General features: G+C 46.1%; 1 protein-coding gene across 2 annotated transcripts; it reads right to left on the bottom strand.

Annotated features, from left to right (window-relative positions):
* Positions 1–818: 818 nt before the first annotated feature.
* slc35f3b (solute carrier family 35 member F3b) lies at positions 819–88520 on the bottom strand. 2 transcript variants are annotated; one of them, XM_048531875.2, is made up of 8 exons: positions 87901–88520; positions 86327–86559; positions 42865–43243; positions 37940–38159; positions 25847–25972; positions 6499–6691; positions 5893–5982; positions 819–1434 (listed from the first exon to the last, which is right to left on the bottom strand). In XM_048531875.2, the coding sequence occupies exons 1-8, from the start codon at positions 87945–87947 to the stop codon at positions 1184–1186; spliced, it is 1539 nt and encodes a 512-aa protein (XP_048387832.1). In that variant the 5' UTR covers positions 87948–88520; the 3' UTR covers positions 819–1183. The 2 variants fall into 2 exon arrangements, with proteins under 2 accessions (XP_048387832.1, XP_048387833.1); XM_048531876.2 differs by lacking the exons at positions 86327–86559; positions 87901–88520 and adding an exon at positions 56031–56410.
* Positions 88521–118820: the final 30300 nt, after the last annotated feature.

Consider the following 118820-nt stretch of genomic DNA (forward strand, 5'->3'; position numbering starts at 1 on the left):
TCCTGCACCGCCCACACCCCCAACCCTCCCAAGCTTCAGTAAATAACAGTTGAAAGAAATAGTAGCCGTTTAATCTGTAGGAGCCGTTTGCTGCATGGTGTAAGAGGGCAGAGCATGAGTAGACCCGAGATTTTAATATCGAAATATCATGTTTGGCTGGTGGAGGGGTCCAATGATTTGAAAGCAGTGCCACACAGGAAGTGGGTACACTGTACAGTGGGTGAGAACATCTCCCCCAAGAGCTCAAAATCACTCCTGCCAACCTCACTGTCTGAGATCGAAGGTCCTGATGCCTTTACACAGTGTTAACCAACCCCACCGCATGCGCATTACTGATCCTGCCTAGACACCCTTTACTTATAGCAACCTTAAGCTTCAAGTCCACCAGCAGTCACCACAGAGAAAGGAAAGACTAGACAGCTCTCTGATGGAATGCTGACCCTAGCCCTTATCATGGAGTTGGCAGTCCTGGGGCATGAGAATGAAGAGTTTAAACTGGTGGACTACATGGGCCAGTGTCCAGATGTTGGGAGTACTAATCGAAACATCCCGAATCCCAGAGAGGAGAACTCAGGCAGACAGCAGTAGTTATCATCGGCTCTTTGCAAAATCTCCCTGAACCTTTACCATAGAAACAAGAGACTGCAGCACCCGGTGACAAACAGAAAATTAACCTATCTTACCCACTAACCACCCCCCACACCCACAAATGCACCCCCCCCCCCCCCCCCCGCCAACCCACACTGGAGCCAGGCATTCTCCAGTGTGTAAAGAATTAGCAGTTAAGGGCTGGCACTGTATCCCCTGGGAGCGGCCAGTTGGGCTGGGTGTAAGAGAGAAAAGCCAGTCCACCATACTCACCCCATCCTGAGATCAGTTCACCCTCCCTTGACCACCCCTGCCGCCAAACACTCTCCGTCTGGATACCTGGGCAGTAACAAAACAAAGTCAGAAGTTGGGCTGCTTTGCCTCATTCTTCTCCTTCAGTGGTGTCCATTAACCCTCCCCTCTCCAGTGACCAATGAGCCTGTGACTGGATCCCGAGAAATGCAAGTGACCAGACATGTCCAACATGTTACAATGGTCCTACCAGACAGACCCGCATAAGGAACATGAGTTCATTGTGTCTGTCACCAACTGCCTTTCATCATTCAGAGTTTTGTTGTAATCTCCAAGCCGCTGGCTAGAATGAATGTGCAAACGTAGCAGTGGAGGTCCGTGAGCCCTTGTTTCGGCTCTGTCCCACAAAGCCAGCCTCTCCCTGCTCGTCGACAGCCTCTTCCTTCTTCCTGACCTTGAAGTGGGACAGGAAGTCCATTGCTATTTGGTCCCATTCCTCGGGCAGCAGCAGCAGAAGAAAGCCCAGGCAGATGATCAGGACAGCGATTACCCGCACACCGTTGAACACAATGTCACTGCAGTAGGCATCAGCCACTGTTGGGCAAGGGGTAAGGGTTAGAGAACCAACAGGCAGCATTAACAAGCTGACAGACACTACATTTACCCCCTCCCCCAACTCCCTTCCACCGTTCCCCAGGCTACCCACCTTTGGGGGCACTGTGGGACATTCGCCTTGATCTGTTTGGATACAACTGAGTGGCTGCTCCCAAATTCAGGGGCAAGAGATGAGTGACAGACTGGAGTCACCTATAAGCCCAGGTTGGGCAATGGTGCCAGTTTTCCTTCTGTCTGAGGCAGAATAAAGACCTGGCAGCACCTTCTCAGAGCCATGAGCCAGGGGGGTTTACCAAAACCAAGGATGTAGCTGGCACTGCCTTCTACACAGCACCACCTAGAGCCACCCAAAGGCTAGCCGCGATGCCCTTATTTAGAGGGGTAGGGTGGCAGTGAGGGCAATCTGCTCACAGGCTGTGCAGTCTCCAAGTCAGGTCAGAGGTTGGGAATACTTCACCCAGCACCAGGGTGGATCAGGTACTAATCCACAGAACCTGAGCCCAGAATATCCTCATAGCAGCTGGGTCTGAGAATCTCTCACCCTTAGCCAGGCAAAGAGAAATCTCCTGTAGTCCATACACGTGAGAATGTGGATGTAGATGGGCTGAGCCTGTCCCAGACCCTGACCAAGACACTGATGGAGTTGTGAGTCTGTCAGTGATGTTAGTCCCAGATGTAAGGCTCTGTAAGGCTGACCATAACATTGAGCTGCACGCCACCTATTGATATCATTTTCAGCTTCTGTTGTAAATAACAATTGGAAAACAAATAGACAAAAACAAATCGTTAGATTCAAAACTCTTTCCCCCATTAACTTTGCTGCCCCAAATGACTGCCAGATTTCCTCCATCCTTTGTTCAGAACAGTTTGCAAGTTAGAGATAATAAGTTCCATTTCTACAGCATCTTTTACAACTCTGGATTGTCCCAAAGCACCTTACAGCCAAAGAAGTACTTCTTGAAAGTGTTGTCACGGTTCCCATGTAGGAAATGGAGTGACTAGGTTGCTCATAGCCAGCTCCCGCATACAGCAATGTGATAATGTCCATATTCTTTTCTTTGCTCTTGAGATTTTGATTGTGGGATAACTGTTAGCCAGGACTCCAGGGCAAACTTCCTGTTCATTTCTGAATTAGTGCCATAGGAGCTTTACATCCACCTGAAACAGCAGGTGAGGGCTTGGCTTAATGTCTCACCCAATAAATCTTCCTGACTGCATTGACCTGCCCTCACGTTTGCTCCTTACAAGAATATAAATTCCCACCCATGGGACATGTATCACACTGTTGAGAATATTGCTGAATCCCAGCAGTGAGCAGTCAGGGCCAAAGAGGTAGATTTGAAGGCTGGTTGCCGGGAGGAGAAGGGTGCAGAGTAGTGAAGAGACACAGGAGTCTGGGGGATACAGGCTGAATTTCTCTGGGGGCGAGAATGGAAGAAGTTCTTGTGGCAGAAGTTGGAGGGAATTTGGTTGGGGAAGGGGGGAAAGCAGATGGTAGGTGGTGATGATAAGGGAGATTGATGGAGAAAATGCAAGCCAGGGTTTGGGTTCAGCAACAGGGTGGTGGGAGGGGGTAAAGGTTGTGAGTGAGGACTCAGAGGGTCTCTCACCAATGGCTGACATAGAGACAGGTTCCTCCAACTCCTCTAATGGGACAAGAAAGAATGGAAGACAAATATCTGCTGTTTGGAGAAAAGGATAAAAACACCATTTCCAACAAAAATGTCACACCATTTGGAAGATTCTTTTTGTACCTTCTCATTGTCTAAGTGAAGAGAGACTGAGCTGGTACTGTCCTCCACTCTTAAATGAACAGGCAATTATCTGTTTCTAGATGTTTTGGTATTCTGATCAAGGAGCCTAAACTGCTCTTGCATCTTGGAATGAGCTGGGAGCAAATACTGCTGTGTATGTCGCCAATTGTCACTGACCTTAATGGGAATATGACAACAGGAGGTCCCTCAGTTCCTCCACCTTGTTCTGCAGCCTGTTAGAAGCTAACAATCATGACATTATGGCAGGGTAATTAGAGAAACCCAAGATAATCGGGCAAAGTCAGCATGGTTTTGTGAAAATCAAATTACATTGAACCAAATTTTTTTGTTCTTTTAAAAAGTAGATAAAGGGGAACCATTGCATGTATTGTACTTAGATTTCAGATAACAACTGATTAAGTGTTATACCAGAGATAATTGTGGGAAAACTAGCCCATGATGTAGGGGTTAACAAATTGGTAAAGACAGAAGATTGGCTGGCTTAAGCAAATAGAGAGTAGGAATAAACGAGTCACTTCCTGCTGGCAATTAGCAACGAGTTGTGTGCTACAGAGATCAATGCTGGGACTTCAACTTTTTACAATTTATATACATGGCATAATGAACGTATGGTTTTCTAAATTTGTTGATGGTTTAAGGATAGGTGATAAACTAAATCTTGAACAGGACACAAAGCACTCAAAAGGGATACAGGTTTCTCCTTTACTTATCCAAAGGTCTGGCAAATAGAGTATAATGCAGAAATATGTGAAACTGTCCATTGTAGCAGGTAAAATAGAAAAGAATATTACTACCTAAATGATGAGATTGTGAGATGCAGAGGGATCTGGGTGTTCTAGTGCATTACGCTAACATGAAGGTACAGCAAATAATTATGAAAGCTAATAGAATATTATAATTTATTGTGAGGTGGAAATGAATAAAATAGTAGGAAGGATATGTGTAGTTAAACAGCATTGTTGAGACCATATCTGGAGTACAGTGCACAGTACAGGTTACCTTCTTTAAGAAGGATGTAAATGCATTTGAGGTAGTTCAGAGATTTATCAGATTAATATTGGAATGGAGAGGTCGTCTTATAAGAGAGGATTGGACAGGCTCAACTTGCGTCCTTTGAAGTACAGAATTACAGTAAGAGACGATTGCTATGTATTAGATCGTGAGGGGTCTTGAGCAGGGGTCTGGAGCTATGTGTCACTATTTAAAAATAAGGGTTGGGCATTTAAAACAGTGACAATTTCTTTATTCCCCGAAGGGGCATGAGTCATTAGAACTCTCTTCCTGAAAAGGCATTGGAAACAGAGTCTTTGACTTTTTTTTAAACAGCAGAGGTGGATAGATTATTGTTAAGCAAGGAGGTGAAAGGGTATTGGGCTATGTGAGAATGTAGAGCAAGCAGATCAGCTATAATCTTATTGCATGACAAAGCAGCCTTGAAGATCTGAATGACCTACCCTTGCTCCTAACTTGAATGTCTTTTTGTGTCCCACTACATCACAGCTCATCTGTGTTTAACTCCACTTAGCCACCTTGCCTTCATAACCTTTAATAAGCATATAAAGCAAAAAAATCTCAGTGACAGGTTTGAAATTTTCAACTGACTCTCTCCTTCCCTCCTCTGCACTCAGCCTCCACAGTGCTTTTTAGTGAGTAAGTGATCCCGATATCACTCTGCCTATTGTATTGCTTGTTACACTGGATGCTGACAGCAGGGGCACAATGAAGCATCTGAATTCCTCAATGTTCTCCACTAGAGAACACAAGTAGAGTCTAAACGACCAGTCGCTGTTTTTGCTCCAGTCCTGTTCTGGTCAATTTATGCTGCACACCTTTCAAATCCATTATACCCACACTCCCCACCACCCCTGAGGTACATGATAATAAAATGTGAGGCTGGATGAACACAGCACACCCAGCAGCATCTCAGGAACACAAAAGCTGACGTTTCGGGCCTAGACCCTTCATCAGAGAGTCTAGGCCCGAAACGTCAGCTTTTGTGCTCCTGAGATGCTGCTGGGCCTGCTGTGTTCATCCAGCCTCACATTTTATTATCTTGGATTCTCCAGCATCTGCAGTTCCCATTATCACCCCTGAGGTACATGTCCACAGCTGAGCACAGTCCTCCAACTGAGATCTGACCACAACTTTACACAGAGAAATATAGCCCTTTGCAAACCAGCCCTCGGAGACCAAAGGCCAACGTTTCATTCACCTTCATTGGTTCTTTTATGCCTGACCGCTAGCTTTTAGTGATTTATTTTAGTATTTGTGCTGTTTAATCTCCCCATTCTTGCACCATTCCCAGTTTCCTGCCACCCCATCCTGGGTTTCTCAATCCATTCAGAGTTTCCCACCGATTAGGAACCAGATCTGATCAACTTTCTCAGACCCAAAGTGGAGGTCCTCACATGTGCCCACGTTGAACTCCATCCAGAGCTTTACCCTCACAGTGGGGTTAGTCTTCCCTCAGAAACTCTGCCCAAAGCTTTCACAATTTCAATCACTTGGACAGAGTCACCCCTTAACCTTCTCTGCAGGGTTCTGGACAAGTTCTAGTTTATGCAGAAAGGAAACTGGGAGGGCATTTGTGAGGAGTTCTTACTTTGGCACTTTTTGGTTCCCCTTGCCCCAGGTATCGAAGGTAAAGGAGAAATGTTCTTACCAGCATTTACAGGGACACTCAGGACTACGCCCACCGAGATCAGAGTTGGTGATGTGACAGCAATCCCAAAATTCATCAGGATGTTAAAGGCTGAAACGATGGACACAAGAGATCACAGATTTGCAACCTGAAGGACCTGCGTTTATACAGCACCTTGGCTGATGTCCATGTTGAAGTGTTGTAAGGTAGGTATTATGGCAGCCAATGTTACACAGCAACATCCCACAAGCAGGAATAAAGGATAATGACTACCCAATCTGTTTTGAATAATACGGTTTGTGAAGTAACTATCAAATAGGACGGGGAACAGTTCCCTGCTCCTCTCCAAAATATTTCTCAGCAATATTTATTTCCAGATGGAGCTACAGTTTAATATCTCATCCAAGACATGGCACCTCAGACAGCACAGTACTCCCTTAGTACCACCACAGATGAAGAGGTGCTATACCCACGAACCCTTAAAGACTGATCTGTGGTCCTCTTGTCTCCTCCCCAACCCATGATGCTCCCCGAGGTCCCAGTGCCCATTGCTCAGTTTATTCACAGACTTGGCAGAGAGGTTTTGTAGAGTGGGGAGGGGAGGTGCAGACACTTCTCAGGACTTACACAGCAAGAGAGTCGCCATCCCGCACAGTTTCTCCCAGGGAATGAAGCTGAACGGGGTCCAGTGCTCAACGCCAGTAAAGTAAAGGGCCACCGGAACAAAAGTGACGAAGGTGACATTGAAAAGTCCCAGCACCGAAAGGAACAAAGCTGCTTCACCGTACTTGGCACTGCCCAGGAGCATCTTAAACAAGACCTGAAAGAAAGATTTTTGCATTTCTATAGTGCCTTTCTTGATTCCCAGGATGTCCCATAATACTTTAAAGCCAATGAAGTACTTTCGTGGTGCAGCCACCACTGTAAGGTGGAAAAGATGGCAGCCAATGTTTGCACAGCAAGATCCCAAAAACAGTAATGTGACAGTGATCAGCTGGCTCGGGGACTGTATTGGTCAGGACAGCAGGGAGAACTCAGAAACAGCAGCAGGACTCAGCCCCTCCAGCATATCTGGTCATTCGGTAAGATCAAGGCTGATCGACAACCTATTTCTGCAGACACCGCCCCCGTTACACAATTTAAGTACAACAAATTGACCAGTTTCAAAATTTAAATTTACAATTGACTAACTGCCATTTGCAGAGGTAGTTTCAAATTCTTACCACCATTTAAGTGTGGAGTTGCTTTTTAAATTTCACTCCTGAAGGACTGACTATAATTTTTATAATCTACTCCCCAGAGCTGCACTCTCTCAACAGTGGAGATACTTTCTCCCTCGCTCTCCTACCATAACGTCTCCACCATTTGGATTACATCACCCCTTAAACTGCCGGAAACACAACACAAGCTTGTTAATCTCGCACCATAATTCAACCTTTGCAGTCAAGGTGTCATTCTGGTGATTTGTACACCATTCTCTCTCTAAAGCTAACATATTCTTTCTTACAGTGTGCTGCTCAGAATAGCTCATAAGTCATCAGATATGATCTAACCAGGGCTGTATATTGAAGCGTCAACTTCTACTTCCCATGTATTCTAGTCTTCTGAATATAAGGAGCAATATTCAGATTGTTGACTTGCTCGCTGAGCTGGCTTGTTCTTGTTCAGATGTTTTGTCACCACGCTGGGTGACATCATCATTGAGGCCTCTAAGGAAACGCTGTTGTTCTACTCAGCTTGGAATTTATACTGTCTGGTCCATCATAATGAGTACTGTCATTTCCAGTTCCACAACCAGAAATGACACTATTCACCATAATGGACCCGACAGTATAAATTCCAAGCTGAATTCCAACGGAGGCCTCACTGATGATGTTACCTAGTATGGTGACGAAACGTTTGACTGATAACAAGCCAGCTCAGCGAGCAAATCAACAACCACATCCACAACTCGAGCTACAAATCTTTGCAAAAACCTTAAAGACCGATATTCAATTTGCATTTGATTATTTTATTACCTGCTTTTGAGACTTAAGGACCTGTGAACCTGGGCACGCAAGTCTCTTCGAAGCTCCACAGCTCCTGGTTTGTCACCATTTCAGAAGTTCCCTGTTCAATTCTCTTTAGGTCCAAAGCAGATGACCGCTTTGTCATGTTATGCTCATAATGTCCTTAATCTTTGTATCATCCACAAACTCAAATCTTAGCTTTTAGCCCTATTCTGACAATGAGAGTTACGGGCCTATTATATTTACTCTCTGCCTCCTGCCTTTTGGCCAATTTCCTGATCAAGTTCATAATTTACCTTCAAATCTATGATCTTCTAGTTTAGCCAACAGACTCATGAGGCACTTTATCACACACCTTCTGAAAGACACTGTAACTAACTCGATAAAAACTTCAATCAGGCTTTTCAGGGAGAACTGTGTTTTACTAAACCATGCTGGTTCTCACTGATTGGTCGAACATTCCCATCACCCAATCTATACTTAGAGGCTCCAGCAATTGCCTCAACAACAAGGGCTTGATGTTTAGGTGGCCCTGGGCCCCAGGATTGGGAGCTAACAACAGCCCTATGATCCCATATGCCAGTGACCCAGGTCTATCTGCTCCTGGGTTATTTTGTTGGTGGTGAGGTGGCAGAAGGTCATGAAAAGATTCAACAGTCCACCTCCAGATAACTACAGCTGTCGAGGGCCAGTTTAGGTGACTCAGGGGTGCCTCCTAGGGGTAAACCAGGGTCCAGGAAGCTTCACAACAGTGTGGCCTGGTTGTAAGACCCATCTTTAACTTGGAGATGAGAGCTTCCATTTTGAAGTGCCCTGTCATAAGATTTTAAGAATTAAAAGCTAGAAGAGGCCATTTGACCATCAAGCCTGTTCCACCACTCATTAAGATCACGGCTGATCTGTTGGCGACTTTAACTCCACTCTCTGGCCTGTCCCCTCACAAGAGTTGACTCTGTTGTAGCTCAATAATCTGCCTAACTCACCTCGAATATATTCAGTGACCCAGCTGTCACTGCTCTCCTGGGAAGAGAATTCCAAAGCCTCTTCTTTACTTCCTTGCTGTCACGGCTTCCCGTTGTTTTCAAAGTGGGAAGAGTCTGATTGGCTGTCCATTCTTAATTGGACAGCAAGCCCAAACTCAGGCCAATATTGGACTGCCCCAAGGAAAATTCCCAATAAGCAAGTGCTTCCCACTCTGTTTGCATCCTGGACTCACATTCCAGCCTGCCGGTAGGGTTCAGGAACCTGCAGGAAAGTCTAGCCCAGACAGTAGGCTGTCTGGTCTGTAATTGCCTGGGTTCCATCTTTCAACTCTCTTAAATAATAGTGACATATTTCATGACCCAAAGGCACTCACATCTTGAAATGCTCCTTTAAATCCAAAGTGAAACTAGTCAGCTTATGGGAGAAGATGATAAAGTGGTTCCTGGCAACTTTATCTTTAGAATTATGAGAATTGCCCATGTAGCTCGGATTGCTGTGGAGTGGAAGCTGATTAACAAAAGAATTTTGGGCAGAGATCTTTCCCGCAGAAACGCTTGGGCCAGAAGTTGCAAAGCTCACAAAATATGTTCTGTAGAAAATCAGACAAGGAGAAGAAAAGATACCACAGTGTGGAGCTGGAGGAACTTAGCAGGCCAGGCAGCATTAGAGAAGCAGGAAAGCTGGCGTTTTGGGTCGCCATCCTTCTTCAGAAAATAAGTTCCAGTGGAAAGGAAACTTTGGCGGTTGGGGGATCTCCCTAATGCTGCAGCCTTCATCTGCCATCACAGTCATTGATATCATACAAATATTTTCCAGCTGGATCACCATTGAGGACTTGTTTCGGGCTGCACTTTCTCTGGTTCCTCCCCTTCTAGTGCAAGAAATTAATAGAGAAGTTTACACTTTTTAAAAATGTTCACTGTAACAATCAAACCAAAATCAACATAATTCAAACATTAGTTAATAAACAAATAACAATTCAAACAGAAGGTAAATAAGCCAATACCTTCTGTTTGAATTGTTATTTGTTTATTAATGTTTGAATTATGTTGTTTTTTGGTTTGATTGTTACAGTGAACATTTTTAAAAAGTGTAAACTTCTCTATTAATTTCTTGCACTAGGTCGTTTGGGAAATAAATCTCTTTTTTTTGTTAAAGCTATTGATTTCTTTGAGGACTGTAGCACATGCACAGTTTTCTAAAGAAACGGTTCCTGTTTCAAGATGACTTTTGGATGGTGATAGTCAGTGAATCTTCAATGATCTCACTGGAGTCCTTTAAAATCCTTGGATGGAAATCATCTGGTCCTTGAGTGTAAACAGTTTTTAGTGTTTTATTAACTGTGTCATTATTATTTTACTTAATCTTTCTACAGATGGCCACCTTGTTGCAGTGGAGAGGCTCAAGAGTTCTATTGATCTTGAGAGTGATGGCAGGAGTTGTCACCTGCTGGCAGGGCTACATATGACGGTAAAATTGAAGGGGAGGAACCAGACAAAGTGCAATCAAAAACAAGTACTCAATGGTGATTCAGGTGGAAAATATTTGTGTGATATCAATGACTGTGATGACAGGTGAAGGCAGCAGCAGTAGGGAGATTCCCAATTGCCAAAGTTTCCTTTCCAATGGAACTGGATCTACATTCCGTCAAGGTCTATATATGCTGATATGCATTCCAACTTTAAAAATGTGTCTAGCTAGAGGTATTCAACCCCATCACACACAACACAAGCGCTGTAGTGATCAAGGAGAGGCGATGAGGCTAAGACTAGGTAATCTGGAAGTCCCTAGCTTTAGATCAGCATGTAGGAGGTGAAGTTTGACTAAGTCATTTTGCTCTTGCAATATGAACAAGCATTTCAGCAGTTTTCTTCATGACTGAGCAGCCCTCTTCAGGATCCACTCTGGTCATCCCTCATCACAGGGAAGGTGCTAGAAGATGTGCCCTAAATATGTTCTGTTTCAACCTGGCTGGAATTCCACATCCAGTAGGCTCATTTATCTGTGATCTAAAAACCAAAGTCAAACTCAAACTTGGAACCTGGAATATATAAAAGTTCATCAGCAACACGTAAAATAATCCTTCAGAACGAAGAACTGACCTTGTTGCCTGTGAACTCAGATGCTTCAACATCGAGTCTCCTGCAGGGCAGTGATACCAATGAGCAGGCGAAGGGCAGCTGAAGGAAGGTGGTGGCGGTGGTTACACCTTATTCAGGAAGGGAAAACCCGAGGCACACGGCACACGGAACTGGATTCACAAATCAAGAACAAACTCATTAATTGACTCTCAAAGCTTCCTGTTGGCATCAATGTTGCTTCATGACTCTCCAACTACAACTTGCCAAGGGTCCTAAGTGCCTCTGCTTCGGTCTGATGCCAGAGATTAATCTAAGGAAGGTTTCTACTTCATCCTGGTCACCATACTGACCAACATCCCTAAGGAAGATGAATGCCAGGGTTGGAAAGGAACTATCAGAAAGGAAGGAATTCGGAATTGCAACTCCAATGGATTCTCCTACTCATCAAGTGAGCAGAATACCAGCTGGTCACCAACAGAATGTTCCACCAAAAAGACAAGTTAAGACTTCCTGGAAACATTATGATCAAAACACTGGCACATGATCGACAATGTCATAATTCAATCCCAAAACCAAAGGATGTCCTCATTACCAAAAGTGATGACTAGTGTAGACATCTCCAGGATAGCCAATCAGCTGATCCACTAAGCAATGTCCATCAAATGCCACCAGAAGCAGTTGAAGATGAAGCAGCTCAGAAAAATGCTCCGTGTTGAGTGATTTCAGCAGCCAAGCCAAGCAGACTAGTGAACTTCCAACTATGCCTTCACCAAAACCTCTAGAGAGTCCATTTCAATGGAATGGAGAAAATCTGAAAAGAACTGAAGACAGCCAACATCTCGTGCTGCAAAGAAACCATCCGCTACAAGACCAGGAAGCCTCAAGACTGGGTCAACATGAATGATCACGTTGTCGAAGACATTATCAACAGGAGGAGGAAAGATCTCCGTGCCTCCCAAAACAACAACATCAGCACGGCAAACACAACTTATCAGACACGAAAGGCAAAGTTACAAAGAACAGTGAGGGAAATCAAGAATGAATGGTGGGCTGACAAAGATAAGGAGCTGCAACTCTTTGCTGATAAGCACAATACCAGGGTTTCTTCGGCAATATACAGACCAAATATCCTTGGCCTCACATTGATGCAGAGCAAGTATGGAACGCTTTTGAGAGACAGCCAATAAACCAGCCTCCAATGGAGATCATACTCCAAAAGAACTCCAAAACTGTGATACAATCAACAATGAGAACATGTTTGAGAAATCCCCTAACTCCTCAAAGATGATCTTAGACTCTCACTGAGTATCACAGAATTTGAAGCTGCCATGACACATATGAAGCATGGTAAAAGGAGTGGATGGGATTCCCCAGGGGAAATTTTCAAACTTGGAGGAGCAGAGCTTACTTGTCAATTCCCTCAACTGTTCCTGAAAATCTGGGACAAACATGAAATCCCTGCCGATCTCAGGAATGCTGTCAGTGCCACTGTCTTCAAGAAAGGAGATAAAATGGACAAATGGAACCATTAAGGAATTCTACTGTCAATCACCAGGAAGATCATTGTCCAAATCCTCATTAGCACCTTCTCCCAGCATCTGAGGAAATCCTTCCTGAAAGCCAGTGTGGCTTTCAACCAAACCATGGAACTGTAGACCTAATTTTCAGTGTTCTGCAACTCGAAGAAAAACACCATGAATAACACGAACCACTCTATAAAACCTTCCTTAAACTGACCAAGACTTTTGACATAATCAATCAGGAGGGGCTACTGAAGACCCTGTCAAAGGCTGTGTGCCCAGTGCAATTCATCAAGCTCCTCCATAACAAGATGTAGGTGATAGTACCCACCAATGGTAGCATGGGAGAATTCTTTGAGGTCAAGATGGGAGTCAAACAGGGATGTGGGATAACAAGGTGTGGAGCTGGATGAACACAGCAGGCCAGCAGCATCAGAGGAGCAGGAAAGCTGACATTTTGAGCCCAGACCCTTCTTTAGAAATGGGAAAGGGAACGGCATTCTGAAATAAATAGGGAGAGAGTGGGAGGTGGATAGAAGAAGGATAAAGGAGAAGATAGGTGGAGAGGAGACAGACAGGTCAAAGAGGCGGGGATTGAACCAGTAAAGGTAAGTGTAGGTGGGGAGTTAGGGAGGGGATAGGTCAGTCCAGGGAGGACAGACAGGTCAAGGGGGCGGGATGAGGTTAGTAGGTAGGAGATGGGGGTGGGCTTGTGGTGGGAGGAGAGGATAGGTGAGAGTAAGTACAGGTTAGGGAGGCGGGGATGAGCTGGGCTGGTTTTGCGATGCGGATGGGGTAGGGGAGATTTTGAAGCTTGTGAAGTCCACATTGAAAACAGGGATGTGTTATCTTTATCGCCACTGTTCTTCATCCTGTAAAGAACAAGCTTCCCAGTGGTGTGAATATTGTTGACAGGAAGAAAAGAAAACTTTTCAACTGTAACTGGTCGAAATCCAAGAAGAAAATGATACTGAACTTGCTTATGACACTTCAGAATGCGGATGACAATGTCATCTCCACTGAATCAAGCCTCGTTTAATGCCTTCATAGAAGCACAGGGGAAGCAATGGCCTAGTGGTATTATTGCTGGACTGTTAATCCAGAGACCCAGATAATGTTCTGGGGATCCGGGTTTGAGTCCCACCACGGCAGATAGTGGAATTTGAATTCGTTAAAATATCTGGAATTAAGAATCTAATAATGACTGTGAATCCATTGTTGATTGTCGGACCCACCTGGTTCATAAATGTCCTTTAGGGAAGGAAACCGCCATCCTAACCTGGTCTGGCCTACATGTGACTCCAGACCGACAGTAATGTGGTTGACTCTTAACTGCCCTCTGGGGGCAATAAATGCTGCCTGGCCAGTGACACCCTCATCCCGTGAATGAGCAAAAAAGATCTAGTCACAGCCTCAACCTCGAGAAGACTCCAATCCTTTATGAATGTGTCCCAGGTTAAGTTCCAGCCCATCTCTCTATTCAGATGAAACATGGAACATTTCCCATTTCCCATATCTGGGAAGCCACTTCTCATCTAAGGCTGACATCAATGCAGAAATGCAATGTTGCAAGCTCTGCCTTTAGATGCTCAAGAATGAGAGTCTTCAATGACCATGATATCCATGCTGACTCCAAGATTCTTGTGTATACGGCAGTCACACTTCTATATGGTTCCGAAACTTGGACAATGCCAGATGCCAACTCAAGACCTTTGAGAAGTACCATCAACATTGTGCAAGACAGATTCTCTAAAACTAGACGGCACAGGTCTAAGGTGAGAGGGGAAAGATATAAAAGGAACATCAGGAGCAACATTTTCATGCAGAGGGTGGTGCGTGTATGGAATGAACTGCCAGAGGGACTGGTGGAGGCTGGTACAGTTACAGCATTTAAAACTCATCTGGATGAGTACATGAATAGAAGGCATTACATGGGACTAGGTTTATTTAGGATATCTGGTTGGCATGGACGAGGTAGGCTTGAAGGGTGTGTTTCTGTGTTGTACAACTCTATGATGCTATGATTCTAGGACAGATGCAACTAGAGCTGGAAGATTGGTAAGGATGAGGTCAAGTATATTTTTCCCTCTTGTTGGTTCCCTGTCTATTTTCCATAGACACAGTCTAGCAGCTATGTCCTTTAGGACCCGACCAGCTCGATCAGTAGTACTGCTGCTGAGCCACTCCTGGTGGTTGAATGTCCTGGACATTGAAATCCCCCACCCAGAATACATTTTGTGCCCTTGCCATCCTCAGTGCTTCCTCCAAGTGTTGTTCAACATGGAGGAGTACTGATTCATCAGCTGAGGGAGGATGGTATCAGCAGGAGGATTCCTTGCCCATGTTTAACCTGAAGCCATGTGACTTCATGGGGTCCAGAGTCAACACTGAGGACTTCCACAGCAACTCCCTCCTGACTGTATACCACTGTGCCACCACCTCTGCTGGGTCCGTCCTGCCAGCGGGTGATTGTGATTGGCTGGGACATTTTCCTTTACTTTTGTATTCTTTTATCTCTTTAGTTTTTTTTGCCAAGTAGATCTATTACCCTCAGCGTAATAAATTGATTGCCTGTTATTTTACTCATTAGCTTTTGTTAGTTGTCACTTTATTTACAGTGTTGAAGCTAGTATATTGGCATGGGCTGAGGACTGACTAACCAATAGAAGACAGATAGTTGAGATAAGGAGTTCATTTGCAAAATGGCAACCTGTAATGAGTGGTGTGTCACAAGGATTGATGCTGGAGTCACAATTATTTACAACATATATTAATGACTTGGATAAGGAGTATGGATATTTTATGGCCAAGTTTATGGATAACACAAAAGTAGGTGAAAAGGCAAGTGGTGAAATATGATTTAGAGTCTGCAGAAGGATTTAGACAGGCAAAAACTTGGCAGCTAGCATAATGTGGGAAAATGTGAGGTCATGCAATTTGGCAGAAAGAATACAGAAGCTGAATATTATTTAAATGGAGAAAAACTTTAGAAGGCTACAGAACAAAAGGGTTTTAGGAGTTCTTATGCAAAAATGACAAAGTAATTAGCATAGTATGTTCCTGTTAGGGTGAAGGGCATGGCTGGTACGTGTAGCGAATGACTAAAGAAATTGAGGTTTTGGTCAAGGATAAGAAGGAAGCATATGTCAGGTATAGACAGCAGTGATTGAGTGAATCCGTAGAAGAGTATAAAGGCCGTAGGAGTATACTTAAGAGGGAAGTCAGGAGGGCAAAAAGGGGACATGAGACAGCTTTGACAATAGGGTTAAGGAAAATCCAAAGGGATTCTACAAACACATTAACAACAGAACAGCATCTAGGGAGAGAATAGGGCCTCTTAATGATCAATAAGGCCGCGTAGGTGTAGAACTGCAGGAGATGAGGTGAGATACTAAACAAGTATTTTGCATCAGTGTTTACTGTCCAGAAAGATACGGAAGCTAGAGAACGTGGGGAAATAAATAGCAACACCTCGAAAAATATCCATATTTAAGAGGTGGAGGTGCTCGACATCTTAAAACGGTGGATATACCCCTGGAACCTGATCAGGTGTACCCTAGAATCTGTGGGAAGCTAGGGAAGTGATTGGTGGGCCCCTGGCTGAGATATTTATATCATTGATAGCCACAGGTGAGGTACCAAAAGACTGGAGGTTGGCTGCAATGGTGCCACTGTTTAAGAAAGATGGTAAGGAAAAGGCAGGGAACTATAGACATTGGTGATGGGCAAGTTGTTGGAGGGAATCCTGAGGGACAGTATTTACATGTATTTGGAAAGGCAAGGACTGATTAGGGATAGTCAACATGGCTTTGTGTGTGGGAAATCATGTCTCAGTAACTTGAATTATTTGAAGGATTAACGAAGAGGGCAGTCGGTGGACATGATCTATATGGACCTCAGTAAGGCATTCGACAAGGTTCCCCATGGTAGACTGGGTAGCAAGGTTAAATCATATGGAATACAGGAAGAACTAGCTATTTGGATACAGAACTGACTTGATGGTAGAAGACCATAGAACATAGTAGAAGGTGGTGGAGGAGGATTGCTTTTCAGACTGGAGGCCTGTAACCAGCGAGTGCCACAAGGATCAGTGCTGGGCCCACTGCTTTTCATCATTTATATAAAAATAATTTGGACGTGAACATGGGGAGGTATGATGAGTAAGCTTGCAAATGACACCAAAATTGAAGGTGTAGTGAACAGCGAAGAAGGTTATCTCAAAATACAACATGATCTGGATCAGGTGGCCCAATGGGCCGAGGAGTGGCAGATGGAGTTTAATTTAGATAAATGTGAGGTGCTGCATTTTGGAAAGGTAAATCAGAGCAGGACTTATACACCTAATGGTAAGGTCCTGGGGAGTGTTGCTGATCAAGGAGACTTTGGGGTGCAGGTTCATAGTTCCTTGAAGGTAGACTCCCCGGGAGACAGGCTAGTCCCCAGTTCTCAGGAAGGGTCACGGGACCCGAAACATTAACTCTGGTTTTTTTTCACAAATGCTGCCAGATCTGCTGAGCTTTTCCAGCAACTTTTGTTTTTGTTAGTGAAGAAGGCATTTGGTATGCTAGGCATTATTGGTCAGTGCATGGAGTATAGGGGTTGGGAGGTCATGTTGCATCTACACAGGACATTCGTTTGGCCACTTTTGGAATATTGTTCCCAATTCTGGACTCCCTGCTTTTGGAAGGATGTTGTGCCACTTGAAAGGGTTCAGAAAAGAATTACAAGGATGTTACCAGGGTTGGAGCTATAGAGAGACGCTGAATAGGCTGGGGCTATTTTCTCCAGAGCGTCGGAGGCTGAGGGGTGACCTTATGGAGGTTTACAGACACATGAGGGGCATGGATAGGGTAAATAGACAAGATCTTTTCCCCAGGGTAGGGGAGTACAAAACTAGAGGGCATAGGTTTAAGGTGAGAGGGGATAGATTTAAAAGGGACCTAAAGGGCAACGTTTTCACACAGAGAGTGGTGCGATAATGGAATGAGCTGCCAGAGGAAGGGGTGGAGACTGGTACAATTACAACATTAAAAATACATCTGGAAGGGTACATGAATAGGAAGGGTTTAGAGGGATTTGGGTCAAATTCTGGTGAATGGGAATCGATTAATTTGGGATATCTGGCTGGCACGGATGTGTTAGACCAAAGGATCTATGTCCATGCAGTATAGCCCGAAGACTTATGATTCTACAAGTTTAACAGGTAATAGGGAAGCCAAATGGATGGCAGCCCTTTATTTCATAGGGAATACAGTACAAGAATAGGGAGGTCTTGCTAAAAACTATACAAGGCACAAATTAGGCCCCAGCTGGAATATGGTGAACAGTTATGGTCCCCTTATCCAAAGAAAGGTATACTGGCATTGGAAGCAGTCCACAGAAGGTTCTCTTGGTTGATCCCAGTTATGAAGGGCGTACCTTATGAGGAGAGGTTGAGTTGCTTGGACTTGTACTCATTAGAGTTTAGAAAAGTGATTGGAGACTTTTTTTCAAAAAGAAAAAAGTTTCTTAGGGGGTTTGGCAGGTTAAGTGTGGAAAGATGTTTCTCCTTACAGGAGAGTCTAGGTGCGAAGGGCATAATCTCAAAGCAATAGGCCACCCATTTAAGACAGAGATGAGGAGGAAGTTCTCTCAGCACAGAGGACTGTTATTAGATATATTCATTGTGAAGTTGGGTCGACTATTTGCTGCTTGTAAATTGATAAGGGTGGGGAAGTGTGCATGGTCCCTTTAAAATATGTTTTTATAGGTTTGGAGATTAAATAAAGATGTCTGCAGGCAGCAGCAGATGCACAGAGAGTTCTTCAAATTGAAACATTATTTCAAAAGGCTATACTGTTAGCAGGCAAAGCAGCATTTTTACCAACTCAAAAGGCTTTTGAATTTAGCCAATTCATTTAAACCAGGTCCTAGATACCAAAACCCATTTAAATTCAAATCTGATGGTTTTGACAACCTCTGACCAATCTTATTTTAAGAAATTAATAGGTCATCAAGGGTATAAAAGAAGAGGGCATTTGAAAATTGGGGTGAAAATCAACTGTCATCTGCCAAGAGCGCAGCTGTCAGCTATAAAAGACAGAATCACTGGCTCTCACTGAATTCTCTAAGCTCTCAGAGTAAGCACTATCTGAACTAACAATATAGTGGCCCACCTCGCTAATATTCCTGACACAAAAATTCAACACAGAAAGGCATTCCTGACTGAGGATCAGTGGAGAGGGCACGGAGCATTCCAGAAGACATATCCTGGCTGAAATTTTGAGAGGTCAAGTTTTAATTAATTTTTCTTGTTACTTTAGATTATACAAGTGGGGGTTATATTTATTGGAACAGCATACCATTAGTGCTCTGTTTTATTCCAGAATAGTTAATAGTTATGGTGAGATTGTATGGTTAGTTAGTGTGCTGTTGGTTTATTTACTGTTTGAGTTAGATCACTAAATTGTTACTTGTTCATTACAAAGTGAGTATCAGGGATTTCTTTCATTTAACCACCCCTCTATAATAGATTGGGAGGCAAGAGGCAGGTTACACCACTTTTCCACAGATTTACTTCATTTAATTTTTCACTTTTGCGCATTTTCACTTAATTTAACAGATTACGAGTCAAAGCCAGTTTCTCTGGGTTTCAGTTTTAGATATCAGGGTTTGGGTGGGGCGGGGGGTGTGGAGATGACCTCTCCCTCATAACAGATTAGGGGCTCGAGTCCAGAATCTGGCCAGTTCGTGAATGGGACCTGAACGGGTTTGGGCAGATTTGAACAGATTTGTGTTCCAAGAGGTCCCAGCAGATTTTAAAAATCTTGTGGATGATGGTCCTAGATCTTTAGAATAAAACTTGGGTGAGAAGTGGAAAATCTGTTTAATTTCAGTGACTTGCTGTTGATTAAATCAAAAGTGAGAGAAATGGCTCTCAACATTGCTAAAGAAGTTCTGGGGTTTGAGGATGCTTCCCAAATTTGTCAAGAAAGCTGAGAAAGAGAGAGGAAGGATATACTTTTTGACTTAGCAACAGGCGAGATTTTGGTTTAACAAGGGATAACAGGAAAGCCAAAAATTGTAAAGGAGTTTGTGAAGCATTTAGGTATATCAGAGAAACAGGCAGGTGCAGGGGAGTTGGAAAAAAATTAAATTGAAAATGAGACAATTTGAGTTACAAAGGGAAAAAGAGAGAGAACGAAAGGGAACTAAGATGGTTTGAACTACAGTTACAAGCAGAGAAAAGATGAAAAGAAAGAGAGAGAAGAAAGGGAAAAAGAGAGAGAAGGGAGAAAGAGAGAAGACAGGGAGAAAGAGAGAGTTTGAAATTCAGAAGCTACAAATTAAACAGGAAAGTCAACTTAAAAGAATGGAAATGAAGGTAGAAGATAGGCTTAGTGAGGAGGAGAGTGATGATGAACAGATCCATCGTAACCAAAGATGTGGTAGGGACATATACAAATATGTCAAAACATTACCAAAATTGAATGAAAAAAATGTAGAAGCCTTTTTCATTTCCTTTGAGAAACTGGCCAGGCAGATGAATAGACCAGAGACTGTGTGGGTAATGTTAATGTTAATTCAGATCAAGTGGGTAGGCAGGAATGGTGAGCTCTTTGCCGCGCTGTCCAATGAGGGGTCAGGAGACTATGAAGGAGTGAGACAGGCTATTTTTGAGTGTCTATGAGTTGGTACCAGAAGGACATAGACAATGGTTCAGAAATATAAGGAAGGAACCAGGTCAGACTTATGTCGAGTTTGAAAGAATTAAACATAGCAACTTCGATAGATGTGTGAGAGCATTAAAGATAGAAAAGGCATGTGAGGATCTTAGAGAGATTATTCTGCTGGAGGAGATCAAAAACTCACTTCGAGAAATGATAAGAACTTGTGTTGAGGAAAGTTCAAACAGAGAAAAGAGCTGCTGAGATGGTGGTCGGACACACACGAGTGTGTAAATCAAAATCCAGCTTCCGACAGTAATTTCATTCTGTGAGGGATAGAAATTGGGGAAATAGGGAGATCATTCAATGAAAAACAACAAACAGATCACAGTGGGAACAGTTTACCACAGGTGAGAAAAGAAACCCAAGAGGGTGAAAAGGAGGTGAAAGGTGTTTTCACTGAAATGGAGTGGGACGCAGAGTCACAGTCCCGTGGTTTAAGGAAGGTGTTGGGATAAAAGGATGTAGTAAAAGAGGCTAAACCAACGGGATTAGCTGAGGAAGTGAAGGAAATCCCAAAAGGAGTTGAGGAGCTGCAGGACAGTGCACAGCGTAATCATGGGCTGGATAGTGAGATAGTGTCTGATCTCTACAAAGTCTTCACCTCTGTGGGTAAGGTTTACTCAGGAAGAACAGGGGGAGAAGGTAGAGAAGGTAAAATATTGACAGATACGAGAGCTGGTCAGTCTCTAGTTGTAAGAGCTGACAGTATTTGCACTCCTTCTGAAATGTTACCCGCGAGAGTGATAATCTGTGGAACAATCGGAGAGAGATTTAGTGTTCCCCTGTGTAAGATCAGGTTGGAAAGTCTAATCAAGAGTGGGAAAGTGACAGTGGGAGTGACTGGGAGAGTGTCTATTTCAGGAATACAGTTTGTTCTTGTAAATGACCAAGCAGGATCAAAAGTGGAAATGACACCCCTTTTAGTGGAGAAGCCGAAGTAAAGTCAGGGAACTGAGGAGTTAAGAGAAAAATACCCTGGAATTTTTTTCAGACTGTGTGGTGTCAATATACCGCAGTCATAAATTACAGCAAGGGAAAACCAAAGAGAGAGACGAAGGAGCTGAGGGCCAGCTAGCTGTCAGCCAGTTACAGCAACAAGATGAGACAATAACAGGTTTGTATCATAAAGCCTACTTGGAAAAGGAATCAGAATGTATTCCCGAATGTTATTACCTTAAGGATAGAAACCGAAGATGAAAATGGAAACTGCAGCAGGTTAGTGCAGAGGAGAAATGGGCCGAAGTTCACCAGATTGTATTGCCGTAGTGTTCAGAGAGGAAGTGTTGTGGATAGCACACACATTACCGATAGGAGGTCAGCTAGGAGTGAGGAAGACTCAGACTCAGGAAGACTCAGCATTTGTACTGGCCTGGGATACATTAGGATGTAGTTGAATTTTGCCGTACCTGTCATACATGTTAGATGGTAGGAAAGCTACAGGCAGTAATAAAACCAGTGACCCTGATGCCAATTCCCACATTTGAAGAACCTTTCACACAGGTTATGATTGATTGTATAGGACCTCTCCCTAGAACCAGAAGTAGGAACTGGTATTTGCTAACCATAACAGATGTGTCTATCAGATTTCCGGAGGCAATTCCATTATGGAATGTCAAGGCAAAAACACTGTGGAGGTGTTGGCTGCTTTCTTTATTCATTATGGATTACCCGGGGAGATTCAGTCAGACCAAGGATCCAATTTTATTGCTAAACTATTTAAGGAGGTCACGGATAGTTTAGGCATCCAACACTTTAAATCAGGTACGTACCATCCTGAATCCCAGGGAGCATTGGAAAGGTGGCATCAGAAACTAAAGACCATGCTGAGGGCTTATTGCCAGGGTTACCCATAACCATGGGATAAAGATACCCCGTTTAGATTGTTTGCTGTTAGAGATGCTCCAAGTGAATTGACTTAGTTTACTCCAATTGAATTGATATTTGGACATGAAGTAAGAGGGCCTTTAGAATTCATTAAGGAAAAGTTGATAGGTCCAAAGACGGAGACCTCACAGTTAAATTATATCTCTGAGGTGAGAGAAAGATTAAACAGGGTTGGTGAGTTAGCTGAACAACATGTGAAATTGGCACAGCATCTAATGAAGCAAGAAGCAGATAAAAATCCAAAATCTGTACATTTGCACATGGGGATAAAGTATTGGTGCTGTTACCAGTGGTAGGCAATCCCTTCAAAGCAAGGCTTAGTGGTCCCTATCAAATTGAGAAGAGATTGAGTCAAGTAGGAGAAAACTTTATCGTGTATGCCATGTGAACATGCTGAAACCAACTGAGAGGGACAGGGAGCCAGGTATTAGTTACTACACTCAAAGGTGAGGAATCAAATCCAGACGATTCAGATTTTGATTGGTCTCAAAATAAATAGAAGAATGAAGAAGTCCTTAAGGAATAAGATAGGATAGTGAGTTAATTATCTCAGGAACAGAGAACTGAATTTAAAGACTTGTTGCAGCATTGTCTTCATATGTAGAAATAGAATGGGAAGGTCTAATTCTATTTTACATGAGGTGGATGAAGGGAATGCTGTTCCAATAAAAGAACACCCCTACAGGCTTAATCCTCTCACAGCTGCACAGGAAGAGAAGAAAGTGGAAGTGATGCTTCAAAACAAAAACATCAAGCTAAGTGAAAGCAAATGGAGCTCACCAAGTGTGTGGGTAACCAAACTTAATGGTACTCAACGATTCTGTGCAGATTTATTGGAAGGTCAATGTCATAACTAAATCAAACTCTAACCTAATTCCAAGGCTGGAGGACTGAGTGTAAAAAGTTGGAAAAGCCACTTACATCACAGAGTTAGACTTACTTCATGGTTACTGACACTTCTCTTTGTCCGAGAGAGCAAAAGAAATTTCTGCATTTGTAACTCCAAATGGACTGAATCAGTTTAAAGTAGCGCCCTTCAGAATGAAGAATGCACCAGCCACATTTCAAAGACTTTTGGACAAAGTTGTGGCAGCATTGACTAACTGTGCTGTCTACGTAGATGACTTAGTGATCTTTAGCCATTCGTAGATGGATGACAATGCATTTGGCAAAGCTCTTTGAGAGACTACAGAAGGCAAAAGCTGGTCGGAAATTTGGCAGAGACAGAATTTGTGAAGGCAGAAGTGATGTTCTTAGATACATCGGACACAGATGGATGACCCAGAAGAATGTGAGGATAAAGGCCATTGAGGAATTTCCAAGACCATCCTTGAAAAAGGAATTGTTACAATTTTTGGGACTGAGCGGGTTGTACTTGAAGTTTGTAGCAAACCTTAGTAACGTGGTGGCACTGCTGACGGGATTTGCTAAAGAAGAACACAAAATTTCGGAGGACGGAACAATGACAGGAGGCTTTTGAGAATTTAAAAGCCGTGTTAACCACTGCATCAGTTTTAGCCACACCCAATTCATTGAAGCCCTTTAAATTCACTATCGACGCCAGCAACAGAGAGGTTGGAGCTGTGTTGATGCAGGGGGGTGATGGTGGAATTGAAAGGCCCAATTGGTAATTTTTCAGATCAACTCAATATCCGCCCGAGAAAATATTCCACTGGAGAAAAAGGGCTATTGAGTTTGATACTGACCTTACAATATTTTATTGTTTATGTTGCAAGCAATGTATGGTTGTGCACATTGATCACAACCCTCAGACATTTTTGGGAAGATTAAGAGACAAGAACACCAGACTATTTTGTTGGATCCTTATGTTACATGCATTTAATTTACAGATTGTACATGGTGCAGGTCATGAAAATGCTATCACAGATGCATTATGGTGGGTTTAAAAGGAAAATGTGTATATAAAGGTAGAAATGGCAGTGTTTGATGTTATATATGCTTGTAGGATTAGTATGAAATGTGTAACTCTAGATTAATGACCTATGGATCTGGTAATAATAGTGTTAAGATTTAGAAATAAAAATGAAGCCATCTTTTCATCACTATGGTTTGTTTTATTTAAGGGGGAGATGTTGCAAAGTAGAGTATTTGATGTTTGTAAAATGATAGAGGGAGAAACAGTGCATGGTCCCTTGAAAAGATTTTTTTTATAGGTTTGGAGATTAAAAAATTGTCTGCAGGCAGCAGATGTACAGTGAGTTCTTCGACTTGAAACATTACATCAAAAGGCTATACTGTTAGCAGGCAAAGCAGCATTTTTACCACAGCAATACATTTCTGAATTTAGCTAATTGATTTAAACCAGGCCCTAGATACCAAAACCCAATTAAATTTAAATCTGATCGTTTTGATAACCTGCGACCTGTCCTGTTGTAAGGAACTAATAGATCAAGGGTAAAGAAGAAGGAGGCATTTGAAAATTGGGGAGAGATTCAACTGCCATCTGCCAGGAGAGCAACTCTAAGCTATAACAGAGAAGCTTACTGGCTCTCACAGAATCCTCTAAATTCTTGGAGTAAGCACCGTCTAAACTAAAGGTGCAGCCACACCCTTAGAGAATACTCCTGACACAAGAGTTTGACAGAGAAAGGCATTCCTGATTGAGGATCAGTGGAGAGAACGTGGAACTTTCTGGAAGATTCTGGAAGAAGTCTCTCAAAATTACAGCCAGGATAAGTTTTAATTTATTTTTTCTTATTACTTTTGTTTATATAAGTGTGACTTACATTTATTGGAATAGCATACCATTACAGTTTTATTTGGTAATAGTTAGTAGTTACGGTAGAATTGTTTGGTTTGTTAGTGCTGTTAATTTGTTTACTGTTAGAGTTACGCAAATAAATTGTTACTTCTTGATTATAGAGTGAGTATCAGACATTTCTTTCACTTAACCATTCCTTTATAAAACATTAGGAGGTGAAAGGCAGGATATATCACTTTTCATATTTCCTTTAACAGATTATAAGCTGAGGTGAGCTTCTGTGGGTGTTTCAGTTTTAGTTATCAGAGTGGGGTCAACCATTCCTTTGTAACAATATTCAAGGCTAAAATAGACATATTTCTAATCCTTATGGGAACTGAGGGTTATAGAGAAAAGTCAGTAAAATGGAAGCAGATATTATGAGACCTGCCGTGATCTCAGTGAATGGTGAAGTAGAGTGCTGAGCGGCCTACTTCTGCACTTAAATCTTACTTGTCTGGTGTCTATGTCACAATTTCTGACCATTAGTTTACTTTCTTCTATGTTATTTGTCATCAGGCTATCATCTCAATCATCTTTTTCACTCTAACCTTCCTCCCACTCTCTGGAGATTTCCAAAATAGAGTCTGTGGGATCTTTTCCATTTCCCTCAGAGAACAGGCAGGGCCTTGGGCCTTGTTCTAATATTCCAACACCTTTAAACAGTGTGGTACTCCCTCAGTACTGACCTGGAAGAGTCAGCTTGGATATAGAGGTCCAGTTTCTCAATTGGAGCTTGAACCCTTGACCTTTTCACTTCCAGGACAGAGTGCTAAGTAAGGACCCAAATTCCAGAATTATAAATGTTGGGATTAGCCTGTGCTTTGATGTAATTTCAATACCAGTCAGTTCAAAGCTGGAAATATTGATGGGGATCACACAACTACCTGTGAAATGGTTCAAACACATTGAGATGCCACAAAAGGTGTACACTACCATGCCAACCAGATCGTTCAGCCCCTCCTGCACCCCACTAACACTGTTGGTTAAACCTCTGGCTGAAGCTGTGTGGTGGCCATCACCTTACCTTGTAAAGAGCTGACATGGATGCTGAGGCTACAACCAGAGTGATTCCAATGACAGAGTGACTGTGAAAACCGTCAGCGTAGGTTATCATCACTATGCCCGCAATGGCAAAGATGGCAGCCACTATCTGGTTTGAAAACAGAAACAGGCTGGTTAAGTCATATTTCATACAAGTGCAGGGGATGGACACAAGTGCAGAAAGCTTCAGCCCAGGCACCATCACCATCACCAACACACACACATCCACACAACCCACACAACCCACACACCCTCGCACACCCATACACGCACGACGCACACCCATCCCCACATACTACCCACATACCCCCACACCCATACGCTACCCACACACCTATACACTACCCACACACCCCCCATTAACCCCACACACCCCCACACTACTCACACCCCCCCCCACACACACTACCCAGACACATCCATACACTATCCACACACACCCATACACTACCCACACACCCCCATACACTACCCACACACCCCTGCACCACCTCACACACCCCCGCACCCCCTCACACACCCATACACTACTCACACACGACCCACACACGCCCACCCTATCCACACACCCACACACCCCCTCACACACCCATACACTACTCACATACCCTCACACACCCTTACACGCACAGACACACCTTCACACACCCATACACTACCTACCTACCCACACACCCCCACACCCACCCATACACACCCACACAACCACGCACACCCACACACACCCAGATACCCACAGACCCACACACTACCCACACACACACCCAAACACCCACACAACCTATCTACCCACGCACACACACCCACCCACACCACATTCCCACACACACACACACTCCCACACCCACCCACACACACATACCTACCACCCACACCCAGACATACATCCTCATCATCATCTCACCCTGTCAGGCTTATAATTGAACCCCTTTCCCTCCCCCGTAGGTGTCTTGCTTTACCCTTAGTGCCACATTCTTGCTGCTCTCTCACCATTGGAAGAATCTGTGGCCACCTTACATCCGTGTTTAAGATAACAAAGCGTGGAGCTGGATGAACACAGCAGACCAAGCAGCATCTCAGGAGCACAAAAGGTGATGTTTCCAGCCTAGACCCTTCATCAGAGAGGGGGATGGGGAGAGCGAACTGGAATAAATAGGGAGAGAGGGGGAGGCAGACTGAAGATGGAGAGAAAAGAAGATAGGTGGAGAGGAGAGTATAGGTGGGGAGGTAGGGAGGGGATAGGTCAGTCCAGGGAAGACGGACAGGTCAAGGAGGTGGGATGAGGTCAGTAGGTAGGAAATGGAGGTGTGGCTTGGGGTGGGAGGAAGGGATGGGTAAGAGGAAGAACAGGTTAGGGAAGCGGAGACAGGCTGGGCTTGTTTTGGGATGCAGTGGGAGGAGGGGACGAACTGGGCTGGTTTTGGGATGCGGTGGGGGAAGGGGAGATTTTGAAGCTTGTGAAGTCCACATTGATACCATTGGGCTGCAGGGTTCCCAAGCGGAATATGAGTTGCTGTTCCTGCAACCTTCGGGTGGCATCATTGTGGCACTGCAGGAGGCCCATGATGGACATGTCGTCTAAAGAATGGGAGGGGGAGTGGAAATGGTTTGTGACTGGGAGGTGCAGTTGTTTATTGCGAACCGAGCGGAGGTGTTCTGCAAAGCGGTTGAGAACCGAGCAGAGGTGTTACAACAAACTTACATCCATGTTTAATGTTTGAACCAAAAGACATTTCGGATTCCCTGACAAGTGGAAATATTTTCTCCACATCTACCATGCCAAAACCCTTCATCAGATGGGAGATGTGAACCAGTGAAGCGTGCACCCTCTCCAAGGTGACAGAGCCTTCTATGCACCAGTCTTCCCAGGTGGTTATAGAAAGAGGGTTCTTGCACCGTGCAGTGCTGCTTTTTACCTGACCATCAAGGGGAACGAATTGCACACTGTCACGTCTCAGTGGTTGGAGAAGTCCTCCTCCTGAGCATTTAGTTGCTTCACACTGGACTAGGGTTCCTCTTGTTTATTAACCAAAACCAGCAGGAAGCAGAGAAACTCTCGCTATTTATTCCCTTTCTCAGTGAAATTCCATCTAATAGCTTCCCAGTGTCTCTCCTTACCTCTGTCCTTCTCACCTGCTATATTCAGAGGGCTGGGCACTACCAGTGGGCTACTGCAGACACAGAGGGGTATGACAGCCCACTGATAGCCCAATCTTTAACTGGAGGCACTAAACAAAGGAGCTGCCAGCCCTCAGCCCCTTCGTCCTGGGGGCTGCTCACAGTATTTGCTGGCTTCCGGCCCACTGGGACAGTCACACGTGGGACAATCTGATCGCTGTTGGACATGTCCGTGGTGGGTCACAAGAAAAATTTCACTCAAAGTTCTCACAAATGAGTAAATAGCTCAAGATGCTGAAATTAACAGAGTTTTATGCTGAAAGAACGAGAGAGAGGGAGAGAGAGAGATGGAGCCCAGAGCGAGAGAGAGAGATGGAGCCCAGAGAGAGATACAGCCAGGAAGATACCGAGAGAGAGATGGAGCCCAGAGAGAGAGAGAGAGAGAGAGAGAGAGAGAGAGAGTGATCGAGCCCAGAGAGAGAGAGAAACAGAAAGAGATGGAGCCCAGAGCAAGGAGAGATCAAACCCACTGTGGGAGAGAGAGAGGGAATGAGCGCACCATGGATGAGAGGGATTGTGCCCTGCGTGGGAGACAGAGAGAGGTTGAAACCATTGCTGGGGGAAGAGGTCAAGCCCAGCATGGGGGCGAGAGTGGCAGATTGAGCCCAGGGCGGGAGAGAGAGAGGCAGAGACAGAGACAGATTGAGCCCAGCACCAGAGGGTGATAGGGATTGAGCCCAGTGTGGGAGAGAGTGAGAGAGAGAGAGACAGAGTGGGAGTGATATTAAGGCCAGCGCATGGGAAGAGAGATTGAGCCCAGTGTAGGGGAGAGATACAGCCCAGTGTCAGAGACAGAGAGACAGCGAGATAGAGACAGAGACCGAGCACAGCAGGGACATTGAGCTGAGAGCTGGGAGAAGGAGAAAGAATGAGTCCAGTTTGGGGAGAGATTGAGTCCTCATGTGGAAAGCCTACTTGTTTAGATTAGATTAGATTTGCTACAGTGTGGAAAAGGCCCTTCGGCCCAACAAGTCTGCACCGCCACTTGAAGCATCCTACCTAGAACCATCCCCCTAGAAGCCACACACCCCTGAACACTACAGTTAATTTAGCATGGCCGATCCATCTAGCCTGCACATCTTTGGACTGTGGGAGGAAACCGAAGCACCTGGGAAAAAACCCACGCAGACACGGGGAGAATGTGCAAACTCCACACAGATAGTCGCCTGAGGCTGGAATTGAACCCGGGGTCCCTGGCGCTGTGAGGCTGCAGTGCTAACCACTGAGCCACCGTGCCGCCCCCTATTTGGAGTGACCCTGGGTCCACGGCTAAAGAAGGAATGTAAAGTGGAACTTTTAACTTTATTTCTTATTTACTACTTTATACTGACAAGAACTATAACGTTGAACATTGAACTTATTGCTCTGTTTTTGTACTGTTTACCTGGGATTTTGTACCTGGGTACCTTGTCCCTAAGATGACACTGTGAACGGCGACATTGTACACTTTTCACTGTACACCTGTATCCCTGTACTTAAGTACATGTGGTAAGAAAACTTAATTGTAATTCTAAGAGTTTGCAGGATCATATGGCACAGAAACAGACCGTTCAGTCCATTAAATGTTTGAAAGAACCAATGTCCCGCAAAATATTCCAGTCCACTTCTCACCAAGTATTCAACCCTTCTCAAAGTTGTTACTGAATCTTCTTCCTCTGCCCTGTGAGGCAGTGTGTTCCAGACCACATCTCAGTGCGCAAACCCCTGTTTGCCTGATCTCCCTGCTCATTCATTTGTCACTTAACTTTATATCTGTCTCCTCTTACAACTTGGAACAGATCTACATGCTAAAAATAAACACAGCCCTTTTTAACATACAGACTGTGAAACAGCAACTGACAAAGCAGCAAACACATGAGAAATCCATGTGGAGCATTGTTTAATCTTTGAAGGGGGCAGGCTGGCAGGCAACAGGCATCCACATGCTCATCTCTCCAAGCCGAATATCACAGACACACTTAGTCAAAACTGCAAAATCATCAACAATACGCTCCAGCATAATCCCTGACTCAGTTGCTAGCATTCAGGTTAATTCCAAGAGAGATCAGAGATAATGGGAACAGCAGATGCTGGAGAATCCGAGATAACAAAGTGTGTAGCTGGATGAACACAGCAGGCCAAGCAGCATCTTAGGAGCACAAAAGCTGACGTTTCGGGCCTAGACCCTTCATCAGAAAAGGGGGAGGGGGAGAGGATTCTGAAATAAATTGGAAGAGAGGGGGAGGCGGACTGAAGATGGACAGAGGAGAAGATAGGTGGGGAGGAGAGTATGGGTGGGGAGGTAGGGAGGGGATAGGTTGGTCCGGGGAGGACGGACAGGTCAAGGGGGTGGGATGAGGTTAGTAGGAAGGGAATGGAGGTGCAGCTTGAGGTGGGAGGAGGGGATAGGTGAGAGGAAGAGCAGGTTAGGCAGGCGGAGACAAGCTGGGCTGGTTTTGGGAGGGAGAGATTTTGAAGCTGGTGAAATCCACTTTGATACCATTGGGCTGCAGGGTTCCCAAGTGGAATATGAGTTGATGTTCCTGCAACCTTCGGGTGGCATCATTATGGCACTGCAGGAGGCCCAGGATGGACATGTCATCTCAGGAACGGGAGGGGGAGTTGAAACGGTTCGCAACTGGGAGGTGCAGTTGTTTGTTGCGAACCGAGCGTAGGGTTCTGCAAAATGGTCCCCAAGCCTCTGCTTTCTTTCCCCAGTATAGAGGAAGCCACACCGTGTACAGCGGATGCAGTATACCACGTTGACAGATGTGCAGGTGAACATCTGCTTGATGTGGAAAGTCATCTTGGGGCCTTGGATGGGGGTGAGGGGGGAGGTGTGGGGGCAAGTGTAGCACTACCTGCGGTTGCAGGGGAAGGTGCCGGGTGTGGTGGGGTTGGAGGGCAGAGTGGAGCGGTCAAGGGAGTCACGGAGAGAGTGGTCTCTCTGGAAGGCAGACAAGTGTGGGGAGGGAAAAATGTCTTTAGTGGTGGGTCGGATTGTAGATGGTGCAAGTGTCGGAGGATGATGCGTTGTATCCGGAGGTTGGTGGGGTGGTATGTGAGGACGAGGGGGATTCTCTTTTGGGTGTTATTGCGGGGGCGGGGCGTGAGGGATGAGGTGCGGGAAATGCGGGAGACGCGGTCAAGGGTGTTCTCGATGACTGCAGCGGCGGGGGAAGTTGTGGTCCTTAAAGAACGAGGACATCCGGGATGTGTGGGAGTGGAATGCCTCATCCTGGGAGCAGATGTGGCAGAGGCGAAGGAGTTGGGAATAGGGGATGTAATTTTTGCAGGAAGGTGGATGGGAGATGGTGTATTCCAAGTAGCTGTGGGAGTCATTGGGCTTGAAATGCACATCAGTTTGTAGGTGGTTGCCTGAGATGGAGACTGAGAGGTCCAGGAAGGTGAGGGATGTGCTGGAGATGGCCCAGGTGAACTGAAGGTTGGGGTGGAAGGTGTTGGTGAAGTGGATGTACTGTTCGAGCTCCTTGGGGAGCAAGAGGCGGCGCCAATACAGTCATCAATGTAACGGAGGAAGAGGTGGGGTTTAGAGCCAGTGTAGGTGCGAAAGAGGGACTGTTCCACATAATCTACAAAGAGGCAGGCATAGCCTGGGCCCATGCAGCTACCCATGGCCAACCCCTTTGTCTGTAGGAAGTGGGAGGAATCGAAAGAGAAGTTGTTGAGGGTGAGGATGAGTTTGGCTAGGCGGATGAGGGTGTCGGTAGAGGGGGACTGGTTGGGCCTGCAGGACAGGAAGAAGCGGAGGGCCTTTAGGCCATCAGCATGGGGAATGCAGGTGTATAGAGACTGTGCATCCATAGTAAAAATGAGGTGTTGGGGACTGGGGAATCGGAAGTTCTGGAGGAGGTGGAGGGTGTGGGTGGTGTCACAGACGTAGGTAGGGAGTTCCCGGACCAAGGGGGAGAAAATGGAGTCCAGATAGGTGGAGATGAGTTTGATGGGGCAGGAACTGGCGGAGACAATGGGTCAACCAGGGCAGGCAGGTTTGTGGATTTTGGGAAGGAGATAGAAGCGGGCCGTGCGGGGTTGGGGAACAATAAGGTTAGAGGCTGTGGGTGGGAGATCACCTGAGGTGATGAGGCCATGGATAGTATTGGAGATGATGGTTTGGTGCTCGGGGGTGGGGTCATGATCAAGGGGGCGGTAGGAGGTGGTGTCGGAGAGTTGGTGTTTGGCCTCGGCGATGTAGAGGTCAGTGCGCCATACTACCACTGCGCCACCCTTGTCTGCGGGTTTGATGGTGAGGTTGGGATTGGAGCGGAGGCCTGCATGTTCTGCAGGGGAGAGGTTGGAGTGGGTTAGAGGGGTCTAATGTTTGAGACGGTTGATGTCTAGACAGAAGTTGGAGGTGAAGAGGTCGAGAGAGGGGAGGAGGACTGGGGTGGTGTCAGACTCTTGCACCACTACTAGGATAGAATGGCTTCAGTCTGGGTGCAACAGGTTTCAGAGAGATACCGGGGTTAAAATTGTGAGGGTAGGTTCGATTAGTAAAATTCTTCTGTAGGGGATTAAAGGGCGATCCTTTTTACATGCTTTAGTTGATAAAAGGATTTGATAGGACAGACCGAATGGATGTATTTCCTCTGTGGTTGGGGAGATTGGATTAAAGAGTAGGAACTAGAAGTCACAGCCGCTTACCGACCCTTGATTCAAGGGTGAGTCCTACTCAGAGTCAGGAGTTTCTTCTGTGGGTCTTCCTGTGACCAAACAAGCAGATTCCCAACACATGGACCTACAGGCACAAGCTGCAGGATGAAGTCATGAGATCCAGAATGCAAGGTCTTTCACAGCAGATGACATGCCCCGACAGGTGAGTTGTCACCATTTTGGTCAACTGGTGGCAACTCTGCCTTGACATGAATATCAATCTTGTCTTGCATCAAGGAAGGCTTCCAAGTGTCTCTGCCATGTGTTCTTTATCCTCCCCCCTGGAACTTTGGTCATATGAGGGTTGAGATGTCCAGACCTGGTGGGGAGTCATTTTTCAGCCATCTGGCACAGTCCAGCAGAGTCAGTTTCTCAGGAGTTTTACCTGAATGCTCATACAGCTGGCTTCAGGAAGAACACTGATAGTGGGAACTGCAAATGCTGGAGAATCCAAGATAACAAAGTGTGAAGCTGGATGAACACAGCAGGCCAAGCGGCATCTTAGGAGCACAAAAGCTGACGTTTCGGGCCTAGACCCTTCATCAGAGAGGGGGACGGGGAGAGGATTCTGAAATAAATAGGGGGAGAGGGGGAGGTGGACTGAAGATAGATAGAGGAGAAGATAAGTGCAGAGGAGAGTATGAAGTATGAACATATCCAGAATGTCTCCTCTAATATATGGGAGGTGAAATATTGGCCAGGTCTTGGGTGATCTGAGTTTCAATTTGGCCACTTTTAAGGACACGTCCAGACTATGGATGCAAAATCAAAGAGATGGAGGGTGACTTGCAAATATGAATCAGAGCAGGCAAAAATACAACAAAAGATGAAGTCACATGGTATCGGAGTGAGTTGACAGGATGGATACATAACTGCTTAGTCATAGGTGACAGAGGGTAGTGGTGGAAGGATGCTTTTCAGGATGGAGGGTTGTGACTAATGGCATTCCATAGCGGTCAGCGTTGGGACCTGTACTGTTTGTGATTTACATAATGATTTGGAGGAAAACATTGCTGGTCTAATTTGTAAGCTTATGAACAATACAAAGGTGGTCACAGTCAGAATCATCTGTCCACAAAGTGTGGAAACAAGACATTTGACCCATCAAGTCCACACCGACTCACCTCCTCAAACCCTGTAACCCTGCAATTCCCATGGCTAAACCATCTAACCTACACATCCCTGAACACCATGGGTAATTTAGCATAGCCAATCCACCCAACCTGCTCATCTTTGGACTGTGGGAGGAAACCGGAGCACCTGGAGGACACCCACGCAGACATGGGGAGAATGTGCAAACTCTACACAGACAGTCACCGAAGGGTGCAATCAAACCCAGATCCCTAGTGCTGTAAGGCAGCAGTGCTAACCACTGAGCCACCCGTGCTGAGGAGGATTGTCAGTGGATGTAGATTCGTTGGAGGCATGGGTAGAAAAATGGCGGATAGAGTTTAATATGTGTGGATAAATGTGAAGCAATGCATTTAGGAAGGTCAAGTACAGGTGTAGATTATACAGTGAATGGCAGAGCCCTTAGGAATATTGATAGGCAGAGGGATCTGGGTGTGAAAGTCTACAGATCAGTGAAGGCGGCAGCACAGATAGATAAGGGAGTAAAGAAGATCTATGGTGTGCTTGCCTTCATTGGAAGGGTTACTGAGTATAAGGAAAGGCAAGTTATGCTGCAGCTTTATAGAACTTTAATTAGGCCACACTTGGAATATTGTGTACAGCTTTGGTCACCACATTACCAGAAGGATATGGATGCTTTGGAGAGGGTACAGAAAAGGTTTACCAGCATGTTGCCTGGTCTGGGGGATTTTCCCAATGAATAAAGGTTGGATAGACTGGGTTGGTTTTCACTGGAAGGCAGGAGGTTGAGGGGTGACCTAATAGAAGTTTATAAGATTGTGAATGGCATGGATAGAGTGGAAAGTATGAGGCTTTTTCCCAGGGTGGAGGGGTCAATTACTTGGGGACAAAAGTTCAAGGTGTGGGCGGGGGAGTGGAATGTTTAAAAGAGATGGGAGAGGCAAGTTTTTCAAAAAAAGGGTGGTGAGTGCCTGGAACGCGCTGCCAGAGGGAGTGGTGGAAGCAGAGACAAAAGCAGCATTCAGGAAGCCCCTGGAAAAATACGTAAATAGGAAGGGAATAGAGGGATACAGATCCTGTAAGTGAAGACACTTTCATTATGAATGGGTAAAACATGTTGGCACAGGCTTGTAGGGCCGAAGGGCCTGTTCCTGTGTTGTACTGTTCTTTGATTTTTGTTTATCTGTGTTCTTTCCATTGGCCAGGTAAGTCTATTGTGGTCAATGGGCCACAGAGACAACTGTAGGAATAGTTTTCCACCTGGATGGAGTTTAATACTTAAAAGGGCAGTTGACCTATGAGGTGAATAGCCTCTGTCTGGTAGATGTAAAAAGCATGGAGGCCACTACACTGACACTGGTCAGATCCTTAAAGGCATTTATTTAAGCTCTCCCACTTGAGATAGTTGCAGTCATATCATTGTGGAGCAGATGCAGGATTGAGGTGAGGTTTCTTGGGTGTCCAAACCCTGGAGAACTTACCATGGAACCTCGGCGAGGGGGTGAAAATTGGAAACACTTGCTGCTGAGGTGGAGGTGAAGTGAAATTTCTAAAAGTCAGGTTTAAGAGGTATTGGGCATTAAGGACTGTGGAATTTAGGCAGGTAGATGAAGACAGAATATCCACCAATTTGAAGGGCTGAATTGTCTTTTCTTGTTCCTACATTCAGCTGTTAAACAAGGCTTTGTCTGCTCTCTCTAGTGAGGCAAGAGTCCCATGGCACTAAATGAAGAACAAGTTATGTGCTCAAATGTAGAGCTTGAACCCATAAAGTGTCTGACTCTGAGTGAAGAGCAACATCTGATCAAACAGACAAACACTTCAGTGCTCACTCCCACAAGTTTCAATCTTTGTCTGACAGTGAACGCTGTGATTCATTGCTGGTTAATTCTCACTCCATCTCGCTACGTGTTCTCCCTCACACAACAGCAATAAGAAACCCTTTCATTTCATTTGGTGGATCTCTCATCTCAGCTGGCTGCAGCTTAAAGCTTGTGGCCTGCTGCCAAATGCTGACATTCATCCTGCGTATTCACTGAAAATAAAAACTTACAAAGATTCCGCGTGATACCACACAAGCCTCTTCAGCCTCCTGGATTTTCATCACTCCACCATCGCCAGACCTGCCTTCACCTGCCTGGGCCCTGTGTTCTGCAGTTCCTTCCTTGAAACTCTCCATCTCCCTACTGCATCTGCTGCTCCCGACGTGGGGTCCTCTACATTGGGGATACCAAGCGGAGGCTCAGAGATCGCTTTGTAGAGCATCTGCGCTCTGATCGCCACCAACGACAACACCTTTCAGTTGCGAACCATTTCAACTCCCCTCCCACTACCTGGGCGACATGTCTGGGCCTCTTCCAGTGTCACAATGACAACACCCACAAACTAGAAGAGCAACACCTTGTATTCTGCCTTGGGAGCCTACAGACCGATTTCCTAAACAGGGAATTCACCAGTTTTAAAATCTCCCCACCCCTGGCCTCATCCCATGACCAGCCCTCCCTCTTACCCCACCTCCTTGATCTGACACACCCTGTCCATCTTCTCTCCCACCTATCTGCCTCAGCCTTCCCACTGACCAATCCCTACCACTGCCAACCTGCATCCAACCTATCACCACCCCACCCACATTCCCCAGTCCCACCCATCCTCCCTCCCGCCTCCTGACCTGAAACAACCAGTCCATCTTCTCTCCACCTATCCACTCCTCCCACCTCACTGATCAATCCCCACCACTCCCGACCTGCACTCACCTATCACCATCCCGCCTACCTTCCCCAGCCGCATCCCTTCTCTCTATTTATTTCCCAGTTCCCCTTCCCCTTCCCATTTCTGAGAAGAGTTTTGACCTGAACGGCAACTTTCCTGCTCCGCTGATGCTGCCTGGCCTGCCATGTTCATCCAGCTTCACACTGTGTTGTTTCCTTAAGATCCTCCTTGCAACCTGCAAGTTTTTGGTGGTACAGACTTTGAAGGGCCAAAGGGCCATACTATACTATATGATTCGGTGATAAATCTTGGAGTAAGGATGTGATAGCTTGCCTTGTTATCTTATGTGCCCCAGTGTCAGGTTCTGTGAAATAGCACTCCTGTAAGGCACCCAGGGAAGCACCTGAAATGTATCATTTTGTTGTTGGTGTTGGGTACAAGGATGATCAATGATGCCTGTCAGAACTGAGCAGCATTAATAGTAATATAGACTGGGCCTAGAGCATAGGGTAAGAGGCCATCGATAAGGCCATCCTGAAAGCACTTCCCGAACCTCTAGTGGCAGCCAATATGGTCCAATGCTCACTGACAGAGCTGAGAACTACACTGTCATGGTAGTGGGGGCTGCTGTTTTTCTGAGGAGATTTCCTCCTGGTGCTCCCATTTCCTCCCACAGTTAGGTGGATTGGCCATGCTAAATGGCACTATGTGCAGCGTGGGAGGGTTAACCTGGTTAAAAACCCAATGTGGGGTTAGAACAAAGAACAAAGAAAATTACTGAACAGGAACAGGCCCTTCGGCCCTCCAAGCCTGCGCCGATCCAGATACTCTATTTAAACCTGTTGCCTCCTTTCCAAGGATCTGTATCCCTCTGCTCCCTGCCCATTCATGTATCTGTCACAATTGTGCCTGCCTCTACCATCTCTGCTGGCAACATGTTCCAGGGATGGGGGTGGATCTGTGAGGGATGCTCGAAGGGGTGACCTGAAGAGCTGAACTGCCTCTTTCTGCCCATAGGGATTCCATCAGATGTTAAGAAAAGGTCCCACCTTGCTCGTCAGGTGAATGTAAAACATGCTGTGGCCATAAAGTTTATTAAAAATGAGCAGGGCAGCTTTCCCTCCTGTCTGGGGAGAGGTATATAGAAACACAGAAGATAGGAGAGAGCTATTCGGCCCCTTGAGGCTGCTCCACCATTTATTATGATCATGGCTGACCATCACGCCCAACACCAGAATACCACACTCCGCCCTTCATTATTCCCGGATTGCTTTAGCCACAATCTACCTAGTTCATGGGATCTTGCTGTGCACAAATTGGCTGCCGTATTTCCTATGTTACAACACAGAAATATTGGATTTGCTTTGGTAATGCATCCTCCCATCCTTTTGCAGACACTGGGGAAGTAAACAAGAAATATTGACAACCAGATGAGGTCACTCACCCTAACACCCATGAACTTGTCCCGCAGAACTATCCAGGAAAGCAGGAAAACAAAAGCCTTGTTGCAGCAGAACAGAGCAGACGCATCCGTCGCACTGATTTTCTTTAGGGCCAGGAAGTATAGGTAATTTGTTAAAGTCCACAGGACGCAGAATGGGGCCATCCTGCTGAAGAACAGTTTGATGGTCAAACCATCATCCCCAAAAAACCTCCAGCATTCCCTAAAGGGAAGGGAAAACAACAGGAGAATGAAAGGTCATCACTCATGTGAAATCTTAGAACAAAATAAACTCAATGCTCAATATACAGTAACACAGTCTTCATTGTACCTCTGCTCAGGCTGTCTGCTTATTCTCCAAAGGCCCTGGTTTTCCCAAACTGGGGTGGTGAAGGATGGGACCTGGGAAGGTCAGAAGGGAGCTCCCCTGCTCTTCCTAAATATCGTGGTGATGAAGCTTCTTGGTTGATTCGAGAGGGTGGACAGGGCCCTCAGGTTAACGTCAGTAACAACTGCACCAGGGAGTCCACCTAGATCAACTGTCCAGACTCTGACTCAAAACCGTGACCCTCTGACAAGGAGGGAGAGGCAGCGGGGCACCTTAAAGTGCTGCTCATCCTGATGCATGCAATAACGGGATATTCACCAATCCCATTGGAAACCATTTGATTAGTTTTCAGATAGGTATGAATAAAATAATAAAGGAAAAGGAAAATGCAGCCAGACATTAAATGTTATTTAAAGTAATTGTTCATTGATGAGGTGCTGCACTGCCAGGGGGTCAGTGCTGAGGGAGGGCCGCACTGTCAGAATTATTGTCTTTTGACTGTAAGTTTAAAATGAGACTATCTCTGCCTTTTAAGATAGCTAAAGAAAATCGCCTGCATGCCTACTTCTTCAACCGGGAACCCAACCCTCCTTCCACTGACCCCTTCACCCGCTTCCAACACAAGTCCTCCTCCTGGACACCACCCCCAGGCCTCCTACCCTCCCTCGACCTCTTCATCTCCAACTGCCGTCGAGACATCAACCGCCTCAACCTCTCCACCCCTCTCACCCACTCCAACCTCTCCCCCGCAGAACGGGCAGCCCTCCGCTCCCTCCGCTCCAACCCCAACCTCACCATCAAACCCGCAGACAAGGGTGGCGCAGTGGTAGTATGGCGTACTGACCTCTACATCGCCGAGGCCAGACGCCAACTCTCCGACACCACCTCCTACCGCCTCCTCGATCATGACCCCACACCCGAGCACCAAACCATCATCTCCAACACCATTCATGACCTCATCACCTCAGGGGACCTCCCACCCACAGCCTCCAACCTCATTGTTCCCCAACCCCGCACGGCCCGTTTCTATCTCCTTCCCAAAATTCACAAACCTGCCTGCCCCGGTCGACCCATCGTCTCAGCCTGCTCCTGCCCCACCGAACTCATCTCCACCTATCTGGACTCCATTTTCTCCCCTTTGGTCCAGGAACTCCCCACCTATGTCCGTGACACCACCCACGCCCTCCACCTCCTCCAGGACTTCCAATTCCCTGGCCCCCAACACCTCATATTCACCATGGACGTCCAGTCCCTGTACACCTGCATTCCGCATGAAGATGGCCTCAAGGCCCTCCGCTTCTTCCTGTCCCGCAGGCCCGACCAGGCCCCCTCCACCGACACTCTCATCCGCCTAGCGGAACTCGTCCTCACACTCAACAACTTCTCTTCTGACTCCTCCCACTTCCTACAGACTAAGGGGGTGGCCATGGGCACCCGCATGGGCCCCAGCTATGCCTGCCTCTTTGTAGGTTACGTGGAACAGTCCATCTTCCGCACCTACACAGGCCCCAAACCCCACCTCTTCCTCCGGTACATTGATGACTGTATCGGTGCCGCCTCTTGCTCCCCAGAGGAGCTCGAACAGTTCATCCACTTCACCAACACCTTCCACCCCAACCTTCAGTTCACCTGGGCCATCTCCAGCACATCCCTCACCTTCCTGGACCTCTCAGTCTCCATCTCAGGTAACCAGCTTGTAACTGATGTCCATTTCAAGCCCACCGACTCCCACAGCTACCTAGAATACACCTCCTCCCACCCACCCTCCTGCAAAAATTCCATCCCCTATTCCCAATTCCTCCGCCTCCGCCGCATCTGCTCCCACGATAAGACATTCCACTCCCGCACATCCCAGATGTCCAAGTTCTTTAAGGACCGCAACTTTCCCCCCACGGTGATTGAGAACGCCCTTGACCGCGTCTCCCGCATCTCCCGCGACACATCCCTCACACCCCGCCCCCGCCACAACCGCCCCAAGAGGATCCCCCTCGTTCTCACACACCACCCTACCAACCTCCGGATACAACGCATTATCCTCCGACACTTCCGCCATTTACAATCCGACCCCACCACCCAAGACATTTTTCCATCCCCTCTCCTGTCTGCTTTCCGGAGAGACCACTCTCTCCGTGACTCCCTTGTTCGCTCCACACTGCCCTCCAACCCCACCACACCCGGCACCTTCCCCTGCAACCGCAGGAAATGCTACACTTGTCCCCACACCTCCTCCCTCACCCCCATCCCAGGCCCCAAGATGACATTCCACATTAAGCAGAGGTTCACCTGCACATCTGCCAATGTGGTATACTGCATCCACTGTACCCGGTGCGGCTTCCTCTACATTGGGGAAACCAAGCGGAGGCTTGGGGACCGCTTTGCAGAACATCTCCGCTCAGTTCGCAACAAACAACTGCACCTCCCAGTCGCAAACCATTTCCACTCCCCCTCCCATTCTCTTGATGACATGTCCATCATGGGCCTCCTGCACTGCCACAATGATGCCACCCGAAGGTTGCAGGAACAGCAACTCATATTCCGCCTGGGAACCCTGCAGCCATATGGTATCAATGTGGACTTCACCAGTTTCAAAATCTCCCCTTCCCCCACTGCATCCCCAAACCAGCCCAGTTCATCCCCTCCCCCCACTGCACCACACAACCAGCCCAGCTCTTCCACCCCACCCACTGCATCCCAAAACCAGTCCAACCTGTCTCTGCCTCCCTAACCGGTTCTTCCTCTCACCCATCCCTTCCTCCCACCCCAAGCCGCACCCCCAGCTACCTACTAACCTCATCCCACCTCCTTGACCTGTCTGTCTTCCCTGGACTGACCTATCCCCTCCCTACCTCCCCACCTACACCCTCTCCACCTATCTTCTTTACTCTCCATCTTCGGTCCGCCTCCCCCTCTCTCCCTATTTATTCCAGTTCCCTCCCCCCATCCCCCTCTCTGATGAAGGGTCTAGGCCCGAAACGTCAGCTTTTGTGCTCCTAAGATGCTGCTTGGCCTGCTGTGTTCATCCAGCCTCACATTTTATTATAAAGAAAATCCCACGTCTACTTTGAACAACAGCACAAGCGTCATAGGATCATAGAATCCCTACAGCATGGAAACAGGCCCTTTGGCCCAACAAGTCCACACCGACCCACGTAGCATCCCGCCCAGACCCATCCCCGAACACTACAGGCAACTTAGCTCGGCCAATCCACCTAGCCTGCATATCTTTGGACCGTGGGAGGAAACCGGAGCACCCGGAGGAAACCCACACAGACACGGGGAGAATGTCTGTGTGGAGTTTGCACAGTCACCCGAGGGTGGAATTGAACCCAGGTCCCTGGAGCTGGTGTTCTGGCCAATACTTATTCCTCATTCAATATCAAGAGTCAGATTATCTGTTAGTCAGACCATTACTGGTCCTTCTGCTTTACAACTGCGACTACGTTGACAAAGTACTTCATTATTTATCAAGTTGCAATGTTCTGGCTTCTAAAAGGCATCATAAAAATGCACACTTTGTTTCTCTCTTCCTGAAGAATGCATCACTGGGTCAATATTGCTGGACTCCCTCCCTATTAAGCATTGTGGGTGTCTCTCTGGCACATGGACTACAGTGGTTCAAGAAGGCAGTTCAGTACCACCTTCTCAAGGGCAACTGATGAAGTATTTTTGGAAGGTGTTGGTGACCAAACCTGTGAGTAAGGCTAATTTCCAGTGCAATTCGGGAAGAAACTTCTCACGGGAAATCACTGCAGCACTGGGACAATGGAAACCAGAATTACAGGAAGGCAGGAATCTGTGGGTGGTTGGAATCTGAATACTCCTGATAAACTGTGAGTAAGACAAGGACAGGATCCTCAGGTGAATGTTGTCTGCAGGGAAGAAAAATTAATTTGTAAGAATTCATTCCCACTTCCACACAAGCGTAAAATGTCACTTGTGTAATCAGCTCAGAAAGTGTTAAGCACAAGTTGTTCCAGTATATTATGACAGAGGCAGCATTCACTAAAAGTGCACAAAAATAACAATAAAAAAAATGGCCAGGAAACAATTCAGAGTTTTAAATGGGGAAACTGGGTTTGGGTGTGAAGAGCGTTCTTGACGTGCATTTCTACAGGTCTTACACATCCCTCGGGGCATTCCAAAATGCTTTACAGCCAATGAAATGTATCTTGTACATTGCAATGCAGGGCAATGTGAAAGTAGATTTGTGCACAGCAAGATCCCGGAAATAGAAATGTGATTGTGACCAAATAATCTTGTTTTCTCTGAGGAATAAATATTGGCCAGAATATTGGAGGGATCTTCCTTGCTCACCTTCATACGGCGACATGGAACATCTACCTGAGGGGGCAAACAGTCGAAAGGCTCTTTGGAAAACTGGTACCTCCGACAGCACAGCCCTCCCACGGCAGTGCCCTACCAGCATCTGGGTAAGTCATGTGCAGGAGCTTCCGGAATGGGCTTGGCCTCGTGACCTTCTGAGCTCCCATTGAGCAGTGGCCCACACCCACTGGGCCTATAGGTGACTAAGTCAATATGCATCCCTCCCCCTGCCCCATCCACCATTCAACATGAGTGTGCTAGGCCAGTAAGCTCTTACCGGAATCTTTGCCGTGGTGATTGTTTCTCCTCTGAACTCCAGAAGTGGCCGGCATAGTATAATGGGAAGAAGAGGATGTTCCAGATGGTGGCAAACCAGGTGACAGCAAAGGGGGCGTCAAAAATCCTGAAGGTGATTTGAGCAAGCTGGTTGTTGCCTGCCCAGGATGAGCAGATACTGAGGACCACCGCTGAGGCCCACAGGGCCTTCTTCAGCTGCCTGACAGAGCAGTGCCGCTGCTGGCAACAAGCTGGTCCTGTTCTACGCCTCAGACGCCGCCCTCCTCCTCCTCCTCTGGGCTCTGCCTGCGTATCCGCTTCTGTCCGGGATGCCCTCGCACCAACTCTGCTCCCACTTGCTTCTGCCGGGCACTCATCTCCTGTGGGATGGAGAGGTGAAGGGTCAGCACAATCCCTCGCGTCTGGCCGTGCTCATCTTGAGCTGGCACCTCATTCCCTCGGAACTCACTGCCTGGCCTTGTTACGACTGGAGCAAGCTATTCCCCAAGATTCAGGATCAGTGCCTGGTTGGTGGTGGGCAACACTCTTTCCCCAACCCCCCAACCTTGGAGTTGTGGGTTTGAGCCCCTTGCAGGAGGAACTTGGGCACATAATCCAGGTCAACTCTCCCAGTGCAATGCTGAGGGAGTGCTGCACTCTCACAGTAGCCATCACCTCGATATGATCTTATTCTGAGGCTGTATCTGCCCGCTCGGGGTGGATTGTGCCACTGGGAGAAATGCTGGGATGTTCCCCTCAGTGTCCCAGCCAAAATCAAGCTTTCAAACAACATTGGAAAACAAACCAACTGGCCATGAACAAACACGCTGTGTGTGGGAGCTTGTTGTGTGCAAGTTGGCTGCCTCATTTCCTCCAATAAAACAGGGTCTGTACATCAAACATTCTTCTGGAAAATGCCTTTGGGACACTGCGAAAGTGAGAAGTGCTGCAATATAAATGCACGAAACTCCCTTAACCCAGGGTGAGGGTTTTATAAAGCACGTCATCCACAAGAACTATTCATTCACACTCTAATTTCACATTCATTATTTAATAGTGGGGCAGGCTTGAGGGGCTGAATGGCCTACTCATGCTAGTCATTCTTATGATCTTATAAATCCAGAATGTCAACGACCACAGGGATAATGCCACAGGGATAACAGAGCAGAAGGACAAAAGGAAGATTTTATAAAGAAAACATGTGGGGATAGAAGAGGAGCTGATATTGTCCTGGAGCCAGGGTCTGGGACAGAGTGAGATGTCAGCGTGATTGAGTCTGGGTGAATGTGACCTGACCCCTACACATGCTCCTCTCATTGTTTCAAGTCTAATGTGACATGCAGGTATTGGCCATGAGGGGCAAGACAACAGGAGAGTGTTCACAATCCATCCATGACTACTCCATCGAGGTGAGGAACAGCCCTTCGAATAACCTCTCACAAACCACAGGCAGCTTTCAGGATGTGGTCGACGTGGTACCCCACAGCCATGGTGCTGAGGGGCTGGAGACACAGGCGTCGCTCAGGGCAGCTGGGTCTTGGACAGCCCGTACCTTGGCAGCGGTCAGACAACACCTCTAAACCACAATCAACATTACAGTGTCCGAAACGCAGCAGCCATGTCACACACAGCAAGATCCCACAGGCAGCCTGAAGCTAAAGAGGACCAAGGTTATTTTCAGAATGATGATGGCTGATGGATAAAGATTGGCCAGGTCCCCGGGGATGGTGCCCAATGATCTGATGCCAGTGGTGTCCTGGAGTCAGGCGGTGGGTCTCAGTTTAACAGCTCACCTGGAACACAGGAGGGCAGCACTCCATCAGGGATACAACCAGGAGTTTCAGTCAGAGCTATCTGGACAATCTCGATTGGAGGAGAGAGACAGCCCTCGCACATCTGACTAAGGTCTTGGTGCGACTCACATTCCCCACCACCCCACACAACCCCCTCCCCCAACACCATATTCACTGAACACAGGCAACTCTAACTGTTTCTATATTGTCAGGCATCCCTTCCAGAGCAATGCTCACGGAGTTAGCAACCTTGGAGAGCTCGTGTAAGTGTGTGTTCCCCAGGCAACACCCCCCCCACTCTCGGTGCTCAGTGCCTGTGTGTGTTCCCCAGGCAGCCCCCACCCTCAAGGGGCTCAGTGCCTGTGTGTGTTCCCCAGGCACCCCTCAGGGGGCTCAGTGCCTGTGTGTGTTCCCCAGGCCCCTCAGAAGATCCCACTTCCTGGCAGTGATAGGTAGCCGCTAACCGCAGCTGCTAGTACTGCATTCGTCCTCCTGGATATCGATGGCTCTGCTTTTACATAACAGCCATGAATCATTACAGCAGCAGAGAAACACACACTGAGCACTGAGCAGGAAGGACTGAGTCAGCAAGATTCCAGACTGCAAGTGCATACAGACAAGTCACAGTCCAACTGGAGAGAAACTGCTAACAGCACAGAATGTGGAGCGGGGGGTGGGGAGGGGGTAAAGGTGGTTGCGGGGGGGGGGGGGTATGGAGAACGCAGGGCGGAGGAGGAATACCGGAAGAGGTCTGGGTAAAAAGGAGAGGGAGGGGGAGCAGATGGAGGTGAAGTGAAGCAATTATGAAGAGAGAAATATAATAAACATAGATTCCAAACTGATTCTTCTTATGAAGAAGATCACATTGCTAACAGTGTCTCGCCCTTTGTGTTGGTATTTTAGATTTCCGGCAACCACAATATTTTGACTTTGCTTTTGAGAATATTTCGCTTACTTTCACAATTCATTCTCTACAAGCCATGCCTAACCCAAGAACATGCCTTCAAATGAAATATAAAATTAGTTTGTGTTGACAAGTTCAACAAAACACACTATCTATTCCTATCTCCACTTCCCTATCTGTTGATTCCTTTTCACCACCTGTACACAGTCTCTGGCTGTACAAGTTTGCATCCTTCAGATCAGCTACAAATCTAACATCTGCTCCATTACAAAGACTGCCTGTATCACATTGCTGGGTTTGACTCACCCACAACCCAGACCTGATTGTGACAGTGCTGTCATGACCAGTCAAGTTCGAGCCATTTCTAAACTGAGCTCTTCTGGAACCCAGCTGTCTGTATTGCTAACACTCGTCAAGTTCATTTCAATTGAAGCAGCCCTCTGCTCACCAGCTATACTAGCTCCCGATCTAGCATTGTTTACGAATCTCTCCATGGCCCACCCATCTGTCCTCCTCAAGCACCTACAGTCCTCTGAGATCTCGGCACTCCTGCTGTGTACTTCCCTCAATTTTTTCCACTGCATTATTTGCTAACGTCAGTGCTTTATGCTGAGGTCAGCTTGCCACTTGAAGGTGTTGCTGTTTAGGCAGCATTTATTGCCCATCCCTAACTGCCCAGAGGCCAGTTAAGAGTGAACCACATTGTTGTGGATCTGGAGACACATGCACTCCTGATGAAGGGTCCTGGCCTGAAATATTGACTTTCCTGCTCCCCTGATGCTGCCTGACCTGCTGTGTTCCTCCAGCTCCACACTGTATCAACTCTGACTCCAAGAATCGGCAGTTTTTACTATCTCCAAAGGACTGCCGTTTCCTTCCCTAAAGGACATTAGTGAAGCAGACAGCTTTTTCATGACAATCGACAATGGATTCACGGTCATCATTAGACTGTTCATTCCAAATTTTCATTGAATTCAAATTCCAACATCAACCATGTTCAGAGTTGAACTTGGATACCCAGAACATTACCTGGGTCTCTGGATTACCAGTCCAATAATAATACCACCAGGCCATTGCCTCCCTGTCTGACTTATTTTGGAATGGTAACACACCTGTGAAGCAAGTTAGGCTGTTTTAATATCTAAAGGCATGATGTAAATTAATGTTGGTGTTGAAGGTCATGCATGCAGAACATAGCCAGACCTTGGCAAAACTAGTTATATTTATGGAAACGCATCTCCTATATATTTGTTACAAATGTTTGATCCATTAATACTAATATTGACACACGATTGTCAGTGTGCCACACTAATGTCATTATGCCACAGTAATGTTAGTATCCCACAGTAACATCGGTGTTCCACACTAACGTTAGTATCCCACACTAATGTCAGTGTCCCACAGTAACGTTAGTATCCCACACTAATTTCAGCTTTCCACAGTAATATTATTATCCCACACTAATTTCAGCGTTCCACAGTAATATTATTATCCCACACTAATGTCAGTGTTCCACACTAATGTTAGTATCCCACACTAATATCAGCGTTCCACGGTAATATTATTATCCCACACTGATATCAGCTTTCCACAGTAATATTATTATCCCACACAAATGTCAGTGTCCCACAGTAACGTTAGTATCCCACACTAATATCAGCGTTCCACAGTAATATTATTATCCCACACTAATTTCAGCGTTCCACAGTAATATTATTATCCCACACTAATGTCAGCGACCCACAGTAACGTTAGTATCCCACACTAATATCAGCGTTCCACAGTAATATTATTATCCCACACTAATATCAGCGTTCCACAGTAATATTATTATCCCACACTAATTTCAGTGTTCCACAGGAACATTAGTATCCCACACTAATATCAGCGTCTACAGTAACATTAGTATCTCACACTCAATGTCGGTCTCCCATACTAATACACACTACAATCACATTAGTATCCCACACTAATATCGGTGTTTCACACTAACGTCAGTATTCCACTCTGCTCAGTGTTTCAGCTATTAATATCAGCATTTGACCTGTTAATATTGGTGTTTTACCCTTTACTACCAGTGTTTAATCTGTTAGTGGAAAGATATTACATATTAATAAAAGGATGTTACACTTCACGATCAGTCACAGGTTGTTTTCATTCTTGTTATACATTAACGTCACTATTTCATATGATATTAGTGAGTTACATATGTTGATATCAGCGTTAATGAAATGTGAAAGCGTTGAAATTATGAAACTTGCCAGATAAACAGGATAGGCAGCATGTTACAAACAAAGCTAAGTAATCACACAACCAACAGATCAGATCTAAGCACTGCATTCCTGCCACATCTGGTCATAAATGTTGGTGGATAATTAAACAACCCACTGGTGGAGACTCAACAAACATTCCCATTGTCAACGATGGGGAAGTTTAGCCAATCTTCAATTAAAAGGACTGAGTGGATGATCCATCTTGGCCTCCTCCAGTGGTCAGAACATTGAGTTGGATGTCATGTACAAGACATTGGTGAGGCCACTTTTAGAACATTGTGTGTAATTCTGGTCACCCTTCTGTAGGCAAGATGTTGTTAAACTTGAGAGGGTGCATAAAATATTTACAAGAATGTTATCGGGCTAGAGTGTTTGAGTTATGGGGAGAGGCTGATTAGGGTTGGGCATTTTTCCATGGAGCATCAGAGACTGAGGGGTGACCTTATAGATGTTTATAAAATCATGAGGGGTATGAATAAGGTGGATAGCCAAGGTCTTTTAGCCAAGGATGGGAGATTCAAAAACCAGAGGGCATAGGTTTAAGGTGAGAGGGGAAGTATTGAAAAGGTCCCTTAAGGTTAAACGTTTTCATGCGGACGGCAGTGTGTCGATAGAACAAGCTGCCACAGGAAGTGGTGGAGGTGGGTACAATTACAACATTTAAAACATATCTGGATGGGTGTATGAATAGGAAGGGCTTAGGAGGGATATGGGCCAAATGCTAACAAATGGGACTAAATCAGATTGGGACATCTGGTCGACATGGTTCACTTGAATCAAAGAGTCTGTAATGTATGACTATGAAACTATTGCAGATGCCAGTCTTTAATAAAAGCCATTCATTCCACATAATATCAAAAGATGCCTGGAGACATTGGATACTGCAAAGGCTTTGGGCCCTGACCACATTCCGGCAATAGTACTGAAGACTTGTGCTCCAGAACTTGCCACTCCCCTAGACAAGCTGTTCCAGTACAGTTGCAGCATCTACCCAACAATGTGGAAAATTGCCCAAGTATGTCCTGTACACAAAAAGCAGGACAAATCCAGCCCAGCCAACTACCAACACCCACCCCCACCCACCATCAGTCTACTCTTGATCATCAGTAAAGTAATGGAAGGTTACATCAAGCAGCACCTGCTCAGTGATGCCCAATTTGGGTTCCGCCAGGGCCACTCAGCTCCTGACCTCATTACAGCCTTGGTTCAAACATGGACAAAAGAGCTGAATTCCAGAGGTGAGGGGAGAGTGACAGCCCATGATATCAAGGCTGCATTTGACCACATGTGAAACCAAGGAGCCTTAGCAAAACTGGAATCAAGTCTCCACTGGATGGAGTGATACCTGGCACATTGGAAGACAAGCGTGGTTGTTGGATGTCAGTCAGCACCAGGACATCTCTGCAGGAGTTCATTAGGGTAGTGTCCCAGGCCCAACCATCTTCAGCTGCTTCATCAATGACCTTTCTTCCATTATAAGGAGATGTTCAATGATCATTGCACAATGTTCAGCACCTCAGATACTGAAGCAGTCCATGCTCAAATGCAACAAGAGCTGGACAATATCCAGGCTTGGGCTGACAATTGGCAAATAACATTCACTCCACAAAAAATGCCAGGCTATAACCACCTCCAAAAAGAAAGAAACAAACTAACCCACTGCCCTTTGACATTCACTAGTGTTACTATCTCTGAGGTTCCCCACTATCAACATCCTTGGGGTTTCCATTGACCAGAAACTCAACTGGACTCACCATACAAGCACAGTGGCTACAAGAGAAGGCCAGAAGCTGGGAATACTGCAGCTAGTAACTCACCTCTTGATTCCTCAAAGCTTGTCCATCATGTACAAGGCACAAGTCAGGAGTGTGATGGAATGCTCCCCACTTGCCTGGATGAGTGCAGCCTCAAAAACACTCAAGAAGCTTGACACCATCCAGCACAAAGCAGCCCGCTTGAACGATATTGCATCCATAAGCATTTACTGCCTCCATGACTCACGCTCAGTAGCAGCAGTGTGTACTATCCACAAGATACACTGCAGAAACTCAGCAAAGATCCTCAAACAGCACCTTCCAAACCCACGACCACTTCCATCCAGCAGGATAAGGGCAGCAGCTACATGGGAGCACCACCACTTGTCAGTTACCCTTCAAGCCAATCACCATTGTGACTTGGAAATATATCACCTTTCCTTCAGTGTCACTGAGTCAAAATCCTGGAATTCCCTCTCTAACAGCATTGTAGGTCAGCCCACAGCAGGAGGACTGCAGCAGTTCGAGAAGGCAGCTGACCACCACATTCTCAAGGGCAACTAGGGGCAGGCAATAAATGCTGGCCAGCCACACCCACATCCCAGTAATTAATAAATCAAACAGCATAGGAAAATGTTTTAAAACAACAGGACAGATCCTGGGGAACACGATGCACAGCAGCACCCTCAAAAGCCAGCATCTCTACAATCTGGAAGGACCAGGCCAGCACATGCATTAGGACCATCATCATATTCAAAGTTTCCCTGCAAGCTATGTACCATCCTGATGCAGATCTTCACTGTTGCAGTGACATTGTGTCTGCCTACACTCGACGCACTGCGATAGTTTAAGAAGCTGTCTCCATCACAAGGCTGTACCCTAACACCAAGACCTGGTCCCCTCGAATCCAGGACTCCTCACCCTGAATATAGGAACCACCCTCCAAATTCAGGATTGGTGAGACCTGGAGCAGGTAAGTATGAGGGTCTCACAGTAGGGATAGGAATAAAAGTGAGGCACTCAGGGGAGACAGAGATAGAGATGGGGGAGAAGGTAGCACACACAAGGAGCCATTCCTGGAATGGTATGGGAGTAGGGTTTTAAGGGGGAGGATGGGAAGGGGGAGAAGAGATGATCTAGATATAGAGGGGGATCATGGAGGGAGACACTCTACCTTCCCACCAGAGGCCCAAGTGAATGAGCCAAGCTTCACCCTCCCTTAAACCCACTCCCCCAACACTCAATGAGCCAATGAAGCCCTCCCCCCCTCCAATCTCAAAGTTACAGCTGTAGAGAAAGCTGCCTTCGCGTGTCCAATAGCTGGGGCAAGGTGGGGGTGGGGGTTTGGGTTTGTCCTGGGTGGTCTCACATGTCTATGGATAAGTTGCAAATGGACGTGAGGTGAACAGGAGGATGAATTTCACAAGGCGCTCTGGCAAACCTGCTGGTGGGAACCCATCCTGTTCTACCCTATGTTTCACTTGCTAATAAGTGTTAGATATTAATATTACAATGTCACACATACGTACATCATTGTTACAAACAGACAAATTAGGAGCAGGACAAGGCCATTCAGTCCCTCCATTCAGCCTACTCCTGCCATTCAATAATATCATAGCTGATCTGATTGTAATCTGACATTGCTGCCTATCCCCAATAACATTTCAAACCCCCTCCCTTCCCTTTTAACCAGAGGCTATCTACCTCTACCTTAAACTTATTCAAGCAGTCTGCTTCCACCGCCTTATCAGGGACAGAGTTGCAAAGACTCATGATCCTCAGAGAAAAATATTTCACCTCATCACTTTTTAAATTAGTGACTCCTGATTTTCAATCACAGATCTCTAGTTTGAGGTTCTCCCACATCCTCTCCACATCTACACTGCCAAGACTGCTCAGGATAGGACATGCTTCAATCCAGCTGCTACTTACACATCTAAACTCCAGCAGAATCAAGCCTGGCTTGTTCAATCTTTACTGAGAAGGCAACTCAGCTTCTCTGGGTATTATTCTGGTCAACAATCCCTGAACTGCCTCCGCAATGTTTACATTCTTCCCTGAACAAAGTGATTGTGATACCGTGCACAGTACTCCAGATATGGTCTCACCAGCACCCTGTTTATCAATGACTTTCAGGTTCAATTTGTCTCGCAATAAATGAAAACATTCTACTTACTGTCCTAATTACTTGCTGTAGCTGCATGCAAGTCTTTTGTGATTCATGCGCAAGATCACTCAGATTCCCAGATCAGAACTCTGCAATCTCTCATCATTTAGATGAGATGTTTTGTTTTTAGTTCTTCCTGCCAAAAATGGACAACTTCACAGTTTCCCATGTTATACTCCAGTTGCCACATCTTCACTTATTTGCACGAGTTATCTGGATCTTTTTGTAAACTTCTTGCGTGCTATTTACAACTTACTTTTCTACCTAAGTTTGTGTTGTCAGCAAATTTGGCAACCAGCTCTTCCATTCCTTAATGCAAGTCATTTATATCAATTATAAACAGTTGAAGTCCCAGAACCAATCCCTGAGGCACACTGCTTGTTATATCTTGCCAACTTGAAAATGGTCCATTTACACATACTCTTTGCTTCCTGTTGGTCAGCAATCATCTATCCATGTCAATAGACCGTCCCCTTCACCATGAGCTTTTATTTTCTGCTATAACACCTGATGTGGCATTTCATCAAATAGTTTCTGGAAATCTAAGGACTGCACATCTATCAGTTGCCCTTTAAGAGGTTAACATGTGTTATAGTGGGGTAAGAACTCCAATAGATTTGTCAATATGATTTTCTTCGACAAAACCATGTCGACTGCCTGATTATCTTGAACTTATCCAAATGACCAAAAGCTACTTATTAATTGCTAACATTTTCCCTCTGATAAATGTTAAGCTAACTGGCCTGCAGTTTCTTGCTTTCTGTCTTCCTTTTTGATTAAATGAGTTATACTTGCTATCCTACAATCTACTGTGACCAAATCAAGGGAGTTTTGGAAAATTAAAACTAAAGCAATAACTGTCTCACTAGCAAATTCTTTTAATAGGATGAAGTCCATCAGGACGCAGGCACTTGTCAGCCCACAACTCTAACAATTTACTCAGTAGCTTTGTTCTGGTGATTGTGTTTTCCTTCGGTCTCTCCATCCCTTCCATTCTCCGATTTATTGCTGCTTCTGGGATGTTCCTTATATCTGCTCTAGTGAAAACTGATGCAAATACTTGCTCTGTTCAACCTGCCATTTCTGTATTTTCCATGATCAATTCTCCAGTCTGACTTTCTTTACGACCATATTCATTAAGTAATTATGGAAACTTTCACTACCTGCTTTTATACTGTGTGATAGCTTTGCCTGTACTCTAATATTTCCTTGTATATTTTTTGGATCATTAATTGCTTTGTTTCAGCATTCTGTCCAATTTTCTGACCTGCCACCCATCTTTGTGCAATTAGATGCTTTTTCTTGAACTTTACTATTACCTTTAACTTGCCTAGCTAACCATGGATGGGAGTCCGTCCCTTGGAACTTTCTTACTCATTGGCATTTTTCTGTTTTGGAATTGTCGGAGGTATCACCTTAAATGTTTGCCACTGCATCTCCATTGATCTGTCCTTTAACCTAATTTTCAAATTCACTTCATCAGCTCTAGTTTCATGAATTGCCTGTTAATACTGTTACACATGAATACCAGTGTTACATTTTATTACCACAGAATTAGAAAGTCATATAGCTTGGAAACAGACCTTTTGGTCCAACTTGTATACACCTACAACATTTCAAAACTAAACTAAATCCCACTTGCTTGCGTTTGGCCCATATCCCTCCAAACCCTTCTTAGTCATGTCCTTATCCATGAAGAAGAGTCCCGAACTGAAACGTCAGCTTTCCTGCTCCTCTGATGCTGCTTGGCCTGCTGTGTTCATCCAGCTCTACACTGTGTTATCTCATGTCCTTATCCAAATGTCTTTGAAGTATTATAACAGTACCTTCATCCACCAACTCCTCTGCCAGTATACGCCACACATGAACCACTCTCTGTGTAAAAAGGTTGGCCCTCACATGGTTTTAAAAACCTTTCTCCTCTCACCTTACAAAGATGACCCCTAATTTGAACTCCCCTCACCCTAGGGAAAAGCACAGAAACATAGTAGGTGCAGGAGGAGGCCATTCGAACATAGACAAGGCAAATATTCACCTCATTTGTTCCCCTCATGATTTTATAAACCTCTATAAGGTGGTGGAATCTATAACCAATTCAGAACTCAAGGGAATCTCTTCAAACTAAGGTGGCTGAAATCCTCACCTTGAGGTAACAAAGATGATGATTCAGGAATTGTTGTTTGCTGATGACTGTGTCCTTGTGTCACACTTTAAGCATGATTAGTTTACACACTATGGGTTATCTTTCAGAATAAAAATAAACACAGAAACCCAACAGCACCAAATTCTGACAATACTCCACCAGCTGCAGCTATCAGTGACACAATCCTGAAGGCTCTGTATGACTTCTCCCAATGTGGAAGCACAAACTCAAGAAATATCTGCATTATTAGTGAGCTGATGTGGAACTGCCTAAGCATGCTAAACATTTTCCTGTTTATGCAAAAGGCTGGAGGAGAAACAGATTGCTGCATGTTGTGTGGAAAGCTGTGGAAATGCCTACCTCTTATGTGTCTGTGAAACATGGGCCATCTCTAGTTAATGGGATCCAAATGAGGTGCATTTGGATCATCGTGGGAGTGAAAATGGGAGGACAAAGTACTGAGGGATTTCAAACAGCAGAAACATCTCCACCTGAGCTGGGCTCAGATGACAGTTGGACATACAGTATGAATGACTGATAATAAAATCCCTGAGTTTCAGATTGTCTTGAAGCTGAATCTTGGGAAATGTGGGAAGTGCACTACAGACTGGGGTGAAAGGCACACAAGAAAGGACTGCTTGGACAGCAGTCTCAAGTGGGGATTATAACTCACTCAGAGTTAGTAAGAATTGCCGATGCTGGAGTCTGAGATATCATGGTGTGGAGCTGGAGGAACACAGCAAGCCAGGCAGCATCAGAGGAGCAGGAAAGTTAATGTTTTGGGCATTGTTTCCTTCAAACAGCTAGAAAGATTGGACTGGCCCAACAAATTCAGGTATTTGTTCCTGGTTTGTAATGGTGGAAAATAAGTCTCCTGTCAGGTCTCACAGCCATGTTAGGAGGCTTAATAAATGACTTGATGCATACAAGAATTAGCAATCCTTGAGAAGATGGAAATCAATCACAGAGGTACATTTGTTTATAATAGTGTTACTCATGTTTATCTGTGTCACATGCTTTTATCACTGTATTTCATATTAATGTCAGTGTTACATATGTTCATGTCAGTGTTATGCATTAATATTACCATTATAGACATGTACAGCAGTGCTACACATTTGTATCACAGTCTTCCATCAATATTATAGTGTTATGCACATTTATTGTGGTATTACACAATATTCAGCATGGACTGGTTGGATTGAAGGGTCTGTTTCTATGCTGTATGACACTGTGACAATTAGTGTTATGAATGTTCATCGCAACATAGCAAGTTACTGTATAGTGTTACACATTAATATTAGTGTTACAATCATCACAGCAGTTAATACTATGTGTTACACATGATTATAATAGTATTAGTCTTCAATAATTGTTATGTTTATTGCAGTGTGACACATACCTACGGCAGTTACACCTTACTATTAGCATCATGCACTTTTATCATGGTGTTACATCTTAAACTTAGTGTTACGTACATGTATAGCCAAGTTACACCCGAATATTAGTGTTACGCATGTCTATAACGGTGTTACACATTAATATTACACTTCTACATGTTTGTACCTATGCTTGCATTTAAAGCAATGTTAGACATTATATTAAGTATCAGGCCAGTTAATAGCAGTGTTAATATTAGTTATCTGCATGCTTATCCCATTGCAAAACCAATGTAACACCACAGTGCCACACATTAGCGTTACAGAGGTTCAGAGCAGTGTCCCACATTAATACGTCTTCCACACCAAGATCAGTGCTACACAGATATAAGCAGTGATATACATTAATATTAGTGTTACAAGTTAATATCAGCGTTTCTGATGTTAGAATGTGAATACTGATGTTAAAAATTGCCACATTACTCACTTGCTAGTTTTAAACATTATCGCCGCAATGTTCCCGTTAATTGGAAACCACGTTAACCCGGGTTTTAACACGTGATTTTTATTAAGCTGGTGACAAGAGTTGAAATTTTAAACAGGACTAAGACAGCAGCAGCTCTTGGCTCGGACGAGCTTTAATTTCTATATCTTACGCTAAATTTGTACCGCATTTGTGACCTTTCAGTAGCAGTTCTAGATGTCTCTGGCCGCCCCCATCCCTAATGCCCAGGGATAAACAATGGTTACAAACCTTCCACCTTGGTGAGAGTTAGTACTGGGCTATTGCAAGCGGTGAGAGGAGCCACTCTGGCCGAATGCTTTTTCATTGTCATCCCGTCTCAAGGGCAGTGTGAAAGCTGCTCGACCCTGCATCCCACCAGCCACAGAAGAACAGATGCAGTCTTTCTCTGTCACATCCCTCTCGGCAGCCTGGCTGTTTATGTGTGTCTGATAATGTAGCAGGTAACACACAAATACACTGTGTTTGCTGTAATCATGAGGCGTCACATGTTGATGTCTTTCTTCCCCATTGCAAAAATAAACAACATGCATCGTCTAAAAGCAGCAGGGACGACGGCTGCTCTTTCTGCTGGTGGTGCAATGCTGTTATCCCTCCCTTCCCCCAGACCCTGCCCTCTTCATACCTGACTGTGCAGATCAGCCCCCCAGCTCCTGCAGCTACGGTTCCACTTCCACCTCCTAAAGTGAGCCACCTCCCGCTCGCGCGCGCGCTCTCTCTCTCTCTCTCTCTCTCTGTGTATCTCCCCGGCCAATTCAATCAGAAGTAACTCCACTCTGCAATATTTCATCCTCTCATATCTTCCCACACTGAGGAGAATAGTGTCCACTTGTGAGGGAGTCCACAGCAAGGCGCTATAATGACAAATAAATCCAAGAAAACGGAGGATAAGCTTCCTCACACAAACGGGGGTGGGAATTTGGAGCTGGCTATTTCCTGGGAGGTGAGGAAAAATTGCAGAAATGTATGCAAGTGGAAACTGAATAAACAGGACAGAGAGAGCGCGGCGGGGGGCGGTGGTGGTGCGGAATGATAAGGTTTGCCGTGGTCACTGGTTTCCACTTCTGGGGCTGAGTGAGGTGTGTTCGCGCCATACTGTGTAACCCAATCTATTCATGGGCTCACTGAGGGTGTTTGGATGTAATAATGTTATATTCATAAATGATGGAGAGGAGAAGGTCGGGGGGTGGGGGCAGAGGGGGTTGGTTCATGGTAAGTAAGTGTCTGGATGCTATGAGATTGGCTGGGTGGTTGACAGTGTTGAAGAAAGTGTTAGATTAGAGCAAGATGTAAACAGATTGGTCAAATGCTCAGATCAGTGACAGAATTTAAGCCTGATAAACGTGACACGCTACACCTCGGAAGGAGGAACAAGACAAAGCAGCAGTCTATGAATGGCAGGACACTGGGAAGCTCAGAGGGACAGTGTGATCTTGAGCTGCTTGTCCATAGACTCCTGAAGGCAGAGGGACAGGCTAATAGGGGAGTTAAGGCGGCGATGGGAGGCTTACCTTTATCAGTCATGACAAAGGTTATAAGGACCAGGAGGTCATGTTGAAGAGCTTAGGTTAGACCACAGCTGGAGTACTGTGTGCAGTTCTGGCCGTCACACCACAGTAAGGGTAAGATTATGGTGGAGGGGGGTGCAGAGATTTACCAGCGTGTAACCTGGGCTGGAGCATTTCAGCTGCAGCTGGAGAAACTTGGGTTGTTTTCTTTTGAGCAAAGAAGGTTGATGGGGGATGGGGAGATCCTGATAGATGTGTATAAGAAGGGTATGTCCAGGGTGAATAGAAAACAACTGTTTCCCCATTAGTTGAAGGGCCAGTAAGAAGGGGGTGTAATATTGAAGTGAAAGGCAGGAGGTTCAGAGGGAATTTAAGGAAAAACATTTTCATGCAGAGAATGATGGGGTTTGGAATGCACTACCTTGGAGGGTGCTTGAGGTGGGAAATCTCACAAACTTTAAAAAGTACTTGAATGAGCCCTGGAAGTGCTGTAACATTCAAGACCATGGGCCTAGTGTGGCGAAGTGGGGCTAGTGTAGGTAGGAGATAATGGGAACTGCAGATGCTGGAGAATCCGAGATGACAAAGTGTGAAGCTGGATGAACACAGCAGGCCAAGCAGCATCTCAGGAGCACAAAAGCTGATGTTTTGGGCCTAGACCCTTCGTCAGAATTTCTGATGAAGGGTCTTGGCCTGAAACGTCAGCTTTTGTGCTCCTCTGATACTGCTTGGCTGCTGTGTTCATCCAGCCTCACACTTTGTTATCTAGCGTAGGTAGGAGTTTAGTTTTGGTGGTATAAACTCGATGGGCCAAAGGGCCTGTTCTGTACTGTAGAATTCTATGATTCTATGGCTGGATTGATTTTACTCTATGTCCAATTATTCAGGAAATATCACCACTGTCTGTTGAAGGGCTCTTGTGACACAGTGGTAATGCCCCTACCTTTTGCTCAGGAGATCTTGGTTCAGGTTTTACCTGACCTGGATGCGTGTTATCGCAATTTCAAACAAATTGATTGCAGTGACTATTGTAACTGATGGTGCCAATGGTACGGATTGGGATGTGGGTGGAATGGGCAAACTAATGGAAGATGAAGTTTAATTTGAGGAAATGCCGGATTTGGATTGGAAGGGCATGGAGATAGAACCAAGACAAAAGGGTTAGGAACACAGAGACCTGGGGTGCACAATTCATTGTAGGAGACGTTGAGAGTACCGATTGTTAATGAGGCAAACATTACCCAAGGTTTTATTAATGGGGCATAGACTAGAAGAAGGTTACAATTAACTGGTATCAGTCACTAGTTCAGTCTCAGATGGATTATTGTATCTAGTAATAGAGAGCACACTTTAGGAGCGTTATGAGGACGTTGGATGAGGTGCTTCAGGTATGCAGGCAGATTAGAGAAGTTTGGATTGTGTTACTTGGAGAAGAGAAAGTTGAGGGGAGATTTGATAAGATTCTCAAAATCAAGAGGGATCTGGATGGAGAGATAGTGTAGGGATTGAGACTAAAAGGGTACGGAAACAAATTACTTCTCAAAAGAAAATCAAAAACTATATGAGAAAAAAAACTTTTCACTTCTCAAGTTGTTAATGTCTGGGACAAAGTGTCTGCGATGGAGATAAGGCTATTTTAATTGCGGCATTCAGAAGGGAATTAACGGAAAAAAGATGCATCTGCAAGGTTATGGGCAGAAAGGCACTAAATGAAATGCTCATTTGAAGAGACAGTATATGCATGATGGGCCAAATAACCATCTTGTGGACCATAACAATCCCATCAGATAAGTCAGATGATCGTTATCCCCTTCTCAGTTCAGCACCGACTTTTTACTGTGGGCTGGGCTCAAGCTGCTCTTAGCTTTGGGATGGGTGTACTCCACACCTTGTGTACGTATAGGACCCAGTCTTCAGTGGTTTTCACCAGTGGGGATGCAATTGGACAACACCATCACTTCATGGAATGTGTGAAGCCACTAAAATCAAGTCTCCGAGCTGAGATTGGCTGCCAAAGCCCACTGCAAAAATTGTATATTTTGTGGAAAGTACATGAGACATCCTGAAGATGTGATGAACGTCATCCTGCATTTATGTGGCATGTTAGAATACCACATCCCTCTTTACAACCTGTCCCATTTACCAGTGATGAGCCTCACAATGCTTGGTCACTTCAGGAGGTGCAGTAGAACTCCCACCTTGTGGATAATGCTCAATTGAAAAAAAATGTCAATTGTGATGACCTTCCTTTTTGTTCACAATCTCAGTCTCCCCACAAAGCACTCCACAATCAATGAGGCAAATATCTCTTGACACAGATTGGCAGTAAACATCAGAGATAATGGGAACTGCAGATGCTGGAGATTCCAAGATAATAAAATGTGAGGCTGGATGAACACAGCAGGCCAAGCAGCATCTCAGGAGCACAAAAGCTGACGTTTCGGGCCTAGACCCTTCATCAGAGAGCTTGGCAGTAAACATTGTGTGATAACTGATGGTGGGATGCTTTGCATCATTAACGGTACTATACAGTGCAAGTTGTTGTTGAACTGTATCTGCTGTGGTAAGGTATAGATATCTATTACCGAACACTGGATAGCACTGAGTGAAATGATCACTAAAGGCTACATCTATTCCTCTCAACCTGTTGTTGCTCGTGAGGGAAGGGAGGTTTGGACACATTCTTCTGCTGGTATCACCATTCACCGCTGGTCAGTATGCCCAGGCCCAGAATTTCTCTGCTGTTCTCTGAGCTCAGAGCTCCAGGCCTGTCAGCTTCTGGCCAGATTTATTGGCAGCTCCTCGATTACACAGCCACTGTTATTTACACATGCAGGCTAAACTCAGTGGAAAGAAGCGCTAGCCAGCTGAGCCCCTCACTGTGTGGCTTAGAAAAGGAAAACACATGTGCATTATTCATATAGAACCTTTCACAATCCCAGAACTTCCTAAAATACTTCATAACCGGTAAAGTATTTTCGAGGCGTTGTCACCAATGGAAGGCCAGAAATGTTGGCAGCTAAGTCTGACACAGCAAGATCCCAGAAGCAGCAAAAATCATTTGCTTTTGCTGACAGTCCCTAAAGTATTGGGAAATACCCCTGCTCTTCTCTGAGATAGGCCCAAGGATTTTTTTTTACATCCACTAGAGAGGGCAGACTGGCCCTCAGTTTATTGTCACATCTGAACATTGGCACCTCCCAGCAGTGTGGTGCTCCCTCAGTACTGCACCAGGAGTATGTGTCTGGATGATGGGCTCAGGTTTCTGGAGTGGGGCGGAACCCAGTGTTCTTTGGTCTCAGGGTTGAAAGCAGCACTTGGTGGTTAATGGCTGGCACTGCTGGCAAGGCTAGACGCTCTTGAAATGTATTAAAGTGGGCCTTGGGTGAAGGGACTGCCGCAGTGAAATGAGAGAAGATGCTCCAGATTTTGACCCAGTGACATTGAAAGAACAGTGTTTTACTGATGCATTGCAAAGATGTGTGTGACGTGGAGGCTATTGCCCATTGCCCCTGCTTCCCTCCTTCTAGATGGTGGAGGCTGTAGGCTGGGGGCTTGCTGCCAATCGAGCAGATCAATAACACTGCGAAGGAGTGAGCAGCATATGGCAGAGGGTGAGCTGGAACTTGAATGCAGCTGCTTTACTCCTCCAGTCCCCCAGGATTGAAAGGAGAGGAATCCAATGTGTGGAACAGATGGTGTGCAGCAGATGGTCGACTGATCTTTGCAAATTCTCTTGCTGTTGGGAACAAGAGATACTTTGCACAGGAGATGTTCCCTCCCCAAACCTCTGCCCCATGGCCTCATTGGAGAAGCCAGTGCCCAAGCCCCCGCTGACTTTTTCCCAAACAGGAAGCAGGGCAGAACACCAACGCATCACCGGAGGTGCACTGACAATGTTACCTATCAGGGTGATGAAACGTTTGCAACTAAACACACAGGCTCAGCGAGCAAGTCCAAAACCTCATCCACAACCCGAGCTACAAATCTTCACAAAAACTTTAGGAAGGGGTTCCTCTTGGACCATCAGATGCACTTCCTACGTGTGGCAGTTGTTCCTAGGACAATGCCCTTAGGTAATGGAAAGACGGCATGATTCTGAGCAAATATTTTCTCTGAAACGTCTGAGGATGAGGGGTGACCCTGTTGAGGTTTATAAAATCATGAGGGGCATGGGTAGGGTGAATAGACAAGGTTCTTTTCCCCAGGGTGGGGGAGTCCAAAACTAGAGTTTAAGATGAAAGGGGGAAGATTTAAAAGGGTCCTAAGGGACAACTTTTTCACGCAGAGGGTAGTGCGTGTATGGAATGAGCTGCCAGAGGAGGTGGTGAAAGCTGGTACAATTACAACATTTAAGAAGCATCTGGATGGGTACATGAATAGGAAGGGTTTAGAGGGATATGGACCAAATGCTGGCAAATGGGACTAGATTGATTTGGGATATATAGTCAACATGGACATGTTGCAATGAAGGTTCTGTCTCCATGCTGTTTATCTCTATGACTCAATCACTCTTAATAGGAAAGTTCCTGACTCTCAAATGCCAACAAAAAGATGTCATGTCACGCTAAACTAAATGGAAAGGAGTGCAGTGTTGGCATGGATGTGTGATAGCCCCAAGCACAGACTTTAAATGGACAAACAGAGGCCTGAAATATCCTGGGCAGGAGACCCCTCAAGGACAATCAAGAAATTTGGCAGCAGGAAGTTCAAACTGCATTTCTGAAAGTGAAGAAGGCAGGTTGGAAAATGCAGGAAATACAAGGAAAACTAGGCAGGGCGGTGGTCAGAAGCTTGGGAAAACTAGACGATAATGAGGCAAGAATCATCCTCTTTAACAATTTAATGTAAACCTTTGTTTTGGTCAAACTCATTAAATAAAAATTGAATTAAATTAAATAAAAATAATCCGTTCAGAAATAAAATTCACCTTTGCAAGACTTGTGGAAATATCCCTCAGGTTTGGGATGGACGAAGAAATAACAGATTCATAAATTTTCACCAAGTAGGTGGTTTACCCACTTCAACAACAGGAACTTTAGTGGAGAGATGACAGAAAGTATCTCTCCAGGATGCGTGTAATTGTGGGATGGATGCTGTAGGCTGATGAGATTTGGCTGCTGGTTTGAAGGGTTGGAACTGCAACTGAAATAATTCAGAAAAGCACTCAGTGAGGATACAAAAGAAAGCATTGGAGGTTGATCCTATCCCCCTTGGCTCCGTTCACCCTCACCAAGGTCAAACTGTCCCCTTTAATGGAAAACTTGATTGTTGGTGGGCTATTCTGCTGGTGTGTCAGTGAAAACATGAGCTTGGAAAATCTGTTTACGATTAACACTCACCTGAGCATCCAGCTGCTAACTGAATTTAAGCAATTAAAAGTGGTTTTGTTTAATACACACAAATGTTGGAAAATTGTTTCCAACAGCACCCTCACTTCAGGAGAAGTGAGATGCTTCAGGATGTCTAGTGGCTGTGAAAGGTGAAATTCAAGATTAGAAATTAAATTCAATTAGAAATTCAAGACTTTATTTCTTTAAAGTCTACAAGAGGCTAAATGCAGAAAATTTTAACTAATGACAAATTAATGGCACAGAAAGAGGCCATTCAACCCATTGGTATCCTAACCCCACAGGCACTTCCACATACTATTCTTTGTCCAGCTATCAACATTTGTAAGTTTCTTTCTCACGTACCCATCTGACTTCCCTTGCTGCATTCACCTCAGCTATTCTCTGCGGGAATGACCCCCACAGTCCTGCCACTCAGAGTATAGAAGCATCCCTGATATGCGCTCATCCCTAAAGAAGTACCTACACTGATCAGCGTCTCATATTTACCCCATGTTCTAGTTCTGTTACCACCCACTTTAGCCTACCTCACCAAATCCTGTCATTAGATTAAAACCCTATGCGGTCATCCCTGAACTTCCCATTTCTCTGCAAGGTAACAGAGGACTAACTAAATTAAGAGGAGTCCTTTCAAAAGACCTGCAGCGTAACATTTACACTCAGAGGGTGATTCAAGTATGGACTGAGCTTCCAGAGGAAGTGGTAGAGATGGGTACAATTATATTATTTAAGAGGCATCTGGATGGATATGTGAATAGGAAGGGCTTAGAGGAATATGGGACAAATGCTGACAAATGGTACCAGGTCAGATTGGGATATTTGGTCAGCACGGACGAGCTGGGCCGAAGGCTCTGTTTCTATGCTGCATGACAACATTATTGAAGGTGACTCCCTGCAAATTGTGTCAGTGCTCTGAGACCCTGGTTGTTGTGAAAATCACCATATCAATGCAGGGCTCTCCTTTTAACAGTCTGTGATAGTGATGCCATTGAAAGGGCAAATGGTTCAATACGCTCTTTCTGGAGATGGTCTTTATTTAGTGCAAACACTACTTGCTACTTTCCAGCCCCAGCCTGAATATTGTCTGGAATTTGCTGCACGTGGACATGGACCGCTTCAGTATCTGAGAAGTCACAAATGGTGCTGAACATTGTGCAACCAATGCTTCTGATCTTACAACAGAGGGAAGGTCATTGATGAAGCAGCTGAAGATGGTTGAGCCTCGGATACTACCCTGAGGAACTCCTGCAGAGATGTCCTGGAGCTGGGGTGATTGACCACCAACAACCTCAACCATCTTCCTATGTGTCAGGTATGACTCTAACCAGCAGAGAATTTGCCCCCGATATCCATTGATTCCTTAATATCAATGACTATCACTTTCACCTAACCTCTGGAATTCTGCTCTTTTGTCCATGTTTGAACCAAGGCTGTAATGTGAACAGGAGCTGAGTGGCCCTAGCAGAACCCAAACTGGGCATCACTGAGCAGGTTATTTCTGAGCAGATGCTGCTTGATAGCACTGTTAATGACACCTTCCATCACTTCACTGATGATTGAGAGTGGGCTAATCAGTCGGTAATTGGCCGGGTTGGATTTGTCCTGCTTTTTATGCACACATGTACTTTGTCAATTTTCCACATTGTTGGGTAGATACCTGTGCTGTAACTGTACTGGAACACCTTGGCTAGGGGACCAGCATGTTCTGGAGCACATGTCTTCAGTACTATTGCTGGAATGTTGTCAGGGCCCGTAGCCTTTCCAGTATCCAATGTCTCCAACCACTTCTTGATATCATGCGTAATGAATCAAATTGGCCGATGACTGGTATTTGTCTTCTCTTTTGCAATAATCTGCTCGGCTGTTCAATCATTGAGGATGTGAGTTTTTGTGAAGATTCAATTTTCAGGAAATTAATGACGATGACATTAGAAATTCTGCTGCTGCTGATGTCCCACAGTGCACCAAGGTCTGTTCTGCTAGATCTCTGAATCTATCCCACTTAACCCAATGGGAGTGGCAAACGTAATGGATGGCATCCACAGGGTGAAGACGGGGCTCTGTCCCCATGAGAACTGTGTGGTGGTCGCTCTCACTTACATTACCACAGACTGCAATAGCCAGCTAGGTGACAGTAAAGTCAAATTGGTTTTCCCTCTTTTACACAGTCTGGCAGATAGATCCATCAGGGCGTGAGGAGCTTGATCCGTACTGGGTGTTATACCCTTTGGTGGTTGACATTGAAGTTCATTCTGGTCCTTTCCCATCCTTGGTGCTTGTTTTGAATAGTGTTCAACATTGAGAAGCGCTGAATCATCAATAGACAGTGGCCAGTTGTAGTCTGCAGGCAGTTTCCTCCTCCATGTTTGACCTGATGTTGTGAGACTTTATGGGCTCTAGAGTCAATGTTGAACAGCTCCAGGGCAACGCCCTCCTTACTGTGCACTTACCACACTGCCCCCTCCACTGGACTCCAACAGGACTGGATGTACCCAGGGATGGTGGTGTCTGGGACATGGTAAGGTATGATTCAGGCTGACACTCCCCGTTCAGCACTAAGGGAGAGCTGCACCATTGAAAGTGCTTTTTCAGTTCAGGTGTTAAACCAAAGCTTCATCTGTCCTCGTGGGGAAATGTAAACGATCCCAGGACATTATTGGAGGATGTGTAGAGGAGTCTTTGCCCCCGTTATTATCTACCCCATATCTAATCTCACTGCCAAGAGATCACTCACTGGAAATTTAATACATTCAAATCCAAGCCACTGGAATCTAGCAAAGATTCTGGAAATTTCTTAAGGGACAGTGGGGCTGAATTGTCTTGTGTGCTGAGATGATCTATAATGCTGCACGACAATGTGATTGGAATTTTGGAATTTGGAGGGCAGGACTAGACACAGTGTTCCAGGATTTTACAGCCCGAAGTCCTATCGTATCCTTCTACTCCTATATCCCTGCAATAAATACCAACGTACCCAGTGCTTCCTGGACCTACGTGCTACAATAGTTCATGCCTTGTTAGTGTCTACCCAAACCCTGAACATTAACATTAACAAATCTCGCAGCTTTTAAAAAATATTCTGATTTTGTGTTCTTCCAGCCAAAGTAGAACAAACTCAAATTTTCCCACATTTTGCTCCATCTGCCACCATGTTGTCCACTTACTTAACCCATCGGTATCTCCTCACAGCCTTTTCTGGGTCATCCTCGGAGCTCATATTCCCACTAACATTGCACGGTCACCAAACTGGAATCGATACGTTCCCTGTTTTTCTCTATGCAACTAATGTGGATTGTAAATAGTCAAGGCCCCAGCATCAATCCTCAGGGGAGTCTGATGGTGCGGGCTTCTGAGCCTGGAACTCACCTGTTGTGTCATTTGTTCTTTTTGTTTCGTTTATTTTCTCTCTTTTCTCACATTTTCTTTTCTTGCCTTTCTCTTTTATTTGATTTGCCTCTTGCTGAAGAGCTCACTTGCAGCGAAGGTATCGGTGGTGAGTGGGCCCAGGATGGGCATGTGGTTGGGGCATCGCAGGCGGGGTTTGGGTTCGCAAACGCTGGTTTGCGTCCAGCGTGGATTCATGGAGGTGGAGGTGAGTTTGGGCCTGGCTGTATCGGTGAGGTGAGCCTGATGTGGGCTCATGGTAGTGGAGCCAAGTCCACTTAGGTACCTGGCATCATTGGGATGATGCCTGCATTGCAAAGGTCCAGTGGAGAATTAGAGTGGCAAGGGCATCAGTGGAGATGAGATGGCATCGGAGACTGGCAACTTTCAGTCTCGTGGTGTGGTGAAGGAGATGTGTGCCTGGCCACCAGGCTCAAGGCCCATGGTGGAGCAGTTAACAAGCAGGACTGTAATGTTGAATACTTGTTCTTTATTTCCTTATTTTTCTGCCTTTATGCTCTATGTTTACGTTTTTTTTTGGTTTTTTTGATGGCGCTGGAGAGTGGCTGCACTATACAACACTCTTCATTGTATTTTGTAAGAAAAAAACACAGGACAACTAAATAAATCGAAATCCAAATCAAACCAGGCACAGCCTGTGAACTTAAAAATGTCTGATTTATCTCCTTACTCAGAATTGTTACCATGAAGAAGGACCTGGTCTTTGAGCAATTTAACTTTCTGCCTTCTCCAACCTTTTCTCAGTAACTCTGCACATTATTTCTATTTAAATTAATATTCAGTACCAGTTTGAATGCCTACTGAAACTGTATCCACCACAATCCCAGTGCTTTCCAATGTCTATCTGCTCACGGTGGCTCAGGGGTTAGCACTGCTGCCTCACAGCCCCAGGGACCCAGGTTTGATTCCAGCCTCTGGCAACTGTCTGTGAGGGCTGAGTTCAGTGATCAGGCAGCAGGCAGGATCAGGATCAGGAAGAAGCCTATCAAATCAAGACCCCAAAGTGGACAAAAAAGCAAAGGCTGTGACATCAACATGATAGAGCAATAACCAATATGGAAATGCCGGCAAACTTAGATCCCTTATTCATCCACCTCAGTAGAGAATGAATGAGACCACACATTCTGCTTAAGAGCTTATGCAGAGAGAAGCCATGCTGCACCTCTCTATCAAAAACAGAAGTTGCTGGAAAAGCTCAGCAGGTCTGGCAGCATCTGAGAAGAAAAAAAATCAGAGTTAATGTTTTGGGTCTGGTGACCCTTCCTCAGAATGTTAACCCTGTTTTTTTTTAAAGAGTTAAATCAGAGTTAACTCAGATTTTTTTCTTCACAGATGCTGCCAGACCTGCTGAGTTTTTCCAGCAACTTCTGTTTTTGTTCCCAATTGCCAGCACCTGCAGTTCTTACAGTTTTTATTCTGCACCTCTCTATCTCTACATAATGTGGATGTATGAGAGGCTTCATCCATGAGGTAACATCCTATTAGCTGGGCCCAAAACAGCTGACCCAGAGTTGGTAGGAGATTAGGAGCGCCACCTAATAGAACCTAGCAGCTACAGGTAGAACTTCTCAGTTATGCCCAAACTAGACACCTCCACAAGACTCTGTCAGTATTAACTAACAAAATATTTATACAACAAGCAGAACCAACACCTACACAGTCCCTAGCTGGAAGGTGACATAAAGGGCTAGGTTTACTAGTGCTGTCAGATTCCACATACTGTGTCCAAAAGAAATCTCTACCATTTTGTTATGCACCAGACGAGATCCCTCAATATATTTTAAAGAGGTAGCCTAGACCCTCACATCTGTGAAGTGCATGTTCCAGGAGTGATGCCACTGGTCAAGTTACTCAATGTTATAGCACCTATTCCTAATTAACTGTTCCAGTATAGTAACAGCCAACAAACCCACCTCTTGGCATGAAGGCAAAGTCAGACACAGAGTCATAAAAGCTGTTCTCCAATTCAGGAGAAAAAAAAAGGCTCAAGAAAAGGTTCAGAGAGAATAGCTGCTAAGATTCATTCACTGAAGCTTCCAATTCTATTTAAGACCCCAAAGGCTTCTGATGCTACTGGAAAAACCAAAATACCTAAATCTGCCACATCCAGGCTGCTTCCATCCATCCAACTTTTTAAACAAAACCCCAAGGCTTCACAACTTGTTTATTTATATTGTCTTCAGTAGCTAGTTCGCCATCTCTGCCTTACAACCTCTCGTCAAAAAAAAGGACAAAATAACATTTTAAAGTGACGGCATCAGCATTTTTCTTGTAACTCCAGCAGCAGGTCAAGCCATTCAGATTCTGAAATGTCCCAGCCACCACTCAAAGGTTGATGAATCTAACTGTGCCACGCTGGTATTATTGTGTGGTTTAGTTAGACAACCACTCAGTGTACGGTGACACCTGAGATACACACTCACAGCAACTGGAAGCTTTCTCCCACAAAATATACTTAGAAGTGGTCAATCACACAGAGTGTGAGTTTGCTGAAGCCCAAGTGAACTATCTAGGTAGAGGCAGTAGCACAGTTCCCTATTCCCATGACAAACCTGGAAATCATGAGGTTCTTAGGAATGTGTAGGTTTCATTAAAAGTTCCTCCTAAAGGTTGGTACAGTAGCTGTGGGGTTTGTGGCCATTCAGTTATCCATTCACAGTGAGCCTTACTTCACTGAGAATGTTCCCTTGAGGTGTTGAGTCCTCCTGAGATGCCTGGGAAGCACAGACTGTAAATGCTATGTGCAACGACTGGGTGGGGTGGGGGAGAGGTATTGACCAGGGCTAAACCAGCCTTATTCTCCTCCCTTGTCCACTCCACACTGCCCTCCAACCCCACCACACCCGGCACCTTCCCCTGCGACCGCAGGAAGTGCTACACTTGCCCCCACACCTCCTCCCTCACCCACATCCCAGGCCCCAAGATGGCTTTCCACATGAAGCAGATGTTCACCTGCACATCTGCCAATGTGGTATACTGTATCCGCTGTACACAGTGTGGCTTCCTCTACATTGGGGAAACCAAGCGGAGGCTTGGGGACCGCTTTGCAGAACACCTCCGCTCAGTTCACAACAAACAACTGCATCTCCCAGTTGCGAACCATTTCAACTCCCCCTCCCATTCCTCAGACGGCATGTCCATCATGGGCCTCCTGCAGTGCCACAATGATGCCACCCGAAGGTTGCGGGAACAGCAACTCATATTCCGCTTGGGAACCCTGCAGCCCAATGGTATCAATGTGGACTTCACAAGCTTCGAAATCTCCCCATCCCCCACAGCGTCCCAAAACCAGCCCAGTTCGTCCCCACCTCCCTAACCTGTTCTTCCTCTCACCTATCCCCTCCTCCCACCTCAAGCCGCACCTCCATTTCCTACCTACTAACTTCATCCTGCCCCCTTGACCAGACTGACCTATCCCCTCCCTACCTCCCCACCTATACTCTCCTCTCCACCTATCTTCTCCTCCATCCATCTTCAGTCTGCCTCCCCTCTCTCCCTATTTATTCCAGTTCCCTCTCCCCATCCCCCTTTTCTGATGAAGGTTCTAGCCCAAAACATCAGCTTTTGTGCTCCTAAGATGCTGCTTGGCCTGCTGTGTTCATCCAGCTTCGCACTTTGTTATCTTATTCTCCTGGGTCTTAGTGCCCATCCTAGGATAGATGGGCTGTACTGTATCTGCAGCTTTGAGAAAAAAACAAGCGTCTGGCAAGTGTTTTCTCAAGTAATAGCATTTTTCAAATCACACATAAAATTAATTAAAGATAGGACTTGAGTTTGAACATTGAATTGCATCAAGGGTACAGGGCATTCGCCCCATCTTGTCCATGCCGGGGTTTCTGCTCTAAACAAACCAATGCCCATCCTTCATCAGGATATTCTATCTCTTTTGTGCATTTATTACGCCACAACCTTCTTGGCAAATTTTGGTGGGGGGGGGGGGATGCTGGGACCTGCTGAGAAATGCCATTTACAATTGAATTTCTAACCTATGGTCCCTGTACAAGCCACACATACAGGATTCTATGTAGTATAACATCCTAACACCGGGTCTGTCAAAATGTCCACCGCATCTGTTCAGGGGTTGGTGTTCATACATGGGGCAGGAGCCAATGGAGGGATATTCTAATTCTTGATAATTATTGGTAGCATCAGGAATGCCCCTGTAGGTGTATCGAGTGTGGTTTACACTTGTTCAGTCTGTAAGAGGACAAAGGAATGTTTGGAAATGCAGTGCGTTACATCTTGTCTGAAAACAGACCCGCAGTGCTCCCTGCTGGGTAGGTCTGTCGGTGCAGAAATGATAGCCTCTTCAGAAATTTGAACTGATATAATGCCTTTCATCACCCCAAGCTATCTAATTGGGTTTTATGGCAGTTCCTGCTGTATGTAGGAAAAATAGTGGCCAATTTGAGTATTGCAAGGAGCACAAAACAACAAGATGTTCGTGAAAATCGAATCTAAATTTAGATATTGTTTGAGTGTAATAAGATTTAAGAGAGCAGATGAGTGCAATAGATTATGCTGCCTATCAAACCTATTCATTGCAGTTTGTAGTTTATGTTCAAACTCAGTTCCAGTTTCCTGCCCGATCGCTATCTCCATCAATTTCCTAAAAGGCCAAAAATTGATTGATCTTACTCTCAAATACACTTAATAACTTTGCACCCAGAGTCCACTAGGAGTTACAGATTTCCAATGATTCACAACTGTCTGATCAAAGAAATGTCTCCTCACCTCAGTGTGCAATGGCTGACCCCTTTTCCCAAGGCTATACTTGGAACCGTTCTGCCATTTGAACACAGTGTGCAGGCTAACACTAATATTCTGATTTATTTATCAGCGGAACGTTACATTGAAGCAAAATGTGCAGCAAATGACTGAAACTATGAAACAAGAAACAGGCCATTTGTGATCAGAGATGATGGGAACTGCAGATGCTGGAGAATCCAAGATAACAAAGTGTGGAGCTGGATGAACACAGCAGGCCAAGCAGCATCTCAGGAGCACAAATGGATGGGGAGAGGGTTCTGGAATAAATAGGGGGAGGGGGGAGGCAGACCAAAGATGGATAGAGGAGAGGATAGGTGGAGACGAGAGTACAGGTGGGGAGGGGATAGGTCAGTTTGGGGAGGACGGACAGGTCAAGGAGGCGGGTTGAGGTTGGTAGGTGGGAAATGGAAGTACGGCTTGAGGTGGGAGGAAGGGATAGGTGAGAGGAAGAACAGGTTAGGGTGGCGGGGACGAGCTGGGCTGGTTTTGGGATGCAGTGAGGCGACGGGACGAGCTGGGCTGGTTTTGGGATGAAGTGGGGGAAGGGGAGATTTTGAAGCTTGTGAAATCCACATTGATACCATTGGGCTGCAGGGTTCCCAAGCAGAATATGAGTTGCTGTTCCTGCAACCTTCAGGTGGCATCATTGTGGCACTGCAGGAGGCCCATGATGAACATGTTGTCTAAGGAATGGGAGGGGGAGTTAAAATGGTTCGCGACTGGGAGGTGCAGTTGTTTATAGCGAACCGAGTGGAGGTGTTGTGCAAAGTGGTCCCCAAGCAAGATGTGCAGGTGAACATCTGCTTAATATGGAAAGTCATCTAGGGGCCTGAGATGAGGAAGAGGGAGGAGGTGTGGGGGCAAGTGTAGCACTTCCTGCAGCTGCAGGGGAAGGTGCCGGGTGTGGTGGGGTTGGAGGGGAGTGTGGAGCGGACAAGGGCATCACAGAGAGAGTGGTCTCTCCAGAAGGCAGACAGGAGTGGGGATGGAAAAATGTCTTGGGTGTTGGGGTCGGATTGTAGATGGTGGAAGTGTCGGAGGATGATGCGTTGTATCCGGAAGTTGGTGGGGTGGTATGTGAGGACGAGGGGGATTCTCTTCGAGCAGTTATTGCAGGGGGGTGGGGGGGGGGTGCGCGGGGTGTGAGGGATGTGTTGCGGGAAATGTGGGAGACACGGTCAAGGGTGTTCTCGACCACTGCAGGAGGAAAGTTGCGGTCCTTGAAGAATGCAGACATCAGGGATATGCGGGAGTGGAATGCCTTATCCTGGGAGCAGATGCGGCGGAGGCGAAGGAATTGGGAATGGGGATGGAATTTTTGCAGGAGTGTGGGTGGGAGGAGGTGTATTCTAGGTAGCTGTGGGAGTCGGTGGGCTTGAAGTGGACATCAATTTCTAGCTGGTTGCCTGAGATGGAGACAGAGAGGTCCAGGAAGGTGAGGGATGTGTTGGAGATGGCCCAGGTGAACTTGAGGTTGGGGTGGAAGATGTTGGTGAAGTGGATGAACTGTTCGAGCACCTCTTGGGAGCAAGAGGCGGTGCCGATACAGTCGTCAATGTAACGGAGAAAGAGGTGGGGTTTGGGGCCTGTGTAGGTGCGGAAGAGGGACTGTTCCACGTAGCCTACAAAGAGGCAGTCATAGCTTGGGCCTGTGCGGGTACCCATGGCCACCCCCTATGTCTGTAGGAAGTGGGTGGAATCAAAAGAGAAGTTGTCAAGGGTGAGGACGAGTTTGGCTAGGCAGATGAGGGTGTCAGTGTAGGGGGACTGGTTGGGCCTGCGGGATAGGAAGAAGCGGAGGGCCTTAAGGCCCTCTGCATGGGGAATGCAGGTGTGTAGGGACTGGACATCCATGGTGAAAATGAGGTGTTGGGGGCCAGGGAATTGGAATTTCTGGAGGAGGTGGACCTCATCACCTCAGGTGACCTCCCATCCACAGCCTCCAACCTTATTGTTCCCCAACCCCACACCACCCGCTTCTATCTCCTTCCCAAGTCCACAAACCCGCCTGCCCTGGCCGACCTATTGTCTCCGCCTGCTCCTGCCCCACCGAACTCATCTCTACCTATCTGGACTCCATTTTCTCCCCACCTAAGTCCGTGACACCACCCATGCCCTCCACCTCCTCCAGAACTTCCAATTCCCTGACTGACCTTCAGCTGCCTTCTGAAGTGACTTTATAATCTTATCAGTTGAGTCAAAAAGGAGGCTGCCATTCACAAAAAAAAAACTGGTTCAGAAATGCCAGCCCTGCAATTGATGCCCACATCGCACGATCAAATAAAGAGAATATTCACTGTACCTGAATGAACAGTCAGTGCTATTGAACCTAACCATTGGGGATATGTGAATCCAGAACTATCTGGGGAAACACTCCTGGCACTGTCTGTTAAGATCAGGTATCCCAGCCCCTTAATGTTGGGCATGTGTGAATTCCCAATGACAAGCCAGATTTCCAACAGACAGCTTAGCAGGCCCAGTTATCATGACTTTTTAAAATATATGCTCTTCTTATTTTGAGGGACATGGGCCTTGCTGGTGTTTATTTGTTTAACTTCTCAGTTACCCTTAGCTGACAGCCTTACTACATAATTTCACAGGGCAGGGCAGTCAAATCATTGTGGGTCTGCAGTCAGGTAAGGATGGGAGATTGCCTTCGCTAAATGACATTAAGGAGCAAGATGTGTTTTCACAGTAATTAATAGTGGTTTTGGTGGTCATCAATACAGAGATGAGCTTTTGAGTCCAAATGTTATTAACTGAATTTAAATCCCACCAGCTCATGTGCTGGGACATAATCTGTGTTCCCCAAGGGGATTATTAGTCTAATGACATTACTGTAGACTGGGGATCCTGAGGGATTTGGAGTACTGATACTAGTGACCAGTTGGTGCTCCTGAGCCCTCACTCATTGCTCAGTAAGACTGGCTCGATGGCCAGTTGAGGAAGGCTCGGTCGGGCTGCTGATCACACTGACCCAGCACTGTTTGACAGCCTCATTAGGAAATGGTACTGAGGCAGGTCAAACACCACCTCATAGAGACACCCCTGCAAATAAAGACCTCCCCAAGGCTGGAAGGGCTGACGGGGTGCAGGAGGAAGGTCCCTCTACGCGTTTAGGCATGGTTAGTATTGCAAGCTTTGACCTCCATAGTTCCATTTGGAGAGGTCTCCGGCCCACACTGCCCTTCCTCAGGCTGCTGCAGGCAGGGAGATGGGTGGGGTGGGGGGCGGGGAAAGGTTGGAAAAATCTCTCCTCTCTGACGAAGGGTCTAGGCCCGAAACGTCAGCTTTTGTGTTCCTGAGATGCTGCTTAGCCTGCTGTGTTCACCCAGCTTCACACTTTGTTATCTTGTTTTCACAGCCTTTTTTGGAAGCTCGTGCCTTTTCCAACAGAAAAGTTCCACTGAGCACCAGCAGATGGGGCTGTGGGGCCAGTAAAATCTCTCACTCACAACATCACACAACGATATTGTTGGAACATGGCCCCTTTGGAGAGCGCAGGGTCTCTCAAACATCAATTCAACATTAGGTTTAATCTTGAGGCTGCACTAAAGAGTGTCAGAGCTCGTCTGCTCTGCCTCTGCACCAGCACCAGACTCAGTACACCCGGCTTCGGGGAGCGCACCAGGATTTGCATTTATTTAGCACCTTTCACACCCTCAGGAAGGCCCCGCTGAAGTATTTTTCAAAGTGTAGCTACTGTGTCAATTTCAGAAACATGGTGGCCAATGTAGACATAGCAAGATCCCTCGACAAACAATGGGATAGCCACCAGGCTGGCTACTTTAGGGACGGTGGATCTTCGATGTCCACCTGCAACAGCAGATAGGAGATTGACTGAGCCACCATCTCTCATACCTTGCCCAACATCACCCAGACATCATCTGCTTTTTCTCTTGAGGATGTTTATTGGGAATTTTAGACAGAAGCTGCTGGAAAAGCTCAGCAGGTCTGGCAGCATCTGTGAAGAAAAATACCAGAGCTAACATTTCGGGTCCTGTGACCCTTTGTCAGAACAGTGGGAAGATTCTGCCAGACCTTCTGAGCTTTTCTAGCAACTTCTGTTTTTGTTCCTGATTTACAGCGTCCGCAGTTCCTTCAGAATTTGTTCGTGTTCACTTACTAACTTTTCTTTTTCAAATTAATTCGGCAGACCATGTGACACTTGGAGAATGTTATTCTGCAGCTTTTAATTGCCACCTTGGCTCCAAATTGAAAATACAACACAGTGAAGTGCCACTCCAGAGATGTGAAATCATTATCTGCATCAGCATTCCCTGTGCAGTACTGTGGGATTGCTGCACTGCCAAAGGCACTGTTTCTCATATCAGGTGTTAAACTGAGGCCTCACCTACCTCTCGGGTGGCTGAGGATGACCCCATGAAAAGGGGGATAAAAAGACAAAGAACTGAGGACGCTGGAAATCAAAAACAAAAACAGACATTGCTGGAGAAGCTCAGCAAGTCTGGCAGCGTCTGTAGAGAGAAAGCAAAGTTCTACAGAAGAGCCACTGTTTGGAGTTCAATTTAGGTAAGGGTGCAGTGTTGCATTTTGGTAGAGCAAATCAGGTCAGGGACTGAAATACCTAATGGTAGGGTCTTGGGTACTGTTGTCAAACAAAGAGGCCTTAGGGTGCAGGCTCATTGTTGCTTGGAAGTGGAGACAGAGTAATGAAGAAGGTGTTTGGTATGCTTACCTTTATTGGTCAGTACTTGAGTATAAGAGTTGGGAGGTCATATTGCAGTTGTACAGGACTTTGGCCAGGCCACCTTTGGAATACTGTGTTCAGTTCAGGTCTCCCTGCTTCAGGAAAGATGTTGTTAAACTTGAAAGAGTGCAGAAAAAATTTTCAAGGATGTTGCCAGGGTTGAAGGGTTTGAACTAATAGGGAGGGGCCGAATGGGCTGGGGTTATTTTCCCTGGAGCATCGGAGGCTGAGGGGTGTCCTTCGAGAGGTTTATAAGGTCATGAGGGACATGGATAAGGTGAATAGACAATGTCTTTTTTTCCAGGGTACAGGAGTCCAAAACCAGAGGGCATAGGGTTAAGGTGAGAGGGGAAAGATTTGAAAGGAATCTGAGGGGCAACTTTTTCATGCAAAGGGAGCCGCATGATTGAAATGAGCTGCCAGAGAAAGTGGTTCACGTGGATACAATTACAACGTTAAAGAGTCATCTGGGTGGATATACGAATATGAAGGGGTTAGAGGGAGCAGAGCTGGCAAATGCGACTGGATGAATTTAGGGTATTTTGTCAACATGGATGAATCTGTTTCTGTGCTGTACATCTCCTTTCTCCATGACCTGAAACGTTGATTACACTTTCCCTGCACAGATGCTGCCAGGCCTGTCGAGTTTTCCCAACAATTTTTGATTTTGACCCCACGAAAGGAGATGTTTTCAAGCCTTTACAACCACTCCCTGGCCCAGTCCCGGCCTGAATATTCTGGGGACCATATTCTGGAAGAATGACATGGCCCATTTGCAGAGGAGAGTTACTAAAACAGAAACATACAGAGGGACTGAAATAAAAGGGGATTGTTTTCCCTTGGAGCACAAAATTGCGGGGAGACTTACTGGATGTTTAGAAATTGAGGAGAGAGTGTCAGGAATCAGAAGACACAGGTTTCTTATAATTGACGAAAAAAAATGAAGAGGCCAATCTCTTTCTACAATGAGCTGCAGTCACTTGGAACGCAGAGTCTGATCGGGAGATAGAATCAGATTCAAGTGCAACTTTCAAGTCAGAACTGGGTGTGTAAATCTGCACAAGGTAAAAGTGTAGAAAGTCAGGGAGTAGAAGCAGGGGACTGGGAGTAACTGGATCGTCCTTTCAAAGTGCTAGCACGGTGTGATGGGCTGAATGAGCTATAATACTCTTTGGCTGAGAAACCAGGTGATCAGGCCACCATTTTACAACATGACCCAGCTGTCTTGTGGCCCAAAATAGCAGCCAGAAGCTTGAGCATGTTTCCAACAGGAGTTGCTCTGCCTGCCTCAAAATGGGACACCAGGTTTCTGATTTTCGCCACTCATTCTCACACACACACACACACACACACACACACACACACCTTGGTTGGAGTCAGGAATGTAAATAATGGAACTAGTCCCGACAGGGGTTTGGTGGATTATACAGTGAGTTAGAATAGTAACATTAGTGATCAAAACCCAACTGCTTCCTGTCAGTAACAGCACAGTAAAGTTGATACAGACACAGACCCCTCACCCCTACTGCACTGAAAGGTTATTGCTCCCAGTAAAGAATGAAGGAGGTCTACCCGGCACTACAGCCTGCCTGTCTGATGCCCAGCATTGGATGGGCAGAAATTTCCTCCAATTAAAAATCATGAAGAGTGACCCCCCAACTACAAACTCTAACCATTAGCCACCCATTTTATCCCTCTTCCAAGCATCATCTGATGCTGAACCAATTTGTTTAGTCCTGCTGTTGATAAAATAATCTCATGGTTATTTATCTATGCCATTGCCAGGATTGCTTTCCTCCAGTTCTGTAACATACCCAGATTTCTATTCGCTTCAGCTGATCAACTGCTGCAGCCCTCACCTATCCTATCTCAGGTGTTGACAGTTCCGGTAGCACATTCCTAACCAGCATCCCATCTTGGGCTCTCTGTAACCATGAGCTTATATGAAACTGTGCTGCCACACAATCTTTATCTGCGTCACATCCTGCTGAGAACCATCCCCCTCAAGCTTGACAACCTACACTGATGCTTGGTTCAGCAAAACCCGATTTTAACGCTCTCATCCTGTTTTCATATTCCTCTCACCTCCTCCCTATCTTCCAGACTGACATCCCTCTGAGATTACTCATCTCATTCTGGCCCCTTCCCAATCCCTGATTTTAGTCACTCCTGCTAATAGCAGCTCGACCTGAAGAAGTCTGTGCCTTGGAATTCCTTCCCTAGCTCTTCCGTCTCTTTCTCTCTGCTTTTACGACACTCCTTCAATCCTCTATGTTTGATAAAACTTTCAGTCAGCTGACCTCAAATCACTCCTTATGTGGAAAGTAAAGGGTTAACAATACCTGTACCCTAAGAATAGTTAATGAGTGCGTATAGAAGAGGCACCCAGCGTGAATGTCAGTCTGTTTTCTCGGTTAGCTAATTTGATGGAACCCTGTCTTCAGTTTGGCTTCCACCATGAGTCTAGGCAGCCCAAAAAAATCCTCTGTAGTTGTCCTTTGACTGGTTGCTCTACACCAAGCTAATCAGCAATGGAAAGTCCTTTGACTTCTTGTTCCATAACCAGCTTCATCAGTGGTCTCTTGACTTTGACTGATTTGTCTGCTTTTGACACAAAATAAATATTCACGCTCAAGGGTGAGATTTCTCATTTGTGCAATGCATCGAATTCTCTGCTATCAAACACCCCTCATGTTGCAGAATTGCTTGTAGCAAACCTCCAACTTTAAGTGGTAAATCCCCTGGATCAGACAGCTATACTGTTATTGGCTATAAGCAGTGTCCTTCAGTCGTGTACACTATCTGATAATACAGTGACACTCGCCCCGCACAAAGCTTAGAATTAGTGAGATACCCATTAACATAAATTTTCTCTGAATGAAATATGTGGTCACCATCACCTATTTCTCCTGGGAATACATCTAGCTTTTCTTCTATCACAGTCTGTTTACCTCATTTGTACAGTATTTTACTTCTTGTTGCCCTGTGACTGTGTGCTATTGTGGCATTTTCTGAAAATGGTGCGCTGTTTTATAGACAAAGCATTCTCTTTTTAATAACTGGGCACCGCATGTGCCTGTGAGGGTTATTTTTTCCCCTACAGTGTTAACAATGACTGTTAGTATCTGATGTCTGTCTTATTTTCTGTATTGGCTTCTCACCAGTATCTTTAGGGGGTTGCATTTTAAGAACTGAATGGATCTTGCTGATCTCCTATGATTAGGCCGATCCTGTCCTTTTAAGATTAAGCTTTGCCACTTCCAAATTGCTGCTTCACACACCATCTAAGTATCTGCTTCTGAAGTCCTTTTGATAGTAACAAGTCTGACAGATTCATGAGAAATGTTGTGTCTTATGAATTCTGACTTTAAAGGTCTGCAGTCACATTTTTTCATTAATCTGTAGAGATCATTGATGAAATTGTCCATGGATACACCCGGATGCTGAACTCTTCAATCAAATCTTGTCCTTTTCGAATTGCACTTGTTTCGAAGTTGAAATAATTGTCAAAAGCTTTCAATATCTTTTCAAAGTATATATTGCTTATTTCATTCCGCATCAAGCTATAATGTCATTAGCTACATTTTCAATTGTATACAAAAGTGTATTTTTGTGTGCTGTTCCTGTTTAAGTATTTAGTTTGGAAGCAATTCGATATCCTAAGAAATGTTTTCTACAAGGTGTCCAATTCTGTGTTCTCTTTGGCCCATGTCTGAACTTAAACCTCCTCGCAATGTTTCATCTGTTGTCCTGCCTTTTTAATGTAATTATTTATTTGCCTTGTATTGAAGGATTTTAATTGTACAGTATAGCAGTGCTGTTGCTATGTATTTCCTTACCCTGCACAACTAAATGGAGGATCCCTATCTTTGGTGAGTAAAGTGGAGAATTTCCACCTGTCAGCAAGCTGATGAATAAATAAGTCCCATTTCCTTATTGGCTTTACCAAGTGAACATTCTTACAATGACTTGGCTGAATTAATCCCACTCTTTGAGGCTACACAAGATGAATCCCATTTCTTTAACAAATTTCCCTAGACAATTCCCTCTGTCTTGTGGTGCCACGAGTAATTCCCTTTGCTTCAGGTTTTTTTTCTCTTGGACGAGAACGTGAGTTAAATAAATGCTTCCCGCCCTTTGCCAGGATTTAGAAACGGGCCTCTCACCTTTTCTCAGGGTTCTTTCAAAGTTTTCCTTCCATTGGACTTTGTTTGCTTAGGTTTCCATTTTACAACTTTAAGTCTGACATTCCTGGGTCTGCGATCTTATTTTAAATTCCTCTGCAGCCTTTTATTTCCCATACTGTACCTGGGCAACTTGGTACTCGCTCACCTTGATGCTTATTTGAGTTGTCAGTAGCTTGGTTACTTCTAGTTTTTCCAACCTGTCATCTACACCCTTTTTCAAGTTTTTCATAGCGCACTAGTGATTTTAATATTACTCACCAAGTCTTTCACACCTCCTTGCTCTCCGTCTGAACCTTGATTTGGGACTGCTCTAACCGATCATCAGTATCCAATGCAATCTGTAACTCTAGGTGTAACTAGTGTTCCAGTTCCATGGAGTTTCTGGCTCTTATTCCCTGCTGTGTATCTCTACCAAGTTTGAAATGCTTTTTTAACATCGACTCTGCCTCTTCAAATCTTGCCATGAGGTTCCCTTCTGCAAGATCCACAACTCTCTCAGATGCTAAGCGCCTGGTGGAGCAGCATTCGTAAAGCTGTGTCTGAAGAATTCTCACATCTCCACATCTGCCAGCTTTTTGTAAATTGCAGCTAAATGAATTCTGAACCACCTGCCACCATGTTGTAAGATGAATCCTCACCACAGTTTATGGTGTAAGATCAATCTGGTGGGTTTGGAGCCACCGTTCTCCTTAGCTGGAAGGGATCTGCAGAGACTGTTTAGTCTGGTGTGATAGATGAAAACCATCCGATAGTTTGATGAAACTTATTTCTTGTCTTAAACAAGAAATAGTTTTTGTGTGATAGCAACTAGGTACAAGTTATGGTAGGGTATGATAAACATTGCCACCGACACAGAAGGAGAAATCAATATTAGCTCCTTCTTTCTTTGAGACCCAAAGGTGTTTTCTCACCTGAGTTCATTTGGCATCAACACATTGGGTGGTGTTGAAGCACACCTCAGTGCTAACCCTTACCCCGCCTTGCACTCTTGTATAAGAGCCTCACCTGACTGTCGACCTGATTTTATCACATTCTGCGATGTGGTGTCAATCTTTGCTCTTATTTGTGCAATTCTGTTGCTGAGGACAGCAGGGAACCACACAGTTGTAGAAAAAAGTATGAGAGACAAAGCTAAGCTGTATAGGTTCAAATGAAACATGCTGGAAGTTTCTGAAGCAAACAGTAGCAGCAGCATCATGTGGTCACTCAGAATGAAATGTTCCTGCAGTTCTGCAGGCCCGCCCACCACCTCCAGCTTTCAATCTGCCCAGGTCCCATCAACGCCCTGTCACTGGATAAAAGCACTCCATGTCAACGGCTGTCTCATTCTTTGTTTTAATTCACTGCATTTCGAGGCTGGCTGTTCCTTTCCAGAGCATGAGTCATTTTGCAAATGCAGGATTGTTTCCACAAGCAGCATTGTATCCCTTAGCTTCCCTCTAAAGAAGGAACAAATTGATTGGACTTGTTGCTGAGATTTATTGAGAGGGGTTCAACACGTTGGCAAATTGAGATTTTTGTTCAGGACAGTCATGGAATCTGTCTGTCCTCTCAGGTAGAAATAAAAGATCCCAGGGAGCAATGTGCGTAAACACAGGAATACTCCCTCTGTCCTGGGCTGCACAGCACTGAAACAGGGCTCATCAATTTCATGGTGGGATCTTGGTCTGCACAAACTGCTTGCTAGAATACACCTCCTCCCACCCACCCTCCTGCAAAAATTCCATCCCCTATTCCCAATTCCTCCGCCTCCGCCGCATCTGCTCCCACGATAAGACATTCCACTCCCGCACATCCCAGATGTCCAAGTTCTTTAAGGACCGCAACTTCCCCCCCACGGTGATTGAGAACGCCCTTGACCGCGTCTCCCGCATTTCCCGCGACACATCCCTCACACCCCGCCCCCGCCACAACCGCCCCAAGAGGATCCCCCTCGTTCTCACACACCACCCCACCAACCTCCGGATACAACGCATTATCCTCCGACACTTCCGCCATTTACAATCCGACCCCACCACCCAAGACATTTTTCCATCCCCACCCCTGTCTGCTTTCCGGAGAGACCACTCTCTCCGTGACTCCCTTGTTCGCTCCACACTGCCCTCCAACCCCACCACACCCGGCACCTTCCCCTGCAACCGCAGGAAATGCTACACTTGTCCCCACACCTCCTCCCTCACCCCCATCCCAGGCCCCAAGATGACATTCCACATTAAGCAGAGGTTCACCTGCACATCTGCCAATGTGGTATACTGCATCCACTGTACCCGGTGCGGCTTTCTCTACATTGGGGAAACCAAGCGGAGGCTTGGGGACCGCTTTGCAGAACACCTCCGCTCAGTTCGCAACAAACAACTGCACCTCCCAGTCGCAAACCATTTCCACTCCCCCTCCCATTCTCTTGATGACATGTCCATCATGGGCCTCCTGCACTGCCACAATGATGCCACCCGAAGGTTGCAGGAACAGCAACTCATATTCCGCCTGGGAACCCTGCAGCCATATGGTATCAATGTGGACTTCACCAGTTTCAAAATCTCCCCTTCCCCCACTGCATCCCTAAACCAGCCCAGTTCATCCCCTCCCCCTACTGCACCACACAACCAGCCCAGCTCTTCCCCCCCACCCACTGCATCCCAAAACCAGTCCAACCTGTCTCTGCCTCCCTAACCGGTTCTTCCTCTCACCCATCCCTTCCTCCCACCCCAAGCCGCACCCCCAGCTACCTACCAACCTCATCCCACCTCCTTGACCTGTCCGTCTTCCCTGGACTGACCTATCCCCTCCCTACCTCCCCACCTACACCCTCTCCACCTATCTTCTTTACTCTCCATCTTCGGTCCGCCTCCCCCTCTCTCCCTATTTATTCCAGTTCCCTCCCCCCATCCCCCTCTCTGATGAAGGGTCTAGGCCCGAAACGTCAGCTTTTGTGCTCCTGAGATGCTGCTTGGCCTGCTGTGTTCATCCAGCCTCACATTTTATTAGCTTGCTATCTTTCCTAGTTACAACAACAACACCCTAGAAGTGCCTAGAAAGCTCTACAGGATGTCCTGATCATGTGGAAAGGTGCTATAGAAATGCAAGTCTTTCTTTCGAGGTTAAAAAAATACACAAACCTTCATGAGGTGATGGCCTCGTGGCATTATCGCTGGACTGTTAATCCAGAGACCCAGATAATGTTCTGGGAGCCAGGCTCGAATCCTGCCAAGGCAGATGGTGGAATTTGAATTCAATGAATATCTGGAATTAAGAGTCTAATGATGGCCATGAATCCATTGTCAATTGTTGGGAAAACCCATCTGGTTCACTAATGTCCTTTAGGGAAGGAAACTGCCATCCTTACCTGGTCTGACCTACATGTGACTCTAGACCCACAGCAATATGGTCGACTCTTAAGCGCCCTCTGAGCAATTAGGGATGGGCAATAAATGCCCTAGCCAGCGACACCCTCATCCCGTGAATGAACAAAATAAAAGAAAGTACTGAGCTCTGCTCTGCTCTTCCTCCTCCCCAACATAACCTTCAGGAACGGCCAATAAACACTGGGAAAGCTGCCAACCAAATCATTTCAAATATAAATCGTAAATAGCTAGCAGTCAGGTACAAATAATTAAAAAGGCTAATGGAATGTTGTATTTTTTATTTCCAAGGTGACCGGAATGCAAATTGTTGGACATGATGCTACAGTACATTGCTATGGAGATTTGGTCAGTGTCCCTGGAGATGGACACTGTCCCTCAGGAAGGATATGTTCACCTTGCAGGGAGAGCAGTGAAGATCTAATGGTGTTGCCTTTGCAAGATGACACAATGATAAAATGATCTGATAAGGTGAATAAAGAGAATTATCTTTGTCTGAAAGGAGTGTAGGTGATTGGGAACATTATGAAAATGAATGTTTTAAATTCCAATCTAATTTGTCACTGGTCAGATCCCAGCCAGAGTGTAGTGGGTGATACTTTATATAGAACTTTAAGCCCTGAGGGGAAGGCGCTGTCCAGACTGACCAGATCAATACCAGGGCTGAAAGATGTCTCTCTCTGATAAGAGAGCTGCCCTATGATCTGGTTAGATTATAGCCACTTGACATCTTCAGCTGCTTCATCAATGACCTTCCCTCCATTATAAGGTCAGGAGTGGGGATGTTCGCTGACGCTCAGCACCATTCACGACTCCTCGGATACTGAAGCAGCCCATGTTCACATGCAACAAGACTTAGACAGTACCCAGGCTTGGAGTGATAAGCAGTAACTTGATTCACATCACGCAAGTGCCAGGCAATGGCCATCTTCAATAAGAGAGAATTAAACCATCTCCTCTCAACATCACTGAATTTCTCACTCTCAACATTCTGGGAGTCACCATCGATCAGAAATTGAACAAGACCAGGCAAATAAATACTGTGGCTAGAAGACCTGGTGAAATGCTGGGATTTCTGCGGCAAGTAACTCATGCCCTGACTTTCCAAAGGCTGCCCTCCATCCAGAAGGCACAGGGCAGGAGCATCAGGCCACTGGGTGGCAGCAGCATGTACTGATGCAACAACAAGATGCATTGCAGTAATTCACCACGAGCCCTTCAACAGCACCTTCTAAACCCAAGAACCGAACCACACCTCCCCCCTCCTCCAAGAAAGAAAGAGCCAGCAGGGTTGTGAAAGTACTGCATGGACCGCAGAGGTTCAGAAAGGCAGCTCATTGCCATCTTCCCTGGGGCACTGAGGGCTGGACAACAGTTATTCAACTGGTTCACGATACCTGCTTCCTGTGAATGAATAAAAAAGATTTGAAAGCAAGGATGAGAATTTGTGGCTAGGCTCTGGAATGGTGGAAGGAATCGATACAATCTAAAATTTCTTAAAAGGTGTCGCCTCTGAATGTGAACTCATTTGCAGGGTTACGAGAAGGAAGCTGCAGTTTGAGATTAAATTGTACTCCCCTTCAACAAGCTGATACAGGAATTGATGGATGAACAGCTCTATTTTATGACAGCAGTTGGAAAAAACCAAATGAACTGAATGAACTAATATTGTAAACATGTCCCCTCCCTCTCTAAACATGTTTATTGTCATCCTCAATGGAACTCGATGAAACGTGTTCAGTCCTTCTGATACAGGTAATTCCTCTCTGAGCTGTTGTTCCATGGGATCTATTATCAAACTGCTTTACAAAACATTGAAATGGTGGGCTGTGCTGGAAATGTCTGATTGACAATGCCACAATGACTATAGGTTTGAATCTCTCTTCCACATTCCCCCCCTGTATGAGTACGTAACCCCCACAGGTTCCCCCTAAATGCACGACCTGCATTTAGATAGAGTCCTCACTATCAGGTAGTTCCTGACAGTGACTTACAGGGAACAGGGACAGGCTAGAGAAACCTCCCAGAACAGTCAGCAGAGACAGTTTTAAACTAAAACAATCTAAAAGAACTGTAGATGCTGGAAAATCAGGAACAGAAATTGGCAGAAAAGTTGTTGGAGCCATTTCAGAAGAAGGGTCAACGGACTGGAAATGTTAACTCTGCTTTCTCTGCTGCCAGACCTGCCGAGCTTTTCCAGCAACTTCTGATTTTGTTTCAGCTGCACGTTTTAATGTGTAAGGATGGTTTTAAAAGTGGGAAAGCTGGGAAGAGATGGAGCGAGGGAGGGTGAAGAGAGAGAGAAAAAGACAGGGAGAGCAAGACAGTGTGGGTTAAAAGGGTGAGCTAATCTCATTACCAGTTTTTATAAAAAAAACTAACCAGTACAGTGTTTGCCAATGCAATCACTGACGATCCACAGGTACAGCTTCGGCCATAGCCTCAGCATTAATTTCAGTGAAAATGCCTCAGACACAGCCACACAAAGAAGGTAAACACTTGTTTTCACTTAACAAACATCTCCTATCATTCAGCGAGTAGTTATAGCAATGATCCACCCACATGCTGTTTTACAAATGACCATTTTACCTCAAGGATGGTGTTCATGTGAACAACTTCATAAGTATATTCAGATAATAGGCCCAGCAACGCTGCCATTATAGATATTTTTAAAATCAACCTGTTCAGGTTTGTTATAACACATCTCTGAGACAGGTGGGACTTGAATATGGACCCTCTGTCCCAAAGTTAGGAACACTACCACTGTGTCACAAGAGTCCTCTGTTACTCATTCTATACTTACTGCCATGGAATGCAATTCTCTGTGGCTGGATCCCCAAATCTCCACATCGTGATTCTCATTTCATCACACCTCGATTCCTAAGGCCCACGTTTGAACCGTCACTTCTCTCAAGCTGGAATCCCAAACTTACAAACCAGGATTCCCAAATCTTCACACCTGGATTCCCAAATCTCCAAATCTGGGATCCCAAATTTCCAAACCAGGATTCCCAAATCTCCAAACCAGGATTCCCAAGCTCCCACCCTTAAATTTCCACCTTGCTACAGGGATGGTGTGAAGCAGATTCAGTTTTGGGGCAGTTCTAGCTCTGCAGTGAAGGCAGATTTTAACCAATTTTTCTCAATGCGCATTGGCAAACCCATCAAGCTACTGACTGGGAAAGCACGGGATAGGTCAGTGTGAAGGGTACAGTGCAATGGGCTGTGGGACTCACTGGGGAAACGGAGAGACCAGGGTTGGTAACCATAATAACCAGTGATCCTAAGGATACGTTCCTCAATGGAACTGAGGCCAGCCGAGGAGATACTGCTCAAATCCTCAAATGATCTAGATGCTTTCAGATCCTCCTTGATGCATTCATCCACGACCAGGTATTTGAGCTGGCGGAGCTGGGGGCTGACATCTGACAATCTGCGGGGACTCACATCAGGAGACCTGCGCATTATCCTGCATGGAAAAAAGGAGCTTGTTTTTATTCCAAAAATACACCATTTATTGATAAAAGAACATTTTTATGTACATACGCAGTAAATGGGACTGTTCAGATCGATCCTATGATAGTAGGAACTGCCGAAGCTGGAGAGTCTGAGACAACAAGGTGTGGAGCTGGATGAACACAGCAGGCCAAGCAGCATCGGAGGAGAAGGGAGGCCGACGTTTTGGATCTAGGCCCTTCTTCTAAAGACAGGCCAAGGCCCAAAATCAGGATTCCCGCTCCTTTGATGCTGTTGGGCCGGCTGTGTTCATCCAGTTCAACAACATGTTATCTCAGTGAAACCATGCCTCTGGTTAAAGGGGGACGATGCCACTGTGCCTCTGGTTACTGGTGACCAAAATCACCGTGTCCCTGGTTAAAGGGGAACAGTGTCACTGTGTCCCTGGTTAATGGGGAACAGTGTCACTGTGTCCCTGGTTAAAGGGGAACAGCGTGACCGTGTCCCTGGTTAATGGGGAACAGTGTGACCGCGTCCCTGGTTAATGGGAGACAGTGTCACTGTGTCCCTGGTTAAAGGGGAACAGTGTGACCGTGTCCCTGGTTAATGGGGAACAGTGTGACTGCGTCCCTGGTTAAAGGGGAACAGTGTGACCGTGTCCCTGGTTAATGGGGAACAGTGTGACCGTGTCCCTGATTAAAGGGGAACAGTGTGACCGTGTCCCTGGTTAATGGGGAACAGTGTGACCGCGTCCCTGGTTAAAGGGGAACAGTGTGACCGTGTCCCTGGTTAAAGGGGAACAATGCCCTCTGTCTAAGAATTGATGGTTGTTTTCATATTCCCCCCAATCTGCCCCCTGTGTGTCTCAGTCACCCCCCGCGGTCCTGAACAACCTCCCGCACCCTGTCTTTCCTCATCATCCACCTCAGTCTTCCTCTCTCCTCGAACGGGGTTTAATGGGTGTGTGTCTGTCTGTGTGTCTCGGTGGGGTTTTGTGGGTAGGGAGGGGAATACTGTGTGTTTTTCTTCCTCTGGAATTGCCCTCCGAAAAGCCGTGGTGCAGCAAGCTGAGAGCCTGTCTCCCCGCCCGATCTCCCCTGGAGGGGCTGCAAGCAGCGTCGTGCCGCAGCCGCTGAGAAAACCCCGTCGGGCTGCGTGAGCGGCGCTACATGAATGCAGGTTTGCAGTTGGGAGCGAAGTCGCTCCGGGCCGAGGGCACCGTTTGAAGTTCAGACGGGTGCGGATGGAGAATGTGGTTTTTGGTGAATGTGCCGGTACACGGTGATGTGGATGAGCACTGAGCAGATGGTACCCCCCCCACCCCACCGCCAATCCCCGTGCTCCTGGTACTTACGTGAGGATCGCCTTTACCCTGCTGTCTGGGAACTCGCTCACTCCCATCGATCAGGAAGCACTGGGTTACAGGAGGCTCAGTGGGTTCAGTGAGCTGCCCAGACCTGGGGCACGGCACCACCAGATCCTCCCTCTCCCTCCCCACCTTTCCCCGGATCTCTCCCCCGATCACTCTTTCCTCCGGCACCAATACCCAACTCCACCGCTGTCTCCAACTCCAGTTACTGGCATCAGCCAGAGGGACGGAGGGAGGGACAGTACACCCAGGTGCCAGTCACCTTGTCTCACTCCTCCTTCCATCAGCCAGAGATTGAGAGAGACAGAAGGAGAAAGAGAGAGAGAGAGAGAGACAGAAGGACAAAGGGAGAGAGAGACAGAAGGAGAAAGGGGGAGAGAGACAGAAAGAGAAAGAGGGAGACAGAGAGAGAGAGACAGAAGGAGAGAGAGACAGAAGGAGAAAGAGAGAGGGGGAGGAGAAAGAGACTGAGACAGAAGGATAAGGAGAGAGAGGGGGGAACAGAAGGAGAGGGAGGGAGAGAGAGACAGAAGGAGGGGGGGACAGAAGGAGAAACAGAGAGAAAGAGAGAAGGAGAAAGGGAGACAGGAGAAAGGGAGAGAGAGAGGAGAGGGAGAGAGAAGGAGAAAGAGAGAGCACGCGAGAGAGGAGGGGAGGTAGCTGCTAGGCTACATCTCCAACTATCTGTTACCTCCCCACCCAGCACGACCTCAGCTGAAATGCCCAGCATTCATCTCCTCGACGTGTCTCAAATAATGTCATTCAGAAATGAATTCAAGAACTCCGGATCAACCAAATTCTCCCGGTCCCCACCCTAACTGGCGTTCCCCCTCACCGTTTATCGGTCCCTGACACCCCAACCCCGGGGAAACAACAGTGCGCAGCTGGAGGTCAGCACGTTCAGAGGAGCAGGAGCGCGACTTTTCGGGTCCTGCTATCTCTAAGGGGGAACATCATGCCTGCATTTACCCGATCTATTCCTTTCTGTATTTTGTAGGTTTCAATGAGATCGCCTCCCATTCTTCAAAACTATAGACATTACATACCCCAATCTACCTCTATAGGACAGTCTGGGAGCAAGTCTGGTCAGTTTTCATTGCATTGCCTCATTGACAGTAGTATCTTTCCCTGAGATAAGGAGACCAAAACTGATCCAGGTACAGTTTAACAAGGCTCCTACACAATCGAAACAAGACTTCAGTATTCCCGTACTCAAATCCTGCTGTTATAAATGTTAGCATTTTACCAGTGATAGACCCAGACAGCATGGAAACCCCAATAGCTTGTTGCCCCCTGATGTTAGCCTGCACAGTGATTTACCACTCGGACACCTAGGTCCCACTGTGCTTCTACATTTTCCAACCTCTTATTATTTTTTAAAAAATACTTTGAACATCTGTTCCTCCTACCAAAGTGGATAATCTCACATTTTTACCAGCTGTTACTTTCTTGCTCAGCCACTGAATAAGTACCTGTTTCGTTTTATATGATCTGCAAATTTCGAAACGTTACATTTGATCCCCAAGTTTAAATATTCACTCAATGTTCACAGTTGTCATTACACATCTCTGAAGCAGTTGGCACTTCAACCCATCTCTCCTGAGAGGTAGGGACACCACCTCTGCACCACAAGAGGGCCCTCCTTCCCCAAGCTAGATAATTTTAATAAACGGGCTCGGAGACGTTATTATATATCTCTACACCTTCCCCGAATCTAAATCATTGATATATATTGTGAGCAGCTGAAGCCAAAGCACTGGTCACACTCTGCCAATATGAGAATGATCCATTTTTTCCCACACTCCTGTTTCCTGACTGTTAGTCGATCCTGGATGCCTTCTCTCACCAAATGCATTCAATACAAGTATTTCCTTCCTTAAGTACGGAGACCAAAACTGCACCCAATATTTGCGATGTGGTCTCACCAAAACCCCTTGCAATTATAGCAAGATATCTTTATTCCTGCACTCCAATTCCGTTGCAATGAAGACCTGCATAGCTTTTCTGATTGCTTGCTGAATGTTAACTTTCAGAGTTCCCTGAATGGTGTATTCAGTTCTCTCTGGACATTAACGAGTTTCACACATTTTTACAAATATTCTGCTTTTCTGCTGTTACCACCAAAGTGAATAGTTTCATACCTCACAACATTTTGTACTGTATCTGTCATCTCATTGAACAGTCTTTGTTTATCTCTGTGTCCCGCTTATTCCCATCTGGACTTGTATTATCAGCAAACTTAGATACCTCACCCTCTATACTTATCTTGCCAATTAATCTTTTGTAGGCACCTTATCAAATACTTTTTTAAAAAAAATCTCAGTATATAACGTCTCCTTTACCCACCCTAGATATATTCTCAATAAGCTCTAATAAAATTTGTTACACAGGATTTCCCTTTAATAAAACCATGTTGACTTGTTCTAATCATATTTTGCTTATGTAAGTCCATTATTAAGACATTTTAAAAAATAAATTTCAGCATTTTCTCAATAACTGATTTCAGGCTAGCAAGTTTTGAGAAGATTTGTAGCTCAGGTTGAGTTTCTGGATGAGAGTTTGCTCGCTGAGCTAGAAGGTTAGTTTTCAGACGTTTTGTCACTTTTTTTATTTGAAAAAATATACTTTATTCATAGAATGTACAAAAAATAAAACATTTATACACCTACCCAGTCATGCAAACTGCTCCCGGTTACCCAAGGGGTACGCACACCAACTAAAGGCAAAAACAAAACAGAGAAGGAAAAAAACAAAGCAAATAAAATGCCCCGGCAGTCGTCTCCCCACACAGTCCCTGTTGGCCCCCTGACCAGTTGGGGAAGGCGCCAGCAGGGCCCAGTTACCAGATAGGGCCCTCTTTGCTATTCTGGATGAGGGGTTTCATACGGTGGTCTTTCCCCACCGTGCCTTGGCAGCGGCTGCCCCAAGCTTTAGTACGTCCCTCAGCACATAGTCCTGGACCTTGGAGTGCGCCAGTCTGCCACACTCGGTCGGGGTCAATTCTTTCAGCTGGCAGACCAGCAAGTTGCGGGCAGACCAAAGAGCGTCTTTCACTGCATTGATGGTCCTCCAGGCGCAGTTGATGTTGGTCTCGGTGTGTGTCCCGGGAAACAGCCCATAGAGCACGGAGTCCCGCGTCACAGAGCTGCTCAGGACGAACCTCGACAAATATCACTGCATCCCCCTCCAGACCTCCTGCGCATAGGCACACTCCAGAAGGAGGTGATCGACAGTCTCGTCCCCCCCGCAGCCACCTCGAGGGCAGCGTGCGGTGGCACAGAGATTCCGGGCGTGCATGAAGGAGCTCACTGGCAGAGCCCTTCTCACCGCCAGCCAGGCAATGTCCTTGTGCTTGTTTGAAAGTTCTGGCGATGAGGCATTCTGCCAAATGACTTTGGCAGTCTGCGTGGGGAACCACACAACGGGATCCACCCTCTCCTTTTCCCGAAGGGTCTCGAGGATACTATGTGCTGACCACTGCCTGACAGCCTTGTGGTCAAAGGTGTTTCCTTTCAAAAATTTCTCCAACGAAGGACAGGTGGTACGGAATGGTCCAACTACTCGGAGTGTTCCACGGCAACGAGGCCAGGCCCATCCTTCGCAACACCGGGGACAGGTAGAACCTCAGTAAGTGGTGACACTCGGTGTTTGCGTACTGAGGGTCTATGCACAGCTTGATGCAGCCGCACACAAAGGTGGCCGTCTGGGCGAGGGTGGCATTTGGTACGCCCTTTCCCCCATTTTCCAGGTCTTTGTACATGGTGTCCCTGCTGACCCGGTCCATCCTCGACCCCCAGAAGAAGTGGAAGATGGCCCGAGTGACCGCAGTGGCGCAGGTCCAGGGAATAGGCCAGGCCTGCGCCACATACAACAGTACCGAAAGCCCCTCGCACCTGATAACCAGGTTCTTACCCGCGATGGAGAGGGACCGGAGCATCCACCTGCTCAGCTTCTGCTTCAGTTTGGTGATACGCTCCTCCCAAGTCTTAGTGCACGCCCCAACTCCACCGAACCAAACACCCAGCACCTTCAGGCAGTCTGTCCTGACGGTGAAGGGGATGAAGAAGCGGTCGTCCCAGTTCCCGAAGAACATGACCTCGCTCTTACCCCTATTGACTTTGGCACCCGAGGCCAGTTCAAACTGGCCGCAGATGTCCAACAGCCTACTCACTGACCGACGATTGGTTCAGAAGACGGCGACATCGTCCATGTACAGAGAGGTCTTGACCTGCAGGCCTCCGCTGCCTGGGACAGTCACGCCCTTCAGGCTCACGTCCTTCCTGATGGATGCGGCGAAGGGCTCCATACAGCACACGAACAAGGCAGGAGAGCGGGCAGCCCTGCGTGACTCCAGATCTGACGGGAAAACTGTCCGATTCCCACCCGTTGATCGAGATTGCGCTAATGGTGTTGGTGTAGAGCAACCGGATCCAATTGCGGATGCCCTCCCCGAACCCCAATTTGGAGAGGACGTCCCTCATGTAAGCGTGAGAGACCCTGTCGAAGGCCTTCTCCTGGTCCAGGCTGACAAGGCAGGTGTCCACCCGCCTGTCCTGCACGTAGGCGATCGTATCCCTGATGAGCGCGAGGCTCTCAGCGATCTTCCTGCCCGGCACAGCACAGGTTTGGTCAGGGTGAATCACCGACTCCAGGACAGACCTGACCCGGTTGGCTATGACCTTGGCCAGGATTTTGTAGTCCACGTTCAATAGTGAAATGGGATGCCAATTCTTAGTTTCTTCCCTCTCCCCCTTCCTCTTGTAAATGAGGATGATGATGCCTTTCCTCATGGACTTGCACATTTCTCCTGCCCGAAGCGCACTATTGTACACCTCCAGCAGGTCCTGGCCGACCAGGTCCCACAGAGCGGAATACAGCTCGACCGGTAAGCCGTCGCTCCCGGGAATCTTATTCCTCTCAAAGGACTTGAGGGCTCTGGTCAGTTCGTCCAGGGATATCGGCTGGCCGAGCCACTCCCTCGTGCCGTCATCCAAGACCTCCGTGATAGACGACAGGAACGACTCGGAAGTCGTGCTGTCTGTGGGCTTCGCGTCGTACAGTTCGGCATAGATGGATCTGCTGATCCTCAAAATGTCGGGCCGAGACGACGTCACCGAACCATCGTCCTCCTTCAGCCGGCTAAGCACAGAGCTCTCTTTGTGCACCTTCTGAAAGAAGAAATGCGAGCACGTCTCGTCCTGCTCCACGGAGCGGACCCTGGACTGGAAGATTATCCTGGAGGCCTCTGTGGCGAAGAGCGAGGCTTGCTGGCCCCTCGCCTCGCAGAGGTCCTCCGTGACATCGACCCCCATCAACTGCAGAAGGAGCAGGTTCTGCATCCTTTTCTGGAGTCGCGACAGCTTTCCCCGCCTCTCTCTCGCCTTCCGAACACCCTTGAGGACAAAGAACCTCTTGATGTTCTCCTTCACTGTCTCCCACCAGTTGCCCAGAGACTCAAAGAGGGGTTTCACGGTTCTCCAACCGGCACATTCCCTCATAAGCTCCTCGACGTTCTCTGGGGTCAACAGAGTCGTGTTGAGCTTCTACATCCCCTTGCCGGCCGGCTGGCCGTCCTGTAAGTGACAGTCGGCCAGCAGGAGGCAGTGATCAGAGAAGAACACCGGCTTGACGCCGGTGGACCTGACCGAGAACGCCCGTGACACAAACAGGAAGTCTATCCTTGAGCGGATAGACCCGTCTGGCTGCGGCCAGGTGTATCTCCGCTGCGCTCCATCTGCAGGGGTGCTGAACATGTCGAGCAGCTTGGCGTCCTTCACCGTGCCCATCAGGAATCTGGACGTGACGTCCAGTTGACTCCCCCCACCCGCTGTCCCCACGCCGGATCTTCCATCTGCATTGATGATGCAGTTGAAGTCTCCGCCGAGGATGACCGGCCTGGACGTAGCCAGCAGGGGTGGAAGCCGCTGCAGGACGGCCAACCGCTCACTCCGTACCGCTAGGGCGTACACGTTGATCAGCCTCAGGGGAGCATTCCTGTAGGTAATGTCAGCCACTAGGAGGTGCCCCCCACCACCTCCTGAACTTGAGAGATGGTGAAGTTGCGCCCCCGCAGCAGAATAGCCAGGCCCGAGGAGCGACAGTCGTTACCCCCCGACCAGATCGAAGGCCCACAGGTCCAGGCGCCTGACCATTTCCCATACCTGCTGAGGTGCGGTATCCCGCACTCCTGCAGAAACAGGAGGTCTGCCTTGACGGTGGTCAGGTAGGCCAACGTGGACACACATCTTGCGGTGTACTTGACGCTGCGCACATTAACGCTCGCAACCCGTACCCCCATTGTGGGCAGTGACCGCAGTACCCTCCCCAAGTCCAAGGTCCAGCCCCTCCATCTGTCCCTTCATGCCCGTTGCCCGGGCGAACTGCTGGACGCTGTCTGGGCTCAGGAAACCATCCGTGCTGCCTTCCGGGTGGCATCCCCCCGTTGGGGTTATGGAGGCAGGAGAGTCCGGCTCTGGGTCAGGCTGGGGACACGCAGTTTCCTGCTTCCCGCCTGAAGGGTCCGGGGGACCCTCCAGGGCCCCAGCGGCACGTGGCTGGGTGTCGGAGGGAGCCTCAGGATGCCTCCCATCACCTGGAATCGGGGTGCTGCTTTCCTTCTCCCTTCTCCCCCTCCGAATCCCCCTCGTCAGAGGAGATCTTATAGCCCCCCTGTAGCTGCCTCTTCCCGCCTGATGGTTGCGGTGCCGGGGCCCGCCGGCGTGCCTTCCTCCTCGCCTTCTGGACTGTTGTCCACTCCCCTGGGTTGTCGGGAGGGAGCGGAGCCTGCAGGGGTGCTTTGCTGGCCTCGGGTCCGTCCTGTGGGGCTGGGCCCTCCTGCACGACCTGGCCTTCCTGCACATTAGGGAGGTCCTTGCAGGGGCCTGGTGCCTTCCTCTCCTCGGGGGGGGGGCTTCCACCCAATTGCCCCTGCCGGCGACCTGGGCGTAGGTGGTCCTCCGCCGCAGGCATGCCCGAGAGATGTGGCCCGCTTCCCCGCAAAGGTTACAGCTTTTTTCTTTTGGGCAATCCTTTGCAAGGTGTCCCTCCTCCCTGCAGTTCCTGCAGATGGTGGCTTTGCAGTCAGCCGCCACGTGACCTGACCTACTACAGGCATGGCAGACTTTAGGTTGCCCTGCGTAAGTCAGGTAGCCCTTGCTCCCGCCGATCGCGAAGCTGGACAGTGGGTGTACGACGTAGCCGTCCACGCCCGTTCTCAGCGTCACCCTGACCTGCCTCTTACTGGTCCAGATCCTGAAGGGGTCCATGATGTTGGTTAGGTCCCCTTCCACCTTCACGTACCTTCCAAGGAAGGTCAGGACATCAACTGCTGGCACATGCGGATTGTACATGTACAGTCACCATACGGCTCCTCTGCACCAGCGTCACGAAGAGCGGGACAGCAGTCAGTACAAAGAGGGGGCCCTCACGTCGTTTTTGCTTGAAAACCTCCAGGAAGCGCTCACAAAGCTTGGCACTCCTGAAGGTTACATCGTAGAAACCTCTTCCAGGGAAATCCAGGTAAATGTCCGCACAATTGTCCAATAGGACCCTCTTCACGAAAAAGGTGCAGTCCACAGGTGCACCTTCATCCACCTTCTTCACGGAAACACGGATGGTGTTCCGGACCCCCATCATTGCAGGTTGGCTGCTCCCCTGAACCAGCGTTAGGCCGAAGCCAGCATTAAGATCCACTGGTTGCAAGGGTGCACAGCCAACCCGACGTCTTCCTTCCACCTCCAGCACAGTCACGCTCTCCTCTTCCTCGGTCCACAGAAGAGTGGGTCTTTATTTTGTTCCGGATGTAGGCTGGTTCACTGAGCTGGAAGGTTAGTTTTCAGACGTTTCGTCACCATTCTAGGTAACATCATCAGTGAGCCTCCGGTGAAGTGCTGGTGTTATGTACCGCTTTCCTGTTCTTTTTCTCAGAGGATAGTAGATTGGCTCCAAATCAAAGGCTAACTGACACCCTCTCTTTGCTCCCTTCCTCTAGTCTTGAAAATTCCTACAGGTTTATAAAATCATCACAGGCACAGATAAGGTGCATAGCAAAGGTCTTTTCCCCAGGGTGGGTGAGTATTTTTAAGATGAGAGGAGAAAGATTTACAAGGGACCTGAGGGGTGACTTTTTCACACAGAGAATGGTTCATATGTGGAATGAACTGCCAGACAAGTGGCAGATGCAGGTACAGTTACAACATTTAAAAGACATTTTGACAGCTACAAAAATAGGAAAGGTTTAGAGGGATAGTAGGAACTGCAGACGCTGGAGAATCTGAGATAACAAGGTGAAGAGCTGGCGTAGAGGTGTGGAGCAGAGAAGGGTCTAGGCCTGAAACATCAGCTTTCCTGCTCCTCTGATGCTGCTTGGCCTGCTGTGTTCATCCAGCTCTATGCCTTGTTATCTAAGGTTTAGAGCGATATGGGCCACACGCAGGCCAGGGCAAGTGCAACTAGTTTAGTTTGGGAAACTTGGTCAGTGCAAAGTAGTAGGACTGAAGGGCCTGTTGCCATGCTGTAAGGCTCTATGATGCTATCACTATTTGCTAACGTCTAACGTGATTGATCCAGAGTCCCAGGAATTTTGGAAAATCATATCCAAAGCGTCCATTATTTCTGCAGCTAGGATCCAGGTTATTAGGCCCTGGAAATTTGTCAGATACTGTCTCTTAACTGTCCGTGCTGATACTAACCTAATTTCCTCACCTCTTTTTGTACTGAGCTTACTCTGCATTTCTGAAGAAGGGTTGCAACCCGAAATGTCAACTTTGCTGCTCCTGCAATGCTGCCTGGTCTGCTGTGTTCCTCCAGCTCCTCACTGTGTTATCTCTGTATTTCTGTTTTATTAACTCGTATTGTTAACTCTATGGGTGGATTAGGTGTAGGGAAGCTAGAACAGAAATTGCTGGAAATACTCAGCGGGTCTGGCAGTGCCAGCGGAAATAGGAACAGATTGAAGGCTTCAATCTGGGTTAATACTTCCAGTGAACACTGAGAGAGTTCTGCACTACCAGAGATGCCACTTTGCAGATGAGACATTAAATTGAGGCTCTACCTACTCTCTCAGTTTGGGGTAAAAATTCCTGGGGCGCTATTTCAAAGAAGGGCAAGGAAAATCACCCTGGATTCCTGCCCAATATTTATCCCTCAGTCAGCATCATCACAATTGGATTGTGTGATCATTATCACCTTGCTATTTCCAGGATCTTGCTGTGTATGAAGTGGCATGTTGAACATTGGAGTTGTGACTGCTCACTGAACAAATCCATCGCTAGCCTGGATCAATCACGCATTTGCTGAATGAGGTTCTTGCCCCTTGAAGTGTCTAAGATTGCAAGTGAACTTAATGCTGACTCCTGACGTTTTCATTGGGCACTCCTGTTTCAGGTTTCTCCTTCAGCAGTTCAATTATTGACTTTTCCTTCCTGCACTGATCACATGATGATCTTTGTTGTTCTCTTTACTATTGTCCAGGCTGTGCATTATGACTCCCACAGTAAACCTCATTGATTGTTATTGAAATCAAGGGGACCTTGCGAGCCACACTTACTGAAATAAGCGAATGAATCTTTCATTGATTTCCAGCTAGACATAATTAAAGTGAGATATATTCTAGAAGGTCGGGGATTTGGTTTGTAGCAGAGTTCCCTATGGATCGGTACTGGGACTCACGCTTTTCCTGATACATATTAACGATCCAAATCTTGGTGTGTAAGAGACATTTTCAAAGTTTGTGGATGACTGTAAATTTGGGAGAGTAGTGAACTGTGGGAAGGACAGTGTCGAACTGCAAAAGGACTTAGACAATTTGGTGGAGTGGGCAGATAGGTTGCAGATGAGGTTCAATGTAGAGAAATATGAGATGATACACTTTAACCAGAAGAACATTGACAGTCAATGTAAAATAGGGGGTACAATTTGAAAGGGGCTGCAGGAGCAGAGAGACTTGGCTGTATATGCTCTTTGGGCCAATGAAGGTAGCTGGACAGATGGAGAGAGAGCTGTTAATAAAGCTTGCGTTTGTCTCGGCTTTATTAACATGGGCATTGAATACAAGAGCAGGGGTGTGATGGTTGTTAGCAGGGGCTGCACAGAGAGAGAGAGGCAGACAAACTGCTGACATCGCTGCCTGGGAGATGCTGACCAGAGACTACAGACAGAAAGGTGGAGATAGGGGTTTCCAGTCACCGATATCACTAACAGGAGATACTAGATGTAAAAAAAATGCTGACAGAAAGAAAGAAGCAGCTTGTGAATTGAGGATAACCCAGGCCCTAGGAGCTGGCCTGAGCTGGTCAGAGCCACTCAGTGCAAACCAGATTCTGCAACAAAAAAGTAAGAAAGATGAGTGAAGGGTCTAGGCCCGAAACGTCAGCTTTTGTGCTCCTGAGATGCTGCTTGGCCTGCTGTGTTCATCCAGCTCCACACTTTGTTATCTGAGGTAATGCAAAAGCCTTATTTGGACGAGTGGTAATGAGGTAATGCTGTTAAATTCGTTGGTCCAAGACCAATAAGATAATGGAAGAATCCTGAGCTAACAGGAAAAAGACAACACAACTTGAGAAAAATAAGGAAAAAGGGAAAAAGCAGACCCTCGGGGCATGGAGCCGGCAAAACCTCCAGGAACCAACTTTCACACAAGCACAAAACCTTTGTCCAGAAGAAGGTGACCCTGGCATCGAGTGTGGCATCTGGCCAGTCCTCAGCATCCAGAGCAGCTTTTCTGCACTGGTATCAGCTTTTATATTCTGTGATTATTCTGGAAAGGTTAGCAAGATTTTGTGGGTGTACAAATAGGTTCTAGTTCTTTCAGGAAAATGCATGAGTTAATTGTGTATTGGCTAATGCATAAACCATACATTTACCTTTTTCATAATATGTAAATAAAAGAGATCAGCGAGTTACGGTAAAAGCAACTATTCTCATCTCTGTACGAGCCGATAGCTGGAGCCGGTGTTTGCCAGGCTACAACATGATGAACTGGCACAAGTCACATGTTAGACCTCAGCTGGGCTATTGCGTACAGTCATGGGAGCCACTTAATGGGATAGATGTGGTTACATTGGAGAGTGTGCACAAGCACTTTACAGGAATGTTTCTAGCAATGGGGAAACTTCAGTTGCAAGGATGGTCTGAAGATATTGGGACTGTTCTCCTTGGAGAGAAGAAGGCTGAGAGGGAATTTGATAGAAATTTTCTGAATCATTAGCAGGATAGACAGAGTAGATAGCGAGGAGTTGTTCCTGCTCATGGGGCGTGTAAGGGAATGCGGTGTGTAAGGGAATGGAGCGTGTAGGGAACAGGATATGTAAGGGAATGGGGCATGTAAGGGAAGGGGGCATGTGAGGGTATGGTGCGTGTGAGGATACGGGGTTTGTAAGGGAACAGGGCATGTAAGGTTACAGGGCGTTTAAGGGTATGGGGTAAAAGTAGAAGATTAGAACTAGGTTATTATGTTTATTTGAAGAGCTGGAGCAGGTGTGATGGGCCAAATGGCCTCCTCCGACACAATAACAATTCTGTGATTCTGGTCCAATCTGTGTGCATTGACTAATGTACCTTGGAGTAGTGAGGTTTTCGTGGCTGGATATGTTAACTACACTGTTCTACATTCTGTGATGGGCCCCAGCTTTAATATTTGAGTTGCATCTAACAGGGAGAGTTAATGCGTAAACATATTGCTGAATTAAACTTCAGATCCCTGCTTCAGCCCCGCAGCTGCTTTCGCCCTCACCCATTTTCTTTTCCTATACCCAGTGCAGTTATTCCAATGGTCTTCCTGTTGTCCACTAAAGGCAGTGAATCTTTGAAGATATTCTAACTGATTTGGTACACATATGTTACAGAATTCCAAGCACTTGGTCTGATTTTCACATACAATGTGAATGTCTGGCAGAGCTACAAAACTTCAAGGCCAATCCAGACATGCATTTCAGTAAACCTGACAAAGGGGCAGGAATAGGTATCCTTGACCAGCCTAATCAACAAAATGCTCATCATTCTTAAATGACAGGACCAAATTTTTATCCACTGAATCTGCTGCTCAGCCTACCCAGATAGCCGTAATGGAAAGCAAGCTTTAAGAAAGAAGTTATTTGATCGATATGTATAACAGCTATAGAAGCTTAAGCGAGATATGTACAATATGGTTTGTCCACAAGGCTCACTGCCAGTGCATTGTGTACACGCGGCTTAAGACACAAATTCTTTTACACCCTTATCACTGACTGGTTCTACACAATACCACTCAGCCAATTGATAAGGGAATTGCTAAAATCAGTGCTCAGCAAGTTTTTCATTCGGCCAGTGAAGGATCCCGTCATATCTACAACGGCCAGACAGGACTTGCATATATATTGCAATGCAGTGCCAATAGTTTATGTGGCATTGCAAACCTAAGCACCAACATACCACTCAAGGAAGCTATAAACATCTACGCTGTAGCAATATATCATCACAACCTAGACCCACCACCACTGTGTAAATCGGCATCCATGGATTTTATGAACTAAGCCATTCACGCAATTGAGATCAATTTCAATGACATCATATATGCTCAAGTAGTTGGTGTTGCCTTGGGATCCCTGCTCAGCCCAATCCCCTCAAATATCTTTTGTTGGATTCATGGGAATGTGTCTTCAATGGAATAGCATCTAACCTACCACCTTCGTATTTCTGATATGCAGATGATAATGTTGCTGTATTTCAATCTGCAGCAACATGTAAGAATTTCCTCACGTCTTGATGGATTCAATCCTACACTTAAAATGGAACAATCAGATGAGCTCCTGTTCCTCATTATCCCTGTTAAGGGATCAGCCAGGGGGTTCTCAAATGCTTTCTGCTGTAAGTCTACCTTCACTGCTCAGTATACATGGGGCACTGCTATAATACATGTTCTAGAAGACTCACCTTATTGGTAACTTTGTAAATAAGGCACCAGCAAATTGTTCACTGTGCAATCCTGATGGTGAAATAGGATGGCTTTGATAGGACCTGTTGGATAATAGCTACCGTGATCGGATCACTCTACACTGTAAAGCATGCTTACACATGAAAGACCCAAAACAGTCACTCTTAGCCTTTAAGAGTGCCCAGTCAACCTCAGATTACACAGGAAAAGTAATCTGAAAGGTATGACCAACAGGTGAAAGTATTAGCGATAATGGGAATTGCAGATGCTGGAGAATCCAAGATAATGATAATTCAAGATAATAACCCCCCCACTGCACCACACAACCAGCCCAGCTCTTCCCCCCCACCCACTGCATCCCAAAACCAGTCCAACCTGTCTCTGCCTCCCTAACCGGTTCTTCCTCTCACCCATCCCTTCCTCCCACCCCAAGCTGCACCCCCAGCTACCTACTAACCTCATCCCACCTCCTTGACCTGTCCGTCTTCCCTGGACTGACCTATCCCCTCCCCACCTCCCCACCTACACTCTCTCCACCTATCTTCTTTACTCTCCATCTTCGGTCCGCCTCCCCCTCTCTCCCTATTTATTCCTGTTCCCTCTCCCCATCCCCCTCTCTGATGAAGGGTCTAGGCCCGAAACGTCAGCTTTTGTGCTCCTGAGATGCTGCTGGGCCTGCTGTGTTCATCCAGCCTCATATTTTATTATCTTATAATAAAATGTGAGGCTGGATGAACACAGCAGGCCCAGCAGCATCTCAGGAGCACAGCAACACCAGTAGTTTTCACCACTTACAGGATTTGGACATCAAGCCAAAAAGATGTTTTGTCTGTCAAACAATAGAGTAATGTGGTTCCTGGATTTCAGTACAGGGGTCGAGTCAGGTACGTGGCTGTATGGTTTCAAAGACTGATGAAAGCCCAGTGGTCAGCACCTTCCAACATGCCTCTATTCACAGCACAGCCACCAAACAGGTAGCAGGGCAGGCAATATAATTTCAAAGTTCATTAAGCCCTGGTGATGAGTAGTTAAACATAGACTGCATGTGTGTATTCACAAGTGTGTGTGTGTCTGAATATGTGCGTGCGAGCATGTTTGTACATCTACGGCTGTATGTGACTATATCTATTAATGTGTATGTGTAATTATGTGATAATATGTGAGGATGTGAGTGTGTCTGTTTGAATGTGTGTATGTGAATACATCTGTGAATATATATGTGTGTACATGTGACAGGTGCATGTGTCTGTGCGTGTGAATATATTTGTGAGTGCGCATGTGTGAATGTATGTGTATGTGAGAGCATGTGTGTTTGTAAGAACATGTGTGTTGTGAAAGTATGTGTGTGTGAGTGTGTGTGCGCGTGCGTGTGTGTGTGAAAGTGTGTGCATGTGGTTGTGTGTGAAAGTGTATTTGTGTGTGTGTGTGTGAAAGTGTGTGCATGTGTATGTGTGTTTGTGTGTGTGTATGAAAGTGTGTGCATATATGAATACGCCTGTTATTGTGTAAGTGTGTGTGAATATGCCTGTGCGTGTTTACGTGTGTATGTGTGAGAATGTGTGTGTATTAATATGCCTGGGAGTACATATTTGAGTAGGTGTGAGAGTGTGTGTCTGTCTGTAAATGTGTTTGTTTTTATGTTTGTGAGTGCATATGTGTTTGTGTATGTGTGTGTTTGCAGTTTCTTTATCCATGAGACACTTTACAAATGGGACGTCAACAGCAGTCTCTCCTGCCTCCATGTTTTTTGCTTGTAGAGACCTCTGACACATTTGCTTGAAGTAAAACATGAATGATGAGGCTTCTCTGAGAAATTTCCTTCAGGAAATGAGAGGATGAAGAAAGGAGGCGGAGTGAAGGAATTTGGCTTTTCAGTTTCAGAGATCATTTAAAGCCGGAATAAAACAGCAAAAAGGAATTTGTTTCCAGGCAGTACAGAGATTATGTTCAAAAACAGAAGTTGCTGGAAAAGCTCAGCAGGTCCGGCACATTGTGAAGAAAAATCAGAGTTAACGTTTTGGGTCCGGTGACCCTTCCTCAGAACTGATGGTAGTTATGGAAATGTTGGTATATATGCAGAAGATAGGAGAGGGTGTAAGAAGTAAATGATGGGTGAAGATAGAGCCCAGAGTGAGAGAAGAACATTTGGATGGACAAAGGAGTTGATAACAATCTGGCAATAGTCAGGGGATGTGGCAGAGAGAGTGGAAAAGGATACTTGAGACAACATTAATATTGGAGCAGAGAGTGTGGAGGGGGACCTGGATACCAGTCACAGCATTAATTCTGTGGTGGGCTGCAGAGGGAGTGAGATGCTAGAGAGAACGTTAATACTGGAGCAGAGAGTGTGGAGGGAGAGGCGGATACTGGACGAACATTTATATTGGAGCAAGGAGAGAGGAGAGAGAAAGAGATGGATGACACAGCAAGCATTAATACTGTGGTAGTGGGAGGAGAGAGAGCTGAATACTGGACAGGACATTAATATTGGAGCAGAGAGAGACGAGAGGGAGACGGGTACCAGATAGGATATTTATATTGAGACAGGGAGAGAGGAGAGGCAGCTAGATACTGAAGAGGGCATTAATTTTGTGACAGAAAGGCAAATCAGAAGGAATAACGGCAGGGTGATGAACTTCAACTACATTGAGGGACTGAAGAAGCTGGGAATGTCTTCCTTTGAGTGTATAAGGTTAAAAGGAGATTGAATAAAGACATTAAATACCACCAGGGTGGGAGAGTTGGCAATCAACTGAAATAGATTTAAAATAATTGGCCAAAGTGTCACAGGTCAAATGAGGAGAGTTTTGTTTACCTGATGAGCTGCTGTACCTGGAATATGCTGCCTGACAGGGCAGTGAAACCCAGCTGACTTGTACCTTTCAAAAGGAAATTAGATCTGTAACTTATATGGGCAAATGTGCAGATGTTGGGGGACAGAGAGTAGCAGTGGAACTAAGTGTCAGGCACAGCTCATGTGATAAGCCTGATGTCTGTAAATCATTATCTTCTGGAGACAAGGCCTGCTCCACATGGATTGATACGAAAATCAATTAGAGATGGGCAACAAGTTTGGGCAATGCTCATATCCTGTAAAATGTCTTGTGTTACTGTAGCAACCACATTTCTAAAAGGACTGAGTTGGTTGAAAAGTAGTTTGACATGTCTCATGGTTGCGGAAAGTGCCTGATAAACAAAAGTTCTTCATTCCTTTTTAATTGGATGGTGTTTTAAAAGACCTAGCATTGGGCCTGATGGCCTTCCTGATTCTGCGGGCCCTCATATAAACCTCAATGACTTTTGAGAAGCTATGTGCCCTGTTAATATTGTGATTTGTGAAGAATTTATCAGATGCCAGGTTATTGCAAGTCAGAATTGCCACATCTGGGGGCCTGGCCCCATTTATCACTTTCCTTTTCCAGTGTTGATAAGGGTGAGGGGTCGTGATGGAAAAGCTTGATAGAATTCATCCAATACAGTGTTTTCACCTTGACACAGGAATGTCTGCTGCTGATAACCTCACTCTCACACCGTGGTGTTGTACAGACTGAGACAGGAACTATTTTTAACTCAGTTCCCCACGTAGCCTGGCAGTGCTGGGAGGATAGCATTCCGATATGGAGAGGAAGACAGGTCCACAGGGTCTTCTGAACTCTGGGGGAATACACTGTGAACACAAACAGCCCTGAAGAAATCTGGTCTTTCTGATGCCTGTTATAACCTCTCTCATCCAAAATGACTTCAAACTAAAGACATACATTGAGAAGGGTGATCACTTGTTGTAAGCTAGGCAATGTGTCAGCCAGTTTGTGCACAGCAAAATCCCACTAATGGCAATGCAGTAATGAGCAGTTACTTTGTTTCTTTGGTGATGTTCACTGAGACATAGATATTGGCCAGAACACCAGGGAGAACTCCTGTTAGTGGGGCTTCAGTGTGGCAAGGCCATTGTGTATCAAGGGACATTGGTTAGCTTCAGTCTCGTTAGAGACTGTAATTGCCTGGCAATTGTGTGGCACAAATGTTATTTTCCACTTGATAGCCCAAACCTTGATATTCCCAAGTCCTTCTGCAAATGTTCTTGAAGTGCTTCAGTGTCTGAAATACCCTGAAAGGTGCCGAATATTGTGTAATTCACAGCGAACATTCCCAATTCTGCCAGACGATGGAAGGAAGGTCATTGATGAAGCAGCTTAAGAGGGTTAGGTCAAGGGCTCTACCCTGCGGAACTGCTGCAGTGAAGGGTAAGTGTGTTTGAGGTGTGGATCAATCCTTATTGAATCGATTAGCAGAGCCTGGCCTGGGCTGGAACATGTCCTCAATGTTTCTGGGCTCCGATGTGATGTAAATATTAAAATGTAATTGCAAATTGCAAAGTAAGAATTCATTAGAAGTGTAGTTCTGGAGAGCTTTATCCAGAGGCAGAAACTGAACTGAATGAAGTGCAATCATCATCATCAGTGTGTTTGTAACCCTCTGGAAAGTGATTTGGGAAATGAGAAGTTGCTGATGTTAAAGGGCATGCCCTCATACAGCACAATCTGCAACAACCTGATCAGCACGATGGCTGGGAGAGACTTGATGGGCCGAATGAACTGTGTCTATTCTAGAATATTCCGCAGTCTAGAGCACCACGTATCTTTCCTTGGTATTGTAGGACAGTAGTCAGAGCATGATTGGAATAGACAAGAAGACAACTGGAGCAGAACAGAGTTTATAGGGTTAATCCAGATTGATACCAGGGCTTAAAGGGTTAAATAATACTGAAGTGGTGAATGTCCAAGTGCAGCAAGGCCTGGACAGCATTCAGGCTTGGGCTGATAAATGGCAACATCACCTGTACCAAACATGTACCAGACAATGACCATCTCCACCAAAACAGTTCAACCACTGTCCCTTGACATTCAATGGCATCAACACCACTGAATCCCCCTCTACCAACACCCTGGGGATTAGCATTGGCCGGAAACTGTACTGTGTTATGATGTTAGACAATAGACAACGGACAATAGGTGCTGGAGTAGGCCATTCGGCCCTTTGAGCCAGCCCCACCACTCATTAAGATCATGGCTGATCATCCACAATCAGTATCCTGTTCCTAATAGACAATGTTGTGCAGAGTAATCATGAATTGGAAGGCAGGAAGCCAGAATTTGTTCGTAACAATATTAGGGGGGAAAAGTGTGCGACTCCAATGAGAGTTAAAGTACTTTTCTAAGCTTAGAAATTGATTATAGAAAGTGTGTCTAAGCAGTTGAAGACGTACAGCCAGTTCTGAAATTGAAACATGTATTAATTGACTATGTGATTGGAAATCTTGGGCTTGTTTTGCTGTTTTGGCAACTAGCTTAAATCAACCAATTAATTTACACCAAGCACTTAGCGACTGAAATCCAAATGAATTTAAATCTGATGGTTTAGACAACGTCGGACCAATGCTGTTGTAAGCGAATTGATATGTCATCCAAAGTACATAAAGAGAGGGTTTTTGAAAGTCGGTGAGAGAGCGAACACCATCTGAAAAATAAGCATTTAGCTCTCACAAGAAATCGCCAGCTCTCTGAGCACCATCTATCCATTAAATGTACCACAATACTTCTAGCTAAGAACCCTCACAGAAGACTTCACAAAGAAAACATCCCTGACAGCTGGATCAGCGGAAGGAAGGCGTTTATGACATGAGAACATGAGAAGGAAGGCACGTAGACTTTGAGAGACTAAGTTGTAATTTATTTTCTTATTACTTGCTTTCATATAATTGGTACTTGTGTTTATTGGAACAGCAGAATTCAGTTCAGTTAGGGAATAGTTAGCAGTTAAGGGGGAATTGTTCGGTTTGTTAGTAATTCTGTAAATTTGTTCACTGTTAGGGTTAAATAAATAAATTCGTACTTGAAACTTATAAAGTTATTATCAGGGATTATCTTTCATTTAACCTCCCCTTCTTTGTAACAGTCTAACAGATGAGGTGAGGTGAGGTGAGCTTCTCTGGGTGTTTCTGGTTTAATTCTTACAAGGGAACCTCTACTCCCGCTGTAACAGATTTGGGGTGTGTGTTTCAATTTTAATTTTCAGAAGAATTTAACCTCCTATTCCTAACAGTTTGGGGCCCAAGTCCAGGATCTAGCTGGTTTATATCTGGGATCTGAATGGATCTGATTGGATTTGGACAGATATAAACGTACTTGGGGATTAGTGTCCTCGATCTTCAAATAAAACCTAGGTGAAAAAATCTGTTTAATTTCAGTTACTCGTGTTTGGTTGACTCAAAATTGAGGGAAATGGATCTTAACATTGTTAAAAATGTTCTGGGATTTGAAGATGCTTCCCAAATTTTCAAGAAAGTTTAGAAAAACAGCAGAAGGATATACTTGTAGAATTTATAAATAGGCTAGAATTGGGTTTAACGAGGGACAAGAGGAAAGCTGAAATTGTAAAGGAGTTAGACAAGTGTTTAGTTGCACCAGAGAAACAGGGCAGTACACGGGAGTTGGGAAAAAATTGAGTTGCAGACAATACAACTGGAGTTAGAGGGTGAAAGGGAATTGAAGCAGCTTGAATTACAGTTACAAGCAGAGGAAAAACAATAAGAATTTTCGCGTTGGAAAAGATGAAATAGGAACTGGAAGCAAAACGACTTCAAAATGTCAGAAGGAAAAGTACAAGATAGAAGCAAACAGCCTGGTAGGGGCATATACAAATATATCCAAACATTACTGAAATTCAATGAAAAAAAAATGTAGAAGCCTTTTCTAATTTCCTTTGAGAAACTGGCCAGGCAGATGAATAGACCAGAGACTGTGTGGGTAATGTTAATGTTAATTCAGATCAAGTGGGTAGGCAGGAATGGTGAGCTCTTTGCCGCGCTGTCCAATGAGGGGTCAGGAGACTATGAAGGAGTGAGACAGGCTATTTTTGAGTGTCTATGAGTTGGTACCAGAAGGACATAGACAATGGTTCAGAAATATAAGGAAGGAACCAGGTCAGACTTATGTCGAGTTTGAAAGAACTAAACATAGCAACTTTGATAGATGTGTGAGAGCATTAAAGATAGAAAAGGCATGTGAGGATCTTAGAGAGATTATTCTGCTGGAGGAGATCAAAAACTCACTTCCAGAAATGATAAGAGCTTGTGTTGAGGAAAGTTCAAACAGAGAAAAGAGCTGCTGAGATGGTGGTCGGACACACACGAGTGTGTAAATCAAAATCCAGCTTCCGACAGTAATTTCATTCTGTAAGGGATAGAAATTGGGGAAATAGGGAGATCATTCAATGAAAAACAACAAACAGATCACAGTGGGAACAGTTTACCACAGGTGAGAAAAGAAACCCAAGAGGGTGAAAAGGAGGTGAAAGGTGTTTTCACTGAAATGGAGTGGGACACAGAGTCACAGTCCCGTGGTTTAAGGAAGGTGTTGGGATAAAAGGATGTAGTAAAAGAGGCTAAACCAACGGGATTAGCTGAGGAAGTGAAGGAAATCCCAAAAGGAGTTGAGGAGCTGCAGGACAGTGCACAGCGTAATCATGGGCTGGATAGTGAGATAGTGTCTGATCTCTACAAAGTCTTCACCTCTGTGGGTAAGGTTTACTCAGGAAGAACAGGGGGAGAAGGTAGAGAAGGTAAGATATTGACAGATACGAGAGCTGGTCAGTCTCTAGTTGTAAGAGCTGACAGTATTTGCACTCCTTCTGAAATGTTACCCGAGAGAGTGATAATCTGTGGAACAATCGGAGAGAGATTTAGTGTTCCCCTGTGTAAGATCAGGTTGGAAAGTCTAATCGAGAGTGGGAAAGTGACAGTGGGAGTGACTGGGAGAGTGTATATTTCAGGAATACAGTTTGTTCTTGTAAGTGACCAAGCAGGATCAAAAGTGGGAGTGGTAGAAGAGATGCCAAAGGAAAACCAGGGAACTGAGGAGTTAAAAGGAAAATACCCTGGAATTTAACTCAGGACTGTGCAGGTACAAGATCCTACAGTCATAGGTTAAGGTAAGAGGAAAAGCCAAAGAGAGAGACAAAGGAGCTGAGGGCCAGCTAGCTGTCAGCCAGTTACAGCAACAAGATGAGACAATAACAGGTTTGTATCATAAAGCCTACTTGGAAAAGGAATCAGAATGTATTCCCAAAAGTTATTACCTTAAGGATAGAATCCGAAGATGAAAATGGAAACTGCAGCAGGTTAGTGCAAAGGAGAAATGGGTGGAAGTTCACCAGATTGCATTGCGGGAAGTGTACAGAGAGGAAGTGTTGTGGATAGCACACACATTACCGATAGGAGGTCAGCTAGGAGTGAGGAAGACTCAGACTCAGGAAGACTCAGCATTTGTATTGGCCTGGGATACATTAGGATGTAGTTGAATTTTGCCGTACCTGTCATACATGTTAGATGGTAGGAAAGCTACAGGCAGTAATAAAACCAGTGCGTTTGATGCTAATTCCCACATTGGAAGAACCTTTCACACAGGTTATGATTGATTGTATAGGACCTCTCCCTAGAACCAGAAGTAGGAACTGGTATTTGCTAACCATAACAGATGTGTCTATCAGATTTCCGGAGGCAATTCCATTATGGAATGTCAAGGCAAAAACACTGTGGAGGTGTTGGCTGCTTTCCTTATTCATTATGGATTACCCGGGGAGATTCAGTCAGACCAAGGATCCAATTTTACTGCTAAACTATTTAAGGAGGTCACGGACAGTTTAGGCATCCAACACTTTAAATCAGGTACGTACCATCCTGAATCCCAGGGAACATTGGAAAGATGGCATCAGACCCTAAAGACCATGCTGAGGGCTTATTGCCAGGGTTACCCATACCCATGGGATAAAGATACACCATTTATATAGTTTGCTGTTAGAGATGCTCCAAATGAGTTGGCTCAGTTTATTCCATTTGAGATGATATTTGGATACGAAGTAAAGCGGTCTTTAAAATTAATTCAGGAAATGTTGAAGTCAGAGATCTCACAGTTAGATTATGTATCTGAGGTGAAACATAAAGGCAGAAATTAGGAGTGTGATGGAATACTCTCCACTTGCCTGGATGGGTACATCTCCACCAACGTTCAAAAAGCTTGAAACCATCCAGGACAAAGCTGCCCTCTTGATTGGCACCACATCCACTCCTTCCGCCACTGATGCTTAATAGCAGCAGTGAGTGCTGTCTGCTGGATGTATCTAATAGCTCACTATAGCCACCTCCAAGCTCCCCTCCAAGCCACTCACCATCCTGACTTGAAAATATATCACTGTTCCTTCACTGTCCTTGGGTCAAAATCCTGGAATTCCCTCATCAAGAACATTGTGGGTCAATCTACATCATGTGGACCACAGCGGTTCAAGAAGGTAACTCAGTACCACCTTCCGAAGGGCAGCTATGGACGGGCAATAAATTTTATTTATTCATTTATGGGATGTGGCATCGTTGGCTGGGCCAGCATTTATTGACCATCCCAGCTGCCCTGGCAAAGATAGTGGAGAACTGCTTTCTTCAAATACTGCAATGTTTGAGGATTAGAGAAACTAAAGAGAGCTTGTACTCCCTTGCCTGTAGAAGATGTAGGAGTGATCTGACTGAACTGTCTTTAAGAAGATTAAAGATTTGATTGGGTAACTAGAAAAAAGCTATTTCCTCAGTGGTGAGTTATGGGATCCAGAATCAGAGGGCAGAACCTTAGAATTAGGAGCAGGCGTTTCAGAGGGATTTCAGGATTAGGACATTTCCTGACATGAAGGATGGTAGAAATCTGAGTGACCATCAACTGAGAGCAGCAAATGATAGCCGCTCTTTTGAAACCAGAGCTTGGAGCTGAGGATACATAACCAGCCATCAGATTAGAATTGAAGTTGAAGATTATTCCTCAAACTGTCTTCAGTGCCCATCATTGAAACACATTGAATCAAAGTTTGAATCAGAGCTGACCTCTCCTTCCAATGTGAGTTAACTAGGTGTGATTAAATGACAGCAGTGAAAGCTAGCATTGTCTTTAATGTTCCTCCTGCTCTTGACGTAAAGTAATTTGTTTAACCACCCTAAACATTAGGGCTACTCCAATCCTGAAATCTGCTGACTTGGTTATTTAAAACCCTCGAGCAGATTTAATAATTGAGTTCTGGAACGTGGGAGATTGGATAGAAATTGCAATATTTCTTTTGGTAATTGACACGACAGCTGCAATTGGATAGTAAAGCTGTATCAACAGAATGATGTATATTTGGCTTCATCTTACAAAAATTTCAACAGCTACACATTTCAAGGTTAGGCATTGAATTTCAGTTGGGGTTTGTCATCTTGCAAACAGCCTTCTACATAAACTGAAAGCTCCCTATCTCATTTTTTTTCTCTCCCTCTTGCTCTGCCTCTAGGCCTCTTTCTTTTCTCTCACTCTCACATTCTTACTCAGTTTCTCTCTTGTCCTTTCTTCCCCTATTTTTGTGCTGTCCTTCCTTCCCTGCCTCACAACGTCTTCCTCTCCCATCTTCTCATTGCCCCCCGTTTTCCTACTCGCTTGCCCTCTTAGTTTTCCCTCCACCTTGTTCCCTCTCTCTCTCTCTCTCTCTCTCTCTCTCACGTTCCCTCACCCACAGTCGTGTGGGTGTACTCTCAGGCAATACAGAGCTGTGACTATCGAAAAAATGTCAACAATGAGATCGATAATCAGCAAGAGAGATGAAGATTGCAAATCCATTTATTTCTACTGAGTTGTAACTCGTTTTGTGAGTCAGGCAGCCCACAGTATGGACCCCAATTTTAAAACAAAACAAACTGAACAATTACCACTCTAAATGACTAACAGTTGACATTTGCAGAGAGTTGCTGTGAGGGCTCCATCTTGCTGGATTTCATGTAACATTAATGCTGGTGAATTGGAGGCTTTTCCTTTGTGAGAGAGACTAGAAACAGGAGAAGCTCCCATTTCAGGCAGAGATAAGGGAGAATCCGTTCTCTCAGAGGGTCTTGAGTCTGTGGAGTTCTCTCCCTCAGAGAGTAGTGAAGGTGGAGTCAGTGAAAATATTCAAGGTACATATAGCTAGATTCTTGATTAATAAGGGAGTCAATAGGTACTGAGGGAACGTGCAGCATAGTCCCTAATCAGATCAGCAGTGTTTTTATTAAACGTAGGGAAGGCTTAACAGGCCTGATGTCTTACACCACACCCCCTCCCTATTCACATTACCATCTTCTATGGAAGAGGGCTGGTCACAGCCAGGGGAGAGGTCACAAGGTTGGAGGATTTGCAACTGCACCGGGGAATTGTGCCAGTTCGGAGAAGCAAATCGTGCTTTCTCATTAGCTCTTCCAATTCCCATGGACCAACCAGAAAATTGGGGCTTTAAAACAGACACAGCTACCCAAATTGCCAGGCTGTGAGGTCTCCCTCTGGGCGCCTCTGTCTCTTCACTCTGCTGGGTGAAACCCTCCCTGTCTGAAGTATTACTACCTCCGATCTTCTTATGCAATGTTCTGCACTGTTCATCCTTATGCCTGGGGGAAACTGCTCGAGATGATCCTCTCCACTAAAAATGCCACAGAAATGGCAAATGGCTGGAATCCAGTCCTTGCCCGCGGGCAGAGGTCCAAGGCCCAGGCTCCAATGCACCTGACAAGACACTGCCCCATGCCAGGGGGCACATGGGGGCACTAGGACTAGAGGTCACATCTCTGCTACCTGTCAGGAACATGTCACTCTAAGTGACATTCATGTATGTTCCTGATTGGTGGAGGCCTGGGGAGGGGTGAGGACGGGTAGGGAGGTGGAGTGGTGGAGTGTTGAGGGAGAGATGGGGAGGTGGAGTGTTGAGGGAGAGATGGGGAGGTGGAGTATTGAGGGGAGATGGGGAGGTGGAGTGTTGAGGGAGAGATGGAGAGGTGCAGTATTGAGGGAGAGATGGGGGGTGAAGAGTTGAGGGAGAAAGCGAGTGTTTTGGAGTGAGGCAGCTGGAGAGTTGTAGAGGGTGAGAGGTGGATGGGAGGAAGAGCACTGGGTAGGTGGGAAGCCATGATGAACAATGTTAACAGTCGTCCCTGAGATACCAGTTTGGAAGGTCAGGGAATTTTTTTTCTCATTTGTTCAGACAAAACACCCATAGCTGTTTCATTTGGGAGTTCTACTGGGTTCTTATTTGAAGCTGGATGCAAAGAGCAGTTGCTCGTGAGAAAGTTTAGAACTGTAACAGGTATGTAACCTTACTGTCAGTTGATGTTCCAGACCAGAAGTGTTTGGTAGTTTGAAGCTGAGTAAAGGGAAGCGCCAGGAAGGTGCTGTTAAGATTCTCCAGATTGAGATTTAAAGCTGCAGCTACATTTAGCCTGAAAGAAAGTGATAGAAAGAGGAATTCTCTTAAGTGATGTGAGAAAGGGGCGCTTTTGGAATCAATGGGATTATATTTTTGTCGTGAATTTTGAAGCCTTTAAATGCATGTTAAATGTAAATAGTTTGGCTCATTTTCTTTTCATTTCTTATGCATAATAATCTTTTGTCTTATGTAAACCCCAAATCTGCAGAATTCTGTGTTTGTTTCTATGATAGATGCCAAAAAAAAATGTATTTTAGAGAAACCTGAAAGAGCTGCATACGTCAGAAATCAGAAACAAAAACAGGAATTGCTGGAAAGAAACTCAACAGTTCTGTCAGCATTTCGGGAGAGAAAACAGCGTTAACTCTTCCAGCCCAGTGACCAGCTTGAGTTCTGAGGAAGAGACACTGAACCTGAAACATAATTTCTGTTATCTGTCCACCGATACTGCCAGGCCTGCTGAAGATTTTCAGCAATTTCTGATTTTGTAAATAAAAGAAATTAATCGATCAAGCCAGATTTCAGTCTGGGATCTGTCTTATCCAGTAATAACATCAAGTGGGAGCATAAGACCATAAGATAGAGGAGCAGAATTAGGCCATTTGGCCTATCAATACTGCTCTACCATTCAATCAGGGCAGATATTGACAGATAGCAGAATGTGGAAAGCTAACCAGGATGGAATATCCCAAAATTACCCACATGGAGCCCCTCATGGGATTCGTATTCAGGCCTTGCAATTGTTCCAGCCTTTAATAGCTGGGCAACATGTTTTTATTTCAGCTTGATCTGCCAAAGATTTGATTTTCAGGCTGGAATTTACCACTGACTGAATACTCATCACTCCTCTTCAAAACTATGATTCATAGCTGCTGCCTGCGTTACCCTGCTGAGGAGTGGGAGATGTAAGATAATGGAGCAACATGATTCTCTCCTGCACCATCTCCACTGTGAACCACATTTCAAATGACACAGCATCGACAGCGTAGAGACAGGTTGTTCAGCCCATCTGCTCTGTGCTGTTCATTCTGCTCTGTATGAGCCTCATCCTCAGACCCTGATGTTCAGACTGAACGGGGCCGAGTGGAAAAGATGTACAACCTCCCGTAAGCCTGTCGTTTCATTCCTCCACTGTTTGCTCCTCGCTAATAGTGGGGTGACAAAAAGTAAACCTGATTTCCTGGGATCTCCTTTGTTCAAAGGAATGTGGACATCACTGGTCTGACATATATTGCTGGGGAAAAGGTGGTGGTGAGCTGCCATCTTCAATCACTGTGTTCCTGTTGGGTACAGACACCCACCACATTTTTGGAGGGAGAGGTTCAAGGGCTCCAGAACTGAATAACACTGAAGGTACGATGATATATATCCAAGTCAGGATGGTGGGCTGCTTGGAGAGGAACTTTAAGGAGGTGGCATTTCCACGTATCTGCTGGTCCTCATCCTTCTAGATGGAAGGGGTAGTATGTTTGGGAGGTGCTGTCTGAGGATCTTTGGTGAATTTCTGCAGTGCAACTTGTAGATAGTACACACTGCTACTACTGAGTGTCAGTGGTGGAGGGAATGAATGTTTGTGGATGCAGTGCCAATTAAGCACTTCTTGTCTCCCTAAAGCCTGTCTAGTATCGACAAGGCCAGGTCAGGAATGTGATGGAATATTCCCCATTTGCCTGGATGGGTGCAGCCCCAACAACACTCATGAAGGTAACACATTGTCTTAAATTGAGCTTGACAAGGCAGCCCATTTGAACATAGAACATAGAACACAGAACAGAAAAGTTTTCGACTGGGATGAACAGCCCGTTTCTATGCTGTAGATACTGTGTCATTTGAAAATCAAATCATGCTGGTAAAATATAGGGTATGCAGGGTAGTTTGATCTTAGAGTAGGATAATGGGTCGGCACAACACTATAGGCTGAAGGGCCTGTGCTGTGCTTTTCTATGTTCTACATTCAAGCAGGCTGCTCTGTCGACCTTCTTGAGTGTTGTTGGGGCTGCACCCATCCAGGCAAGTGGGAGAATTCCATCACACACAACAACAACAAAAATAAAGTTGCTGGAAAAGCTCAGCAGGTCTGGCAGCATCTGTAAAGGAGAAAACAGAGTTGACGTTTTGGGGCTGGTGACCCTTCCTCAGAAGTGACCCAAAATGTTAACTCTGTTTTTTCTTTCACTGTTGCCAGACATGCTGAATCTTGAGAACTGAAACTTGAGAATCTTGAGAATTATGTATCTTTTCACCATTTTATGTATTGAGATTAGAAAAGTATTGGAGGACAGTTGTTGAACCTATATCTCAGAGTATGGCCCTCCAGTAATTTATGTAGTGGTCTACTGTCATTTTTGTTATAGTTATAGGTAAACTCTTGTGGAGGATGTGAACTTCATCTCCATTAACCATTTCTCTTCGTTACATGGGATTCCATAGTGCGTACAACACAAAATAAAAGGCCAATTGATCTAACCAAGTAGCTGTTTACTCTCCATTTGAGTTCTCCCATATTTACTTATTTCAGTCTGCTATTGCACTTTGTATTCCTATCTCCATTATTGTCCCCTTAAATGTATCTATTCTATTCATCCGCTTCCAGTGGTAGGGAATTCCACATCCATACCACTCTTTTAGATAAAGAAAATGTTTCTGTTGGATTTTTGGTGACCGTCTTATATTGATGGTGTCTTATTGTGTTCTTCACCACAAGTTGAAGCATTCTCTCTGCACTAATCCTATCAAAACCTTCCATAATTTCAAAGACCTCTATTAGGCCCTCACCATGTTTTGTTCAAGAGAAAAGAGATTTAGCCTGTAAATCCTTTCCTCCCATATTATACCCACAAATTTCTGTATCATGCTTGAAAAATGTTTTGAGCATTCTGTCTCCAAATCCTTTCTATACAATACTGACCAGAACTGCACACAAGACATTAAGTATGGCCTAATCAGCATTGTTGCAAGTTTAGCATAACTTCCCTTCTTGTCAATTCCACGCCTCTAGAAATGGTGGTGGACATTAAAGCCCTCCCCACACCCAGGATATATTCTGTGGCCCTGCAACCTTCAATGCTTCCTCCAAGTGTTGTTCAACATGGAGGAGTACTGATTCATTAGCTGAGGCAGGACGGTATGTAATAATCATCAGGAGGTTCTCCTGTCCATGTTTAACCTGAAGCTATGAGACTTCATAGTGTCTGGAGTTGATGTTGAGGACTCCCAGAATAACTCCCTCCCGACTGTATACCACTGCGCTGCCACCTCTACTGTGTCCGTCCTGCCCGCGGTAACATTGTCTCTAAGGTATAATTCCATGAAGACTATGTAAGGCTGTTGCATGACTAGTCTGTGAGGCAGCTCTCCCAATTTCGGCACTAACCCGCAGGTGTTGGTAAGAAGGACTCTACCTGGGTGCACAGGGCTATTTTTCCATTTGTTGTTTCTGGTGCCCGGGTCAATGTCAGGTGGTCCATCTGGTTTCATTCCTTTCTTGCGACTTCATAGCAATTAATACAACTGAATTGCTGGTGAGGACATTTCAGAGGCCAGTTGAGAGTCAGCCAAAGTGCTTAGGGTCTGGGGTCACATGTAGACCAGACCAGGTAAGGAAGGCAGATTTCCTTCCCTGAGGGACAGTATTGAACCAGATGGGTTTATATGACAATCTTTACTTGGCTGTCATAAAACTAGCTGTTATTACTGTTATTTACCGAATTCAAATTTCACCATCTGACTTGGTGGGAATCAAACCCAAGTCCCCAAAATAATCTCCAACACCATTCACGGCCTCATCACCACAGGGGACCTCCCACCAACAGCCTCCAACCTCATTGTTCCCCAACCCCGCATGGCCCGTTTCTATCTCCTTCCCAAAATCCACAAACCTGCCTGCCCTGGTCGACTCATCATCTCAGCCTGCTCCTGCCCCACCGAACTCATCTCCACCTATCTGGACTCCATCTTCTCCCCTTTGGTCCAGGAACTCCCCACCTACGTCCGTGACACCACCCACGCCCTCCACCTCCTCCAGGACTTCCAATTCCCTGGCCCCCAACACCTCATATTCACCATGGACGTCCAGTCCCTGTACACCTGCATTCCGCATGGAGATGGCCTCAAGGCCCTCCGCTTCTTCCTATCCCGCAGGCCCGACCAGTACCCCTCCACCGACACTCTCATCCGCCTAGCTGAACTCGTCCTCACACTCAACAACTTCTCTTTTGACTCCTCCCACTTGCTACAGACTGAGGGGGTGGCCATGGGCACCCGCATGGGCCCCAGCTATGCCTGCCTCTTTGTAGGTTACGTGGAACAGTCCCTCTTCCGCACCTACACAGGCCCCAAACCCCACCTCTTCCTCCGGTACATTGATGACTGTATCGGCGCCGCCTCTTGCTCCCCAGAGGAGCTCGAACAGTTCATCCACTTCACCAACACCTTCCACCCCAACCTTCAGTTCACCTGGGCCATCTCCAGCACATCCCTCACCTTCCTGGACCTCTCAGTCTCCATCTCAGGCAACCAGCTTGTAACTGATGTCCATTTCAAGCCCACCGACTCCCACAGCTACCTAGAATACACCTCCTCCCACCCACCCTCCTGCAAAAATTCCATCCCCTATTCCCAATTCCTCCGCCTCCGCCGCATCTGCTCCCACGATAAGACATTCCACTCCCGCACATCCCAGATGCCCAAGTTCTTTAAGAACCGCAACTTTCCCCCCACAGTGATCGAGAACGCCCTTGACCGCGTCTCCCGTATTTCCCGCAACACATCCCTCACACCCCGCCCCCGCCACAACCGCCCCAAGAGGATCCCCCTCGTTCTCACACACCACCCTACCAACCTCCGGATACAACGCATTATCCTCCGACACTTCCGCCATTTACAATCCGACCCCACCACCCAAGACATTTTTCCATCCCCTCCCCTGTCAGCTTTCCGGAGCGACCACTCTCTCCGTGACTCCCTTGTTCGCTCCACACTGCCCTCCAACCCCACCACACCCGGCACCTTCCCCTGCAACCGCAGGAAATGCTACACCTGTCCCCACACCTCCTCCCTCACCCCCATCCCAGGCCCCAAGATGACATTCCACATTAAGCAGAGGTTCACCTGCACATCTGCCAATGTGGTATACTGCATCCACTGTACCCGGTGCGGCTTCCTCTACATTGGGGAAACCAAGCGGAGGCTTGGGGACCGCTTTGCAGAACACCTCCGCTCAGTTCGCAACAAACAACTGCACCTCCCAGTCGCAAACCATTTCCACTCCCCCTCCCATTCTCTAGATGACATGTCCATCATGGGCCTCCTGCAGTGCCACAATGATGCCACCCGAAGGTTGCAGGAACAGCAACTCATATTCCGCCTGGGAACCCTGCAGCCATATGGTATCAATGTGGACTTCACCAGTTTCAAAATCTCCCCTTCCCCTACTGCATCCCTAAACCAGCCCAGTTCGTCCCCTCCCCCCACTGCATCCCAAAACCAGTCCAACCTGTCTCTGCCTCCCTAACCTGTTCTTCCTCTCACCCATCCCTTCCTCCCACTCCAAGCCGCACCTCCATCTCCTACCTACTAACCCCATCCCACCTCCTTGACCTGTCCGTCTTCCCTGGACTGACCTATCCCCTCCCTACCTCCCCACCTACACTCTCTCCACCTATCTTCTTTACTCTCCATCTTCGGTCCGCCTCCCCCT

Source organism: Stegostoma tigrinum, chromosome 4, assembly GCF_030684315.1.
Source record: "Stegostoma tigrinum isolate sSteTig4 chromosome 4, sSteTig4.hap1, whole genome shotgun sequence".
NCBI lineage: Eukaryota > Metazoa > Chordata > Chondrichthyes > Orectolobiformes > Stegostomatidae > Stegostoma > Stegostoma tigrinum.

Coding starts and splice junctions, on each gene's coding strand:
- slc35f3b (XM_048531875.2), bottom strand. CDS start 87,947: ATGGGAGTGAGCGAGTTCCCAGACAGCAGGGTAAAGGCGATCCTCAC. Junction 43,244..86,326: donor CTGGTCTCTCCGTTTCCCCA/GTGAGTCCCACA, acceptor TCCATCCCACAG/GAGATGAGTGCCCGGCAGAA. Junction 5,983..6,498: donor GATGGCGACTCTCTTGCTGT/GTAAGTCCTGAG, acceptor CCATCGTTTCAG/CCTTTAACATCCTGATGAAT.